This window comes from Malania oleifera, chromosome 7 (assembly GCF_029873635.1).
Source record: "Malania oleifera isolate guangnan ecotype guangnan chromosome 7, ASM2987363v1, whole genome shotgun sequence".
In the NCBI taxonomy this organism is placed as follows: domain Eukaryota; kingdom Viridiplantae; phylum Streptophyta; class Magnoliopsida; order Santalales; family Ximeniaceae; genus Malania; species Malania oleifera.
The window spans coordinates 11,137,827-11,282,005 of NC_080423.1; the positions used below are offsets into that span (position 1 = coordinate 11,137,827).

The 144,179-nt window shown below is 35.8% G+C and overlaps 4 protein-coding genes and 1 long non-coding RNA gene across 12 annotated transcripts in view; 2 read left to right on the top strand and 3 right to left on the bottom strand.

Moving 5' to 3' along the window:
• The first annotated feature begins 11,423 nt into the window (after positions 1-11,423).
• LOC131160412 (protein FAR1-RELATED SEQUENCE 5) lies at positions 11,424-20,852 on the top strand. Of its 5 annotated transcripts, none has more exons than XR_009138040.1 (5): positions 11,424-11,674; positions 12,691-14,948; positions 19,559-19,734; positions 19,818-20,144; positions 20,237-20,852. XR_009138040.1 is itself a non-coding variant. In XM_058116073.1 (4 exons), exons 2-3 carry the CDS (start codon positions 12,768-12,770, stop codon positions 19,730-19,732), a joined length of 2,355 nt encoding a protein of 784 aa, XP_057972056.1. In that variant the 5' UTR covers positions 11,448-11,674; positions 12,691-12,767; the 3' UTR covers positions 19,733-19,734; positions 19,818-20,852. The 5 variants fall into 5 exon arrangements, 2 of the variants coding, with proteins under 2 accessions (XP_057972056.1, XP_057972055.1); XR_009138042.1 differs by having other exon boundaries at positions 19,890-20,144; XR_009138041.1 differs by having other exon boundaries at positions 19,559-20,144.
• Positions 20,853-28,746: 7,894 nt separating this feature from the next.
• LOC131160748 (type I inositol polyphosphate 5-phosphatase 5) lies at positions 28,747-34,000 on the bottom strand. The gene is made up of 10 exons (XM_058116629.1): positions 33,905-34,000; positions 33,670-33,754; positions 33,464-33,538; positions 31,620-31,681; positions 31,342-31,466; positions 30,412-30,988; positions 30,117-30,310; positions 29,853-29,961; positions 29,242-29,390; positions 28,747-28,972 (listed from the first exon to the last, which is right to left on the bottom strand). Exons 1-10 carry the CDS (start codon positions 33,998-34,000, stop codon positions 28,747-28,749), a joined length of 1,698 nt encoding a protein of 565 aa, XP_057972612.1.
• A 1,229-nt stretch (positions 34,001-35,229) lies between these two features.
• Positions 35,230-49,966, bottom strand: LOC131159209 (2,3-bisphosphoglycerate-dependent phosphoglycerate mutase 1-like). Of its 4 annotated transcripts, XM_058113930.1 has the most exons (10): positions 49,814-49,966; positions 49,179-49,290; positions 48,725-49,015; positions 48,332-48,555; positions 46,304-46,422; positions 46,065-46,221; positions 45,838-45,939; positions 45,626-45,745; positions 43,560-43,623; positions 35,230-35,629 (listed from the first exon to the last, which is right to left on the bottom strand). In XM_058113930.1, exons 3-9 carry the CDS (start codon positions 48,993-48,995, stop codon positions 43,579-43,581), a joined length of 1,038 nt encoding a protein of 345 aa, XP_057969913.1. In that variant the 5' UTR covers positions 48,996-49,015; positions 49,179-49,290; positions 49,814-49,966; the 3' UTR covers positions 35,230-35,629; positions 43,560-43,578. The 4 variants fall into 4 exon arrangements, with proteins under 4 accessions (XP_057969913.1, XP_057969912.1, XP_057969914.1 ...); XM_058113929.1 differs by lacking the exon at positions 49,179-49,290; XM_058113931.1 differs by having other exon boundaries at positions 48,725-49,290; positions 49,814-49,948.
• An 8,647-nt stretch (positions 49,967-58,613) lies between these two features.
• LOC131159210 (protein DOWNSTREAM OF FLC-like) lies at positions 58,614-59,888 on the bottom strand. The gene is made up of 2 exons (XM_058113932.1): positions 59,431-59,888; positions 58,614-59,083 (listed from the first exon to the last, which is right to left on the bottom strand). The coding sequence occupies exons 1-2, from the start codon at positions 59,588-59,590 to the stop codon at positions 58,761-58,763; spliced, it is 483 nt and encodes a 160-aa protein (XP_057969915.1). The 5' UTR covers positions 59,591-59,888; the 3' UTR covers positions 58,614-58,760.
• Positions 59,889-141,084: 81,196 nt separating this feature from the next.
• LOC131160315 (uncharacterized) overlaps positions 141,085-144,179 on the top strand; it is a 10,437-nt gene continuing 7,342 nt past the window's right edge. Inside the window, exons 1-2 of the long non-coding RNA XR_009138007.1 lie at positions 141,085-141,251; positions 142,533-142,679. This is a non-coding gene — a long non-coding RNA (uncharacterized LOC131160315). The remainder of the gene's footprint in view (positions 141,252-142,532; positions 142,680-144,179) is intronic.

Consider the following 144,179-nt stretch of genomic DNA (forward strand, 5'->3'; position numbering starts at 1 on the left):
GCAGCTACCAGCAGCCTGCTGTCATGCCAAAACCAAGCTCCAGGGACTCTCTCCTTCTCTTTATTTATTTGTTTCTTTCTCTCTTCTTTTAATTTTAAATTGAGCATTGTAGTTTTTATTAAGGATTCCAGTAATATTCAATTTTTCCTTCTCTTCTGTTTATTTATTTATTTGTTGTTTTGTTTTTATTAAATTAATTATTCCCTCTTTCAAAAAGATTTAATTTTTAACTGCAGTTTGATTTAGTTAGGTTCCCTTTGTTAAAGTTCTTATTTTTATTTTTCGGTATCATTCAAAGTTTAGATTTTTGATGTGTTTGCATTTTTATTCGAGTTCTTGGTTTGAATTATTGATCCGTATTAAAGGTTTGATAATTAGTGTGTGTGTGTGTTCGATTGAGTTTCCATTGCATGTTTTAATTCCTTATTCCTAGTTGTCATCTTTAATAATGCATATTTAGGTATTTCCTTAAGTAAATTAGGATTTCCATTTTTTTTTTATTTAGTGAATGTTAGCTTTAGGGTTTTTAAATTACGTGTCATTTAATTCATCAAAAGTGAAATTGAACAATCTTGAAAAACCCCGAATCTAAACCAAGTTCAATGCGTTTTAATCTCAGATTTTACGTTCGTCCAATCGAAAACAAAAATGCACTGAACTTGGTTCAGATTCGGGGTTTTTCAAGATTGTTCAATTTCACTTTTGATGAATTAAATGACACGTAATTTAAAAACCCTAAAGCTAACATTCACTAAATAAAAAAATATAGAAATCCTAATTTACTTAAGGAAATACCTAAATATGCATTATTAAAGATGACAACTACGAATAAGGAATTAAAACATGCAATGGAAACTCAATCAAACACACACACACTAACAATCAAACCTTTAATATGGATCAATAATTCAAACCAAGAACTCGAACAAAAATGCAAACACATCAAAAATCTAAACTTTGAATGATACCGAAAAATAAAAATAAGAACTTTAACAAAGGGAACCTAACTAAATCAAACTGCAGTTAAAAATTAAATCTTTTTGAAAGAGGGAATAACTAATTTAATAAAAACAAAACAACAAATAAATAAATAAACAGAAGAAAAGGAAAAAGTGAATGTTGCTGGAATCCTTAATAAAAACTACAATGGTCAATATAAAATTAAAAGAAGAGAGAAAGAAACAAATAAATAAAGAGAAGGAGAGAGTCCCTGGAGCTTGGTTTTGGTGTGACAGCAGGCTGCTTGTAGCTGCTTTGCGGGCTGTTGCAACGGCTGTAAATTGGTCGAGAAGCCTGCTGGAAATTTGCAGCAAGTTGCAGAGGACCTGCTACTGGTTTTTTTGTTGCTGGTGTGGGGATTCGGCTGATGGTGCTGCTGTGCTCGGGCTGTGCTGGCATGGAAGCAAGGCTGCTGTGGGTGGCTGGAGAAGGGGAGAAAATAACAGAGAAGCAAAGAGTGAGAGAGGGAAAACAGGGGAATAGAAAAGGAGAAAGAGAGACATAAAATAAAGCAAAGAGGAAACAGGGCTAGAGAAGGAGATAGCAAGCAACAAGAAAAGAAGAACAAGAGAAGAAGAGGAAGAAGAAGAAGAGAGGAAGAGAATGGTGCGGCTGAGCAGCGCCCAACAGCAGAGAAAGGGAAAATATATATATATATATATATATATTTATATATATAAATAGAAGAGATTTGAATCCCTATGACCCACTGGAGCTAAACCGACCCAATTAGATCTGACCCGTTTGGAAAGAGCTGACTCGGATTAGAGATTTGACCTATTTAGAGGACCCGAATTATTATATTTTTTTGTTCTCTGTTCATCACAAAACTGACTTTTCTGGAGCTCGTATCTCACAAAACACAAAACACAAAATTTGTAGATAATCCTTTAATCTTTCTCTAAAAATTTGAATCGTCTCGATCAGAGCTCATACGGAAAAGTTATGCATGAAATACGAATAGGTGCCAGTTTTGGTTCCCGGGAATTTTCCTGCGACAAAAAATTATCAAAACTTAATAAATAATGCAATAAAGTTTAAGAATGATAATTTTGGCACTTTATTAAAATATTGGACAATTTTGGATATTTAATTAAAAATATAAACCGTGAAACCCTGATTAAGATGCCCAATTACGCAGTTTTGACGCGTAATCATTACCTCAGATGGTCTTCACAGTTCAGGCAAGGAGACTACTCCGGAGTGGTTGTTTGGGATTTGTGGCTTTTGTAAAAGAAATGTCAGAGAATGAATTGAAGCTTATAAATATGCCTGTAGTGAGAGAATTTACAAACGTGTTTCCAGATGAGTTACTAGGTTTGTCGCCTGATTGTGAAGTAGATTTTTCTATTGATCTACTTCCAGATACAGTGCCGATTTTTAAAGCACCGTACCGAATGGCACCGACAGAGTTGGCAGAATTGAAAGACCAGTTGCAAGATTTACTTGATAAAGGCTTCATACGGCCTAGTGTATCTCCGTGGGGAGCCCCAGTTCTATTTGTGAAGAAGAAAGATGGGACTATGAGGATGTGTATAGACTATAGAGTGATTAATAAAGTGACTATCAAGAACAAATATCCTCTACTCCGTATCGACGATTTATTTGATCAGCTCTAGGGTACACGAGTGTATTCGAAGATTGATCTCAGGTCGGGTTACCATCAGGTGAAGGTGAGAGCAGAAGATGTATCGAAGACGGCTTTCAGGACCAAGTATGGGCACTACGAGTTTCTTGTTATGCCATTTGGTCTGACGAATGCTCCTGTAGTATTTATGGACTTGATGAATAGAGTCTTCCACCAATACCTAGACCAGTTCGTAGTTGTTTTTATTGATGATGTACTGGTCTATTCGAGGAGCTATGAGGAGCATGAGATACACCTGAGGCGGGTTTTACAGATGCTCAGGGAGAAGAAGTTGTATGCCAAGTTCAGTAATGTGATTTCTGGCTCGAGAAAGTGGTCTTTTTGGGGCATGTCATCTCAGGAGACGGAATTTCTGTAGATCCCAGTAAGATTGAGGCGGAGGTGAACTGGGCTAAACCGAGGAATGTTCAAGAGATTAATAGTTTCTTGGGGTTAGCCGGTTATTACCGTCATTTTGTTGAGGGGTTTTCAGCCTTATCAGGGCCTCTGACACGACTTACCAGGAAGAATGCCAGATTTGACTGGGACGATAGCTGTGAGCAGAGCTTTCAAGAGCTGAAGCAGAGGTTAGTCACAGCGCCAATATTGATCATCCCATCTGGGGGTGAGGGTTATACTATCTACAATGATGTCTCCTTAAAGGGACTTGGCTGTGTGTTGATGCAGCATGACAGGGTAGTAGCGTATGCATCTAGACAGTTGAAAGAGTACGAAAAGAACTACCTTATCCACGATCTTGAGTTGGCTGCAATAGTACACGCACTGAAAATTTGGAGGCATTATCTATACGGCGAGCAGTGCGAGATTTTTTCTGACCACAAGAGTTTGAAGTATTTCTTCACCCAGAAGGAATTGAATATGAGACAGAGAAGGTGGTTAGAGCTGATTAAAGATTTTAATTGTACCATCAGTTTTCACTCGGGGAAAGCAAATGTGGTAGCTGATGCACTGAGTAGGAAGTTTGGAGTATCAGCGTTAGCAGCTATGGAGATCCAGCGTCCGATCATGATGGACCTAGAGAGACTCGGCATAGAGTTGGTAGAGAGTGATCTTCTTGTGTGTATTGCCAGCTTAGTGGTACAGCCTACTCTACAGGAAAGAATTAAAGCTGTTCAGAAGGAAGATCCAAAGTTAGTAGAGGTGATGGATAGAGTGCAGAGTGGCCAGGGAGAGGAATTCTGCATCTCAGATGATGGAGCTTTTCTGTTCTGTTCTAGACTGTGTGTTCCTGCTGATGATGGCATTAGGAGGATGATTTTAAAGGAGGCTCAAAGATCCTTGTGTACAGTTCATCCTGACAGTACGAAAATGTACAGGGATCTGCGAGAGTTTTACTGGTGAAGCGGAATGAAGTGAGAGATTGTCGAGTATGTAGCCCAGTGTTTGACGTGCCAGCAGGTAAAGGCTGAGCACCAGAGGCCGGCAAGGCAGTTGCAGCCATTATTTATCCTGGAGTGGAAGTGGGATCACATATCTATGGACTTTGTGTTAGGACTGCCGATGGCATTATATGGCCAAAATGCCATTTGGGTGATTGTTGACCGTTTGACCAAGTCCGCCTATTTTCTCCTTATCAAGATCAGCTATTCCCTCAGTCATTTAGAGGAGATTTACATTCAGGAGATAGTTCGTTCTCATAGGGTGCCTGTATCCATTGTGTCAGATTGAGACCCACGATTCACGTCACGATTTTGGAGGAGCTTGCAGGAGGCTCTGGGGTCTCAGTTATCATTTAGTACGGCATTCCATCCTCAGTCATACGGGTAGACTGAGAGGACGATACAGATACTGGAAGATATGCTCTGGGCATGTGTACTAGACTTTAGGGGTAGCTGGACGTAGTTTATGCCACTGGTAGAGTTCGCGTACAATAACAGCTACTAGTCCAGTGTTGGCATGGCACCATTTGAGGCACTATACGGTAGGAGATATAGATCTCTTTTATATTGGGATGAGATGGGTAAGCAGCGAGTTGTGGGACCAGAGCTAGTACAGCAGGCATATGATAAGGTTCGGCTTATCATGGACAGGATTGGTGCAGCACAGAGCCGACAGAAAAGTTATGCCGACACTCGCCGTAGGAATTTGGAGTTTGATGTGGGGGATCACGTATTTTTGAAGATAACTCCGTTAAAAGGAGTTATGAGATTTGGTAGGAAGGGTAAACTTAGCCCTAGGTTCATTAGTCCCTTTGAGATTTTAGAGAAAGTGGGACTGGTGGCCTACAAGCTTGCTTTACCACCTTTATTATCCAAAATTCATGACGTATTCGACGTATCGATGTTGAGGAAATACGTCCCAAACCCTTCTTATATTATCATCTATGATGAGTTGGAGTTTAGTGATTCACTGGGATATGAGGAGATACCAGTACGTATTCTGGATAGGAAAGTACAGGAGCTACGTGACAAGAAGATTCCTCAGGTAAAAGTTTTGTGGAGGAATTATGCAGTGGAAAAGGCTTCTTGGGAGTCCGAGGAGCAGATGAGACAGAGGTATCCGCAACTATTTCAGGAAGTTTAAAAATAATTAGAAAAGGTGAATAAATATGTAGTTTTCTTTTACAGGTACGTGTATGGTTTTAGTAGTGTAGTATTTTAGTTTTGGGAGAAGTTTTCTTTTGGTATTTGTAATCTCCCAACACTTGAGTTGTAACCACGGTATTCCTCCGCCACAAGTGAGGGTGAATAATAAATAAGTAAACCATTTTACCTAAGGGATGATAAACTATGTGAATAGTCAATTTCGAGGACGAAATTTTTATAAGGAGGGTAGGATGTAACAACTTGAATTTTTAAATGAAATTTAAATAATAAAGAAAGCAAATTTTGAAAAAGGGAAAAGAAGGGAAGCTGCCAAGCTTCGTCGATGAACACAGGGTTTTGTCGACGAAGGCTTTAAAGATTTCATCGACGAACATAGGGTTTCGTCGATGAGAAAATACCGAGAGGGGTTCTGAGGCAGCCTGAATTTCGTCGACTAATACAGGGTCTCGTCGACGAAATTTATGAAGAACTCGTCGACAAAGATCAGGCTTGTCAATGAATTCCGCAGCCTATAAATATGAAAATTCGATTTTTATTTCATTTTTCATGCTCCTCTCTCTCTCTCTCTCTCTCCTCTCTCTCCTCTTTGGCTCTCTCACTCTCTCTCTTCAATTTTGGGCTGGTTTTATGTCGGATCGAAGATCTGAGGCTACCACAACGCTCCTGATGAAGTTCCCTACAAGTTTTCCGAAGCGGATCGTTGGGGAAACGAAGTTAGAAATCATCCCAAAGTTGAGGTAAGGCTTTTTAAGCCAAATTATACTTCATGGTAGTTATAGAAATTAATGTACGCATGAAAATACTAATGTTTAGTACTGAAGATTTTGAGTTTCAGGATATTGAGTAGAAAATCCTACAGGGGTCAGGCTAAGATTTTAGGGAGCTTTCTCAGTAGCCAGGTAAGGGAGTAAACTAAAGAAATTTTTTTCCATGCAAAATATTATTGATTATGAGTAAATTTACTTTCAGAAAAGCATATGATATACCTGTATATTATAGATGAAATGTACATTTGGGTAATACTATTATTATGATGAAACGTATATGTATGTATGAGATGATAGAAAAGCACGATTTTAAAATATGAAGTATGACTTTTAATAGAGCATGTGTGGCATGAATATTATTTTACGTAAAATGAGATATGATATGAATGCTTTTTCGAGTAAAATACATTTTTTAAGTATTTTGGAAAGATGGGTTATGTTATATTGAGTTGACGAATATATGATAAATGAGTTATTTTCAAATGTAAATACTTGAAATGTATTTGGCGCGAGGCCATATTTATGTTATCAGCACGAGGCCGTATTTATATGATTTTGGCACGAGGCCATGTATTTATGCTATCGACACGAGGCCGTATTGATATTACTGGCGCGAGGCCATATTTACTATGATTTTGGCACGAGGTCATACGTATGATCTCGGCGCGAGGTCGTATCTATGTTTTCGGCACGAGCCGTAATGATGTTATGTATGATCATGTATTATATGTTATCACAACCAGGATATTAGTTTAGTTCAGACCAGGAGCTCGGTACCGTAGCTATGGGTAGATTTTGGCACGAGGTCGTATTAGTGCTAATCATCCCACGAGGGGATGGGAGATGGATAATCGATGTGGCTTTCAGTAGAGTATGGACGTCCACCTGCAGTCCGGACCAGGGTGCGGCGGGCCCATCGTACTTACAAACATAGTTGATTCGGCAGTGGTCAGCCAGCCATTGTCAGGTCCCGCCTTCGGGCTGCTCAACCCGTCATGGGGGGTAATACATGACCTTAGCTAGCTATTCATCCTGGGTTGATTTTTTAGTATTACAGTTATAGTAGATGTTTATGTACGTTACGAGTTATTAGCATATATGAAAATGTATGATTATTTCAAATGATATGACGAATGTTTTTCGACTTATGAAATGTACAGTATATGTATAATTGCACTAAATATTCATGTTGTCACACAACTGTATTTAGTTTACTTTCCCTTACTGAGAAGTGTCTCACCCCCAACATTGATATATTTTTCTGGAAATCTAGAGAAATCGACAGTTCAAGGCCGCCGTTGAGTGAGTGGAGCTTCCCTACTAGAAGGGCAAGCCCTAAGCTAGGACTAGGAGATTTTGTTGCATAGTCCTAGTGTTATTTTGACTTTTTGGAGATTGTATATATGAACAGAATATTGATGTTAATAGAAAACTCTAATATTATGCTTTATGGATGGATGTATAGATTTTCATGTTTACTGCTGCTAGGTTTTCTGCTGTGTAGGACAGGTGTCCTCGTTACCCACGGGTTTGGGTTGACCATTTATTTATTATGTTGTATTTTTATTAAGGGACGTTACAAAGCCTGTGTCTTTTTGGCAAACCTTAGGGGAGGTATATAACATTTTTAAACCTCGGGAGAGGTTTATAATATTTTTGAAATCTTATGAAAGGTCTTTGTCATGTTGCCAAACCTCACGAGGGGGGTATAAGTGTTTTACCCCAATGAATGATATTGGACATTTACAAAAGTTTCTAAAAATATTAGGAGAGTTTAATTAATCTATATATTTGTTATTATGTCTTCTCCCCACTTAAGATTCACGATAATCTTGCTTTCATTTTTTTTTTTTTTAGCTAAATGAATATTTTTTTCAACATTTCGGAAAATTAATAATTAGACAAATGATATTGACCTTCCTTGATATTTGACAAAAAGACATTTACCTTTCCTTAGATTTCAAAAATCACAAAAACCTCTCTTAAGGTTTCCAGAGTTTTATATAGCTCCCCTAAAATTTGTCAAAAAATACACAAATCTTTTTTTGATGTTTCATAAAAAGATAAACCTTTTAAGGGTGTAAGTGTCCCAAAAATCAAACATAGGGAAGAGGTGTGTGGGATTTCTAAAATTTTAAAAAAGGTTTATGAAATTTTTGAAAGTTAAGAAACAATGAGTGTCTTTTGTCTTTAAATGTTTGATTCATTGATAGTAATCGTGAGTAACGAAAATCAATTATTTGTCGAAATTCAAATAATAATAAATTGCTAAACTTCAAATAATAACTTGTTGACTTTATGAGTCCAATCCTATTTTAATAATGACAAATTACTTGGTATTTTACCTGTGCATTGAGATTTTGAACAGGATCATGACTTAGCATGCACGGATGGTAAGTACGCTATGACAGGAAAAAGGAACACAAAGTACATATCACTTGGCTCAATCCATGGAAGTAGAAGAGCAAAAGGAAAAAGACAATCTAGATTTTTAGTTGTAATCTGCATTAGGTTTGATTGTATTTGCATATTTCATAAAATATGATGAAAAGCTCAAAATGACATATAGACCGACCCTAGGATGCATGTTTTTCATGAAATACTCATATGCATTTGTTATAGGGTGGATCTGCATTTTAGAAGGATCATAGGGCTAAAAAGTAGGGCATTCATCAACTAGCCACATGAAGTCGTCGACGAGCGAGTGTAGTACACTCGCCAACTAATAAGTCATCTCGTCGATGAGAAAATACCGAGACCCTAATTTTCTCAGGCAGCCCACTCATCGCCGAATCCCCTGTTCTCGTCGACGAGAGACTAAGGGACATTCGTCAACTAGTACAAACATTTGTTGACGAGTCTGTCAAGCAGAACGATGCTCCAACGCTGAAACATACATATTTTTTTTTTATTAAATGTATTTTAAATGATCCAATGACCAAAAATCATTTAGGTGCTTAGATTACTTATAAATATCATCCTAAAACTTTAGTTTGCTAGCTTTTGAACCCTTGCACAACTTTTGCATACCTTTTGCTAAGCTTTGCCTACTTTCAATGTATTCACTTCAAGTTTGGGCATTTGTCAATATCATCTTCAAGATCCAAGTGCTTACGCTAAAATCATCTTATGAAAAACCGGTTTGGTCTTGAGGTTTGATTAAGTTTATTATTGAGCATTCAATTTTATTTTTATACGTTGATCTACTCCTTTATTCTTTTACTTAAATTTTTTATTGGGAGCAAGAACTCGAATTTCACATATATATTTGTTTGAAAAATCTTTTGTAATATTCAAAGGTATATTTTCATTCAAAAGATTTCATATTATTTTTGCAAGAAGTATTTGAAAGCAAGAGCTTAAATCTTTGTGATATTCAAAGCCATATTATGATTCAAAGATTTTATATTTTATTATTCTTGCAAAAGTTATTTGAAAGCAAACCCTAAGATCTCCAAAGCATATTTTTTAAGATATCATTTTTGGGAGATATTAAATAAAGTTTAGATCTTTGAAGCATCTCATACATATATATATTTTTCATATAAATATCATACTTTTCATATACATCATTGAGAAAAAATATATTCTCTCTTGAACTTCATATTATATCTTGTGAGAGTGCTTATGGCAGATTGTACTCATTAGCTTATTGAGAAGTGTTTGAGTGTTCAGAAATATTTTTTCCATCATTTGTATTCACGGTTCGGGTTGTGAATTGGGAGGAGGAAGTTGTACCTCTTGTAAGTAGCAGATTATAAGGAGGAAGTTGTGCCTCTTGTAAGCAGCGAATTGTAAGGAGGTAGCTACACATCTTGTATACAGCAGATTATAATGGGAAACTCCATCCCAAGTAAAGGAGCAGTATAATGGAATCTTGGGTAGTTTGCCCAAGACGAGAACATAGGCCGAGTTTGGCCGAACCTCGTTAAAAATTCTGTGTTTGCGCTTTCTCTCTCTTTATCTCTTTTTACATTTCTGCACTTATGTTCATATTCGATCCGTTGTGCATGTTTTAAATATTGACATATCTGAATAACTAAAATACTTGAGATTATTTGGGTAATACTGAATTGTTTGAGATACCCACACATTAAATTGATAAGTTGTGTAATATTGAACTATAACGCCCTAACTTGGCTCTGTTAGGGAGCACTGTGTCTCTCCTCCTCCACCTGGACCAGACAAGAGGGGGTAGGCCTTATCGGACTAATGACTAGTATCATAGACCAACATGTGTCTTTTTCAGTATGTTTTGTCCTCACTCACATACTTCCTAAGATAACTTCTCAGAAGGTCACCCATCCCAAGATTACTCAAAGTTAAGCACACTTAATCGTGGAGTTCTTATGGGAAGGCTTTCAAAAAGAAATGTGCATCTTGTTGATATGGATAAGTCACATCTAATCATTTTAAGTCTTTCTTTCACGGGGTATCACATTCTTACCCACTTACAGAACGTAACGTCTTTGTTGGGAACCCACATTTCCAGACCTAGGCGATAAGAATCTCATCACACTTTCGACTGGGTAATTACTCTGATACCATTTTATAACGCCCCAACCTGGGTCTACCAAGGAGCATTGCGTCTCTCCTCCTCCACCTGGACCATACAATAGGGGTGAGTCTTATCGGACTAATGACTAGCCTCATAGACCAACATGCGTCTTTTTCAGTGTGTTTTGTCCTCACTCACACACTTTCTGATAAAACTTCTCAGAAGGTCACCCATCGTAAGATTACTCAAAACCAAACATGCTTAATCATGTAGTTCTTATGAGAAAGCTCCCGAAAAGAAATATGCATCTTGTTGATATGAGTAGTAACATCTAATCCTTTTAAGCATTTCTTCCATAGGATATCACATGAACAATTTGTCCTCTAACTTGTGCTTGCGTGGTTGTGCATTTTCAAAATTAGAACTTAAAGACTAATATTTTTTAAAATACCCAATTCACCCCTGCTCTTGGGATTACACATAAATTCACATAACTGAACTTCGTAGGACAAAATATGACTTTTTTCAACTAGTATAAAATGTTAACATACTCAAGGTCTTATATGTTTGAATCTCTACTTATATAAAAATATTTTATAAATACTATTTTTTAAAACTTTAATCAAACTTATCCCATGATTATAAGCTAATTCAATATTTAATCTGAATTTAAATAAATTTAGATAAAATGCTACTAAATTTCCTCAAAAAATTATGCCTATTTAGAATTTGATGCTTAAAACTTGTACTTTCAAAAGAAATATTTGTTTTATTTTTTTTGAATAATTTTTTTAAATCAAAGAAATAAATATGAACATCAAGAAAGTTTTTGAGTAGAATCAACTAGTTAAGAATATGAGAATTAAAAAAAATGAATTAACTCATTTTACCTAATTTTGGGGGATTTTTGATATATTACTTATAAAAAGATCATATACTGATTTTGACCCCTCAATATTTATCTTATTCTAAGATTGACCCCTCAAATCCCTAAACGGAACTAGTGCAGAGCGTCAGAACCCAGACCTGGAACTCGCGTGCCTCGACCAACGACTCCTTGCCACTTTATCCGTCTCCGGCCAAAACTCCGGCCGCCAGCGAATACTCCTTTGCCACTTGACGGAATTGAAGGTGCTAGCTCGAGCTATCGGATCTCTCTTCTCGTCACCGCTGATCACGAGCACTGTTTAGGCCAGTCGTCTGCTTCAATGGACAGGTTCTCTCTCTCTCTCTCTCTCTCTCTCTCTCTCTCTCTCTCTCTCTCTCTCTCTCTCTTCAATTGCTCCTATCCGATGCATGTTATTGCTGGGAGCCCTCAACCCGAGCAATCTCTCTCTCATTTTAGAATAAAGTGCAGAGCATGAAAGAACTTGGCATTCCTATAAACAATTAAAAATTGTGGAGTGGCCGAGCAAAAATAAAAATAAAAATGAAACTCTGGAGTGATATGAGGTTTCAGTGTCTGCGTGTCATGATCGATGCATCCGAGCTGCTAATTACTTTTTAAGATATATAAATTGATGGGTAAATATGGAGAATAATTTATTAAAAGATTAGAAATTTGTAATTGGAGATCGAGAAGGATGATCCATACCAGAGTAAAAAATGCATTAGTGCTTTTTCCAATAACTTTTTCTTATTTCTCTTTGTTTCTTCCTTTCTGGTTGAAATACATGTTGTGTGATTTGACACATGAATTCATCCGCTAATGTGTTTTCTGTCACCTCTTACTGTGGTTCTTGGGATTAAGTTTACATGGAAATGGAATGATCCCAAATAATGTGAACTGAGTTATAGCCTTTTTTTTTTTTTTTTTTTCGGGGGTTAAAGTTTTCTTCTCACCAGCAGTTTGGTTTTTGAAATATGACACTAGCATTTAATCGAAAATATTATGCTCTTGAAACCTCAGGAAATTTTGTCTCAATTTAACTTTCCTATAGTTCACTGTTCAAGAGCTACTATTTCTTGCTTTTGCAGGCATACATTTTTTTCCCCTGCCTTCGCAGGTTTTTTTTGTTTATGTTTTTTTTTTTTTTTTGGTTTTGTTTTGTTTTTTTGGGACTGGTTGTCATGTTGCCTGTATGTGCTTCTATATTCGCAAGATTGATGGGTGTTGTATTCATGATTCAATTTGCAAAAGTGGAAGTTCTTTCCAGGGATTGCTTAAATGACTGAAAAGATTTTAGCTAAAAATCAATTGATTTTTTAAATTTTTTGTTTTTTTTAATTCAGGGATTGAAATGCACAGGCTAAATGCAAAGCATAGTCAACACAGTGAAATTGGAACCCCAAATTGAATTGAACTTAACATGGAAAACGAGGTGATTGATTTTGATATTGGTTTGGGAGGTGGAGGGGGGCAAGAACAATCAGGAGAAGATGATGGTTTGGACATTGAGCACCCTATTGATGATGAGGACATGGAAGTGGTGGTGAGTCCTTTTGGTGGTGCTGGAGAAATTTACATTCCTGAAGGAGACCTAGATCTTGAACCTTATGAAGGAATGGAGTTTGAGTCGGAAGAGGCTGCCAAAGCTTTTTACAATTCATATGCTCGGCGCATTGGGTTCAGCACTCGAGTCAGCTCTTCTCGTCGATCGAGGCGGGATGGTGCGATCATACAGAGATCCTTTGTTTGCGCTAAAGAGGGCTTTAGAAACTTAAATGAAAAGAGAACCAAGGATAGAGAGATTAAGCGCCCCCGGACCATCACCAGAGTGGGGTGTAAGGCATCCTTGTCAGTCAAGATACAAGATTCTGGGAAATGGGTTGTTTCTGGGTTTGTAAAGGAACACAATCATGAACTGGTTCCTCCAGATCAGGTGCATTGTCTTCGCTCTCACAGGCAAATCTCTGGTCCTGCTAAAACCTTGATAGACACCTTGCAGGCAGCAGGTATGGGTCCTCGTAGGATAATGTCTGCCTTAATTAAAGAGTATGGCGGAATCAGCAAAGTTGGGTTTACAGAGGTAGACTGTAGGAACTACATGAGAAATAATCGCCAGAGGAGCTTAGAAGGAGACATCCAGCTCCTTCTGGATTATTTGAGGCAAATGCATGCTGAGAACCCTGCATTCTTTTTTGCTGTTCAGGGCAATGAGAGTCAGTGTACGGGCAATGTCTTTTGGGCTGATCCAAAGGCAAGGATGAATTACACTTACTTTGGTGATACCGTTACATTTGACACAACTTACAGGTCAAACAGGTACCGTTTGCCATTTGCCCCCTTTACGGGGGTAAACCATCATGGACAGCCTGTGCTGTTTGGTTGTGCTTTCCTAATAAATGAAACTGAAGCATCATTCATTTGGCTATTTAAGACTTGGCTTGCCGCAATGTCAGGTCATCCGCCTGTATCAATTACCACTGATCATGATGCAGTAATACGGTCAGCCATCAGGCAGGTATTTCCAGACACCCGCCACCGTTTTTGCAAATGGCACATCTTCAAAAAATGTCAGGAGAAGTTGTCCCATGTCTTCCACCAACATCCAAATTTTGAAGCAGACTTTCACAAAAGTGTGAACTTGACTGATTCAATTGAGGAGTTTGAGTCTTGCTGGATGTCACTTGTGGATAGGTATGGTCTCAGGGATCATGAGTGGCTTCAAACCATATACTCTGCTCGTAAGCAGTGGGTCCCTGTATATCTGAGAGACACATTTTTCGCTGAGATGTCTATAACACAGCGCAGTGACAGTATGAACTCTTACTTTGATGGGTATGTTAATGCTTCTACTAATTTAAATCAGTTTTTTAAGCTGTATGAGAAGGCAGTAGAGAGTCGCAATGAGAAAGAAGTGAAGGCAGATTATAATACAATGAACACTACTCCAGTTCTGAAGACCCCATCTCCAATGGAGAAACAAGCTTCTGAGCTCTATACAAGGAAATTATTTGTGAGATTCCAGGAGGAGTTGGTTGGAACACTTACTTTCATGGCATCCAAATCTGATGATGATGGGGAGATCACTACATATCAAGTAGCAAAATATGGTGATGATCACAAATCTTACTATGTTAAGTTCAATGTTCTAGAGATGAAAGCTACTTGTAGCTGCCAGATGTTTGAGTTTTCGGGTCTTCTTTGCAGACATGTATTGGCAGTTTTTAGAGTGACAAATGTTCTTACTCTTCCATCCCATTACATTTTGAAAAGATGGACAAGAAATGCCAAGAGCAGTGTTATATTGGAAGAACCTGTCGGGGATGTATTGAATAGTTATCTGGAGTCTCACACTGTTCGATACAATACCCTTCGTCATGAAGCTTTCAAATTTGTAGATGAAGGGGCAAAATCTATTGACACTTGCAACATGGCAATGACTGCTCTACAGGAGGCTGCAAACAGAGTTGCCTTTGCAACTAAGAATGAGGGGAGAACTACCATGGTTAATGGGCGTAACAGGGATAACTTGACTAGCAGTGGAGGCCAGTCAAGTTATACTGGGGGTGATCATGAAGGGAGCTTGGCCCAACCTTTGTCTGAGGTCTGTCGATTTTCTTTTATTTTCTTTTCCAAATTATGCATGTGCGGGTCTGTGTCACTAAAATTTTGCTTCCCCATATTTACATATATAAATTGTTTTAACATGTGTCTCTACCTTATTGAGATTGTATAAAATTGACTCTTGGATTTCATTATGTTGAAATTGTTAGCTTTGTTGTGCTGTTGCATATTGGTAACATTTATGCAGTTAGTTATTTCAATATTCTGTGATTATCAGAAGAAAAGTTCTGAGATGTCTTGGTGGGTTGGGGTTATGTGGACAAGAATATTCAGGCATCAGTTTGGCCCAAACTACTGCCTAATTCGCATTAGGTGCGGCTATCTCTTGGTGTTGGATTTGCCTAATGCCTCAACAAGGCCCAACTTTTTGAGATGTTCAATCTTTTCCTTCAAAATGATATTACTATGGGTGCTCAAAATGGTCCAGTTTTTATGAAATGTCTAGTTATTTCCTTCAATATCATATGTTATACATGCATACTCCATGTAGAGTGTTTATGATGGGCATCTAAGCCATTTTGATGTACTCATGTGACTGGAGAATGAATTATCTCATAAGGACCCCAGCTGCAGAAATCATTCTTCCTCTTTCTAGTCGTGCCTAGCTATTTGGTTCATTGCCACACAATGTATGTGTTAGTGGATTTTATTGTTGTGTACACCACATATTTTTTGTGTGTGTAAATTCTTTCCCTATTCATGGTAAAGCTTCAACCTTCTTGTTTGGATGCTTTTGCGGATCACTTGCAAGATGGAGCTCCCTCTTTGTCAAGCAAATTACTTGGGTGTTGCCGGTTGCAAATTGGGTGGATCTTTTTTATCTGCTTTGGGTGGGGTTACTCCAAGAAATTGTGTTAGGTCTTGTTGGATCCTAAGCCCAACAGATTTAGGTTTAATTAATTAGTTAGGATTTTGTTTATATGAGGATTTATTTTCAAATAGCATATATTGGAAATTTTATTTAATTATAGAAGTCTTTGGTTTGAATTTTCTTAGTTTTATTTTCTTTTATAAATATTTTTTTTGTTAATAGAGTGCCTTGGTTGGAGTTGGGGCTTTTGGAATTGAATAGAAGTTACCGTATGTTTTCCCCTCTATATCTCTTTCTCTGCCTTTCTTATTCATCCTCTCATTTCTCGTTCTTCATCTTGTTCTTTCTCTCTCTCTTCTTAGTGACCATTTCAACATGATTGGATCATTTGATAATATATTTTAGATCTCCATCATTATTGTTGGTTTTAACTAGTAAGGCGGGGTCGATATAAGCTGTAGGGATCTTTTCAAGTTGTAGGTACCACGAGGATGAGGATAAGTAGGGTTGCAGTCGAGCCAAGCAAGTTTTACAATGCTCAAGCTAGTTTATTAAATTTTTAACCAAGCTCAAGCTTGAGCTAAGCTCAAACCAAGCTTCAATACTTGCTCAAGCTTGTTCATTTATGCCAGTGAACAAGTGAACTGAGTCCTTAGCAAGCCATGCTATCGAACTACTCACGAACACATGGTTCTTTTGGAACCTTTTGCTATGAGTTGTGAGAGGCTCTTAAGATTTTGTTAGGAAAAAGGTGAGAAGGGGCTCTTACTAAAGCTTTTCTATGGTTTCTTTGGCCCCACCAAGCTAGCGACCTTGGGCCTTGACCCTCTCATTGAATTTAGGTTCTAGAGTTTGGGTTAAACAAACCCATGGCTAGACAGCCAGCTAAATAAGCCCACTACAGTCTAAAGAACCTAATTCGACCCTACTAAACGAGCCCATCTAATCCAAGTCGACTAAATAAGCCCAAAGAAGCCTATAATCTAACGACTTGAGCCAAGCCTGTTCATGTTCAAATTTGGCTCATTTATTAAAATGAGCCTCAAAATTGGGCTTGGGAATTGCTCATTTATGAAATGAACAAGCTTGAACGAGTTAAGCTGAGCTCCATAGCGGCTTGGTTTCTTTGCAGCCCTAAGAGGAAGTCCTAGAAGGACGTGAGTTAAAGCAATAATAAAATACATGATCACCTATCTAGCAAAGGCAAGGAAACTCGGTATAATTGAAGGATGAAAAGGAATCTATTTCGGTGAGATCAAGTTCTTGGAATTTAAGACTTTGTTAAGTAACTCAAGTTGATTATAATCTTCTTTGACCTTTATGCTGATGAACTCCTTTGGCAACTGTAGTACCATTGTCATGGTATTAAATAACGGCTGTTACGTAACGGAAAATCAGGTTGACGATACCGTTACAGGCCGCATTAGCAGTGAGCAGAAAATTCACGTGGGTAACGGCTGTTACACTAACGTTACGGCACATAACGTTCGTTACAACACGTTACGGCCAACAGCCCCTTACAGTACTGCGTGCGTTCCTTCCTTATCTCCTCGAATCTGCTCCATTTTGTGTGTTTCTCGTCTAGCTTAGATCTCCTCATTTGAAGCCTCCAAAGAACTGAAAAGCAGCTTAGAAGCCTTTGATTTGTTGTGCTCTGCAAGCTGAGTTCTTTCACTCGAATCACTCTTCGTCTCCTTCGTACAGCTTCGATCTACTGATCTGAAGCTTCGAAATCCGCAAAATCAGCTTTGATTTTTGCCTTTGAAGGTGTTCGATTTTTCCCTATTCGTCATTCGTCTCCTTCATCCAGCGTGAGAACCCAAAAATCAGCTTCGAATCTTTGAAGCCTTCGATTCCTCCATTCGAAGCCTTCAATTCCTCCAGATTTTGGAGGCTTGTAGATTGCAGCTGCAGCAGCTCTCTCGCAACTTCAGTCAGGGCTCAGGAGTCGGGAGTGGGTAATAGGTAACTGGTTAAGGTATGTTTGTTTCTTCACTCTTCACTTCTTCTAGACTTCTGCTTACTTGCAATTGTAAATTACTAATTTATTATAAATTAATAATTTAGTTTGATTTATAGTTTTAATTTATACTTTATATTTATTATTTAATTAGTATGTAAATTTGTAAATGATTGTATCAGTAGCATTTATTAATTAAAATAAAAAATTAGTATAAAATTATTAAAATATAAAATTTATAGAGGTACTTAGACTAGAGTTAGAACTTAGAAACTTAGAGTACAAATTTAGTAAAAAATTATTAACTAATATTCTACATATTTATTTTTTTTAATACCTTGACAATTAATAATTTAATATTAGATCTATAATTTATAATAAATTCTAATTTCTACACAATTAGTCAAGTCTCAACTCTTAAGTGACTCAAGTTCAAGTACACTACCATTAAAAATAATTAAATTGTAAGATTTACAATTCCATATTTATTTTGTTAAATTGTAAATTGTAATATAAATTATTGTATTAGTAACTTAAAGTTTAAATTTAATCCATCATTTATGTAATATTGTTATGTAATTAACTAATTAATTAATTATGTGCCATTTTATTATTTAATTAATTGATTTTTCATTTTAATTACATTTCTACATCATTTTACCCATTAAAGTAATGCAAACTATAAAAAAAAATATGCCTTTTTTTGTAAACAGCGTACTAAAATTAATATAAAAATCATAATGCCTATTAAAAAGCATTTGTGGATTGAATGAAAGCCTTCAAAATTCATAAAAAATCATGCTTTTTCTTTTTTTTTTTTCGATTTTGGCATGGTTGTGCATGCATGAAAAAAATTCACGACCGTTACGTCCGCTTCCCATTACGTAGCACCCGCGTCTCGTGACACCTGCAACCATTACACTACGTTACCCGCGACCGCAATTTCGAACCATGACCATTGTTTTGTCATTTCATGACATTTAGTGGCTGTTGGTTCTTTCATGTTTGATTCATTAAATTTTCCAGGTATTTACCATCGCATTGTTATCTTGCTAGTTTTTTAACTATTGTAATCTTCATTCTATTTTGAGGCCTCTCGGGTCTCTGATGTGTGTAATTGGCTATCTTGGTTCTTTTTGGCCATTGAAATGTGACCATGGCTTTATGAGCCATTTGGTTAGCTGATTCAAAGCAGCCATTTGACCAATGCAGTTGGCCACCATCTATCTATTTATCAACTACAGTTTTTTTCCTTCATAGATTGTTGCTTACATGAATGTGAACACTTTTCAAGCACCTGATACTAGTTGGCACTAGCATGGCAATTCATTTTGCTATAATTCTTTGTAGAAAATTTGTTCTGTAATTTAGTGCTGGTAATCAACAAGTTTTTATTTTTATTTTTTTCAGTAATTGGTTTGGTTTGTTTTGCCTTGAAATTCCATTTAATTTGTAGTTCTTTAATATTCTATTTTTTTTCATGGTACTTAGTATTCCTTTCAAAATATGACTGCATTTATTTGATATTACATAGAATTTGCATGGCTGTAGGGGAAAAATATAAATAAATAAAAGAAAAGAAATTTCTTTGGTTGCTGTCTTATTTTCTCTTGCGACTTTATTTACTTTTTTATTTTTTTTTTCTAGAATTTAAGCCATATTCATGCAGTTTCATGAGCATTTGTTTTCAAATACTTGCTTGTTCACTGGTGGTTACCATTTTAATATTGTAGTCATACAAGGTTATGTAATTTCTGTTTGTACTCGATAAATTTTATTGGGTCCGTAACTGCTGAGAACTTTTATGCACGCTTTGTAGGATGATATGGACAAGAAAATACAGGAACTTAGCTATGAACTGGAATGTGCAAATCGTAAGTGTGAAGTTTATCGAGCCAACCTGCTTTTAGTTTTGAAAGATATTGAGGATCATAAACAACAGCTATCTATTAAAGTGCAAAACGTAAAGCTTAGCATGAAAGATGGCTTTTAAAGGTGCAATACAGTTTCAACATGAAGTTTATATTTTATTTTTTTTACTCTATTTTTATATGTATCTGTTCTTGTACATGCCAAAGTTGTCCATTCACTTTTGGAGCAATGTAGATGTTGGGAAGCATTTCAAATTTCAACTGTGTTGATTTTGGTAGATGCACTTTAAGTTCTCGTGTCAATCTGAATTGACAACTCCTCCTTTCCAAACAACTGGATATGGCTGGCTTCAAATCTGTACTATTCTGAAATGAAATATACGGTAATAATCTCACAAGCTATCACGGAGGCATTTGTATAGAAACATTAAGTCTTGCAGGGATTGCCCCACTGTTCCTTTTGGCTGCTGCATTGGCTCTGGATAGCAGTTCAACATATGACTGACAAGTAAATGAATTCTTGGTGGACTCGAGGTTTTTCTCAACTTCCTCTGTACTTTTTTTCCAAATAATTTGCACCTTTCTATTGGTTTGTATTGTTCGAGTTCATAACGGTGATCTTGCAGGGGATAAAAACATTGCCGTCCGGTGGGCTTATGCTTGCCAACAAGAGATACAAACCTTAAGTTCTGATGGTTGATCTGGTGGGTGAGCTTCTTGTTAGCTGTTACGTTTTTCCCCCGATAAGATGTTGAAATGGGTGAAGAGGCAGTTTTCCGTGAGATAATCATGATATGATCGTCATTTTATGTCTCTTTGATTTTAATTCATGGATCCAACTGTTGGATCTGAACATTTGAGCATAATCACCCCAACCCACTAAAAGGGGGGGAAATGTGAAGAAAAGAATAACTGCTGTACATTCACGAGCTTGGTTTGGAGTAGTGAGCGGCAGAGGTGGCTCTTTCTCTCAAGACGAAAGACTTTGTACCATGCACATAACTGTTACTGGTTTGTTTCTCCAGCTTAAGGAAAAAAAGGCAGGAGAGGAAAAGCCAAGAAAAATCAAAATCCTTTTTCATGTTTTTGTGCTTGGAGTTCATACTTCTCGGATTTGAATTCATGTGGATTTAGATTTAAAAAAAATACAATATAATGTGTGTAATGCCAGTTGTTGCTGTGGTCCAGCAACAAATTGTTAGTGCAGATAGGAAATTTTAAATAATTTTAAGCCTTTCCCAATTTAAAGAGAGAGAAGAAATTTATATCAATTGCTCTGCACTAGCAACCCACATCCATACCTGATGTTAAATATGCATGTATAATTTTGAACTTGGAGAAAATGCAATGAACAGAGATGAAACTGTCTCCTATGATCTGTGCTGTATGCTCCATCCAAAGATCTAATTGGAAATGGCAAGATAAGTGTTCAAGCAGAGTTGCCCCAATACTTAAATTCTTGGAGATCGTCACATTTATGCTTGCTTTGATTAAGGATTTTACTTGAGAAGGCAAAGACAAAGATGAAAAGAATTCAGGATTTTATTTTACTTTTTCTTCATATGAATAATTAATATGAATGAAAATTTAAGCAAATATGATTGAAAATTAAATAAATTGAATGTCAGTTACATGTAAAATAATTTTTTTTTTATTGATATGTTACATATTTTACTCTTTCTTACTTCCCTCCGCGGCCCAACATTAATAACTCAATTCATTGAACTCTTTCTTTTTGGTTTCCTAATGATTTTCGAGTTGCAAATAGGCATTAGAAAATTTCGAACTAAATCATAATTGAGACACTAAAATTATCAATTTGCTAATGATATTCAAATCATGAATTGTAGAATTATCGCTTGTTGGAGTTGATCGGTAGCCGGAAGTCGTGATGCATACATAAAAACACTCAAAAGAGAGAGAAAATCAAAGTGGAAGAGGAAGCTATAAAAACAAGCGCGATGGGGGTGAAAGAGCCAAATTTGTTTTTTCATCAACCTTCTCTAGCTTTCACTCGTATTCTTATTTTGGACAAAATGAGAAATCATCATTATTTAATGAATTTTCTTGATTTTTTCAATAATTTTTTATCTTTCGCCTCTTCCTTTGTTACCAAACATTCAAATTACTTTTTTTTTTTTTATGTTTTCTTTTCCTTTCCCTTATGAAATTCAAGATCCAAATGGCGCTTCAAGGGTCAATTAGGGATTATCTTGTGTAGATATTCTAATTGCATGGGTGCATATTTGCCCCTTGTTTACTTGAGAGAGAGCACAATGGTGAATTAATGTGTCAAAAAAATATATTGAATTAGATTGAGGCTTTTGTGCCTCTTTGAAATCCCCTTGTTCTAAAGATCCAACAAATGACACAAAAGACAATAATGGAGAGTCCTTGCAAGTAGAAAAATTTTGTCTAGGGAGATAAAAGATCCACTATTGAGTTTTGCCCTATCATCAAGAGAGAGATTAACCCCATCATCCATTCTTAAGTTCCAACTTCAATACAATAGCATTTTGGTTAACCACCTATGAGAAAATATATATGGGTAGTTGTTTCTTTTGATAGATCACAAGACATCTAACATCATCATCTCAAGTTCTTTCCAATTTCGCTCACCAAAAGATGGGAATGGGGGCTCCTGACTTGTAAACATCTCATTCTCTTACTCCTAGGTTAGTATATCCCTGTGCTGGTTTGTGGGGTTTTAATTGGACTACATTGACTAAGGATGGTACTTTGGTCCAATGTTGTGCTGAGGAGCCTATTTATGGGTATGATTCACTTCTCCCACACTAAAAAACTATTCAACAGAAAAAGGACTTGTAACTTTTGTAAAGGTTCATTTTTTATTTAAAGGATACATAATTAATCTTGAGGACAAGTAGGTTTATACTTGCACAACAATCTTTTTTCTTTGACATAAACAACATTTTTATGGCTTAATTTTGAATTCTTCTGAGGTTTGGACTATGGTCACTTAGTGTTTTCTTCTCTAGCATACAAGGTGTTCTTAACAACATTACACTTTGACAAATTTGGACTTGTTGTAGATGGAATTAATTCTAATCCAACTGCAAATTGCATCAATAGTATGGTGTCGCTTTGTTGGAACCTTGACAAATAAGGCTTGGTCTAACACTAAAAATCATCAAGCACTTGAATTGAAGACAAAAAAAAGTTACTAACCTCAAACCTTTTCCATTATAGAGAGCCATTAATCGTCAAATTTAACAGTTGAGCAAGCCCCTATACTTCCTCTTAAAAATTTTCAAGCTACGATAAAGAGATATAAAAGAGTCAAAGTTCAAACAGAGAGAAGTTAATGACCAAGTGAAGGATCCCAAAGCCAACAATTGGAAAGCAATTAAATACTAAGGAGAGCTATAACTGCCCCCAACCCTAACAACTAAAAATCACTTAAATTATAAATAAAACTACAACTAAAAAAGCAATTATGAACAAGTTGGGAAGTACAACTATTCCCAATGCCAATCTAAAAAGCAATTAAATGCTAAATAGGAACTTCAACCGTACCCAATTCTTTTTGCAATACATATCTAGCTTTTTTCCCTCATATCGCTTGTGTTTGATTCACATAAATTAAGTTCTTTTGTTTTAAAAAATGTTGATTATTAGCTAATTTTTACTAAGCCCTTTGAGCCAACGTAGTTGTGTGGTCCTAAATACCGAGTGATTAAGTCCCCTTGTAAACTAGTTAAAGTTTAGTAGCCCTCTAAGGTGGGAGTATCCCCAAATTTGATCCTATTATATTCCTATGTTTCTTGTATGAATTTATCTCAACTAGATGAAAATCAAACCCCTAATATATTCTTCTTAATTTGGGCCATTATATTAGTGTCGCGATGTCCTAAAGGTGTAACTCTCGAGATAATGAGGTCGAATCTCTTAATTGCCTCGACCGAATGGTGAAATCGAGGTCATGAGTCGAAATATAATCCAATGGAGTCGCCACTAACCTATTTCTAATTCTATGTGAGGTTGGAACATCTATTTGGTATACTACCACTTTGTTGGTCTCTAAGCTATTCTTAGGTCCAAGAAAACAAATAATCAATAGTCTGTGTTACTAGGTCGGATTCGGGAGTATAGTTATGTAAAGAGAAGGCACTAGCACCCCATTACACCCATCCAATGGACGATATCTGTTTAGCCTAGGATTACCTTTGAAATTAATCAATCAAGACTCAAACTCTTCTTTTTTATTTAGTTACCTAGCTATAATATATTGGATAGCACTGCGACAGACAGAAGCTACCCTCACCTCAAGATCCTTGAAGGCTTGCAAAGACACAAACCCTAACAATCCCTATAAGGATTATTTGCTTATTGGGTTTATTCCATATTAAAGGTTTGTTATATATGACCTTTAAAATGTTGGGAAGCCCTTCTAAAGAAAAAACTCCCCCCTCACCCGCCTTTGATTTCTTAAGGGCATGTGAAAACATAACCCCCAAGTTCAGAGGAGAGTTCATTATAAAGATTCATTATATGTAGGGAATCAAGAGATAAAACAAGTATTCGAAGCATGCAAGCTACAAGGCGCTTATGAAAATGCATGTGCAAAGTATGGAAGAAAATTGTGCACTTAAATCAAGGAGTCTAATTGTAACGACCCGAAAATTCTGCTGCTTTAAATTTTTTTTTTTTTTTTTCATATAAAATAAGTCTGCTCTGATACCAAACTATACTGTCTCGATCCCGAAGTGGGGTAACGGGTAAACCTGACCATAAACTAATCCATGAACTAAACAACGGGAACATACATATAAAATCCTAAATGCAATACCAGAGTTCTACAACCATCCATCAACATATAAGTATCTTCTCATACACATATTCACAACTCATAGTGTACAAAACATCACTGTATAAATATCAGAACTCATAGACACTTACCTCCAACAATATTATCTAGAACCTGTCCCAGAGCACTCTAACGTTGATTTCTCATATTTCCTGAAATGTTTAAATTCTTGGGGTGAGACACCTCTTAGTATGAAGGAATATATTATTATCAGTGTGTGGCAATATGAGTTTTAGCCTTCCAAAATATACAACCATTATTTACCTTTTCTTTCACTGTGGAATCATGTAAAACTGTAAACACATATAGACAAATATATTTCAAAATACATACTCTCCTTTCTCATCATACTTTGTATAAGACAATAACTCTGTATAAGTAAATACACATAGATGCATAGAATAACTTCCCTGCATGGATAAACAACAACGTCGTGAATTAACCCTGCATGATTCGGGTTGTGCGGTCCGAAGGTGGGACCTAGCCATGGTTGGCCTAACTAAGTCAACTGTATCTGTATCTGTATCTGTAAATATGAGTATGATTTGCCTACTTAACTGGTCCAAACTCTAGGGGGTAACTCTACACTTTAATGGCACAATCGGTTGTATACCACCAACACTCTATCTGAGAAGTGTGTCTGCGCTGGTATTTGTGAAGCCACGGTACCATGCTTAGCTATTGTCCATCAGGGTTCTAAAACCATATAATGTGATTTCTAAAACAATATAATATCATGATTTCATTCACAACTCAATATAAATTGTCATACTATAAATTTGTATAAAATCACTGAAATACTGTAATTCTGTATAAAATACTATCATACTATAGTTCTATATAGAACGCTATCATTCTGTAATTATGTATCAAATGTTGTATTGTAACTCTATATAGAACGCTGTCATTCTGTAATTTTGTATCAAATGATGTGTTGTAGTTCTATATAGAACGTGTAACTCTATATAAAATATGTACTATAGTCCTTTATAGGACGCTATAAACTATATAAAATCAATACTGTAGTCCTTTATAGGACGTTGTAATACTATATAAAATCTGTATTGTAGTCCTTTATAGGACGCTATAATACTATGTAAAATCTTACCTCTGTCAATATATTTTTACCACAAAAACTGACAAATCTAATTATACATGACTTTCAAACTAAGGCCACACAGATTTAGTGATAACTTTACGATAATAATATTCCACTGAAAATACTAGTATAACCATCTCTAGGATTTTACTCAAACTCAATAACTCAATTTCTTAAACATACATATGTCATTTCCAAAGTTTCAATTCTCACAAATCTGTATACTCAGGAAAACATATATATATATATATTACTCATAAATCATATATTATAATTTAATCAGTAAAATTTCTTAAAGCGCCTAACATAATCTATTCCTCTTACCTATTTCCTAGAAATGTGCCTGCAGGGATCCCAAAATTGTGCTTACGGCGCTCGCACAAACCCTATGTCCATATACCCTAACTCAATCAGTTCAATCCCTGAATATTTACCATTTTAATACTCCTAAACCCATACTCTTCCAATAACTAATTAAACTTGAGAAATATCTTCTTTACCCCAGTTTTGGAGTGGTGTCTCGAAAGCCTAAATAGCGAAGCCGTTTCAGTTAAACTGCGGAGAATCGTCGTTGGGATCCTGAAATGTCGTTTATCCTTCAATTCGAGCTGAAATCGGGCCAAAAATCGAAGAGAGGGAGTACCACAGCCTAGAGAGAGAGAGAGAGAGAGAGAACGATTTATTTTTTCCAAGAAAAAGAACATTGTGGCTATTTATAGATGGCTGTCCCCAGACAAAACCGTCGACAGTTTCCCTTATACCGTTGATGGTTTGGTTTTTAACCAAACTCACTTTCACTGTTTTACCCTTACCTGGTTGCGGTAACTCAAAACCGTCGACGGTTTTCTGAGCTCCACCAAAACCATCGATGGTTTGGCCTTACACCAAACCAATTTCTCCTTTTTCTTAGTTAATACTACTACTACTACTACTACTACTAATTATTATTATTATTATTATTATTATTATTATTATTATTATTATTATTATTATTATTATTATTATTATTATTATTATTATCTGGGTCTCTACAATCTCTCAACTTTTTAAAAATTTCATCCTCGAAATTTGCTATCTATCATTTGTACCACATTTGAGGAAAAACACTGAAATTTTATTAATTACCCTCATTTATGGCGGAGGAATACCATGGTTACATAAATGAATCTGGGAGATTACAACAACCAAATCAAAACTCTCCCAAACCCACTCAAACATAAAAATCATTGCATATAAATCTACAATTAAATACACCTGAACTTACACAAAACATACTCATATATCACTGAATTCTTACATAGACTATTATGTTACCTGTCTAACTCTGAACCCTGCTAAACAAGTGTGGGTACCTCTGGCGCATTTCCTCTTTTAGTTCCCATGAGACTTCCTTGACTGCGTGATTTTGTTAGAGTACTTTTACCAGTGGTATTTTCTTAGTGCATAATTCCTGTTCTTTATGATCTAAGATCTGAACAGGCACTTCATTATACGATAAAGTATCTCCAATCTTCAGTGCCTCATAACTTATTATATGTGATGGATCTGAAACGTATCTTTTCAATATAGACACATAAAATACGTCATGGATTCTGGACAACGTTGGGGGTAACGCTAACTTGTAGGCAACTTGACCAATTCTTTCCAATATTTCAAATGGTCCAATATACCTAGGGCTTAGCTTACCTTTCTTCCCAAATCTCATCACTCCTTTCATTGGTGCAACTTTCAAAAATACGTGATCTCCTACACCAAATTTTAGCGCTCGTTGGCGAGTATCTATATAACTCTTCTGTTGACTTTGAGCGGTTTTAATTCTTTCTTGAACATGGATGCATGTCAAATGGGTAAGCAAACAAAATCTAGTTTTAAGAAAAAGAAATTTATATCTATCACTAAACCACTTGAAATGCTTCACTTGGATTTGTTTGGTCCTAATTTTGTACAAAGTCTTGGTGAAAAATTATATGCTTTTGTCATTGTTGATGACTATTTTAGGTTCACATGAGTGTTATTTCTCTCACAAAAAAATGAATCATGTGAACAATTTACTAAGATTTGTAGGAGAATTCAAAATGAAAAAGGCTATAAGATAACTCATATAAGAAGTGATAGAGGCACTGAATTTAAAAATGAAGGCATAGAAGATTATTGTGACCTAGAGGGTATATCACACAACTTTTCTGCATCTAAGACCCCTCAACTTTTCTTTGTCTCGTCGATGAGGCTCTATGCTCGTTGATAAGAGGTGCCTGGGCTACGACAGTTTTTTGATATTTTGAATTTTTGAACATTGGGTAGTTGGGCAAACGGGGGGGGAACCTCCGAGGAAACTCTATATATGTCATATGGGCATATTTTGAGAGAGTGTGATCATTATTGAAGTATATTGTGTACATTTTGATTTCCTTAGTGAAATTTGTATGTCATTGCTTCCGTGGATGTAAGCTTTGCCAAACCACATAAATCTTTGTGTTGATCTTGTTCAAGTTGTGTGTGTTATTTATTCCGCTGTGCATCTTCAATATACAATCCATATCACAATAGTTAGTGCATGATGATAATTAAGAAAACCAAAACACACTTTAAAATGACTATAATGACTTGTTCAAATCCCCTTTCATGAACCAATTATGAGTTGTTGTATAAATTAATATTGGTTAATAATAGATAAAAAGAATACAAGCATTTGAAATATATAATTAAGACAATAAATAAATGATGATGTTTTGATATGCATACACACACACTCACACATTAGAAAACATGAAAAAACAATCTATTCTAAATTAGTAAAATATAATTTATAATTAGTGTATGATGATAATTAAGATATATATATATATATATATATATATTTGCTATTAGAGTAAAAAAAAAATAGATAGAAGTATTAAAATAATTCAATGACACAAATTAATATTTGATGGGGTAAGAATGGAATTTTCATAGTTTGAGAGTATCAAGTGAAGGAGATATGATATAGTGCAAGGTTTGTTAATGATATTTCTAAAATGATTTACAAATTTAACATTTTCTTTTAAACTATTTTGAACAATCAACTAATTCTTTTGATATTGGCAACTTATCAATGCCCTCAACTCCCTCCAATTATCCTTAAAGAAATATTAATATAGTTGGTAGTAAGCCCTTCTTCTTCCTCTAAAACCCAATTAAGAAAAATTTACAAGATTTGAGGTAGTGACCACTTAGAAGAGGTCATAGAAACTATGCCTTTGTGGTATACTTTCATTATACTGATCACTTCTTGTACTAGCACATAAGTAACCCTTTCGAAACCTTGTTGCTTTGTTCCTCAACTCCACCTCCACTGTGAAAACTGCACACACTGGCCTGTGGTCCGAGAATCTTGACTCCCCTCGAATGTACGATAATTGTTCAATGCCATTCCCACGCCATAATATCCTATCGCACCTATATATAAATCCAAGCTCAAACTATTCATGACTATGAAATACTATATGTGATACTATGTATGTTTGGTACATAAGAATGAAACCAAATGAAATATATTTGATCACTCTACTTTTGTACATGTTTGTTGTATAATTTTTATTTATGTCATACCATCCTATCAAACCAAATATTTAAAAGTATTCACTGAGAGAGAGAGAGAGAGAGAGAGAGAGAGAGAGAGAGAGAGAGAGAGAGAGAGAGAGAGAGAGAGAGAGAGAGAGAGAGACCATGCAGGAGTTCGGCGTTTTTTCTTGGATTTGACAGTTTCTCCGGCATATGAATCTGAATTATGGGTATACTTGTAAGTTGGGGCAAACATAATATGCCCCTCTTTCCACCCTCTAAATACTCTTCCAGCTTCCCTCTCTATATTCAACTGCACATACTCAACAATTTCAAAGATAGATCACAAATTGTTAGGTTACATGGTTCACAAAATACAATTATTCTTAAAAATAAGATGAAATAGAAAATGAGAATGTACAAAAAATTAAATACAAGTGCAATAATTTAGAAAAGAAAAATCACTCATACAAAAGTGAGAATAGTTATTCCTAACTGGAAAGGAATAGACATTCTACTAATGGTAAAATTTGAGAATCATCATTCCTTATATATTTCTTACTACGAATTCACAAAACTCTTTACACAATTATTGTATTGGGTAATAATTAATATAATTTTTTGTAGATCAAGTTTTTTATTACAATTATTTTATTTTTAAAATAGAGATTTTTCGAACAGATATTATCTTAACATCACAAATATAACGTTTGAAATATATATATATATATATATATATATATGTATGCAAACATAAGAGAAAAAGAACAAAAACCTGATCCTTTTCAAGGAGGGAGTCCCAGTCATTATCCTCCAATAGAATTCTTGTTTCCTCATAACTCAAAGCCATCCTATAGTTTAAATCTCCTAGCCAAATTATTCGGCTGCAACGTATAAGACCATACGGTTAACTACATGCATCTGCACACGTATGTGTGTGCGTGTGTATAACCATGAAACATGCATGAAATTGCATGTGAAGTGATTTTAATTAGGTCGATAAAATGGATTATCATTAAATGAAATACAATTAACATACTCATGATCTATAATCCTTTCAGGGATTTGGAGACCTGGGTTCCTGCAGATGTTACGGAACTGTGTGCTCTTCAGGATTTCGGCTACATCGGCATTCCTCTTCAGCTCATCCCCCTCCTTCTCCCCTGAAGCCAGATGGCTGCACACAAAGCAAAAGCTGGTTTGGTGCAATGTCATGCTTATGGATATACAACCCTGCAATGTTAAAACACACCCGATGAGTTGAAATAACTATTTGGAGAGGCTCGAAGAAGATCGTTCGGGACTATAACGCAACGAGATCGAATTAAAATTACCTTGTTTCCCAGGTAACCCATTATTCCCCTCCCTACAGTGGACAATCTGAGATGGCCAATGTGTTCAACTAATTCGTTTCGAGCCCAAACCGAGACGAAGATCCCGACCATTTGCTTGCTTGCTATGAGGCGATAACTCATTTCTTTAGGCGAGGGAGGCGAGGAGGGTACGCCAGCGAGTGCATAGAAGTCATCGAGGCTGCTATCACGTCGGGGCGGAGGAGACACGTACTCCACTTTGTTCAAGTGGTCACTGAGCTTTCTCGTCCTCCGCCGCGGTTCCGAGGCCGGGCCCTCCAGAGGGCAGTTGCAGCTCTTGAGGATCCTAGCATCTGCCCTCAATTTCTTAGTGAGGACTTTGAGAGAAGGCTTTTGGAAGAAGTTGTTGCCCTGGGACTTCAGTTCCTTCGAGCTGTTTGCGATTCTTGAGCCATGGCTCGAATCGGAGGAGCAATAGGAGTCGTCGGCGTGCGGTTTGTTGAGTGCTTGGCTTATGAGGACTAGCCATTTTGCAGCAGGCTCATTGTCTTCAATGACAAGAACATTTCCTGCACTCAAGGGAACAATTTCCTGAAACCTGAGGAGGAATTAAAACAATATCAGACAAAAAGCACCACACTCATGATATTCCATTCCCAGGTAGTTAATTGATATTTAATCAATACATTCAATTAGAGTTAAATCAAATTGGAATATAGTGTAAGAGCTGTTCTGATGGGCATATAGGTAGTGGGCTAGCAACTAGCTAACCCTAATTATAGCCCAAAATGAAACCCTTTTGACCTAGAGATTCCTTAATTCGTAGAATTGATTGAATGCGAACAATTTTACTAATTTCCAATGTCACATTAAGTGTAAAAAGTCTTGTGACAATTTTAATGAATACGGCAAAAAAAAAAAAAAATGAGTAAATAAGTAATTAGCATATACCCAAGGACATATATGTCTGAAGAGCCTTCCACCTGCAAGAAGTCCTCAAGGTTGAGGCCATTGTTGGGAGTCTTTCCTCCTACATTCCATGTTGCAACAAATATCCTGCAGACAATTAAAATAAGCTAAGGAGCTTATCCTCAAAACTTAGGTAAGAGATTTAAGAGGATCTTATACTAGTTTGGGACTGCTCAGAAAGACGATGTAAGACTGGACAAACACCAATACTCTCCCTCAAACCCACGAGAGGAAATGAGGCGGGAAGGAGTTCAGCCAACGGAAGGGCCAAGTAGTCCAAGACCCAGTTCTGATACCAAGTTAGAGAGCTCATCCTCAAAACCTATGTATTAAGAAGAGGGCTAAGATGATCTTATACTGACTTGAACTTGAGAGTGCCCACAGAGGCGATGTGGGACTGGACACACACTAGCAACATGAACCTCATAATTAAAAATCCCCACCGCCCTAGCTCTAGTTCCCTACTAATTCTTCCCTCCCAATAAAATAAAATAAAAAATATCATACCGAAAATCTTGAACTTGGGTCATCGGAGCCATCGACTGTTCAAAGTTGCACAGATTTAGCCCTTCGATTCGCCGGCTGGATTGTCCTTCTGATGATGAAATAGTAGGAGATAAAAAATAATGTCATGGTTCTCATTTTCCATGCCCTAGAAGACTAACATATATACAGTGGTTTTGTTTTCAGGGCTCAGCTGGGTCAAAATCAAACACGGAAAGGCTCAGCTGGGTCAAAATCAAACATGGACATTTGGTTAGCTCATTTTATTAATTAGTTTCTACCTTTTGATTATATTATATTAATCTACGGTCAATAATCAATATACACTTTTGTTAGGTAAACTACCAAGAATTTATATATTATTGTCAACAACCATGAGATAAGGAAGAGATTTATACAGTCCTTGTTGGACAGATACGTGGCTAGTGCCCATCAAAGAAAGATTAAAACTAATCGATACATTGATCACATACGTAATTGTATATTGTAAGATCGCTTTATGATATGATATCATGCTTAAAAAATAAAAATTATATCGTACAAACGATGACACGTTGCACTCAATGCGCAAATATGGAGTAAGCATTAGTGAAATAAGAAGTAATTTGCGTAATCTAAATTACAATATTTTAGATTATAACTATATAGTATGTGTAGTTTGGTTTTGAGCACTTTGTAGTTCTATTATCGGGGCAAACAATCTAAATTTGTATTTTCTAAAGTGTTAGTAATTCTAATTTTCCAAATTCATATATTTTTAAGGAAAGAAGCAACCTATGCATCATCATGTACTATAAGATCATTTTGTGATATGATATCATGCTTAAAATATAAAATTATGTCGTACAAACAAGGACACGTTGTACCAAACACGCCCGCAAATATGGAGCAAGCATGAGGGAAAGAAGAAGTAGTTTACCTAATCTAAATTATAACATTTTATTATAATTGTATAGCGTGTGTAATTTGGTTCTGAACACTTTTTTTTTTTTTCTATTATGCATCGGGTTTCCACGTGTCCATTTTACGGTCCACGTGACTAATCTCGCGCCTCTTGAAACCGACCTCATAACTCCAAAGGGAGGTAAATTTCAGGAATCCAGGGGCGGAAACGAATCCGGGAGAATTTGAACACCTGACCTCATGAGAGGCACTCCCACAGCCCGCACTATCACCTGAACCACACCCTGGGGGTAAACACTCTTTAGTTATATTATTCGGGTAAACAATCTAAATTTGTATTCTCTAAAGTGTTTGTAATACTAATTTTCTAAATTCATTTAATTTAAAGGAAAGAAGTTACTTGCACGAGAGAAAACAATTTCAAATAATTGTAATATTTAACTATTTAAATTTAAATATGTAAATATTCATACTAAAGCATTTTAGTTTAGAGTTTATCACATATAAATATATATAAAATATATGTTTATATATATTTACACACACACACACATATATATATATATAGCCACTACTACAATTATAGAATTTCAGCATTTGAATTATAAAAATCAACGTTCTTATAGGCAATGATCACTCAAAAGTAGATAAAGAAAACAATTTTACCTAAATGAATTTATGAATTCCAATGAATTACCTGAGAAGCTTCTTTTCATGATCGGAGACGTCTCCGAGAAGGCATTCCTCCTTGATGCAATTTTTTCATCCAATTCTGTCAATTATTAATCAAACAAAACAGAGTTATATATATCATTCCATAACTATTACCTCTCTATGAAGCAAAAGTTGAGAGAGAGAGAGAGAGAGAGAGAGAGAGAGAGAGAGAGAGGAATATATATATACCGTCTGTGGAATCGGATGATCCAAAAATGTTATCATCAGAGCCTCTGCCGGTTCGCTTTGAACTGAAAATCTTTGGGATGATGGACTGCGTGGGGTTACGAATTCAAAAACACTCAATTAATTAAAAAGAAAATAATAAATGAATAATCATAAAATACAAATAATAACAAAAATGCATATACGTTAGAGCGCATGATCAGAAACTGAAAAGTGAAGAAATTATTAAAAGAGAAACCTTCTTTTTCTTATCATGCTTGAGATGGTGATCAGAGGTGGCTTTGGTCATTTCAGTGGCCGTGTCGGACTTAGATCGCCGTGCCGGCAACGACATTTATAATCTCATTCATTCATCCCCCGCCACACTCGATCTATCTATCGATCCAGATCAGAAAGAAGATGGATAGAATGCATGCGCTTGATGAATTTCTCTGGTTATGGTTTTTTGTGAATTGTTAATATGATTTTTTTTTTTTTTCAAATTTTGAAACGGGCGTGTGTTGGAGTAGTTTATTCCGTTGGGAAGGATGAGAAAAGGGCGCCATCGCTCTCGGGGATCTTAAAATGGCTAAGGCCACAAACCGTTGGGTTATTCCCTCTTTCTCACTTCTTGTTTTTTATTTTGTCAATATTTATGAATTATGGATAATATTTAGGCCCCGTGAAAATATTATTTATTTTTCATTTTTCGTTTTTTAAAGAAGTATAAAAGTTTGAGGTTATTTTTTAATTTTTCAAGATTTGAATTAAAAATGTAGGGAATAAAGAGTTCGTATAGTTCTGCAAAATAATTTTTTAAACTTTTAGATTTCAAAATAATTATAATAAAAAAGTTATTTTAAATTTTTAAAAATAATTATATACATGTTGCCCCTGCTGGATAAAATTTTTAGTTTCACCATTGCGGATTAGGAGAAAACTCAATACAATTTATATTATATTTTATCATAATTCACACAAATTCAAATTCAATATTCAAACTTAATAAAGTAAGAAATCAAAAATCTAGAAAACAATACAAATTTTACTGATAAAAATTTGAAATTGAGAAGAAAAAAATGAAACATAAAATTATTTCCACGAGCAAACAATTCCAAAACTTTTTACTTCCTTTCATTTTTTGCATACAAATATTATAAAATTGAAAAACAGACGATAACAGTTATTTTATATAACTAAACTGCCCTTAACTTCTCAACCCTGCAAGTGTCGGGGTAGAGCCCGATATACGAAAGTCGGGAATCGTAGCATAACCATTGATTAATCTTAATCATCATTTAATTAGTTAAACTCATTTTGTAAATATATACCATTCATTTTTTTTAATACGAAAATTTCACTAACCTGGGTTAGTTTTTTTCCATTTTGTGGAGGGTGCCTATACATGATTTAAGACTCAAAACACGACCAACCACCCCAAAGATGACGACAAATGCCAAAAATGGCTGTCTCCTCTATGAAAGATGGAGAGACGAATCTTTTTTAATTTTCAAAATTTATGCCAAATAACTTTTTAGTTACCTTCCAGGGCAGAAAAGAAAACTTCATTGCTGCAAAATATTATTTCAGAACTCAAATATGAGGATATATATATGCATTAAGAGTTTCCAAATTCAGCTTGCAGTCTGACACTTGGACCGAAAGAATGTTTTGTGCATTTGATGACATGAAGGAGTATCCTATTTGAAGTATAAATAAAGAATCCACAGAATACAAAACTGCATATCTCTCACTATGCACTTGGTCACTGCAAATACCATTGCCCAAACACCAACTCCATCCTTCCCTTCACACGAAGAACCTCAAGAAAATCTGCCATGGTTTGCTGCAGAGCGTAGATCCACAGAGAACCACCCTATAAATAGTGTTGGTGAGCTTGCAGATGAGGGCTTCATTTACATTAGAACCTAGTAAAAAGGCTACCAGCCAGCAATCATCGAAAATGGATATAGCGGGCAAGTCCCTGCAAAAAATGAGAAGGTGAGTATAAGCACTTCGAAGGTTCTGTTTGCCTGCCAGAAAATGAGATTGGATTGGAGATATCACATATCTAGCAAATGAAGTTATCTAATCAGATTTTTTGACATTAGACTCCCAAAGATGTCTGGGAAGAAAATCACCATCAAAACTGAACGGAAACACTTGGTATTCATTAGTGTTCAACCCTTTGACAAGCCTAACAATTGGAAGCATTACTATGAAAATACATTGTTTCTGTTTTTGCTTATTTTATCATTCTGCAGCTAAAATGCACCATTCCTTGATTTCTTGAGCTCTCCTCGCTGTTGCGATGAGTCTACTGATAATTCTAGTTTGATCTCTCCATTAGATTGTTCACTCTGAGTCTATTGAACGAGAATTAACCTTCAAATTCACTTGGATCCATTTCTTCAAAGTTCAATTCTAGAAATTGAAAAATCAACTGGATGTAAGCTTGATGATACGTTTTCTTATTCAGAAAAAGGCAAAACTCAGAAGACTTGTCAAGGGCAGATGATGACTCCTGATACAGAACACAAAGGTGAGTTTTCTCGAGGCAATCCCTATCATGGAGTAGTCTACTTGGCAATTCAAACTCTGGGAATGATTCCAATATTCAGAACTTTGAGCCTATCAAAAACACAGGAGTACCGAAGACAGAGATTGGGTTTTGGTAACAGACCTCGGTTCAAAGGAAAAACTCCTACTATTTTCCTCTCACTGGACCTCCTTAGCTGAAAAGGAAAAGTTGCAGCTGGAAAAGGTTCCAGTATGGGTGATAATCTATGACAGCCCTTGAATTTACTGGACTGCATTGGGGCTTGGTCACATAGCAAGTTTGGTTGGAAATCTTTTGACCTTGGTTCCTCCACAAAACAAATGAAAAACCTATCAATTGCCAGAACTTGCGTGGAAATTGATGTCAATTTGGTCACTTATACAAGGCCAGAACACCATGGACAGAGCAGCAGCATACTTCTAAAACTGTTGAGAGTTGAGACTGCTGTTTCAAATCCTCTCTCAATTTTGACAGAAGTCACTGATGAATCCGAGGACAATGAAATGGAGTTCCTCAGCTTGAAGCAGAAAAGGAAAATGAGCCTGATGAGGCTGCCATTACATCAAGAAAAATCGAGGACTTAATTTTCCATATGCTAATGCTGCTACAGTTGCTTTGGCTGTTCAAGCGGGTTCCAAGGATGGAAGCCCAAAAAGGTGAAAATCTCTAGTTCCAGGGCATGTCAATTCTAGTCTACTGGAAACAGACAAGGAAATGTCAATTCCTAAGCTAAAGAAACACACTAAAAATCCACTGCTACTGAGTTTAAGCAAAGTTCGTCCAGGATTTTTGCTAGCCCTAGGGTAGCCTCATCTACTCCTTTGGAAAGAAAAGCAGTGGCTTCTCCAGCTGTCTATATATATATAAATAAAAACAAACAAACAAGCGAGGGAGGCCCGCAAAGGTCCAAGCAAAATTTGCAGACAAAAATCAATCTAATATTTGAAGATATTAGAGGCATTAATGAACATCATAAACAGAAGGAAGCCATTATTTTGATCAATTCAAAGCTGAGTAATACTCCGTGAGATCAAAGCTAAGCCAATTAATTTTGCAAGGATTTCCTTAAATTTAAAAAATAGGAGGGTTTTTTCTTCATATGTGCAGCTTCTCATGGTAGACTATGGGTGGGTTATGACCCTTTGATGTTCAATATTATTGCAGTGATTAAAGATGCTCAATGCATTAGTATTGGACCATAAGACCACTGCTTACCCTCATTTTTGGATCTCTTTCATATAAGCTCAAAATATACTCAAGAAAAGGAAATTCATTCGGAGTGTAATAAATTTTTTTAATAAGAATTGCTGATGACCTATGGTTTGTTTTGGGACATTTCAACCCATTACTGAATATGTCAGAAAGTTCAAGCTCCATTCATGCACTCAGTTAGCTGGTATTGAAGATTTTCATGTCTAGGCGTGATGACCTCCATCTTACCTTTTCTCTTGGTCCAAGAAAATGGAAGACGGCTTTATTTCAAGAAAGTTCCTGGCCTCTCACACTTGTGCTCAAGCTTTTCCCAAGTTGTTGTTTGAATTTCTCAATTGTAGAGTATCTAATAAAGTACCCTGCCATTCAAAGTATTCATGATTTTAAAGGGGGGCCAACTTCCCTTTCAAGTTCTTACATTTCTGGACTCAACACCCAATGTTTTTGGATGTTGTTAAAAATACTGGGCTTTCATATTCTTCTCCTGGTGTTCTCTTATTCACTTTTTGCCCTAGGACTCTTCAATGTTTTCATGAGCACTTCTCTAACATTGGAGCAAGGCTAAAAGAAGCAAACTGTCTTAACAAAGATCATTTAAGAATTAAGAATGATGGCAAGCTTTAACCCTATGAGTTTAAAGAAACATTTGAAAAGGCGAATGCATAAAGCGACGCATTTTAACCCTGACCCTGTTGAGAATTTTATTCAACAAATGACCTAACACAACAATAGGACTCCCCCCCTATTTATAAAACATATCAAATACATTCTAATGCCATAATACATTACTAACTCTCACTTATTAACATAACACTAACACACTAAAATAACCATTAACACTCCCCCTCAAGCTGGAGCATATATATAATAAGCTCCTAGCTTGCTACAAATAGATTTAACACAAGCACCGCCCCCTCCCCCAAAAGCTTTGGTAAAAAATTATTGAGCTGCATATCATATTTCACTTGGTGGTAATGAGCTTCTGTACAAGTTTCTTCGGGACAAAGTGGCAATCAACTTCAATGTATTTTGTTAACTAATGGAAGACAAGGTTGGAGATAATATGAAGAGCAACTTGATTGTTACATGTCAACTCCATAGGTTGAGAATGTGGAAAGCCCAATTCTTCCAACATGTTTTTTGGCTAAACAAGCTCTCATGTAGTGTGAGTTTTATATTCAGACTCAGCACTTGACCTGGCCACTACACTTTGTTTCTTACTCTTCCAAGAAACCAAATTACCACCAACAAAGATTCGTACCTAGTGGTGGATCTTCTATTTAAAGGTGACCCAGCCCAATCTGCCTCAGTACAACCCTGAAATTTAGTGTGAACCTGATCTCAATTTAAGATACCTCTCCTAAGTGCACCTTTGAGATATATCAAGATGCAAATTATTGCATCCAGTGACTTGTCCTCTAAGAATCTAGAAATTGATCACAACACTTGCTGTATAAGATATATCTGGCCGAGTGACTGTGAGATGATTCAACTTTCCAACAAGTCTCCAGTATCATCCAAGATTAGGCAACAAATTTACCCATATCAAACACTAACTTGCCGTTAGGATCCATGGGTGTATAAACCAATTTGGATCCCAATAGCCTAGTCTCATCCAAAAGATTGAGAACATACTTCCTATGTGACAAAATAGTTCCCATATGAGATCTAGATACTTCTATACCCAAGAAATTTCTATGGTTGCAAATCTTTGGTTTGAAACTTAGTCAGTAGAAAATGTTTTAGGCTTTGAACACCTTGATCATCGTCACCTGTAATTACAATATCATACACATAACAACAAGAAGGATCCTACCTGATGAACTATGACAATAAAACATAAAAGTGATTCACTGCACATCATTAAAGGTCAAATTCAAGTACTATAACACTGATCGACCAAACCATGCTCTTTAAACCATATAATGCCTTCTTAAGCCGACACACTAAGCCTGGCTCCCCTTGAGCAACAAACCTAGGTGGTTGCCCCATATAGGCCTCCTCTTTGAGATCACCACGCAAGAAGGCATTCTTCACACCTAATTGATGTAGAATCCAATGGTGGCCAAGGAGATGAACAAACATATTGATGTAGTTTGGCAACTGAGGAAAGCGATAGAATAATCCAAATCATACACCTAAGTATACCCGTTAGCAACAGGACATGCCTTCAAACAAACCATAGAACCATCAGGGTTGACTTTCATAGTATATACCCAGTGACAACCAACAACAGATTTTTTAAGAGGAGGAGATACCAATTCCCAAGTATCATTGTCCTGTAAAGCATTCACATCTTCAACCTAAACCTTAACCACCAAATCAAACACAATTGTCCCCAAAACACATCCTCCCATCGCTGCCCTTCTCAAAACCACAACCCTTCAATATTTCACAAAACCAACCACATAGCCAAAGTCAAAACCCTTTAAACTATAACCCTACAAGATCCCATCTCCAAGAAACTCCCTATGCACCCCCACACACTGGCCAACTACCCCCACATGCCAGAACGTGAGAGAGTTTCCATCCACCTTTTTTTTTTTTTTTTCCCTTTAGAATTTTCTGATACCATGTTGGGATTTTTTATTAAATGAATGACCAAACACAAAGATAGGCCTCTCCCTCTGTTTATAATACATATCAAATACATTCTAATGACCATAATACCCTAACTAACCCTCACTTATTAACATAACACTAACACACTAATAATACTAAAAGACTAAAATAACCATTAACAAACCCTTAAAAGGCAAGGTGTAAGTCTTAAGGCGTTGGGGCGTAAGCCTTTTGAGAATTATATTTTTAGATAAAAATATATAAATAAATTACCTATATTTTGAAAACAAAGTAAAAGTTAAGAGAATCACAAATAAAGTGTAAAAAAAGAAATTAAATATAATTTGCTAACTACTTTTTGGAAATTCAAAGATTGCCAACTTGAACTCATTACACAAGTCATGACAAGAGAAAGCTATAATGTTACAAAGCTCAAATTATTTTCAAGATCTAATATACAACTCTCAATTATTTTGGAAAGGTTGTTGTTCAAAAGTTTTAGAATCAACTCATATAATCACATTCCTTTTATATAAACATAAGGTTCAAATTTTCTAGCCAAATCTAACTTGAGAATCACGCACCCAAAATGTGTAAGCCTCAACTAAAAAGCTACAAAAAACATGCCTTCTGTTCAAAAATGCAAGGCTCAGTGTGTAATGTGTTACCCTTTTTGGGATTTGGTATTTTAGATTTAGCCTCAAAGCATTTTATGCATGTTGAGCCTCCAAGCAAGCCTCTATTGGGCCTTTTAAAGCATTGGCTTAAGGGAAGCCAAGGCAAAGCAAATAATTACTTGATCTCCTTAAAGCTAAAGAAAGCATTTTGATGCAAAGAGAAAGAATTTCTAGACTCAAGCTTGGTAGTAAGCACAATTAGTAGTAAATGATGCAAAGAGAGCAAGACGCATATTAGAAGCCAGGTGAAACAAGATGGGACCAAAATGGATTCTTTTGTCAATATTAAAGAGGAGCTTTTGAGCTCTTATACTCTACTCCAGAAAATATAAAAGTGATAGTATGGTTCCTTGTTTCTTTCCTGAAGAACTTGCTCAATTTCAATTGATCTAATGAGGAGAAGAGTATTCTTGCTAAGCCAGTTGATAAGGAAAGGTGTACAAAGCACTTTTTTTCTTTTGTAACAACAAGCCCCAAGTCTTGATCCTCTTTAATGCCAGGTTCTGTAAGTCTTAAGCTAATTAAGTGGCTGCAATCACTTCTTTCTTTCAGGATACCAAGCTCCTAAAGAAAATCAATACTCTGGTTCCAAAGATCTAAAACCCCTTTACACCACTTAATTAGAGGCAAGTAGCTTGCTATAGTATTCTATGCAAGTGCAAAAGAAAAATCCTAGCAAACAGACCTCAAAATGCTTGGTTTCATTCATTAGTTCCAGCCATGGATTTTGTCAAGGGCAGCTGTATTCAAGTAACCTACTTGATAAAGAATTATTACACCATTATCATTCAAACCTGGGAACTCCAATGTTTGCCCTTAAGGTTGATTTGAAGAAAGCTTTTTCTTCAGGAATGGAGTCCTATTATAAAGGCTCTTGAAGCCATTGGATCATCGGGTACAAGAAGTGAAATCCCCTATTTCTCTCACTCAATTAGTGGCTCTATGGAGGGCTTTTCCAAAGGTGAAAAAGGAGTTAGACGGGGGATCCAATCCCTCACCCCCCCCCCCCCCCCATCTTCTTGTCATGGTAATGTAGGTCTTGACAAAAATTATTGGGCGAACTGCTACTCAAGGTGAACTTAAATGTCATAGCAACTGCAACAGGCTAGGTCTTACAAACCTATGCTTTACAGCTGATCTCCTAATTTCTCTCATGGAGATGCAATGTTGGCTAGGAGGACTCAAAATGCTTTAGAGTTTTTCAAGGCTTCAAGCTAAACCTTCCAAGTCTACCATTTTCACTTCTAGAATCTTTGAAACAACGAAGCAGGAGATAATTCAAGTCCTAGGGATAACTGAAGGAACTCTCCTGTGAGGTACCTTGGTCTTCCCTTGGTCACAATAAAAGTTAGCAAGCAGGATTGCTATCATTGGTGGAGAAAATCACCTCAAGAGTTCACATTCGAACTTGTAATTACTTTTTATATGCTGAGAGGCTCCAACTAATAAATTATATATTAATGAATATTCAGAGCTATTGGTTCTCAGTGTTTCTTCTTCCTACTATTGTCCTCAAGAGCCTAAAGTAGAAACTAATGCCTTCCTTCAGAAGCGCAATGAACAAACACCCAAGGGTGCAAAGTCATCTAGGAAAGGTATGCAAGCCTTTTTTCTGAAGGTGGTCTGGATTTAAGAAATGTCTTTGAGTGGAATTCAATCTCTGCAGTAAAACTCCTTTGCACCTATATAAGCTTCCAACCCCTTGTTGTGCGCAACATAGGTTCATGCTTTTAAGCTAAAGGAGAAGAGCTGTTAAGCCACCCAAAAGTCCACCTAGACCTGCAAAAAGATAGTCAAGGTCAGGGATTCTGTTTTTGATAGTTTCAGGCATATTATGGGAAATGGAAAATCCACCTGATTCTTAGATAGTGGCACCCTAATAGCCCCTTTTTCTTTGGGTTCCTTCTTCTTCAAGATTTTTTACCCTTTGTTTGGGAGTTGGGATCTAATAAGAGAGAGAAAACCCACAGATCCCATTGTTTTCAGCTTTTTGGTTCAATGAAAATATTCCTAGACATGCTTTCATAGCCTGGCTAGCAACTTGAAACAGGCTTAAAAACTTTGATGGGTTGATCAATTGGGGCAAAGTTTGATCTCTTGACAAGTTGATCAATTGGGGTAAAGTTCGATCTATCATTTGCCTTACGTGTCATCAGTCTATGGGAAGTAAAAATCCTTCATTGTCTGATTGCAGCTGCAGAAGAAACCAAAGTGCTACTTCCTGTTAAAAAGTTCCTAGATCCTTCTCTTGCTGGAATAAAGAGGGCTTTCAACTTCTTGCTTGGGAAATAACTCAACTGTTGTAATATGCCTACCCGATTGGGTTGCATGTGTTTACCATATTCAGGAAGTATGAAACTCAGTGATCTTTGAGAATTTTATCTTTGACACTGAATCAGTTTTGAAGTGTGTCCTTTTTATGTTAAGAGTTGTATTTCTGGTCTAAAGAAGATTATGTTAGTTTTGTATTTCCTTTGTCTTGTAAGCTTCTTCCATTGATTTGTTTGGCTTGTAGCTTTTCTCTCTTAACTGTTCCTTCTGTTTTCTTTTGTGGTAATATATTCTCTTTTACATTCTTTGAAAAAAATAATACACAACAAACAACAACAACACCAAGCCTTAACTTGGTGGGTCAGCTACATGTATCTTTTTCTACCAATTCATCCGATCAAGAGCATTTTCCTCTATTAGATTAAGGGCTATTAAATCCTTACTACCTCACTCCAAGCTATTTTAGGTCTACCCCTACCCATTTTTATGCTAGAAACGATAACTAACTCACTTCTACTCATTGGTACTCTACTAGGCCTGCATTTCAAATGCCCAAATTATCTAAGCCACCCCTCCCTTATCTTGTTTCAAAAAAAAAAAAATCAGAAGCATAATATATTTAAACAATTTACCTGTTCTTTTTAAGAAAATTCACTGCAACATTTCATCTAATTGTTTCCTATAAAGTGCCAGGCTCTGCAGGGAGAAAAGGATAAATCAGTAAGATGCCATTTACTAAAATTTTGTGAACAGAAACCAGAAACAAAGACAATAAACCAGAAATAATAATTAAAAATAAAAAATTACTTTCTTACATATCCAAAACCTGAAATAAAAATTGAAAACCTAATTGAATGCATTTTTTTGCAGTTCTTGGATTAGATAACAACCAATTCATGGTATCCTCAATTCAACATAAAATTTTTCACCCTTGAGTCTTAAGCAAATTAATGAGAACACTATTAAGGATTATCAATCCAACTATCAGAAATAGATTTAAAGCATTAACCAATTAAAAAAATTTTACTACTAAGCCTTATGCAATTTATTGGTACCACCATAAAACTTATAAATGCAGCATTTAGAGATAATCTTAAAATCCATAATCGATTAAAATGTGTTTAGAATAAGAAAAAAATAAATAAAGAAAATTATAACAAAAGAGTAGAAATTACTCAATACTCATACATTTAAATTCACTCTCTAGTACTCCAAGAATAATTCTCCCATATATGAAGGTTAAAAAATGATGAAATTATTTTTTGCATGATTTTTCTTCTTGTTAAAATTTTTAGAATCTTTAGGGATATTTTAGGACACGTTTAGTTGTGAAAAATAATTTCCATTTTTCATTCTAGTTTTCCAAAAAATTACAAAAAATTTAGCAAATTTTCCATTTTAACAACATTTGTATGAAATAAATGAACAATAATAAATAGTTTTGACACTATTTGCTTGTGGAAATAGTTTTACTTTTCAGCTCTAATTTTCCAAATAGTTACAAAAATGTCACCTTGTTTTCCAATTTTCCAAATGTATATGGAAAAGTTGAAAAACATCTTTTTTCATTATTTTTTTAGATTTCTAACTCTTACTTTAGGTATGGGAGCATGTAATTCAGATCTTGGACTTAATGCATAGAGTTTCTTCTAAATCAACACAAATCCAAATTCAAATCCCAAAATTCACGACTCTAAATATTAACCTTATATAAATTCTGGATAACTAGAAAACAAGTTGTCTTTCTAGTGATTATTTTGAAATATAAAATCAAAAATCAAAAATTATTTTGCACATTTAAACAAAATCTTTATAAAATAAGCTAAATTTTTATCCAATAAACAAACTCTTTATAAAATAAACTCTTTATCCAATATGAATCTTGAAAAATTATAAAATAAGCTAAATTTTTTTTATAGTTCTTTGAAAAACTAAAAATTGAAAAACGAAGAATGTTTTCCACAACTAAATGGGCCCTATCTCTTGTTTTCATTGCATTATAGCGGGAAAATCTGTGGCTGCAATGCATTTATACTTTAATGCCCTGAAATCAATTTTGATTAAATCTAGTGATTATTTTGAAATATTAAAATAAAAAGAGGAAAAAAATGCACATTTAAACAAATTCCTTATTTTCTACCTCTTTAATATGAATCTTGAAAATTTTAAAAATAAGCTAATTTTTTTTATAAATTTTTGGAAAAAAATTGAAAAACAGAAAATGTTTTCCGCAACCAAATGGGCCCTGATTTTTTATTTTTAATTAACATTTTCAATTTTATTTAAAAAATTATTTTTAGCAAAAAATTAAGTACACAATGATTTAATCAAAATTGACTTCAGGACATTCAAGTATTAGTGCATTGCAGCCACAGATTTCCCTGCTATAATGTAATAAAAACAGCAAATAGAAATGATAACAGACAACTCTAACATTTCATAAGATTTTGATGTATTAGATAGCCTAGAATTGACAAGATAATCTAAATCTCATGTTCCTAAAGCCAAAGTCTGTGTGTCTGTGTGTTTTTCCAAGCAACAAAAACTCCATGGAATATCACTTTAGGTTTCCTTACTCATCCCCACTAAAATGAATTTGAAAGCAATTAAAAAACATTAAAGCAAATATTTTCAAGCAAACTGAAAGTTTATAAAATTAATGCCAATAAAGATATAATATGGGGAATATGCTTCATACCCTAGAATAAGCATAGACACCAGCCTCAGTAGGTCCTATAGGACTTCCCCTCCGGATAAATTTCCCCTCTTTATATATATAAAGCATAGGTATCCCAGTTGATAGTTCTAAGCTTATAACCTGTGAGGCAAGAAAAATTGAAATTTATCATTAACATATCGAAGTTTTGCATTGACAGTAATCATCCTTAAGAAAATTAAATAATTTTCTACCTCCTGAGAAGTCAAGTTGTCAAGATACATAATGATTGACCTCAATGAGTTTGCGTGGGCTGTAACCAGCACGTGCTTTCCAGATAATAGTTGTGGTTTGATCTGCAATGCAAATCATCTCCGCGTGCTCAGTACTAGTAAGGATGTACTAAGCTTGATTAGACTCCGTAAAAGAACATGGAGTACTTTTGAACAAGAGAATAATTACGCCATTTTTACAATCTTACCTGTTCTTCAAAATAAGCAACAGCTCTTCGAGAACAGACTTCCAAGCTCTCCCCATTGGGGGGAGAAGTGTCATAACTTCGTCGCCACTTGTGCACTTGCTCTTTTCCATATTTTTCAGCTGTCTTCTGCTTATTGTAACCTTGCAGCTCCCCATACCTGTACAAGGAAAAAGTTGCAGCTCACTAATTTATGAACTCACATAAAGTGTAGCAGGATAAGCAAAATAATGAAATAGTACATTCTCTCATTCAACTGCCAAGCAGTAACAACTGGAATGGATTGCTTCTTGGTTTCATCACTATAAATTAAACTCCTTCTGTTTGCCTCTTCACTCTCATTGTGCATAATGATTGGCACCTGCGGGCACCAATTTTATACAACATAACTGGTCTTTAGCTGAAAACATAACCAATGAACCACAAATTGTTGCACTTGTTCAGAAAAGTAAGCTATAAAAAATCAAAGGATTCTTCTTATTTACAATTAAAAAATGTGATATTCAAGCCATCATCCAATGGCTTGAAATAATGCCCCTGCTCACAAAATAAACAATAAATAACTAAATAAAGGGCAGAGTGCACATCTCACAATCAGGCATTTTAAACAAATGATATCAGAGCAACATGTGATCCTAGAGATAACAACCTATGTTGCTATTTACTGTGAGAATTTTAGTTGTAATGACTAAGAAACTAATGGGAATTTCTCTTCAACTATGCTGAAACATATAATACGCATCCTACATCTGTAGCAACTAATCTTTTTTTGTAGTACCTTCCTTAATCCATGCTTTGGAATATATGATTTGATTTTTTGGAGAAACAGTTAGCATTCAATAACTTAGAAGATTCAACTAAATTGTTGATAAGCCTTGGAAGCTATTACCAAGTAAACCAGCATTTTCACTGAAAAAAACTGAGAGAGTTTCCAAAATGTCATATGGTTTTAAAGCTTATGATCATCTAATGTAATTGACCCTTTCCACAAACATTTGGTTAGAAACCTTCAACAATAAGAGCAGTCCTAGTCTTGAGTCTTGACAGCATCTTTCATATGTTTTGGGATATATCTTAAATCAGAATCATGGTTTTAAATCGCGGTTGCGGGTAGCATAACGTAACGGTAACGGGTGTAATGGGAAGCGGGAGTAGCGGATGTTACATAACGGGACGCAGGTGTAAGGGTCGTGAATTTTTTGGAAGCACACACAACCTTGGGCATATTAGCGTACTTGCATGTTTTAAGCTTTTAGCCCTTCTTAGAAAGAGTTTTAGTGTATTTTGGATCATTTAGTTCAAGTAACTAAGTTCTTTGGTGAGGGCAACAAGTTTACATTTGTTTTAAACCACCATTAATAGAAAAATTATGTGTGTGTGTGTGTGTGCATTTATACTTCTCATTGTTCTTATCAGTGATAAATTCTTATGTGTGCTAAATTAATTAATAGAACAAAATACATTATACACTCCATTAATCTATTAGACACATAAGGCATACAAATAATACAAATATAAAATAGCTAGAAAAGAAAGATGGTTGAAATTGAAAAATATAGAACATAAATATCACATTACTAATATTATCAAAATAAAATATTTTCCTAACTAGTATTTTCAAATTGTTAATTAATGCATCTATTGTGAGTATTTAAAGAAATAGTAAATTTTGTATCATTGTCATCCTCATTATAATCTTTTCCCCCTCTCACCATATGGTATATTGAGAATGATTTATGAAAGAGAGGGAAAAAGTGAGAAGAAAAAGTAAAAAATAAAATATTTTTTTTCGTGTAACAATCTTGTAGCGGTTACATAACGACCATAGTGGCCTTTACGTAATGGTTGCAGTCCATAACGACCACTACGACCATGATTTTTCTTCACACCGATTTCACACTGTGTAACGGTATCGGCAACCAAAAAAATCGTTACGTAACGGTGTTACATAACGGTCGCAGCCTTTATTTAAAACCATGATCAGAATAAAAGACATGAAGCAGCTACGCTAAACCATTCCTAAAAGAATTAGCATAACATATAAAATATAAATAAGATTTTAGCATATCCCAATTGTAATGCATTACATGAAAGCACCTCTACACAAGCATAACATGAGAGCACACCTAAGGAACTCCTCCAGAAGAAGCAAAGCAATGAACTATGTAAAAGGTTATGGTTGCTTGAACAGATAATGGATTATTTCCAATATCAGCTTTTTTCTAAATTTATATACTTTAAATGGCGAACTTCCACAAGCTCAAACATACTTTCCTGCAATGGTGTTGAGTCATGGCAAGCATGGCAGTCATTTGTGAACGGATTAATGCAGATGTGAAAATCATGTCAACAGGTATGTTGCTAATTCTCCTACCAGCTTCAATTGCTTCTTCTACCCCTTTCTCAGTTAAAGGCACATCAATACAACCTGTGAACAGATTCTTCACATTCCACATTGACTCACCATGCCGAAGTAATGTCAAAGCAGTTTCATCTGAAATGGCAGTATAAAACTCATTTAAAAGCTATCTTCAATAAGAACTTAAATTGGTGATGTCTAAGGAAGAATGCACTCCTTAATATATATAATTGACATAAATTACTATCAGAAAGAAATAAAATGTAGATGAGCCTGTTAACAAAACTATAGCACGCACACAAACCTGATTTGCTTTGAGAATTGTTGCCAGTGCCCTGCAAGGGGTTCACAATTGGATCTACCACTGAACTACGACAACCAGATACTTGAATTGCATGCAACGTACACCAGTCAGAGCTAGAGCTCCCGTTCCTCAATGATCCAGGATAGACTCCAAATCCATTTGAGATTAATCTTACAGAAGCACTCCCAGAATCATATTGTGAATCAGAAACATTCCCAAATCTGCGGACCAGCATGGTCCCCATGGCTTGGTGAAATATGGCAGGAGCCATTTTGATAATCCAGTAAAACCCTTGAACCATAATGCATTTGATGTCAACAAAAAAATTAAACAAACAGTATTATCATCCCATTCAACAAAAACTTAAAGCAGATTGTAGCGAATTTCTGAAGAAGATCGAAGTACATAATAAAATATTGAAAAGGTAAAAGTGAGAAAAAGAAATACATAAAACCTTGCTGAGCTATTTCACAGAATCATACTGCACGATTGCCTCCAAAAGCAAGATAAAAATTATTCAATTCTTCAATGATTAAGCCCATAATCATCCACTGGATGCAGATTTTCTGAATTGCATGAGACAACTAACTGGTTTGAAAAGCCAATTTCATATTAAGCAGAACCAGTTCATAAGGCAATCGCCATAATTTAACTCAATTCAGATCTCATTGAGCACGTTTCTCTTGCATTTTTAATTGTTCTCATATAGTATTAATTTCACCGCACATTACAAATTTGGAGGATGAGCTAATAACCCAGATAGTATCTTTTACATTTCAAACCGTGCAGAACCACTTCTTAGAGCTAGACCCAGAAAGAAACATGATAAGCAAAATCCCATCTGAGATCCAATTTTATGCCGGCTTTTAATTCAAATTAACAAGACACAAAAGGCAGAAAGAAGTACACCAGGCAAATTAGTTGGAAACACCCAATTGCCGATTGCTCTGAGATAATTTCACACAACAAAGATCGTAATAGATTATCCGAACAACAAACTAAAGAAAAGCATTCCAAAACAGGATTAAATTATTAAAAAACAAGAACTCCTGCAAAAGCAAAACGGGCAATCGGGAATACGAAACTCACCTTATAGGGCCAGAGGATCTCATATGGATCGGAAGAAAGAAGCAGTTTGACGGAGAAAATGATGAGACAGTTGCACACAGACACATTAGCAGCGTGGGCCGCTTATGCGTACGGGCTATGGCAAATCTTTCCCGTGGAGTTTTTCCCCATTTTAATTTTATTTTATAATAAAATATTAAATAACAATGTGATTGGGAAAATTTTTCCCATTTTCATGCTTAGGTAATCTCGCTAGATTATCCAATAAGGTCATCGTGTGTTGACGCGTGGCAAGCAAATTTCGTTAGATCATCTAATGAGATTTACTTAAGAAGCTCAGTGCTGACGCGTGGCAAATCTCGATGGATCAAACCCTTCAACTAGTCCTTTCTCCTTCATTTCCCCCTCACAAACGCAAAGAGTAGAGAGCTGCAGAGAGGAGGACGGCAAAAGCAGCACCCCCACCAGGTCTACTTGCAAGTGACCGTTTGGGAGCTCGTAGCAAGTAACCGTTTGAGGGTGGACGAGATTGTTGGAAAGTAAGCTATAAAAAGGGGGAAATGGGGTATGTATTTTTCTTACCCTAAAACTATTTTGGTTTCATTGATCATTCAAGATTAATTTGAAAGATTTGAAAATTTGTTATTTTGGATTCATAAATTAGTATTCAGTGCTTTCGATTTTTGGTTGGAAGTTATATCCAAAAACCCCCAATCTGAGGTTAGGGTTTCATTTTATTATTTGTATTTGACTGAATTAAAATTTGTTAGTCTTACAAGACTTAACATCTTGTTTTGATGCTAACAAACAAAAAAGACTTAATATATTTGGTTGAGTAATGATATTTCAGGACTAATAAGAATCAAACAAGTAAATACAAGGTCAAGGATCCATTGCAAGCTTATACTTCAAAAAAGGATGATCATATGAAGGCTAAAGCATGAATTTCAAGTTGATATTTTAAAACTTGAAGAATATGAGAAAAAGATTAAAAGTATATCAAAACCTGAAGAAAAGCAAGAGAGGCAAAAGAAAGCAAAGCAAGAGAAGCTCAAGCATGAAGACTCAGGTACCAAAAATGTTCAAAGTCTTAGAAGTCTTTATGTAAGTGTTTTATATTTTTAATATCTTTTAAAATATTGTTGAACTCTTTTAGGGTTGAATATGGATTTAAAAACAAGATTTTAAAACCATGGAAAATGTTTTTGACAAGTCATTTTTAAGTCTTTCAAATAACAAAAGAGTTTAAAAATAAAAAATGAAAGTTTTTCAGAAAATGAAACTGGTCAGCTGACTGACAAGAACACACTAAGATTGGTCAGCTGACTGACAAAACACCAAGAATGAATAACTGTCCAGCGTACTAACAGTTTGAATTAAAATCAGTCAACCAACTGATAAGGCCCAGCCGACTGACAAATTAATGGTACTTATTTCTAGTAGACAGAAAAGCCTTATCCGCCTATCCAACCGACTGACTCTGAAAAATGAACTATCTAGTCGCCGGTCCATCCGACTGACTCCATGAGATTTTAAATTTTGAACCTCAACGGGAAAATTTAAAAAATTAGTTTTTCAAATGTGAATGTTATAAAAACTTGGCGAACACTCCAAGTAACTTGGGGAGCAAGGAAACTAATCCTAAAAAATCTATAAATACTACTTTAACCCCAAGAAATTAAAACCAAGCAATCATACAGCATTATTGAATTCAAACTCTCAATCTCTCTCAAAGTTCTCTATTACTCATACTCTTATTAGGGGAATTCATTTGAATTGCTGCTGAATTATCAACCTACGATTCTAATACTGAAGTTTTCTCAATCACAAAAGAACCCCTGATGATATCTTATACTTGAGCTTCAATTCTATTTCATATTGATATTTAAATTCTTAAAGTACATATTGCTAAATGTTGTACTAATCTGCTCTATTTGAGAGTGTTCTTGTACGCAATGTTTACTTCATATGTTCTTGTAGCTCTTGGACAATTCAAGGTGTTTGGATCGTTGACCAAGTGTGGGGTATCGCTTGGAGAAACGGGCTCTAGCCTATTGAAGGAGTGACCGAGTGAGGGGTATCACTTGGAGAGGTGGGCTCTAGCCTACAAAAGGAGTGTGTAACGGTGTTGTTCCACCTGAAAAGGAACTGGTTTAGTGGAATCCTTTGGTGGTTTGCCAAAGGTGAGGATGTAGGCTGGGGATAAGCCGAACCTCGTAAAAATCCGGTGTCACTCTCTTTCCCTTTACTTTCTTTACTTTCAACATATATATATATAAACTGTGTGGATGTGTTAAATTCCTTAATCATATACATTACGTGGATTAGATATTAAATAAACTTTAGCTTTGTTTGTTTTTGGGATTGCGAAATGATTACGCGCTTAGATTGCGTAATTATGTGTTTTAATTCATACATTACGAATTATATTTTTAATTAAATGTCTAATTACTCTCAATATTTTAACATTGTGTCATATTTATAATATTTGGATATTATTAAGTAATGCTACAGGGTCAGGCTTCTGCTCCTCCAGTAGTCTCACCAACCTCTACTAGTGCTTTGCTTCTCCAATCAATTTAAATGTAGCAAATAACACCCTCTGCTCGTTTGCACATGAGAGGACTACCAGTATGTCTTCTATGTCCTGGACTCAGTTCTCTACTACTAATGGGTCTGATCCTCCAGCAAAAGATGGGGGTCGCACACGTGTGAACTGTTCGATCGTGCAGCTTCACTCTCCTGAACTCCTAACTATCTCAGCCATCACCTAATGGGTGATGCTACGCAATATTGTGTTAGAGTGTTCGCCACCCATACTGGAAGGTCCTATTCCATCACCTCCCGTACTTGTGTTACTGTTCCCCAGATCCATCCTACAAAAGGAACAAATAGTTTCAGCATACAATTACTACCACACAATCAATACACTACTATAACTCATTAATTACTCTCATACGACCATTTATCTCCACATCCTCAATCCCCATTTAAGATTCAGTCCTACCACTCAAAAACAAGACCCAACAATAATATCCATGGTTTTCCTGAAATCGTCACCTCAGGAAAAATACAAAAACAAACCCAGTACTCCTACCTCTAGGCTGCAAAATAGAACCCTAAATTCTCATCTCATCTTCTAACAATAACTAACTAGTTTCCCATCTACCCGTCTCCTATTTTTCTTAAAATCTATTCCTATACTCTACTATTGTATTCCACTGTTTACTAAAGTTTGCAGAACCTAACAACCTAAGTTCTGATACCAAAAAAATTGGTACGAAAATTGGGGCATCACAATTTAGTATCAGAGCAATTACCCAACCAGAAGTGTGATGAAATTCACATCACCTTGGTTTGGAAATGTGGGTTCCCAACGAGGACGTTGCGTTCTGTAAGTGGGGGAGAATGTGATACCCTATGGAATAAAGACTTAAAAAAGACTTGATATTATTACCCATATCAACAAGGTGCACATTTCTTTTCGGGAGTCTTCCCATAAGAACTCTACAATTAAGCGTGTTTGGTTTGGAGTAATCTTGGGATGGGTGACCTTTTGAGAAGTTTTCTTAGGAGGTGTGTAAGTGAGGACAAAACACACTGAAAAAGACACGTGTTGGTCTGGTCCAAGTGGAGGAGCAGAGACGCAGTGCTCCTTGGCAGACCCAGGTTGGGGCGTTACAACTACTTCCACCAACGTTCGTAGTATTATCCTTGGACTCCATCCTGAAAAGACAATTGAGAAAATTATTTAGAATCTTGGTACCCTACATATCTGCTACTACTACAATACTATAAGACTCATTTTGATGACTTAACATTCCTAATAATGACATACTCTGCTAACTTGATACTCTCATTCTAGCTCAAGTCCTGCCCCTCCACTCGGAAATGAAACTGTCAATGGATTGCCGTGATTTTCTGAACCCATCAACTGATCCAGAAAAACAAAGAAGTCTGCTAATGGATTTCTGTCTCCAAGCTTACGAAGCTAAACCCAAAAGTCCTATCATACCCATTCCTATCCTTGTCTTACTCTAACTCCTATACTCTGGTAAGATCTCTTAACCTCGTTTTACCAAGTCTACAAGACCTAACAACCTGATTAGCTCTTATACCAACTGTAGCGCCCCGACCCTCTCGATGGACCTAGAGTGCCACTAAATATACATACATACATACATCTCTCTGATACCATACATGTGCAACCCGCCCAAACAAGGGAAAATCGGGTGTTCCATACTGAACTGCATAAACACACACAACAGAAAACATATGTCATCTAATACTTATTAGAGTCTCTAACTATTTCCCATATACATCCATACATAACTGAAAACATAATCTACTATATATACAATGCCCAAAAGACAAACACTACATAAAATCTCACCAGCTCTGACAAGGACTGTCTACTATCTAACTCTATTTGGCAACACGCTAGGCTCGATCCCTCGGAGGACCTGAAACAACATTTACATGCTAGGGTGAGACACCTCTCAGTAAGATGGATGATATTATTATTAGTGTGTGGCTAGCATGAGATTTCATGTGTACATATACTGCTAACATTTAAATACATTTAATTGACATTTTAAAATCTGTATTGCTGCTCTGTAAATCTGAAAATATATACTACTAGCTCAATATAGTCATTTCTATAGTAAATATGCCCATATATATCTAGAAGATACAACCTGATCTGTAGGACTAGCGTCATCACGCCATCACATACATATGCGACATGCTTCCCCCCATGACGGATTGTGTAACCTGGAGGCTGGACCTAGCAAATAGTCGGCCAACAATGTTAAGTCAAACATAAAAGTAGTACGATGGTACCTACTCAATCTATACCCGAAGGCCGCTTGAAGGCTGAGTCATCTAGAATACTCCGTCGAATGGGGTCCCGGAATCACTCCTTCGAGGAGTACTTTACCCAGACCACCAGTCGCCTTTCCCATCCACACTTTATCGAAGTCGAGTAGTACTTTACCCAGACCAACAGTCGCCTTTCCCATCCACACTTTATCAGAGTCATGTGGTTGCACCCCTACATACATATAACTACGGTACCGTGCTCTAACCATGAGATTATCATAACAGGGCTCCATTATCATATATGTCAATTTACATCATATAAAATTGTAATAATCATTCATTTCATAAAACTGTAATATAACATACTCTGTACATAATTATGTGAAAACATCTACTCGATATTGACTCGGTAAAAATTAACGTATCATAAACTCGGCATTTAGTCGTCACGTCTCATCTCATCTCTTGGCATATAGCCATCGCATCTCATCTCTCGACCTATAGCCGTTACATTTCAGTATTACACAAAACCTGCTCATTTGATGTCAATTAAAAATATACTCATGCCACAAAAGTTTTCATTTGGTAACTCATACATAACCCATCTGCTTGAGAACATAAATACTGCTACTAAAACTAGGATATGAATATCTCTAGGTTGTTATTTTACTAAATATAAATATATAGCTAAATACGGGAAAAATGGAGATAATCAACCCTACCATCTTTGGTTGATTTTAAAACAAGCTTATGGTTTGAAATAACAATCTTTCAACCGATGAAAACGTTTAGAAAGCCCAATACTATACCTTAAAAAATTATATTTAAATTTTACACGGTTGGTTTTAGAAATAAAGTCGATTAACCAAAGTCTAGGCCTGAAAACCCTAGAAAAGACGTAACTGTTTATCTAAAAACCGTTATAACATTTCATTCCGTTACAACTCATAAACATAACTAACATTATAGAATCTCCTTACCTATTTACTAAAAAACACTCGAGACGCTCGAAAATCAAACCCTAGCTTTTTCCTGAAATCAATAATTCACTCTGCTAGACTTATAGATATTCGCTCCCTAATCCTCATGGTAACTTTCAATTGTTGAAACGGGCAACGAACGGCGAAGGATCGAAGAGAGAGAGAGTGTGGGTGCAGGTTCTAGAGAGGGAGGGAGAGATATTTTGATTTATTAACTATGAAGCAATTGAAAATTTATTTATAGATCCCTTGACCCGGTCAAATTCGTCGACAAAATGATACCTTTGTCGACAAACCACATAAGGTTGTTCGTCGACGAAAGAAGGGCCTTGTTGACGAACCCTAAACTTGATATTTTTCAAACATTCTGGATCTTTTTGTCGACAAAGTTCTAAATTTCAGCAACAAGTCACATGAGAGCCTTCGTCGACGAGAACATGGACCTCGTTTCTCGTCGACGAAACTTGCTGAAATCCCCTTTTTTCTTTTCTTATTTAATTTCCTTATTTTCCTAGTTCGGGTCTCTACAGATCTTTAACAGTGAGGTATTCAGTCTTCAATTCTTCATCTATAAATACAATGATAATAAAAATATATGAGAGAGAAAACAATTAAAGAGAGATAACAATTATGCGAGAGATAATTATTAATTAGATGAGGAGTTAAATATAAAATAAAAGAGGCAAATATGTTTGAGCCTTTCCATGATTATATATATAATATTTTCTTAATAAGCTGCTCAATCCATGCACCTTCTGGAGGATAAATATTTCACCTCTTCAGGAGGTTGAATTTTTAACATCTCTTTGGGAGGTTAAAAAATATACCATCTTCAAGAGGTAAATATTTAATATCTCTTCTAAAGTTTAGATATATAGCCTCTTCAGGAGGTCTATCTTTTCGGGAGACTAAATATGTAAATGAAAAATTTAAATATATTGCCTCTGCAGGAGGATTATCTCTTCGAGAGACTTATATATATATGCACGAAAGATTTAAATATATAATCTCTTCAAGAGGATTATCTCTTTGGGAGATTAGATACATAGCCTCTTCAAGAGGACTATTTTACCATCTTTTCTGGAGATTGGTACTTTAAATACATATATGTATATATAGGTGGTATAAAAATAAAATCGGCCATTAAGACGGTATAAACATAAATAAAACCGTCTATTAAGGCAGTATAAATATATAAAAATATGTCAGTTGGTTAAAAACTCGTGCTAACAACGTGTTATAAAATGATGTAGAAATTAATAATAAAACAAATAAAGATAAGCAGAAAAATAAATGAAGACAAGACCGAATTTTACGTGGTTCGGCTATGCCGACTCCACGGGCGGATATGATCAAAACTTCACTATCTCATGAGAAATTACAAGATGATTTGGAGCCGGCCTTGTACAAAGTATCTCTCTTCTCTTAATCTCTCATCTTCTCTAATCCTTTGTATATGCTCCTCACTTCAAACATGTAATATGTATATATAAGCATGCTATATGTATATCACAAATGAAAGGGAGAGGGTGCCCTTTATAAGGCAAGGGGTGGAAGATGAAGGGGTAGAAGATGAATTAGTACAGACATATAGGGTAGGTTCATAGGGATATGAATTAGTATATATATATATATATGGGGCAAGTTCATAAAGACATAGGAGATATCCACCTATATTTCATAACAGATTAATGTTAGAATTAATGAAATTTTAAGAAATTTTCAATTATAATATTAAGGTACTGTTTCAGAACATGAATTTTAATACTTGAATTTAGATGTACATGGATTTGGAAAAATATCAACACAATTGTGTACTTAAAATCTAAAGACACTCAAATTCAAATTTAAGATCTCAATTTCATGCTCCCAAACATAGGATAAATGTAGATGAAGGTTTTCTTTGAATTATTTATCATTTTATACTAGTGAGGATAGACTAGTAAGTAGGGATGAGCATAATTCGGTTAAAACAAAATCAAGTGAGTAAATTTGGTTGTTTCAGATCGATTAAAAATTTATTTGGTTTGGTTCTGTTTTTATTTTCGTCAAATTTTGATTTTCGATTTTTAGTTCAATTTTTGAATTCGATTAATTCAATTAAAAATTTCGTTCGATTGGTTTTGAGTTTGGTTAAAATGAAATAAAATTCAATTCAGTTTAATTAATGAGATTTTTTAATCAAAACTTTTTAATTAATTGGATTAATTAACTAAATTAATCGAATCGACCAAATGCTCACCCCTTCTAGTAAAGAGTACTCAAAATGAGATTCCATAATACATGCTAGTAATTAATATTGTCTTAATTGATGAAATTACAACCACAATAAAATCTAAGATATATTTATACGTAATAATGTGAAGAAATAGAAGATAAGATTTAACTTGATAGCCATGAAACTAACATCACTAGTAAATTTCTTGGAATGATAACTTGAAAAAAATGTAATTCCTAAACTTAAAATCATTAGGTGGTGTGGTATTTTAAGCTTAGATCATTTAAACCTTAATTCTAACATTTGGAAGACAATATTAACAAAATGTAAGATAAGATTGTATCAAAGTTGTCTACATTCACTAACCCTATGTTTGAAAACATTTTGTATTGAACTTATATAGGATTAAGATAAAATTTGTCATATTTTTTTCCCCTAGTAATGGTGTTTTCAGTATTATAGTTCTATATTACACAAATTTCAAATTCCCAAATTTAAATTCCAAACGAGGATTGGTAATTGGGTTGGGGATTTTACATTCCACATCAACCAATATAATCTCTTCAACAAATATATAAAAAGGGAAAAAGGTTATTGAGAAAATCTATATGGAAGATTGAAGCTGTGATTAAAATTTAATATCTGTGTAGTCGGCGTTTCTCGCCGGAATCTGCAAAGACGGCGACGGCAGGGGCACAATTGAATGGACAGCTACTCGGAAATTAAACAAACATTAAACTAAACAACAGGGTTCCACAAAAGAAACATTAAACACCACCATCGGAAAAACAATAGCAACCAGTACACACCCAAATCGGAAACATATAGATCGATCAATGTCACAAATTAATTTAGAGCTACAGAAGATGGGGATCGAATAAATAAATATTAGATCGGAGCAGTATATATAATATATGGTTTATGGTACTGGTAGAGAGGTGATCCGTCTCTACTCATCTTCCTGGTATAGCTTGAGCAGTTCGCTGCAGACGGCCACTGGATGATCCCTCACGAATCCCATGGCGTTCGCATAACGGCGAGTGGAGGTCATGCCGTTGTTGCCGGTGAGGATGACGCGAGCACGTTCACGTCCAGGATCTACCTGGGCGCAGTTCAGTTGTGGGCTGCTAACCAGCACCGCATCGCAGAGCTGTTCCTGGTGGTCTTCATTCACCTGGATTTTGTATTTTCCAGCGGCGTTGGTCACTCCATCGACGCTGTACACCAGCTTCATTGTGTCCCTGTTTTTGCACTCGATTCTAACCCTAGCACCTGCCAACCACAGATCGGACATTTTCTTAACCGGAATTTTAAATCTTCTTTTTGCAAGGAAAGAAAAATGAGGCGGAAGAGAAAGAAAAAAGGGAGATCAACAGGTATGATCCGGCGGAAGTAGCGCTACACTTCAGAAAATCCCGTTTCCCCCATCTATTTTGGATGCAGTAATTAGGGTTCAGAAAAATCAAAACCGGACAACAGATCGCAGCAAATCAAAACAAGATCTAACGATCTTGGTTAATAGGCAACGAGAAAAGTGACAGACGACACCAATGTTATAGATATACAAAACTATCCACACAGAGAGAGAGAGAGAGAGAGAGAGAGAGAGAGAGAGAGACCTGAGATGGGGGTGCTGGCTGAGGTCTCGAAGCCGAAGCGGCAAGTGTCGCAGTAGACTGCGCCTTCGACGGTGAATGGTGTCGCCAAGGGGCGGGTTGCGGAGACGATGGCGGGGAGGAGAACGACGGCGATGAACACCAGCAGCCTAGCCATGGCCATGGTTATGGAGGAAGCAACAGATGATTTTTCAAATGGAAATGCAGATCTCTGGGAGCAGATACAGGGAAGGGAGAGAGTGAGAAATGAAGAAGATATAAATGGAGGAGTGAGAAGGGATTGATATAGAGATAGAGAGGAGAGAGGAGAGAGGAAGCGAGCGGGGCTGCAGCTGGCACTTTTTACTCATCGCTGTCGGTGTGCTCACATGGCTCACTGCCAGAATCAAATGCGCGTCTCACGCGTTCTCTCTCTCTCTCTCTCTCACGCATCGAATTCCCTTCCAAGGTTTTTCCTAATTTTAAAAATATGAGTTTAGAAAATATTATTATACTGTACAAAACATTATTAGTGCTTTATTTTTATTTTAAATATATTAACTAATAATTATAGATTTTTGAAATAATAACCTTACAAGTGGAAAAGTAAAAATGATCCCTAAATACGCGTCCCTATATTTATTATTCTCTTATTTGTGAAACATTTAAAATCAATTATTATTAATGTGTGCATTGCTTAAAAGCTAGTTTTATAAAATAATTACTTATAAATTATCGTAATAGCAAATGTTGTATTAAACGAAAAAAATATATATATATGGAGCGAAATTATCTTCTCTTCCCTCAATTAATAATAATGGTCAAACCTTATTTTAGGTTCAAATGTTATAAAGGGAATGATGAGATATAAGTTGCGCTCTTAATTTAGGAAAAATAAAATTTTGAATTGATCTCAAGAAAAATTATTAATTACATATACATAGATTAGAGGCACTCATAAAATGTCAAAATGGATAAAGGAAAAAATCATAAACTTAAAATGTCTGAAAAGTTATTTTATATTGTAAATAATAGAAAATATGCTATGCATGAGATTTTTAATTATTAATTTTTTGTAAATAATGTGTAAAATACGTGTTTTACCAGTTTATCAACAAAGTATCATTATTAAAATCATGATTTAAAACATTAAAAAAAATTCAAAATGTAAGTTTTTATTTATTTATTAATTGCTCAATTCAATTTGACTAAATAATTTTTAAATAATTAAACAAGTATCAGCCAATAGGGTTTACTTTGGATGTTATGATTGCAAATGAAGAATATTGACTAATTTAGTATAGTTTTCTAAATAGAACTTGCAATTAATCTATTTGTCCATCTATGATTATGATTTATGAATGTTTTTCCTTTTTTTTATTTATAAAAACTCTATAAATGCTTACCTTAAATTGTACAAGTCACTGTAATAAATTCATTATTTATTTGTATAATTGCAAATGCAAAATTTTTTATTAGTTTGTCAAATTCTTGCTTTTTTTTAAAATATAAAAAGTGAGATTATGGAGATATCTACCAATTTAAACTAAGAATAGTTAGTTAAATGTATCCCTATTTTCAAAATATTATTATTATTAGATATTTTTTTTATTACATAGGAACTCCAGCCAACAACGAGCCCTTTGGACCCCCTTGGTGTGACACCAAACCTACGGATCAGCGTCCTCCGCCCCTAGGTCTCGCTAATCAGGGTAAAGTCCAGATGCGTACATGACTTTTGTGCATCAGTTAAACGTTCGGCCAACCCAACTCCCAAGACACATCTCCATTACCATCCACGGTTCCCGCTAGCTCACAAAGCGAACTCTCACTGTCCACGGTTCCCGCTGACTCACAGAGTAAACTCTCACCATCCATAGGTACCGTTGGCTCCGTGAGTGTACCTATCTAGAAGTGAACCCCCGATACTCCTTCTTACTTACTAATGTCTTTCCACCGCACCATGCTATGGGAGCTATTATTAGATATTTTACCTTATATATTTATGTTGTACTATGTTTCATACTTACAGGATATAGGTCAACGAATTTGATTGTGTGTCATAAATTTAAACAAATGAAAGTTGGTACACTATCACATTATCAAGAATTGGTGAATGAACTTAAACCTTATGCCATTTTATTATATCATGTGCAAATATGAAATGAAATAACTTTATTTCCACGATAACAAATGTTAAGTGGCATATATTAATCAACATTTGTTTTGGGTGTCACAACGTTTCAGAGGGGTGTCTAGAATAGCGATGAATAATAATATTAAAGGTTTAATGGAGTTGCCAAACCTATTATTTTCTTAGGTGTGGTTAGTTTATTTAATTACTACTTGTAAATTTGTATAACGATTCCGAAAATCTATACCATTTTTTTTCAATTAAACTTTACTATATACTTTAATTTACTTTGATACCCTTAGATTATCTACTATAACATCTCAGACCCCAAATGAGCACTGAGGAAATACTGTTCATTTTGCACACCTACGCAGCGGGAAAATATAAAACTGTACATCCATATTTACAATACCAGAATTCAATAATTCCCCAAAATATACATACACAAAAACACATCTCCCAGTAACATCCACAAAAACCCTAGAAAACTACCTAAAACAACATCTCCCTAAAAACACTTACCCCACAACCAGGGCAGTGCAACAATCCCTCTGTCGGCGAGCCTGATATACTCGTCTAACTGGATCACTTGAAAAATGTTAAATCATTGGGATGAGACAACGCTCAGTAAGAGGAAATATACTATTACTAGTGTGTGGCGACGGAGTTCCATAAATACTATACTGATAAATATCTGAAACTTTAAAAGCTAGTAGAACAATATACAGTACAACTTGCATCTATTATAGTTTAAAATACAACTGTAATATATGAGTTTTCTATTTTTTCATACTTCTAGTATCATAATATATCTGCTGATATTCTATAAATCTGTTTACATATACATGACTGTGATATTTACCCTGAAAAACTATACGTCATGATTTAACTCCTCATTACAGGGTTGTGCGGCCCATAGGCGAGACTTAACTCTGGTTGGCCTACCAGGATAAGTCAACTGTAACTCTACAAATCCTCAGTCCGGTCATCTGCAATCCCTCCAAGGCACGGTATTGGTATCTACCTCATCAAACTGGTCACCTCAACCCAGTCTTCTAGGGAGCTTGCAATCTCTCTAGGCACGATTGACGGAATCCTCCACACACTATTTGAGTTGTGTGATTGCACTCTAATCTGTAATAGCAACGGTACCATGCTCTGCTGATATCTGAACTGACTCATCAGGGTATGATATTGTATAATACTATTTTCTATATATACATCTTACTGTTTCATCATGATTCAAAAATAACCATAACACAGAAAACTTGTAACGCCTAGACCCTTTTTTCCGGGTCCAGCGCGTTATACTTGATAAAATCCCTGATGATCCATAATCAACATATACGCAGCGGAAAATATAACCATAATCTCCATATAACATAATACTAGAGTTTACTAATTCTAACTACCAACCATAATAAATTAATCATCCACCAGTATTTAAATATATACATGTCTCCAAAACATTATTCACTAATACCAATATGTTTCACAACTATCATTTCATAACTGAGTTAAAACATAAAGATATAAAACATAAAATATACATATCAAAATTGACATAAAAATATACCATTTTTCTTATATCTTCCAAAAATGTTATAAAATCTCGAGCTCTCAAAGCTCGATCCTAAGAAATCCTGAAAAAAATGAATTCATATTCGGGTGAGACACATCTCAGTAAGGGAATAAACAATATATTAAACTCAGCATGTGGCCATCATGAGATTATACATATCATTTTATAATATTTGCAAATCACTAACATAATTTCCTGAAATCATTTTCTGATCCTAAACAAACACATGCAAATGTTTAACCCACGAGATTACCTGAGGATAGGGGTGATTACCCGCCCATACAAGTAACACCCCTCTACTCTGATATTTAGGCAACCCGAAAGTCGCAGCTAAAGCATACCAGGGGACTCACCTTACTCAGTAAGCCCTCAAGTGATAAATTGATCTCGTACTCACACCGTTCAATAATAGCTTACCGGCAAAGGCCCTAAGGATAGGGAAATCTACATGCCCATACAAGTAGGTTCCCTCTGCCTTAGTGCGTTATGCAGCTACTGCCACATTTGAAGTTACTAGTGCACTCGCCTTACTCAGCAAGCCCTCAGGCGAAGAGTATGTCTCGCCCAATCGTAACATGTTCTACGTACATAAATACTTCTAATATCATAATACATCGTTCTTTTCTGTCATTATACATTCATGCACATTCATTCCTGTTCATAACTTAACTTTGCATATTGTTTCACTTTAAGTGACTCTTTCCCATTTGTATCATTCACATTTCACATTTCATTTCATTGTATTGTCATTCCTTGTCATTTCATTTCATAACATTTTCATTTCATTCATTTGTACTACAGCCGCTCTTTAGCCGTCATTTGTTAGTCCATATAGAAATGCGCTAGAATCTAACACAGCTCCTTTTAGCTGTCATCAGTTAGTCTACATAGAAATGAGCTAGATCTGCTAACCCGACTTTTAGCTATCGTACCTTTACATGGTTGCATTTAACATACACAAGCAACATTGTCCATATCATATTTTATTCTCATTACTTTACTTACTTAACTTGCATTTCATACATTTAACATATAATTTGCACAGATTCTCATGCCACACAATTTAGCAATAAAACTCATACATTACCCATACCGAAACATATACACGTACATATAATACAATTTATTTTTTCATTAAATTCATAAAAATTCTAATTTAATATATATTTTTCTCTTGCTTGGTTTCTTGAACTACGCCAACAGGGACTCCGAAAAATACCTGCGGGGCTCACTCGAACCCTTAAATTAAATTCCTAGTTCTAATAAATTATTCCTGAATAAAATATTATTTAAATATTTCCTAGGACCATAATTCTTGAATAAATAAATATACCCTTAAATTTAGCCAAATTGCCAAATTTTCCAAATCTCACTCTCGCTTTGGAGTAGGGTTTAGAAAACCCCAATTGAAAATTTATCTAAGTCAAAATGATGACAACGACGACTAGGACCCCGTGGTGGTGTCTGATCGTTGATTTAACGACATATTAATGGCAAAATTGAGAAAATGGAGAAAAATTACCTTTCCCCAGGACCAGTGCCTAAGCCGTTTCCATGAAAAATCTGCTCTAATAAAAATGTCGACAGCGGAATCAGGATTCCAACGGTACCTTCCGTTTCCCGATCCGTCGCAAACTCGTCGAGTAATTGAGATAAGGAGAGAGACAGAGACAGAGGTGGCTGCGGCTCGCTGAAAGATTTGCAGAGGGGGGGGGCGTGCAGCTCTGACATTTTCTTCTCTTTCTTCTTTCTTCTTTTTCATCTTCTTTTACTTTACTTTATACACACACACACACACACACACACATATATATATATATATATATATTTATATATTATATTAACTTACTATATAAGTGTATATATGTATATTTCTCTTATTTCAATTAGTTTTTTTTTTAAAATCCAATGTAAAAATATTTAATTTAATAACTAATTATTTAATTATTTAATTCATCTTTATTTAATTTAATTTCTTTAATTTTAATTTTTTTATATATTTTTTTCATGCTATTCCTTTTATTTATTTATCTATTATTTTATTTATTTATTTTTAAATTATTTTAATCCTTTTAAATTTTCGGGTCTTTACAAAACTGTTTTGTAAATACTTTAATATCTAAATTATAATAACTGATTTGTAATATCTGAACTGTATAAATTGTAACATTATAGTGTTTGGCTTTAAAATTCTAAGAATCATGGTAATCTGTAAATGTTATAAAATATCTATTTGTACATACACTGTAATACATAATTATGTAAAATCTGATAAAACATACTTCTCCATAAATATTGTAAATTATAGTAATTTGAAAACTGTAGAATTTCTGTACTGATTTGATAATGTCTTATGCCACATAACTAAATAAATAAATATTCCATATTCTGAAAACTGTATCTTCTAACATACAAATAATTTGCGTATTGGATAATAATATGGAAAAACATATAATTTACTGATAAACATTCTAAAATTCCTAACATAACATATTTTCCTTACTTATCTGACTGGGAGGCTTGTCTCCAATTCAACCCTCACACCCTCGGCGTACCAACCTCAAAATCCTGTAATTACATATATACCGATTCCTCAGTAAAACACTTAATTTCCCAGAAAATAATCATACTCACATATCCTAAATCTACCTATTCGTAATTTCCTAAACTATAATTTATCTGGATTCCTAGAAAAACAACTACTGAGATCCTCAACTCATGCCTACACTGAAATCATAACACCCTAACACTAAAATCATAACACCCTAATTATACTGCAAAAAATACCAGTATATTCTTATACAACACAAAATCTGGACTCATATAAACTTGGTAATACTGGAAATACCAAAATAATCTACTTACCCTGAAATTGGGATGGTGCCCAAACTTCTCAAATCAACATTCTGCTCTGGTTAGGTTGTAGAGAATCTCCCCAGGATCACCATGATAGCTTCTGATCGTCGAATCGGAGAGAAACTGTAATAACACAGAAAAAAAATTTAATTAAGAGTAATTATTAATTAATTAATTAATTAATTAATTATTAAATAAATAAATAACTAAATAAATTATTATGAATTAATTAATTAATTAAGTATTATTAAATATGATGTACTAAATAAATAATATGATGGTTAAAGTATATATGTGTGTGTGTGTGTGTGTATATAATATAATGTAATATTATTATATTATATGTAAAGTAAGTAGAAAAAAAAAAAAAAACAAAGAAGAAGAAAAAAGGATAAAGAAGCTTTCTCAGAATGAATTGCGGAAAGAGAGAGAGAGCTCCTGCGCTCTCTCTTGTTCGTCTCTCACATTCATCTCTTCTCTCTCTCTCCCTTCATTTCTTGATGGATGTTCGACCGATCGGGAAACGGAAGGTGTCATTGGATTCCTAACTCTGCCACCAACGTTTTTGCTAGAGCGGATTTGTCGTGCGAGCGGCATAGACACCATTCTTGGGGTAAAATAGTTTTTCCCTAATTTCTCAATTTTTTGTTAGATCTTCAGTCAAATCGACGACCAGGTACCACCACGAGGTCCTAGTCGTGATCATCATCATTTTGACATAAGTAAAGTTTCAATTGGGGTTTTCTAGACCCCACTCCAAAGCGATAGTGAGATTTGGAAAATTTGGTAATTTGGCTATATTTAATGGTATAATTATTTATTTAGAATTTATGAGCCTAAAAAAATATTAAAATAATAATTTATTTAGGATTAATTTAATGAAATTAGAATTTTTAATTCAAGGTCTGGGTGAGCACCGTAGGTATTTTTCGGAATCCCTGTTGGCGTAGTTCAAGAAACCAGGTAAGGGGAAATTATATATTAAATCAGATTTTATGAAATTAAAGGTAATAATTTATGTTATATTATATGTATGTTTTGGTGTGAATTATTAAAATGCCAACCATGTAAAATTATGATTTTTGAGCCTAGGACCACTTATTTAGTTATGTATTTGTGAAAATGAACTGAAAAAAGTGGAAGGAATTTTTTGGATAATAATGTAAGAAATGGAAATTGTATTTTTAGTAATTAAATGCTAAATGTGGGTTAGCCTATTTTACAGGAATATGTATGAATTTTACTGTTAAATTATGTGACATGAGATTTTGTGCAAATATATGTTAAATGTATGAGATGTAGGCTAAGTAAGTAATGCATTGAAAATAAAATATGATATGAACTATGTTGATTATGTATGTTAATGCAACCATGTAAATAGCTGAAAGATATTGGGTAAATGTATGACAGCTGAAAAATGATGGGTAAGACAGCTGAAAGATGTTGGGTAAAACAATTGAAAGATGTTGGGTAAATGTATGACAGCTGAAAAATGTTGGATAAAACAGCTGAAATATGTTGGGTAAAATAGTTGAAAGATGCTGGGTAAATGTATTGCAGCTGAAAAATACTGAATAAAATAGTTGAAAGATGCTGGGTATGAAATGAAGTGAAATGAAAATGGAAATGAATAAAACGAAAATAAAATGTGAAATGTGAATAATGTAAAATGGGAAAAGTCACTTAAAGTGAAATGAAGTTAAATGTTAAAGTTATGAACGTAAACATAGGTGAATGGTTGAACAATGACAAAATGAATAATGTATTATGGTATTAGCAGTATTTATGTTAATAGAACATGTTACGTTTGGGCGAGGCAAACTCTTCGCCCGAGGGCTTGCTAAGAAAGGCGAGTGCCCTGGTTGTATCATGTGTAGCAGTAGGCTGCATAACGTGCTAGAGCAGAAGAAAATTACTTGTATGGGCAAGTAAATTTCCTTATTCTTGGGAGCCTTTGCCGGTAAACTTTTGTATGAACTGTGTGAGTACGAGATCAATTTATCACTTGAGGGCTTATTGAGTAAGGTGAGTGCCCTAGTATGCTTGAGCTATGACCTTTGGGTTGCCTAGGTATCATAGCAGAGGGGTGCTACTTGTATGGGTAGGTAATCACCCCTATCCTCGAGTAATCTCGTGGGTTAAATCTTTTGCATGTGTTTGATTAGGATCAGAGAACAATTTCAGAAATTGTGTTAACGATTTTCAAATGTTAAATATTATATTGTTATATACCTTATGTTAGACACACGCTGTGCTTAATATATTATTTCTTCCCTTACTAAGATGTGTCTTACCCGAATATAAATGTATTTTTTTTTTCAGGATTTCCTCGAGATCGAGCTTAGGGAGCTCGAGGATTTTGTAGCTTTTTTGGAAAAGAGAAAGAGAGAAGGGTATATACTGATAATACTTTGGGGAATGTAAATATTTATGTTTGATGTCTTTATATTTTAAGTCAGTTATGAAAGGAATGATTGCGAAAATACTGAAATGTTTTGGGAGTTATTTAGATTTATGGAAATGCAGGTGATGAATGATTACTATGGATTAGAGATATGAATTAGTAAACTTTGGTATTATCGTATTATATGTATGGAGATTATATTTATACGTTTCGCTGCGTATATGTTGATTATGGATTATCAGGGATTTTATCAGGTATAACGTGCCGGACCTGGGTTTTAGTGTTCAGGGCGTTACATTAATTTATTTTAATAATTTTTAATTAATTGATTAATTAATTAATAATTACTCTTAATTTAATTTTTTTTCCCAGGTTATTACAGAAACGGAGCAAAAAGTATAGAGAGAAGAAGAGAGCACCGAATTCTAGTGAGAGAGAGGGGAAGAAGACGAATTTTTCGTTGAAAAGTGAATTTTTGGCAATATATAGATGGTTGGCCACATGGCCTCGTTGACGAGCCATGTCGCCTCATCGACGAGAACAAGAAGGAGGTTCGTCGACGAACACATAACCCTCATCGACGAATCTCAGGCTCTGAAATCAGCCCTCTCAGTAAGTTCTCGTCGACGAGACATATGTCCTCGTCGACGTGCCCAAGAAGATTGCTCGTTGACGAACGCTTTGCGCTTGTTGATGAGACCCTACTGACTCCCCCCTTTGAAGTTTCCTTTTCACTCCTTCCTTTTATTATTTAATTGCAATAATTCTTTGGGTCTCTACATTCTCCCCTCATAAAATTTCGTCCTCGAAATTTGTTATCTGTACTACGCACCATCCTTTAAGGACAAATTGGCTACTTATTTTAGTACTTACCCTCACTTATGGTAGAGGAATACCGTGGTCACAACTAGAGTTCTGGGAGATTACATGTAACGACCTGCTTAATAAACTGGTTTTTTTAATATTTTATACTATGATAATCCACATGCTCTGATACCATACTGGGGGTAAACCTAATCATTAACCTAAGCAGCGAGAAGCAGAATTCAAATAAACATAACCATATGTAAATATATATACACAATACCATACAATACCAGAGTACTAACATGTTTCCCAAAATATACATATATATCTGTTCCCCAAAATACCCTCAACTATGCTGGGATATACAAAAATCCTCCACAATACTCACTTCACTAATAGGGCACTACTGAAGTCCCTCTATCTGCGAGCCTGGTCTACTCACCTACCTGGATCACCTGAAAAATGATTCAACACTAGGATGAGCTAACACTCAGTAAGACGAAATATGCTATTACTAGTGTATGATAATCCACATGCTCTGATACCATACTGGGGGTAAACCTAATCATTAACCTAAGCAGCGAGAAGCAGAATTCAAATAAACATAACCATATGTAAATATATATACACAATACCATACAATACCAGAGTACTAACATGTTTCCCAAAATATACACATATATCTGTTCCCCAAAATACCCTCAACTATGCTGGGATATACAAAAATCCTCCACAATACTCACTTCACTAATAGGGCACTACTGAAGTCCCTCTATCTGCGAGCCTGGTCTACTCACCTACCTGGATCACCTGAAAAATGATTCAACACTAGGATGAGCTAACACTCAGTAAGACGAAATATGCTATTACTAGTGTATGGCAAATGAGTTACAATATTATGAAAATCTATTTCTACATAATCATGCATAACTGGATATGTAAATACAGTTTAAGTAATAAAATTCACCCCCTTTTCATGTTTCTTAATATAACAGTATTGTAGGTTATTATTCAAAATACTTTTATTATATATAAGTATGTTCCCTGTTTCTGTAAAGCTATATATATGTAATAGTAACTGAAAACTTTCCTTGTGGATAACTGTGTGTCATGATTTAACCCCTCATGACAAGGTTGTGCGGCCCGTAGGCGGGATCTACACTGGCTGGCCAACTAGGGTAAATCACTATACTCCATCGGTCTGATCTGCCCACCTCAACCCATATCTGATGGGGAGCCTGTCCACGTCAAGGGCCTAAGTGATCGACCTACTACCACGTATTATCTAAATAGGTGATTGCACTCATAACATAACATAATATCTGTAGCAACGGTATCGTGCTCTGTAACTGCATAGTCCAACAGGGTCTGATACTATATAATATATCTCTATATACCACTATCTGATTTACTATGATTCTGAAATAACTGTAATAACCATGATATTTAAATAAATTGTAACTGTAATACATACATCATGGTACTTGTTGGCCTAACAAGATCTTTCAATCGGTTTTGGTGAAAACAAACAAAGGACTAGTTAACTTGAAAAGATTGAGTTTTGAGTTTCAGGAAATATGGATCAAGTGTGGTTTAAGCAAAGTTCAAGTATAGCTCAAGTATGGTTCAAGAGAAGATCAAGTATAAATCAAGTATGGGACGACTACTCAAGTGAGTCAAAGAGAATCTAATATATTTGAAGCTCAAGCAAATTTTTCAAAGAACATCAAGAGCAAAGCATGAAAGAGAACTCAAGCATGTCTTATGAAAGCTTAGGAAACATATTTGTAAGTATTTCAAAAGTTAAAATATCATTTGAAATATATTTTGAAGCTTTTTCAAGAGATTATAAAGATTTAAGTACCCATTTAAGTATATTGAATTAAGTTTTTATAAAGATCATAAGAGAGCAAAATAGTTTTAAAGAAAGATATTTTATAAAACAGGATTTTAATAGCTCAGATGACTGAAGTAGAGACTTCAAATGATTGAACTTTAAGTTCAGACATCTAAAGAATTACTTCAGACGTCTGAAGATTAAGTGCAGACGTCTAAAGAATTTATGGAACAAGACAGAAAGTGGCAGTAGCGGTTCAGATGTCTGAACTTGCGACTTCAGACATCTGAACCTGGAACTTCAGACATCTGAACCCAGACTTCAGACATCTAACCCTGTATCTAGTTCTATTTTAAAGGGGTTTCAGGAGCATTAGACGTCAGACCTCGAATCCTCAGACGTCTGAACATTGTTCAACGGGAAAAATTTTAAAAATCTTATTTTTTAAATTATAGCTGTTTGAACCCCAAATTTTCTAATATCTTGGGAAACTCTTTAAGGAAACTTTTGCAACAAGGAAAATTACATGGGAGTCTATATATACATGTGTTTTGAGAATAAAAGATATACCAAGTATTGATAATCTCTCAAAGCTCTCTTGCTCTCAAAATCTTTTTTGATCAAATCTCTTGCAAAGCTGAAAGTCCTATTGTTCTGATATTCTTGCTCATCAAATCCTGAAGAATTACTGATTTCTCATCTGGAGAAAAGGATTTTGGTGAATTCTTTGAAAAGCTTCAAAAGTTTATTTCATTATTGATATTTTATCTTTTGAAGTACATAGTTTTGATTTGTACTAATCTGCTTTTTGTGTGAGCTTCTCTTGTACACCAGCTTTTGATATTTCTCTTGTAGATTTTGGACGATACCAGGCTGTTGGATCGTTGACCAAATAAGGGCATATTGTTTGGAGAAGGCGGGCTCTAGCCTTGGCCAAAGGAGTGGTTGTAAATAGGTGTTGTTCCACTTGATAACGGAACTGCTATAGTGGAACCCTTCGGTGTTTTGCCAAGGGCGAGGACGTAGGCTGTGTTGAAGCCGAACCTCGTAAAAAATCTTGTGTCTTTCTCTCTACTTTACATACTATACTTGCTGTGTTGTATGATTTAAAAAGTGTAGGTCACAGGTTTCAAAGAGAAAGAAACAAAGACTCTTGGTATTTAGAAAGTACGTTTCGATTAACCGTTTGCGAAAACCCAAAAGGGAGTACGTTATTTAATCTGTGGAAATCTTAATCAAGAGAAGTGCATACTAAAAGCTTATTCAAAGAAGGTGATAAACATCCACAGGGAAATCAACAATAGCAAAAATTTTCTTGATTGAGTGATTGAATTGTTTTAGCTTTATTGATTGTCTTGTTTATTTAAACTACAAGTATTCTAAAGTGTGGTTATCAGTTATCAGTTGTGCTTTCTTTAGTATCTTGAGCAAAAGATTAAAAAATTATCAAAATAAAAAAGATTCCAATTCACCCCCCTCTTGGGAAGTTATTCCTAATTTCAGTACTGAGAACTGTATAATCATAATACTGAAAACTGCATAATCATAGTACTGAAATTCGTATAATCATGGTACTGAGATTCGTATAATCATGGTACTAAAATTCGTATAATCATGATACTAAAATTCATAAAATCATGACACTGAAATTCGTAAAACATATCCCATACTATATTCATATTCTCAAGTCACACCATACTTTAATACATAATATTCATAATTTAATAAACTATATAATATTTTAAAATTTCCTAGCATAGCATATTTCCCTGACCTGACTACTAAAAAGCCCCTATGGTATACTGGCCTAACACCCGCAGGGCCTCTTATATAACACCTTGAAAACAACGTTTGCCGGAATAAAATATTAGTATTTCTTTGCCTACATCATTTCTTATAACTGTCAGAAGGCCAAAAATGGACTAAAAGACCTTACCCTAAATTTGGGATGAAATCCAATTTCATTTCACCTACGATCCGCTCCGGCAGACTTGTAGAGAACTTCTCCAAGAGCGTCATGGTGGCTTCGGATCGTCAATCCGGCGACTGGAGGGGCCGAAATCGAAGAGAGAAGTGAGAGGGGCCGTAGGAGAGAGAGAGGAGCACTGAAAGTGAATAAAAATCCGAGTTTTCACTATTTATAGGGCCAGATTCGTTAATGAGACATGTCCCCTCGTTGACGAGTCCTTCAGTAAATTCGTCGACGAACCTTATCCTTTGTCGATGAAATTCATAGTAGCCCAAATCGTTCTCTCGGTATTTTCTCGTCGACGAGACGTAGCTTTGTTGACGAGTTTCCTTACGCACTCGTCGACGAACCCCTGTATTTGTCGACGAGTCTTGGCAATTCCTTGAAATTATTATTATTATTATTATTATTATTATTATTATTATTATTATTATTATTATTATTATTATTATTATCTCCAAAATGCAATGTCGTCGACGAAGTCTACTGCCTCCTTCTATTCATGTTTCCATTTTCCTCCCTCTTTATTATTAAAATAATATTATTCTTTGGGTCACTACATTCTCCCCTCCTTATAAGATTTCGTCATCGAAATTTACTATCTGTATCTCTATCTATATTCTCCATTATCCAGTAAAAGAAAAAGGGTCTACTTATTTTATTACCTGCCCTCACTTATGGCGGAGGAATACCGTGGTTACATGGGTAGTTATGGGAGATTACAACCATAAAAGAAAATTTTCCCCAAAACTAAAATACTACCTAACCTATGCTCTACATTACAATTACACTGGACTGAACAAAATAAAATTACCATCTTAGTATATGCATCAATACTATAATTCATCAAATAAATGGGGATATTTCCGTCTAATTTCAACTTTAAGCTCCCATGAGGCTTCTTCAATCGCGTGGTTTCTCCATAGAACTTTTACTAATGGTATCTTCTTGCTGCGCAATTCTTGTTCTTTTCTATCTAGGATCTGTACTGGAGCTTCTTCATATACTAAAACCTCGCCGACTTCCACTTCTGCATGGCTGATAATATGGGAAGGATCTGGGATGTATTTCCTTCGCATGGAAATATGAAATAGGTCATGAACTCGAAATAGAGAAGGCAGTAAAGCTAGCCGATAGGCCACTGACCCAATCTTCTCAAGTATCTCAAATAGGCTAATGAACTTAGGGCTCAACTTACCCTTCTTCCCAAATCTTAAGGTCCCCTTCAGTGGAGTTATTCTCAGAAATACATGATTACCCACTTCAAATTCCAGTTCTCGGCGGCGAGTATCCGCGTAGCTTTTCTACTGACTCTGCGCTGCACTGATCTTATCTCGAATAAGTCCGACTTTATCACGTGTCTGTTGAATTATCTCTGGACCCAAAACTCGCATTTCGCCTACTTCATCCCAAAAAAGAGGAGATCGACATCTCCTATCGTATAATGCCTCGTAAGGTGGCATGCCAATGCTAATCTCATAACTGTTATTATAAGAAAATTCAACTAGTGGCAAAAACTGAATCCAACTACCTCCAAAGTCTAGCACACAGGCACAAAGCATATCTTCTAATACCTAGATTGTTCTCTTAGTCTGACCATCGATCTAAGGGTGGAAAGCAGTACTAAGTGCTAGTTGAGTTCCCAATGCCTCATGCAAACTCCTCCAGAACCATGATGTAAAACATGGATCACGATTCGAGACTATAGATACCGGCACTCCATGGGATCGAACAATTTCCTGTATATATATATCTCTGCTAACCGGTTCATAGGGTAGCTGACCTTAATAGGAAGAAAATGTGCTATCTTTGTCAACTTATCAACTATTACCCAAATGGCATTCTAACCATGCGGCGCTGGCGGCAGTCTAGTAACAAAATCCATAGATACATGGTCCCACTTCCACTCAAGAATGAAAAGTGGCTGCAACTGACTAGCCGGTCTCGGGTGCTCAGCCTTAACCTGCTGGCACGTCAAACACTGCTACAAAAACGCTGCCATTTCTCTTTTCATGCCACTCAACCAGAAATAATCTCGTAGATCCCTATACATTTTCGTACTGCCAGGATGAACAGTATATAGAGATTTGTGTGCCTCCTCTAAAATCGTCCTCTTGATGCTGTCATCTGCAGGAACACACAATCTAGTGTAGAATCTCAAAGTCCCATCGTCAGAAATGCTGAATTCTTCCCCATAACCATCCTATATTTTGGCAATCACCTCCACTAACTCTGGATCATCTCTTTGAGCAGCTTTAATTCTCTTATAAAGTGTAGGTTGTACAACCAAACTGACAATAAGCGCCTGAGGATCAACCTCCACTAATTCCACACCAAGTCTCTCTAAGTCCATCTGAATCGGATGCTGAACTATCACTGCTAGTTGTGCGTGTCTCATTATTTACGGCTCAGTGCATCAGCTACCACATTTGCTTTACCGGGGTGGTAACTGATGGTACAGTCATAATCTTTAGTGAGTTCTAACCACCTCCTCTACCGCATGTTCAACTCTTTTTGTGTAAAGAAGTACTTTAGGCTCTTATGATCCGAAAATATTTCACACCTCTCACCATATAAATAATGTCTCCAGATCTTTAGTGCATGTACAACCGCAGCCAATTCTAGATCGTGAGTAGGGTAGTTCTTTTCATACTCTTTCAACTGTCTAGACGCATATGCCACCACCCTACCATGCTACATCAGCACATAACCAAGCCCTTTCAAAGATGTGTCACTATAAATAACATAACCATCACCTCCTGATGGAATCCTCGGAATTGGTGCAGTAATGAGTCGCTGCTTTAATTCCTAGAAACTCTGCTTGCACTCTTCATCCCACACAAATCTGGCATTTTTCCTAATCAATCGCGTGAGTGGTCCTGACAAAGTCGAAAACACCTCAACAAAACGACGGTAATAACCTGCCAGTCCTAAGAAACTCCTAACTTCCTGCACATTCCTCGGCCTGGCCTAACTTACCACTCCATCAATCTTGCAAGGATCCACTGCTATATCGTCTCCTGAGATCACATGGCCTAAAAATGTAAATTTTGTCAAGCCAGAATTCACACTTACTAAACTTGGCGTAAAGTTTCTCCTCTCTGAGTGTCTGCAGCACCTGCCTCAAATGCACCTCAAGCTCCTCAAAACTCCTAGAGTACACCAGTGTATCATCAATGAAAACTACCACAAACTGATCTAGATACTGGTGAAAAAATTTGTTTATTAAGTCCATGAACATGGCCGGGGCATTCGTCAGACCAAACGGTATAATGAGAAACTCGTAGTGCCCATACTTGGTCCTGAAGGCTGTCTTCGCGACATCCTCTACTTTTACTCTCACTTTATGATACCCGGATTTGAGGTCGATCTTGGAATATACCCGTGTACCCTGGAGCTGATCAAACAAATTGTCTATACGGGGTAGAGGATATTTATTCTTAATAGTAACTTTGTTGATTGCTCTGTAGTCAATGCACATCCTCATGGACCCATATTTCTTCTTTACAAACAACATTGGAGCTCCCCATGACGATACACTAGGTCGTATAAACCCCTTGTTTAGCAAGTCTTGCAACTGCTCCTTTAATTCTCCAAATTCAGCTAGAGTCATACGGTAGGGAATCTTAGAGATCGGCGCAGTCTCTAGAGGTGAATCTATAGGAAAATCCACCTCACGCATCGGAGGCAGTCCAGTTAACTCCTCTGGAAAAACATCTAGAAATTCTCGTACTAATGGAGTGCTATCAATCTTCAATTCATTTTCAGATGCTTTTGTCACAAATGCTATAAACTCCTGACCTTTATTCAAGAGTAATATGCTCGCCTGCACGACGGATATCAACTGCGTTGGAGCACGTACCCGTGAACCAACAAATCTGAATTCCTGCTCTCCAGAAGGTCTGAAAATTACTTCTTTCTGGAAACAATCAATGCTGGCGTGATTGATAGCCAACCAATCCATACCCAATATTATATTGAACCTACACATATCAAACACAATAAGATTTGCTGGTAGCACTCTCCCCTGAATTTCTATCGAATAGCCTCTAAGTACCCTTTGACATCTGATCACTGATCCTGATGGTGTAGCTACCGATAGTGCTATATCTAATGATTGGGTCTCATTCTCAGATAATTTAATATAAGATGCAGAAATTAAAGAATGAGTAGCACCCGAGTCAAAAAGAACAATAACTAGATGTGATAAAACAGTAAATGTACCTGTCACTACATCCGTAGCAGCCTCTGGATCACCTGGCGTTAGAGCGTATACTCGTGCTGGGGCCACATTCCTCTGCTGGCCACCACGAGGCGCCTGGTATCCTCCTGGAGCTGCCGGATGTCCTCTCTGATAGGGTCTGGGAGCTGGGACCTGGTCCTGCTGACCTGGGCATGCATGTATCATGTGATCGGGTCTCCCACAACGATAACATATACCTTTGCCTACCCGGCACTCCCCCAGATGATGTCTCTCGCACGTTTGACACACCGGGTAATTTGGCACACCCTAGTTCCCATGAGATCCTGCCATCTGCCTCTGATTTCCCCTATCGCAATCTCTTTTCCATGGACCCCTACTGGTGCCAACCTGAAAACCCTAAGGCGCAGGCCTCTTCCTTTGACTCTGAGCTGCTACACCCCTCTGAATGTCACTCTCGATAATTACAGCCCTGTCTACAACCTCCGTGAATGTCTGAACCCTAAAACCAATCACCTGCTCAAACAAATTCTGCCTCAGTCCCTCTTCAAACTTCCTTGCCTTTTTCTTTTCATCAGGTGCTAGATGTGGAGCAAAACGCGACAACTCAACAAACCGAGCTGCGTACTGGGATATAGTCATCTGCCTTTGTACCAAATGCAGAAACTCTGCTGCTTTTGCACTCCGAACAATAGCAGGGAAATACCACTCGAAGAATAACTCCTTGAATCGGTCCCACGTCACTAGAACTGGAATCGGCCTTTGCTCCTCTATCAGTTGCGCTGCTCTCCACCAGCGCTTCGCCTCCCCTGTCAACTTAAATGCTACAAATGCTACTTTCTGTTCATCCGTACATGGAAGCACTGCCAATGTCTCTTCGATAACTTGGACCCAATTCTCAGCTACGATCAGGTCATCTCCTCTAACAAAGGATGGGGGCTTCATCCGTGTAAACTACTCGATCGAACAGCTACGCTCCCTAGAGCTCCTAGCCATCTCAGCCATCACCTGCTAAGTGACACTGTGCAGTACAACATCTGTATCTCCTCCACCTATGCTGGAAGGTCCTGGCCTATCCTTGCCAGCATCTGTGCCATTGCTTCCTAGGTCCATCCTAAAACAAAAAACACACTTAAACAACTTATCCCCTATACAGACCTATCCCATACCAATTCAAAATTAATTACCTTCCCTAACCTTACCCAATATCCAGTTCTGTCACCTAGACACACGACCCGACAATAGTTTACTATGATTTTCCTGAAATCGTCACTCCAGGAAAAACACAGAAACCACCACGGTAATCCTGTACCTAGACACAGAACAAACCTTAAATCCTTTTCCTATACTCTAGTATTGCTTCTGCTGCATTCTAAAGTCTACAGAACCTAGCAACCTAGGCTTTGATACCAAACTGTAACGACCTGCTTAATAAACTGATTTTTTTTTTTTTTATACTATGATAATCCACATGCTCTGATACCATACTGGAGGTAAACCCAGTCAGTAAACTAAGCATCGAGAAGCATAATTCAAATAAACATAACCATATGTAAATATATATACACACACAATACCAGAGTACTAACATGTTTCCCAAAATATACACATATATCTGTTCCCCAAAATACCCTCAACTATGTTGGGATATACAAAAATCCTCCACAATACTCACTTCACTAACAGGGCACTATTGTAGTCTACTAGCGTACCTGGGTCACCTGAAAAATAATTCAACACTAGGATGAACCAACGCTCAATAAGACAAAATATGCTATTACTAGTGTATGACAAATGAGTTACAATATTATGAAAATATTTTTCTACATAATCATGCATAACTGGATATGTAAATACAGTTTAAGTAATAAAATTCACCCTCTTTTCATGTTTCTTAACATAACAGTATTGTAGGTTACTATTCAAAATACTTCTATTATACAAAAGTATGTTCCCTGTTTTTGTAAAGTTGTATATACGTAATAGTAACTGAAAACTTTCCCTGTGGATAACTGTGTGTCATGATTTAACCCCTCATGATAGGGTTGTGCGACCTGTAGGCGGGATCTACACTGGCTGGCCGACTAGGGTAAATCACTATACTCCATCGGTTTGATTTGCCCACCTCAACCCATATCTAATGGGGAGCCTATCCACGTTAAGGGCCTAGGTGATCGACCTACTACCACGTATTATCTAAATAGGTGGTTGCACTCATAACATAACATAATATCTGTAGCAACGGTACCGTACTCTGTAACTGCATAGTCCAACAGGGTCTGATACTATATAATATATCTCTATATACCACTATCTGATTTACCACGATTCTGAAATAACTATAATAACCATGATATTTAAATAAATTGTAACTGTAATACATACTTCATGGTACTGAGAACTGTATAATCATAACACTGAAAACTGCATAATCATAGTACTGAAATTTATATAATCATGGTACTGAGATTTGTATAATCATGGTACTAAAATTCCTATAATCATGATACTAAAATTCGTAAAATCATGGTACTAAAATTCATAAAACATATCCCATACTATATTCATATTCTCAAGCCACACCATACTTTAATACATAATACTCATAATTTAATAAACTATATAATATTTTAAAATTTCCTATCATAGTATATTTCCCTTACCTGACTACTGAAAAACCCTTATGGTATACTGGCTTAACACCAGCAAGGCCTCCTACATAACACCCTGAAAACAATGTTTACCAGAACAAAATATTAGTATTTCTTTGCCTACATGATTTCCTATAACTGTTAGAAGGCTCAAAATGAACTAAAAGGCTTGAATTTGGGATGAAATCCAACTTCGTTTCACCAACGATCCGCTCCGACAGACTTGTAGAGAACTTCGCCAGGAACGTCGTGGCGGCTTCGGATCGTCAATTCGGCGACTGGCGGGGCCGAAATCGAAGAGAGAAGTGAGAGGGGCCGTAGGAGAGAGAGAGAGAGAGAGAGAGAAGCACTGAAAGTGAATAAAAATCCAAGTTTTCACTATTTATAAGGCCAGATTCGTCTACGAGACACGTCACCTCGTCGACGAGTCCTTTAATAAATTAGTCGACGAACCTTACCCTTCGTCGACGAAATTCAGAGTAGCTCAAATCCTTCTCTCAGTATTTTCTTGTCGACGAGACGTAGCTTTGTTGACGAGTTTCCTTATGCACTCATCGACGAACCCCTGTATTCGTCGACGAGTCTTGGCAATTCCTTGAAATTATTATTATTATCTCCAAAATGCGATGTCGTCGACGAAGTCTACTGCCTCCTTCTGTTCCTGTTTCCATTCTCTTCCCTCTTTATTATTAAAATAATATTATTCTTTGGGTCACTACATTACAAATATATACATAAAAAGGAAAACTCTCCCCAAACCAAAAACATTATCTATCCTATAATCTAATATACAATTCATACCTTAACTATTTTGCACTGAAATAAATAATACTGATTTTCTCTAAACTGTCACCCCTGACTACTACTAATTCCCACCATGCCATGTCTTAGTGTACAATTACTTTTTCAGTTTGAGGGATCTTGAACTTGAATCTCTCTAAATTTTAAAATATATTGTTAGTTTTGGTGTATTCCCAAGAGGGGAGTGAATTGGGTATTTAAAAAATTTGTCCCTAGATCATTCAATCTAGCAGCAACATTACACAAACCTAGGGTCTTTCTATTTAATTATAAAACCAATCAACACATGTACTACAAATAATGAATCAAGCATACAACATACATGTGCTAAAAATAAAAGTGCAAAAACTAAATTTATGGAAATATGAAGAATACGCACGATATGTTATCGGGGATCGGCCAACTATGCCTATGTCCCCGCCTTGGCTATACTAACTCAAGGATTTTTCACTAATGCTCACTTAATGGGTGGAGCGGCACCGGGTCCAACTAGGTCAATTCAAGGGGCTGATCTCAACGAACACGCCTTACCAGGATGGCGCACCTAACTTTCTTAACCGGGTCTAAACCAGTTCGGGACTATTTTACAGGGTTAGTCTCCCTCTTCAGGCCCACGCCTAGAATACAAAAAAATGTGTATAAATTTTGTACACGAAAATACACTTTTTACACAAGCAGGTGTGTGCACCAGTACAATTCAAGCAATAATGCAAGCACATATGATATGTAAATATGTTCAGTGCTCTAATATGTGCTACACACTCAATCAAGTATAGATTATCAGTCCAGATCTAGAGTATATATCAAAGCAAGATTTGAAACACAATATGTGAATAACACAAGATCAGATCAAGGTTTCAAATATGCTAAGCAAGTTGATTCAAACAAACTCAACAAGATATTTCAATATACAAAGTACAATGGAGTGTTAGAAAACTAGCTTTTAAAAAGGATTTTGCACACAAAAATATAGGCTTAGGTATCTTGCAATGACAATGCAAGAACCACAACCCTCAAAGTTTTCCCACACAAGATTTATCAAATGAAGTCGGTGGAAGAACTTTAATGCTAAACTCTCTAAACAAAATCAATCAAACAATAATGTAAGTGAGAGTTCTAGCTACTAGGATTAAGCACAATAGCTTTAGAGATACTCACACTACTTAAAAAGATCAAAGAGAGTGGGGTATGTGAGTGTTTAGAAGTAGTATGGGCTAATGTAGGGTTTTGGATGTTGAGAAAATTTTGTCCTAATCAAGTTTGCTAATCCTTGCTAATTATGAAAAATGAACAGGTATTTATAGGTAAGAAGAAATTTTTGACCGTTGGGGACTCAATGGGGAAAATTAAATTTGTTTTAAAATCCATTAAGAAAATTAACCCATTCTATCCCATTTAAAAATTAGTAAAAAAAATTTTAACCCGAGAGGTTCAAGTGCCCGAATAGACTCAGTCACAAAATCATTTTAAAAGGGTTTGGGTGCCCGAAATTATGCTCAGGTTGCTGAATCAAAGTCAGTAGCCAAATGTTCGTAGGTTCGAGTGCCTGAGGCTAGATTCGGTTAACTAAACCAGCCAATTCGGTCGCTCAAGCCCATTTTGAACGTGATCGTTCGACCGCCCGAGTAGTTGAAAAGGAACCTGACACAAGTTCGGGTGTTCGAGGAAGATACGCTCAAAATGTGTTCGGTCGTCCGAAGCATGGTCAAATTGTTGACTTCTCAACAGTTCGGGCACCCGAGGTGATTTGTTCACCTAGGGTTCGGTCGCCCGACCTCTCTCAAGTTTTTCAATTTAAGTCCAATTTTTTCTTTAATTAATTCTCCTAATATTTTAAGTGATATTGGGGACTTATTAGTGTATATGTCTTGGGACCTAAAGTACGCCCAAAAACCTGGTGTCAGTCGACCTGCCCTAAGGTCATTCGGTCCCTAAGGTTAATCTACGACATTTCTGAGCATACTTACCTATCATGCATGATGCAAATTATTACAAGTCATAGGTGTACAGTCCATAATTAAATTTGCATCCCAGAATGAAGAAGATGAAAGATAAATACAAATATGACATAGAAAACTTCATTCTTTGGTATGAACACTGCACACCATCATGATATGTCTTTCAATCCGAATACACGTGCACAGTGAACCTGCATGCTAGCCTTAGTACAACCATCAATACCAAGAGTATTTGTCATGATCAAAACTGGACGTGACCTATTAGGTCAACATATATATAATATAAAATTATATTAAATTTTATCTAAATCCACAAAAATTCAAATTCTACTGAAAAATACATCATTATGGATCTTTGCCACTAGTTGTTCAATCATAAAAAATGTGGAACATTAAAAGTGGAGAGAGAGAGAGAGAGAGAGAGAGAGAGAGAGAGAGAGAGAGAGAGAGAGAGAGGGTGAGAGTTAACTTAGTGCTACTACGTGAAGTGCATGAATTTTACGACAGAATATCCAAATCTTCCTCTGTTGCACCGACAGAGAAATCTGACACAATAAATACTTCCAATGTTTCTAATACAATCCCAAAAGGAAAACCTGACCATAGTCCAATACTTACACGAGTACTTACAAAAAAAGACTCCCAAAACACTACACTCCAGAATCCACTAGAACGCTAGGTTTGGTTTCCTGCAGGACCTGAAACAAGATTTGTATATTGGGGCGAGACACTCTCAATAAGGTGGATCAGATTACATCAATGTGTGATTACATGAGTTTATTCCAATAGAAAACAATAGTAAGTTTAACTGAAATGAGTTACACAGTTAAAACATTCTCAACCCTATAATATAGGACATATATATATATATATAATATAGGACATATATATACATATATATATATATATATATATATATAATTGCTGCAAAAAGATAGCGTAACTCATTACAAGTGAGAGTTCCCAAGGTTGAGGTAGTATACAAGCCCATACACTGTAAAATCCCTCGGCTCGGTAATCAAAGTTGTAACTCTGCCAATTTTATTTTTAAATCATGTATATGCATATCGAACTCCTCCCTGTCTAGGAACACCATATAAACACCATTTACTTCCCCCATGGTACAGGTTGTGCGGTCCGTAGACCTAATCTAGCTCTGGCGGCCCACCAGTCTAATCACTTCAATGTTACAAGTCCGCTTTGGTCATTTCCCACCCTAGATCAAGTCAGTGACCAATCGACTTTTCAGATACCCACCCTTACCGATAAGGCGTGGTTGCACTGTATCACCCACTAGAAATGGTACCGTACTTCCATAGTAACCAGTTCCTCAAGTGGTGCATACATCATATATACAATTTATAATAAAAGCACATTAACCTGCTTTCATTCCATAAAACATTTAAGCAATTCCAGTATTTTTCACAAACTCATTCATTCATCGGCATTAATAGGCATACATAGCCCTCGGTCTTAAACGAGCATCTCATTTTCCACAATTTCCTGAAAACAATTCGGAACCCCAGTTCCCATATTTCATACCAAATATTTCATAAGTTCAGTTCATTCACATTAACCATCTCATGTCACACTCATTTGATTAAATAAGTTATAATATAATAAATGGTTTGTAAAACTAAGATTTACATAAAATAGGGTTCCAAACATCTCCAACTTTTAATATAATAAGAATATATAAGTTTAACGAAAAATGGAGACCATACCCCAAAACCCTAATTTTCTCAAAATCATAAAATATAGTTTAACCGGTTCAGATTTCAAAAATAACTTATGTAAAACAAATCCCCTTACTTGGCTTACAAGAAAACCTCCTAGAAATCCCAACTCCACGCCCTACGACGTTTACAGTTTAAAATCCTGAAACCACATTTTCCCCAAATAAATCAATACAAACCCTAGATTAGCAACCGTTAATCATTTCCTAGGCTTCCCTATAGACTACAACAACCATAAAGCCTTAAAATAACCTACTTACCTTGATTTTGGAGAAACGCCTGAAATGCTCAGATCAAAGATCTGTTCCACTAAACTTGTAGAGAGTCTCCCTTAGATCCTCATAGTAACTTCCAATTGTCGAATCGGTCAACAAGCAACGAGAAATCGTAAAGAGAGAAAGTGTGGGCGTGGGTTAGAGAGAGAGAGAGAGAGAGAGAGAGAGAGAGAGAGAGAGAGAGAGAGTGAGAGAGAAATTATGTTTCTTAATGAAGAAGCAAACAAAATTTCTATTTATAGACCCCTTGACCCGATCAAATTCGTTGGCGAATGGCACCTTCGTTGACGAGCTACTGAAGGTCGTTTGTCGATGGAAAGAAGGATCTCATTGATGAACCCTAAGTTTGATATTTTCCGGAGGTACTAGATCTCTTCGTCGATGAAGCTCTAAATTTCGGTGACGAACCACTTTGGGACTTCATCGATGAGAACATGGACCTCGTAGACGAAACCTGCTGAAACCTTTTTTTTTCCCTTTCCTTCTTTCTCATTTATTTCTTTATTTTTTGGATTCGAGTCTCTACAGAAGATGCTGGTCCACTGAATTTGTTATATAAAATGCGCCAGACAAAATCTGCCATGTGGTGTCTACATTTGGTAATTGGCTTTACAACACACACGAAATTAATAATTATATATGATTAAATTATTTTTATCAAATAAACTTTTTTTTATTAACTTTTATGCAATAATATTTAGAATCAAAGAAAGATCTCTCCTAAGATTTTAAAATTTTTTTAATTCTCTTTTAAAATTTGACAAAATAAAAAACAAGGCTTCAATCTTGAGATTTTAAATTCCTATAATATATATATATATATATATATATATATATATATATATATATAAACGCGTAATATTAATTTATTATATGTAACAGGGAACAGCTGCGAATAAATAATATGCATGATTAATTGAAGGTGACCATTGGATCTCTACGTGCATGTCCGTGTCAACATCATATTTTTCTTTTATTTTATTTTATTTTTATTATTTTAAACTTGGCTTAGCATGAAAGTAAGGTAATAATTAATAATTAGGGCCCGTAATTTGGGGCGACATTAATGCATGCATGCCTTTTCATTTTCCATCATACTAATCATATCCAACCCAATTCTTTTTTATTATTTTTTGAAACGAGATGAATTTTTCTGCAGACTATTTGTAGTTCTTTTTAAATATTTTGTAAAAAGAAAGGTACGAAAAATATATTAAACACAAAAGAATTTGAGCACATAACTAAAATAGGTTGGTCAAGATGGAAGGCAAAGGTTTGAAAGAGCCTAGCTATTCTTTACGTCTTAAATATTTTTTTTAGCTAATATATTAATATTAATTTAAATTGACTCATAGATGAGTTGATTTTTTATTTTTTATTTTAACCCTATGAGTATAATAAATGATAAATAATAAATGATAAACTCTCAAGGGTGATTTAGATAGATGGTAAACTCAATGCTCTACTGTGATTAGAGTTCGAGTTTTTGGAGTCACGACTTTCTATTTGAAATAGTATCTTGGTATTTAAGTGGAGAAGGGTAAAGGGACGGACTTATTACTATGGTGGATTTGTCAAGAATTCAAAGAGTCTCAGACACCATCGTTTTGATATGGTCTAAAAAAAATTGTGTAAAATTATATTTGGGTTCCTCCAAATCTTCACAAAAGGCTCGAAATTCATGATCCCTAATTAACACAACTTAAATGTATTTTTAAATAGTTAAAAGACTAGTTGATGTGAAAAGTTGAGCAAGGTTTCTATACTTTATATATATATATATATATATTATCTTTTATCTTATTTTATAGCAAAAACTGATACATAAATTTAGGACCTAAATTTGTTGATTTTAAATTAAATGATTTAATACACAAAAATTATTTTTAAATATTAAAATATAATGAGAACATGTCAAAACAACTAAAAGTTATGACATTGAATTTTTAATTTTTATCAAAATAAATAAATAAATAATGACAAGGGAAACACTTCTTTAAAAGAATTTGAGAAATTATTATCCTTTAAAAATAAATAAATAAATATCTAATCTACAAATCACATATAAATTATAATATTAGCCTTCCAGTTTATGGGTCTGCACTTCGATCGCCGTGCACGTGCGACGGTCCAATATCTGAAACATGGCATAGATTCTTCATCTGCAAATGAATGCAGTTTGACATCGTTTTTCCAAAACAAAATAATATAATTAAATTAAAATCAATGTATTAAATCTGAAGGACAAACACATCGTATCCGTCGCCCCCTTCATTAATGGATCAGTTGGCCTATTACTAGTTACCAATTAATAAGAGTTTTTTCCCATTTTATTATTATTTTATAATAATATATTAAATAATATTTTATTTGAGAAAAATTTCTCCAGTTTGATGCTTACGCATCACGCCGCTTGATATAGCAAAATTTGTCACGCGACAGTATCGACTTATTTCCCAAGCAAATCTCGTTGAATGGTCTAACGAGATTTGCTTACCACACATCAATACACGACTGGGCAGCCCGTTTAAATCTCGTTGGACGGTATAGTTAGATTTATTATGCATGCTTTTTTTGCAAATTTAAAAATTTGCAGTTTTTTTTATCTTTTTATTGTGAATTCTTTTTATCTTTTTAAGATTTTTGAACACTTAATAATTCATATGAAATTATTATATTTACACCATGTGACATTGGCATTAAAAATATTTAAAAAATTAGAAAGTAATTCACCAAAGTGTTACCCCAAAACTAGTACATTAACACACAAACGTTACAATCATAAGCAGTAGACGTATGACCTACTTCATTGACATTTTTATAAATACAAAGCAGAAACAATGAAAATATATTTTTTTTAAAATAATTTTATTTTTATTTTTATAATAGTATTAAATAAATTAGTTAATCATATACTTCCTTTATCCCCTAGATATTTCTAAAATCTAAGTGGGATGCAATCTGATCATTTAATTTTCTCGCTTTTCATATTTTTTTAAAAGTCATCTTTACTTCATTGATTCTAATATTACGAATGAATCTTCAATTTTAAGTCTTTTCTCATATGTCACTTCTAGGTTTAAGCTTTTGATTTGTTTTCATTAAACAACTTATTAAAGTATCTTCACCACCTCTATTTTAAGTTTTTTTTTTTTAAAAGAAATTTCACTGGGACATTATCATTCTTGCCTATTATACATTTTACATTTACTTAATCTTTTCACTTTCTTTCTCCAACTCTAACTAGTTTATACGTCCTTTTTTCCCTAATTTTTTTAATTAAAACAATAATATTTTTAAATTTTTTTTTAAAAAAATTGAAAGTAAAATGTCAATAACTAAATAAAAAAAAAAAAAGTGGATTCCTTCTCAATCCTCATGTGATCCACACACAACCATTAACAACCAGTCCCAACTACCATCACTTGAATGGTAACTTACAGAGATAGAGAACTTACCATTTTTTATTGTTCTATCATATCAAAATTCCTCCAGCCATTCCATTGGCCTCAAGGCATGCCCATTCTATTGACATCTTCTTCCATAAGCATGCAACAATAATTTGATTTACTAAGCACAATTTTGATTCTTGAAGACAAATAATGTTCGGTTTCCATTGATTCAAGGCAACAGTCTCGTTTGGATTTTTTATCTGAATCATTTAATCCTCGGACATTCCATTACCATCTATGCGTAGAAATTTTGGGCTCCCATGTTTTAAGTATGATTTTCCTTTTGGGTAACCAAAATAATCATGGACAATGTTCATGATTTATATTATGACATATATTGTCTCCAATAGTTATGCATATGAGAAACACGAGTTCTGACTCTTTTCTTCATTTCCTTTCATTTCACTTGAGGCATTTCCACGGGACTTTCCTTTAATTGCCAACTGCAATTATAAGGCTATCTGAGAATGGAGATCTTCAGGCTAGTTCTAGGCACCTTCGAACACTTTTATCCATAATGGATGAGAAGGAAGATCACTCAGAGAGAGAGAGAGAGAGAGAGAGAGAGAGAGAGAGAGAGAGAGAGAGAGAGAGAGAGAGAGAGAGAGAACAAAAATGGAGGGCTCACCCTCAGATGATAATGATCAGGAAGATGAAATAAGGAGGAATCCCAAGAGGAGACAAACTCAGAAATCATCGATTTTGAAGATTGCTATGTATTTTTCAACATCTTAGAGCTTGTGTTTCTCTTTAAATTTACTTGGTAGTTTAGTTAAGGATTGTTTGTAATCACTTATAAGAAATTATTTTTTTTAAAAGTATTTATTTAATAGTTAGTGTTTAACCAGCTTGAACTTTTTTTTAAGAAATAGAAAGGTCAACTTAAGCAATAACATATTCAGGTAATTTTGATATTAAGAAAGAATACTTTATTATAAGCCCAAGGTCAACTTAATCAATAACATCAAGTAAGTATTTAGCGTGGTGCGGGCGTCCAATTATATAAAGAATCATTACTGTAAAAATTTCGGCAGAGCCTCCTTTTTAAAAATGACCATATCTCATCCATGCACTTGTTCAAAGAAAGCATTTTTCCTGGACAATCGATACCAGAATGTTCATAAATTTCCTTCACAACTTTCATACACGTTCAAAGTATCAAATTATTGTAAAAATTTCAACAAAGTCTCCTTTTACAAAGTATCAAATTACTATAAAAATTTCGGCATAGTATCATTTTAAAAATGACCATATCCATCCATGCACCTGTTCAAAAAAAACATTTATCATCGGCAATCGATACCAGTATGTTCACAAATTTTCATTCAAAACTTTCATATACATATAAGTGTGTGGGAAACAATACATAAAAGCACCTGTTCAAATCCATGCACCTGTTAAAAGAAAATAATTTTAATCAGGAACACCAGTATGGTCACAACATTTATTCACATCTTTCATTCACAACTATCATACACAAATTTCATTCACATATACATGTTGGGTAAAAAGAATAAATATTCCTAATTATACATAAATAATGCAACGATGTTATACAAATGAACAAAAAATAATCGATCCTATACATATGAAGTAAACATAATCAATACTATACACTTGAAATCAAAAGGTGACTACTTTGTGCCGCATGGAGGTCGTCTCCTGTTTCAGGGTGGCTGCTGTCTGCGTCTGCCCTCTCCTGCTACTCATCTGCATCTGATGTCTTGTCCTGTCGACATGCTGTATGGCCAACATCTCTGCTAAGAGATACTACATAATTGAAATCCATGCGAAGCGGATGGGGAGATAATGCATATGATGACTCTGAACGAGAATGAGATGGCATGGCAAGTGCATCAACCTCCTCTGCATCGAGAATATCATCCAATAGGTATGACATCGATGGAGTGGCAGCAGAGTCAGAAAGGGTGTCTGGCTATCTACTAGACAGTCCCGCAATATCGGCTCCTAGTGAAGGCATATATGGTGCTGACGGGCCGAACATGTACTCCGCCTGTACAACCGGCGGCGAGAAGGTGGGACTCAATGGACAACTGGAGGAAGCTGCTCGACCTCCTCGTATTGAAGTTAGTCGACCTCCTCGTGCAGGCGGGGCAGGTCGAGGTGTAGGGATCCGTCGGCCGTTCTCGTGGACAAGGTCCAATCCAGTTCTCACTAAACTCTAAACTGCGGGATCTAGAGAGATTAGATCAATCTCGTGTAGTACGTCAGCCTGCAGTATACGAAAAAAATTGGTTAACACATTGACATCGTAACGTACATATTGAAAAAGTAGGTGTGGGTTAAAGTTTTCTTACAAGGCTCATATAGACAGCAGCGGTCTTGTTGACGAAGCGTCGTGTGATGGACCTATACCAAGTAAAGTATGGGTCATCTGGACGCATTGGACCGTCCTTCACCACTCCCAGTAGAATGTACTCTTGCTGATGCTCCTATGCAATCACATACATCCTATATGCAGTCGCCTAGTCTGTCACCCCTCGACCGCGTCCATCAATGTCATGTAGGTCCTCCCTATATACATCTACCCTCGACATCAAGAAGCAGTTGGGAATGCCCTGTTGATAGCCAAACTACTGCATAACTCAGTCAGGGAGATACCACTCGATAATATGAAAGCATATGAGTGACACTCGGGCTACCCACAGGTCACTCCCAACTACATAATTGGTGGGTAGATCGGCTATAGTTTCAGGCCTGTAGGACGTCCATATAAACTGCACTTAAACATTAGTAAAATGTAAGCTAACTATACGTATTTGGTAAAAAAAAAGACTATGATATGCTACTCATTGCCACACTATACCTCATGCTCTCGGTGCATGTCCAACTCGAACCTGTACCAGGGCAATGTGTGTTGTGCAATTGACGACGCTGTCATATCGTCCTTCCATGTACAAAATAAAACATAAGTTTTCGAATGTAACGACTAGTAAGTACTATTAATTACTATTCGTAGTACGAATAACATGAATGCACTGTAAATGATGTTGTTACTAACCGGAATGCGAGTGGGACTGGGTCAACCAGATGACCGTCCTTATCCCTCTCAATCTGTAGGAAACCGAGGCATGTAGGAGCTAAGGAGGGTAATCTCTCCAGTGCCCAAACTTGTGGTAAGCGTAGTGGGTCTGAGATCTCCTGCATTAACATATGTGCGGCCCAACACATCTCCCTATAAAGCCATGCCAAAGTCACGGACCCCCAACTATATGAGCAAATCTATCCCAGGTCCGCTAGCAGTGGAAGGAACATGAGATGCGAAAAACTCCTCGAAAGGTCACAAAATAGGATCCCACATATTAAATGCAACATATGAACTCGGGTGTGGCAGGCTACAGTAGCATCATCTGCATCTGTCGGGAGCTGACGAAATATCTCGCCCTCGAGAAACTGCATACGGATGCGCACACCAACCAACTTGCTGTCTGGTGGCATCACCTCTAACAAACACTTGCATATACGGAATAGTGCAAGTCCTCCCCGATGGTCTGCAGGGCCCTCTACTGGTCCAACGGTACGACCAGTGATAGGTCTCCCATCAATCGGCAGCCCAAACAAAACCGCAAAAGTCCTGCAGTGTGATAGTCGCCTCCCCATGTGGTAAGTGGAATGTGTGCGTTTCTGGTCTCTATCGTTCCACGAAGGTGGTCACCCGATGCGAATCCAACTAGATATGGGAAATTTGATGGATCCCATAGAAGCCAGAATCACGTATCCATCTAACAATGCGGTCATCCACATCTAACCGGTGCTCGACGAACAGAGTACCCCCTTAGCAGTACAAGGGGTCCGCGTGACAATAAGCCCACTCTTGGCTAGACCAATGATCATCACCCATTGTCAACACACTCCGATCAGACAGCCCTGGATAGATCCTAAAAAAGGCACCAGTGCAATACAGTAAATATATAAAGAATAGGATGCGTAGTAAAAGTCTTATAAGTGCATAAAAAGTCAATGCGACAGTCCAGTTGCATCCTCAGGTTGGGTCATTTTTTATGACATATGTTGCACGCTATCTTATTTTTACCTTCCATTGCGTCCTTCTCATTTCATAAAAGTGAGCTCTTAGGCTGACCTTTATGTCGAGCATATGCAGGATTTGCTTACAAAGTCAACAATGAGGATGCTGGCCAATACACCTCGTGCATAATTGGATGAAAATCTGCGACATATGTTGCATAGTGCTGGCAGTGCTCCAACATGACTCAACATACTGGACAATGTTCAGCTGTGTCTCTGCACATGCAGCAAGAAGGTGGGAGTAGGGAAAGTGTAAAGCTTGCCACTTCCCACATGAGCATTTGCGTCTACTTATGCTCAAAGTTTGGATATTATTCCCTTTATGTGGCCCCAATTGTGAAATTGTGATGCTAAAGGTGCCCTTAAACCGATTGAACGTCGTGACTTGATGTCTGGTCGCCTTCAGCTCCCTTATTTCCATTGCTAGTAGGATATGAGGAGTAAATGCATTTCCTCCAAATATTGTGTTATGAGCAGCCTCCCGTCGACTATTGAAATAATATGCAACGCGATAAAATGTTAGTTGCACAAGGGCCATTATTGGGAGGCTACGAGCTCCTTTCAGGACAACATTGAAACATTGCACAAGGTTAGTGGTCATGTTCCTATAGCTTCGTCCATCGTCGTGACACTGAGTCCACATATGAGGAGGGATCTGCTCGAAAAATGACTTTGTTTATTCTCCACCCTCATCGAATATCTTCTCCATCCACTTGTCAATTTTTCTTACTTGATGCTCCCTTCCCGCTCGCTCAATGTGGCGATTGATATCAACGCATCTCCCCCTATCATATTCATTATCCCCCTAACAATGAGGGACGATGTGATTTGGTTATGGTCTTACAAGAGAAATTCGTTCAAACACGTGTGCGGACCATCATATTGGGTGATTTCAAATAATCAGTGTTTCATTTGAAACATTGCACGCACTCTCTATCCGCAATCGAACTCCTTACTCCTAGCAACCCATAACACTGGGGTAGATTGCATAACGTAGAAGTCATGGTGGGTTCGAGCATGATATATTCACACTATCGCTATCAACTGATCATTTGACCTGCTAGCATCCCCCTACCCAGCTTAGACGATTCATCCTACCGAGTCGCCCGTATAGGAAGCTCCTCTTCACGTGACAAATCTACAGCATCTACGTCAATTGAGCGTACATTGGAGGTTCATCCATAAACTAGGCCTTGTACGTGGCATCATTCGTTTCACCAGGGGGTTCACATCATCGATGAACTCATTTAACCTTTCATCTATAATAACTTGAAAAAAAAAATTATTAAAAAAAGTGAAATTAATTAAAATTATTATTATTTATTAATTAGTTAATTTAATATTATTAAACTAAATTAATTAAATAAATAATATAATAAGATCTTTATATACATGTATATATAAGGATGAAGTAAATGTGTATATATATGTATATATATATATATATATATATATATATATATATATATAAGTTAAGTTAAAGTAAGTAAAAAGAAAAAGAAAAAAAAAGAGACAAGGAAGCTTGAAAAGATTGAATTGCAGAGAGCTCTCTCTCAGTCCATCTCGGCTCTTCATCTCCACCTCTCTCTCTCTCTCTCTCTCCTTAATTTCATCGGCCTAACAAGCGCCAATCGGGAAACAGAAGGTGTCGTTGGATTCCTAACTTCGCCGCCGACATTTCTACTGGAGTGGATTTGTCGTGAGAGTGGGGTAGGCACCGTCCCTGGGGTAAGGCAATTTTTTCCTAATTTCTTAATTTCTAATTAAATCTGCTGTTAAATCGACGATCAGGCACCACCACGGGGTCCTAGTTGTGATCGTCGTCATTTTGACATAAGTAAATTTCTAATTAGGATTTTCTAGGCCTCACTCCAAAGCAAGAGTGAGATTTGGAAAATTGGTTATATTTTAGGGTATAACTATTTATTTGGTATTTAAGGGTTTAGAAAATATTAAAATAATATTTTATTTAGGATTAATTTAATGAAATTATGATTTTTTATTCAGGACTCGGGTGAGCGCCGCAGGTATTTTTCAGGGTCCTTATTGGCGTAGTTCAAGAAACTAGGTAAGGGGAAATTATATATTAAATCAGATTTTATGAAATTAAAGGTAATAAATTATGTTATATTATATGTATGTTTTAATGTGAATTATAAATTGCCAACCATGTAAATGTAAGATAGCTGAAAGACAGCCATGTTAGCAGATTCTAACACACTTCTATGTAGACATGATAGCTAAAAGAAGTTGTAGACTAACTGATGATGGCTAAAGACCAACTATAATACGAAGGAATAAAATGAAAATGTTATGAAATGACAATGAAATGAAATGACAAATGTGAATGATGAAATGTTGAAGAATTACATAAAGTAAAATGCAATGCAATGTTTAAAGCAATGAACATAAAATAATTGTGTATGATTGAATAATGGCAAAAAGGATAATGTATTATGATACTAGAAGTACCTATGTACGTAGAAAATGTTATGATTAGGCGAGGCGTACTCTTCGCCTGAGGGCTTGCTAAGAAAGGCGAGTGCGCTAGTAACTTTAGATGTGACAATAATTGCATAACGTACTAGGGCAAAGGGAACCTACTTGTATGGGCGGGTAGATTTCCCTATCCTTAGGGCCTTCGTTGGTAAACCTTTGTTTGAACTGTGTGACTATGAGATCAATCTAATACTTGAGGGCTAACTGAGTAAGGTGAGTGCCCTAGTATGCTTTGGTAGCGACCCTAGGGTTGCCTAAGTATCAGAGTAAAGGGGTGCTACTTGTATGGGCAGGTAATCACCCCTATCCTTGGGTAATCTCGTGGGTTAAATCTTTTGCATGTGTTTGGTTAGGATCAGAGAATGATTTCAGAAATTATGTTAATGATTTTCAAATGTTAAATATTATGTTGTTATATAAACTCATGTTAGCCACACACTGTTTTAATATATTATTTCTTCCCTTACTGAGATGTGTCTCACCCGAAAATGAATTTATCTTTTTTCAGGATTTCCTCGAGATCGAGTTTAGAAAGCTCGAGGTTTTATAGCATTTTTGGGAGATATAAGAAAAATGGTATAAACATTTTAATGATGTTTTGGGAATGTAAATATTTTATGTTTTATGCTTTAAGTCTTCTAGATTTTATGAATGGTTGTGAAACATACTGGTGTTATGAATACTGGAAGTGTAGGTTATGTTTTTGGAGATATGTATATTTTTGAATACAGGTGGATGATTAAATTATTATGATTGGTAGATAAATTTAGAAAACTCTAGTATTATATTTGTTGGAAGATTATAATTATGTTTTTCGCTGTGTACATGATATTATAATGTGTATTATCGGATAAATAAATGAATTAGTATCACTTCGGGCCCACATAGAGGGTCGGGGCGTTACATCATCCGTTTATTGCTCGTACATGTCTTCATCTTCTGAATTAATATCGTTTGTAATATTCATCCCCCCATCTAACGCGTTGTTTGTGATGGCAAACAACGATTTTGGACCTTCTACTGAAACTTCTTCACAACCTTCCTGAACATCCGTGTGAAGAACAGGTCTTTCGTACGTTGGCAGCTCGAACGACGATCCCGAACATTCATTAAAATCCACTGCAGGCGTCCCACCAACCTTTGCACTCATGTATGGCTCAATACCTTATTTCGCATTCATTTCATAATGACGTGTTTGTTGGGTGTCTTAGTCCACTTCAACCACATGCTCGGCAGACGTCCTCATCTACCTATCCGCGACGACACCCATATAAGGAATGATTTTGACATATAATTGCATAGTTAAATATGTTAGACCTACGCAGCATGCATCCAACACAATACGCAGACCATAATTATCAGTTACGGGAACAGCCTCATAGAGGACTGTATCATTAAACTCTCGCATAGGGTATCTTGCGGTCACCCACATTGCATATTGATCAAGATCAATATGCAAATATTTGTATATCTTCGCATACAATTTATTTAATTTACTCCTATGGCTAATTCGATTTGGTCGAACCAGTTTAGTATTAGAACTAACACCTTCTACTCCAATGATAATCCCCCCCATATACAACAACACCATCACCGGAACACTGCTTGAGTTTCCTGCCATTTAGATTGATCCTCAGGAAATAGTAAAGACCTATGCAAAATAAAATTGTATATATAAGCACATGACATAATAGTTCTTTTCATTCATGATAAGCTAATCAACTATAATCATGACTCCATTCATTATGCAGTAATCATTTAAAATAAAGTTCAGCATGCATCATTTGTTAATCATTCGGCAAATGGTTTACACACTTTGATTATTTTGGGAAAAATCTTATCCAAAATTCGGCAGCATGCCATCTATAAATAGAACATTTTCCCATCCTACATATTACAAACCATGCACCAGATATCCTAGGAGTTTCTACAGTATGCAATTCACTAGTCAATGCATCAACCATACAGGTAACATTCAGTTCAATTAACATGCACTCCTAATCAACTACTAGCATGCATTTCACAATACTACATTAGTTATGCAGTTGGCATTCAAGAAATTTTTAGAAGGGGGACAAGAGGTTTAAACCGCAATTAAGAATTTTGAACTAAGAATGGGGAGATACAATTACCCTCGTTAAATAGTTTTATTTTTTTTAATAATAATGACAAAATAGATTATTTTATGATGAGAGTCTAATAAGTTCTCATTAAATATGTATCTTAATTATTTGTTAATGACAACACTACTAACTTTTTGTTTTTAATATTCTTTTCATGCTCATGTATGTATGACCATGCATGTGAATTCACGTATATATGCATGTACACAAAGTGTGTGTGTGTGTGTGTGAGTTTGTACACATATATGTGCACGTGAATGTGAGTTTGCATATGTATATTTGTATACATGTATAAGTGTGAGTATGTGTATGTATAGATGTATTTGGTAAGCTTGCATGTATAAATATCATATAGTGAATTAAGATATGATTGTGAAATTTTTTAATAATATTTCACCAGTTTTAATTATTATTTTTATAGTTAATATAATTCATATTGTTATTATTTAATTAAAAATTATATATTATGATGCAACCTTAGGGTCCATTTGGATCAAATATTTTGATGGAGGAAAGAAAAGAAGAGGAAATTAAGTATGAAATTTGTTTTCCATTATATCTTCTTTCTATACAAAATAATACTAGAAATGAAATAATTAAATTTTTTTTAAAATCAAATATTATTGATGCTTAAAATTAAAATATATTTTTTGTTTTCCTTAATAACCGAATATGAAAATGTGAATTCCTCCATATTTTCCTCTCCTTTTTTACTATAAATTTATCCATTAATATCTTTAATGCATAATCTCTTTGGTTCATTTCTTGAACATATGTGGGGGAGGGAATTATGTTAAGTTTCACTTTTTAGCATAAGATTGGATTGTAATTTTGATTGGAAAAAGGAAAGAAAAATAAAATAGGTAGAAATTTTATTTTTTGGGATAATTTTTTCTCTATACCAAATACTACTAAAAATGAAATTTTATTATAATATAATCAAAAAATAAGAAAAATCAAATATTAATGATGCTTAAAATTAAAATTTTATTCATTGATTTGATGGATTTTTTTTTTTTTGTATTCTTTCTTATTTTTTTAATAACCAAATATGGAAAATGAATTCCTCCATACTTTTTTTCTCCATTCTCTTATATTTTTCAAATTCCAAATGGGGTCTTAAAATGGGTCAAGTCTCAATTCGTTGTATTCAATTAAAAAAAAAAAAACTTCAACAAAATAAATGTTATAACTCGAATCTAATCCTAACTTGCAAGAAAATTCAAGCCTAGTTCTTTTTTTTTTCTCTCCATTTTTTTTATAAAGAAATTAATTTTTCTCAATAATAATAATAACATAATTAAATGAAAATTTTGAAATTTTAGTTGAAGCATGCAGGTTAACTTAGTCAGTCTATTGTTCAAGTTGGGGATTATATATTAGCAGAAAATTTTGCATTAAAAATTTTAAAATAGATAATAAAAGTAGGGATAATCGTAGTTCGATTAAAAGAATAAGAAAATATTGCAAATTAATTCATATAAAAACTATTAGAAATTAAAGAAGGGAATTATAAACGACCTCTTAAATGACTTGTCAGAAAATTTGAAAAAGAAAAAAAATTATGTGAATGCTATTACTTGGTAAATGTGTTTGCTTAGTATGGAAAAAATCATCTTTGTAATAATATTCTTCAATTGGATACAAGAGATTGAGAGCCATTAAAATTTCTATATTTTATGCTTAATATAGAAATATTTGATGGTAAAAAAATATGGGTAGAAATTGAGAAATTAAGAAGTTACCAACTATTATTGATTGCAATAATAGAAATATTTTCACAACATTGATAATTAATTAATGCACTGAGACTTCTAACTCTATATAAAGTGGTTCAACCCAGTTCATTTTTGTGCATGGTAAACAAGGTGAAAAAATGACTCTCATTGGTGCCACCTTGAAATTCTTCCTCTCCATGGCTGATGGATCATTGCTTTTAAAAGATTTCGCTCGTAAAGATTTTTGCTTGAAGGATGAGAAGAAGGTCTGTGTCCATGGCGAATCGGCGAAAGTCACTTAGACTTATCAAAGTATTCAAATTTGAAGCTTTGTATCCAAAGCGTCCTTTATTTTTTAATGTCATTTTGACATGCATGTCGTTTTATATTAAATGTCACATGTTAGACATTTTATTTTATTTTTATTTGATGTAAAGGGAAAAGCGTTATGAATTTGTAGAAGTACTAAATTGTGTGCTAAAATTTGATATCCTTCTTTCTATGTATCCTCCAGCCATTATTTATCATCATAAACCTACAATAATTTAGACTATTTGCTGAAATATTGAAAAGGGGTCGTTGGAAACGAAGTCATTAGCATATTCAAGAGAACTATTTTTTTTTTAAAAAAAATTACAAAATATATATATTTTAAATTTGTATAAATATAAAAAAATATATAAATTTAATTTTAAAACTTTTTTAGGAAAGTGTTCAAAATTTTTTAAAAATAATATTTGTAAGGAGAAAAAAAGGAGAGAAAAAACTCCACAAGTTAGATCCAATTTAGGTTTCGGAATCTGATTAACTTTGAAGACGGGTGCATCTCAAATTTCAGATGTAGGTTTAATCGGGTCTCTTTTAGGAGGCTAACAAAAATTTATATGAGGCCCATGACATGACATGACATGCTTTGATTATTTTGACTTATCCCTTGATAAAAATTTACTTGTGGAGAAATGAATATGGTATAATATAAAATAAAATTAAAATTTATCTAAATTACTATAAATAAAATTCAAAATTTGAAATCTATATTCCGGTAGCTATAATTTTTCTTCAATACAATTTAGTTTATCAATTTAAACACAATAACTAGTAAAAAGACTTGCATTTTGCTTCATACAACTTAAATGTGAAATTATTTAGAAAATAAAATATGAATATACGGCATATTAATATCGAATGAGTATTACAAATGTAAAATTTAAATTAGAAAATGATTCTACATAGTTAATTGAAATATTTTTAAAACAAAAATAAATATCTCCATAATATGTATTATGTATATGTAATAGAGACTATTTATATTTAGTAGACAATTTAAGTTTTCGTGTTAAGATCATTTCACATCGATTAAAAGGTTGAATTTTGAAAATGTTGTCCACAATAATTTAATGGTTTTTGAAAATTATATTTAATAAATTATACTGATAATTTTAATATCAATTAGTTATGTTATACTTTAATTTTAATATGTGTTATTTAATAGCAATATTAATCTCCGAAATTCAATAACTTAGATATATAATTTGATAAGTATATAAAATTTATTTAATAAATTAGGTAGATAAAAGATAAATCTACCGTGTGCAAATATAGAGAAATAAATTCTATCCATTTTAATGAAATATTTTTGAACAAATAATATATATTGTCAAAAAATAATATTGATATATATATATATATATATATTAATTAATATTTTATTTTTCTTAATTTTTAGTTATATTAAAATAATTTTTTTATTTCTGATAGTATTTAATAGAGAAAAAAAATATAAGGGACAGTGAGTTAGACCTTATTTTCCTTTCCTTTCTTTTTTCTAAATAAAATCTTTAATCCAAACGGACCGTAAAAATATTTTGGTATTTTTTAAAAAACTTAGGAATTACAATTCATATTTAGAAAACTTAGATCATGCCTTTGACTTTTATCCTTCTTTTAAATATCCAGAAAGCTATCAAATCTCCCCGTAGAAAATTGCAAACTCCATTCTTTGGATGGATTTCTAATCATCGTTAAATATGCTAATTCACGTATATATGCATGTATACAAAGTGTTTGTGTGTGTGAGTTTGTACACATATATGTGCACGTGAATGTGAGTTTGCATATGTATATTTGTATACATGTATAAGTGTGAGTATGTGTATGTATAGATGTATTTGGTAAGCTTGCATGTATAAATATCATATAGTGAATTAAGATATGATTATGAAATTTTTTAATAATATTTCACCAGTTTTAATTATTATTTTTATAGTTAATATAATTCATATTGTTATTTTTTAATTAAAAATTACATATTATGATGCAAATTTTTTTGGTCAAATCCACTACACAAAATCAAATCAATTTTTGAACACATCCTTAATTTTTAAAACCAAATCAATTTTCTTTAGATATCTTAATAACACATTTAATTTTCAAATTCAATTACAAATAAGGAATTCAGCCCTAACCTCATCTTAACTAACAACAAATTAACCAAATTAACCTCACATTAAATAACAACAAATGAACGCATTAAATATATAACAATTACACATACAAAATACCATATAAAATACAATATATATTAATTACAACATACTTTAATTTTTTTTCAATAACAATTACAACATACTTTAGATTTTCGAATCATCAACTATACAACATGCTTTAATTTTTTTCAATAAAATAACAAAAATATATATACAAATATATATATATATATATATATATATATATATACACACAACATACTTTAATTACAGATATATATACAGAATATATATGCAATGATCCCAAAAATAATATGTGTGTAAGTGTATTAAGAAAATAAATAAATAAATAATAATAATATTATTATATTAAATAAAATAAATAAATAAATAAATAAAATAAATAGCATTATAATGATAATAAAAACTTATTAGAATAAGATATATATATATATATATATATATATATATATGTAATGGGAGTAAAGCTTCATGAGGAAGATTGAAATCTCATTTGCATCTCAATCCCCCCCATAAGTAATATATATATATATTACGGGAGTAAACCTTCCTGAGGAAGATTGAAATCCCATTTGCATCTTAAACCCCCCCAAAAACCGTGAGCTCTCCTTCTCTCTCTCTCTCTCTCTCTCTCTCTCTCTCTCTCTCTCTCTCTCTCTCTCTCTCTTCAATTTCTCTCCATCTCTCCACCAAATTGAAAAATGAATGCCATTTTCGGGTCTCAACTCCGCTTCTGAACGTTTTAACTGGAGTGGATTCGTTGTTGGGATATCGTAGGTACCCCTTCAGGACTAAGGTAAGGGGACTAGATTATGTCAGGTTTATTTTAAAATATTTCTGATTAAATTTGAGTATGTAAATTTAATTAGATTTATGTTAGTTAAAATATGTCCTATTTAAATTGAGTATGTGAAATTAATTATATCTATGTTCAGATTTTATTTTAAAAATATGCTTGAGTTAAATTAAACTACAGGGATTTGATTATATCAATTTTTTGGGAATATTTTGGAATTAAATTAAACTGCAGGGATTTGATTATATCATATTTTTTTTGGGAATATTTTGGAAATAAATTAATCTTCAGGGAATTGAGTATATCGGGTTTTCTTGGAATATAATGGAATTAAGTTAAATAGGTGAAATTAATCATACCCTAATTTTCAGCAAAATATATATATTTTTCTCGGGCAAGTTTATTATAGTATGATTTATCAATCAAATAGTGTGGCATGAGAACAGTTATTATCATATGATTGAACATGATGATTTTTGTATAATTATGAAATGACAGTTCAGCCGGCTTTATGTCGAGTTCAGCCGGTTTTATGCCGAATTCAGACGGCTTTATGTCAAGTTATGAAATGACAGTTTTACACAGAGATATGATATGACAAATTTTATATGGAATCATGAACATGTCAGGGTTTATACAAACTTATGAAAATGAGATCATGTTTTATTATATAAATTGTATTATATGGTATTAGAACCCTGATGGATTAGTTATGATTTAGAGCACCGTGCCGTAGCTAGTAGTGTTACATGTAGTGCAACCACACTATCAGGAAAGTGTAGGCAGATGGCAGTCAATTGGCTCTGGGAGAATCAGTATTGCAGGAGCAAGTTATCCACTGGGTCTAGACCAGGTTGGATGGGCAATCGTACTACAAACATAACAGTTTTGACTTAACCTGATAGGCCAGTCATGGTTAAGTCCAGCCTTCGAGTCACACAATCCAATCATGGGGGATTATACATGATAATATATGATAGTCCAATTAGGGGAAATTCTTTTATGTATGCATGTAGATTTACGAAAACAGAATTATTTATTTAGTTAAAAGTATGTTTGAGTAGAAAATGTGTATTTTAAATATTATAGGTGTGAGTTATGATATATACAGATGCCTTTTCAGTTAAAGTTAAATTAAAGACTATGTTTTGCTTATGTAAAAACTCATCTGTCACACACTAATAATAATTTATTCCGTCTTACTGAGAAGTGTTTCATCTCATCATTTTCTAATACTTTTCAGATGCCATAAGAAACAAGTAATCAGAGTAGCGCAGTGGAAGCGTGGGTGGGATAGAAGGTCTTGTTTAGAATTGTTAATATTTTCACTACAAAAAAATAAGATTATTAGTGAAGGATCAAAACTGTCACTAATAATCACAAAACCATCACTAATAGTATTAGTAACGGTTTTATAAGTATTAGTGACGGTTTTGCATCAGTTGCTATACCTACTGTTACTAATAACTATTAGTGACAAATTTTAAAAGCGTCACTAATAATAGAGTATTAGTGACAGATTATGACCATCACTAAAACCCTAATATTGTCACTATAGATTCTACATTGACTCGGCTTAAAATCGTCATTAATAGTAGAGTATTGGTGATAAATTTCAAAACCATCTGTCACTAATAGTATATTATTAGTGACGAATTTTAAAACTGTCACTAATAACATACTATTGGTGACGAATTTAAAACCTTCATTAATACTCTACTAATAGTGATAATTCGTCACTAATACTGTACTATTAGTGACGGTTTTGAAACCTTCACTAATACAGACAACAATTATTAGTGACGATTTAATTTAGAATAATTAATTTTTTTAATCATTAATTCTTGTAAAAATCTGTAATTACGTTTTCACATAGATAACATTAAACCATAATTATTAAAAAATTCACAAATTATTCAAAATTATAATTCAAATTAAAATACAAATACAAATACATTATACAAATTCAATTAAAATACAGAAATTTCCTCTCTCCAGCTAACAAAAAAAATTCAAATTCAAATTCAAATACAAATACATTATAAAAATTCAAATTGAAATACATAAATTCCATTTGTTCAGATAATAAGAAAAATATAAAAAAAAATAATTAAAAGCTACATCTGACTGTAGTGCATGGCATCGTGCTGATGTTATGCCTGCTGCAAACCTTACAAATCAAGAATTATAAAAAAAAATTAGTATACAACTTTTGAGCATATATGTATACGTACTATTAAGTATCAATGATCTTGATAGCAAAATAATCAGACATAGTTAAAAAAAAATGATACAATTTTAAATAGTTAAGTTTAATCAGTTTAGAAAAATTTTGGCAACATTTCTTCTGTAAATAGGACATTTTCTTAGAGATATGCTCCAAACCTGGTTGTTTACACTAAACAATTCACAATAATTCAATCAGTAATGAATTTTATGAGTGCACAAGACCTTCATATAATCAACATTAATTAATGTAATGTGTTCATAGATCCCATAAACAATTTATATCAGAATATAGTTCTATAAAAAAAATAGAATGTGATGTTCACGATTTACATGACTTCCTTAGGACTCAAAAACAACTATAATAATCAAATAATGCAAGTGAATCCATGATTGATAGAATTTTCACTTAGCATGTGCAAAAGTAAATTTAGAAATGAAGTTCAAAATTCATTTGAAATTCACTCATCCTTTTAAAAATGTTTTAACATTCAGCACACTATAATCATTCTCACAAATATGGTATATGACTTTGATTATTTTTAGGAAAAATTTAACAAATTTTCGACAGTATGCCGTCTATAAATAGACCAGTTCCCAAACCTGCAAGTCACTAATACTTTCAAATCACAAGACTATTGCGTCATACAGATGTTCAATGTGTTGGAGACAACCTTAGGACTCAAAAATAAAGACAATGATATGCATGAAAGTTCATAGGATTACATTTTCCAAAATTATAAAAGTTTAGAAAAATTTTGGCAACATTTCCTCTATAAATAGGACACTTTCCATAGAGATATGCTCCAGACCTAGTTGTTTACACTAAATAGTTCACAATAATCCAACCAGTAGTAAATTTTATGAGTGCACAAGACCTTCATATAATCAGTATTAAATAATATAATGTGTTCATGCATCCCACAAACAATCTATATCAGAATATAGTTCTATGAAAAAATAGAATGTGATGTACATGGTTTACATGACTTCATTAGGACTTAAAAACAACTATAATAATCAAATAATGCAAATGAGTCCATGACTGATAAAATTTTCACTTAGCATATGCAAAAGTATATTTAAAAATGAAGTTCAAAATTCATTTGAACTTCATTCATCCTTTTAAAAATATTTTAACATTCAGCACACTATAATCATTCTCACAAATATGATATATGACTTTGATTATTTTTAGGAAAAAAATTACAAATTTTTGGCAGCATGCCGTCTGTAAATAGGTCATTTCCCAAACCTGTAAGTCATTAATACTTTCAAATCACAAGACTATTGCATCATATAGGTGCTCAATATGCTAAAGACAACCCTAGGACTCAAAAATAAAGACAATGATATGCATGAAAGTTTATAGGATTATGTTTTCCAAAATTATAGAAGTTTAGAAACATTTTGGCATCATTTCCTCTATAAATAGGATACTTTCCATAGAGATATACTCCAAACCTGGTTGTTTACAATAAACAGTTCATAATAATCCAACCAGTAACGAATTTTATGAGTGCACAAGATCTTCATATTAGCAGACAATGAAAAACACACACAGCATACAATTAAGGATGCTACATAGCCTAAATGAGAGGAAGAGTGTCCCTAAACAACTCTCAAACCAAACAAAAAACCAAATTTGAGAGCCAACTAAGGAAAGATAAGGGGAAAAAAGCATAAAATAGAGTGTCCAATAATCAACTTAGATGAATCAGATTTAGAGGAGATCAATACTATGATACCATGTTGTAAAGTTAAAGATGTACAAGAGGAAAGAGAAGAAGATAAGAAAAAAAAAAAAAATAGGTGGCAGTTTCTTGGAGCATACATACAACTCCAAGTTCACTCTTTTATATATAAAAAATAATATGACATGAAAAACTCGTCCATCTAATCCTAATGTATAAAGTTGTAAATTAATGTACAAAAGAAGTGTAAACCTGTCACCATAATCCTTGAAAATCAAAATAAAACCTCACCCTGTGTTACATGTTCACTTTCAGTCTATTAGCATAGCATGAATAAAAAGTTCCATCCATTGGACTTTTCTAACTTCGCAAGAAAAAAAATAACATAGAACAATGGTTTCCGTCATTATAAGTCCATTTCAATGCATCATATCAAATAAAATAGGGCAAAACATTAGAAAGTTCATGTACATCCTCGAAATGACTTAAAGGAAACATGAACCTGAAAAGCCATCCACATACAACGACAAATATGAATATCAGACGAGCATCCAAGTTTTCTAGAACCAAAGACATCTTGAACTAGTTTCCAGCCAACATTTCCGTTACTATTGAATAATATAAACCAAGTGTTCGACATTAGTGCATATATCTAGCATGCTAAAGAGTAAAGTGTTGGTTTTCGTGTATTTCCAAAAGGGGGGGGGGTGAATTGGGTATTTAAAAGTTTGTCCCTAGGTCAACCCATTTAGCAACAGCAGTACACAATATAACATGGATGTGCAGGAATGTAAATTACATAAATGTAAACAATGCACACACGATATGTTATCGGGGTTCAGCCATTACTGCCTACATCACCGCCTCTAGCTCACAAGTCCGAGGATTCCACTAAAGCTCACTTAACGGGTGGAGCGGCATCGGTTACAACCAGGTCAATTAGCACAGGGTTGACCTCAACCTTTACAAATCCTTCTTGCAGGGCGGAGAAGACCCTAACAATCCTTATGGGCTGGATTACCGCCCCTTCAGGCCACGCCTGGAATACAACCGTAATTTTCACAACATAACTAGTATAATGATTATGGTTCTCAAGTAAAGCAGATATGTACCCAATATAATCTATCACATGCACATCAACAGTATAGGTAATGTAAGCTCAGTGATGTGAATATATGTTCAAATAACACTCAATAAGATATGATCACAAAAGTATTCTAAACAAGCTGTATCTTTGAAACAAGTTAATATCAAATCTCAATTTTCAATCAGAGTTTCAAAGATGCTTAATCAAATATTCAAACTAACTCAAAATATTTTCCTTCAATGTAATGAGCTCAAGAGTAGTTTGAAAAAATATTATAGCTTGTAGAAAATGTTTTTGCACAACAAAATCAAAGTTAAGGGAATCTTGCAATGACAATGCAAAGATCCCTAAGCTTGTTAGTTTATCCCAACACAAGATTTTTAAAATTGAAATCTATGGGATAAACTTAACTAAACTCCCTAAAAATGAATCACACAATCAAACAAGAATAGTGAGAGTATTAGTTGTATCTAGTAATCACAAGCACACTCAATAAGCTCTCACAATATCAGGATGTATCAAGGGAATAAATATTTGACAGTATTTGGGCAATATGAGTTTTTGAAAAAGAGAGGATTTTGCACTATTGATTTTTGCTAATTAATTGCTAATCCTCACAAATGAGCCTATATTTATAGGTAAGGTAAAAAATATAACCGTTTGGGACCCTTCAGGGAATTATTAGAAAAGTTCCAAAATGCTTAAGCAGTAAGCACTATTAACCCACATTAACTCAATTTTACCTTGGTTAAAATAATTTTAACCCAACAAGGTTTGGGTTACTAAACCGAGGTTTAGTTGGCTGAACAAACATATTTTTAAAAAGTCTTTAAAATAGTTCGGCAGCCCGAGTGTAGGTTCGGTAGCTCGAACAAAAGTAATAAACATTTGTTCGTAGGTTTGGGTGCCCGGTTCTAGGTTTGGTAGCCCAGGGCCTATTTTGAACTAAATTCCTTGGTAGCCCAAGTTGGTGAGGGGTCCCTTTTAGAGGGTTCGGGCGCCCATGGAAGATATGTTTAAAATGGTTTGGTCGCTTGAGAGCTTGGTCAACTGTTGACTTCTTAACAGTTTGGGCACCAGAGGAGTTTTGAATTCCTAGGGTTCGGTCGCCCGAGCTCTCACAATTTTGCCTATTAAGTCCAATTTTTAATTCAATTATTTTCCCTAATTATATATGTGATATGGGGACTATTTTGTGCATTTGTGTAGGGAACTAAGGTCTTTTCAACTATGCCCAAAAACTTGGCGTCGGTCCACTGAAAGGTGCCCTAAGGTCATTCGGTCCCTATGGTCAGTCTATGACATTTCTGAGCTTATAGATCCTATATGCATGATATGCAGATAATTATTACAAATTTTATATCCTAATTACTATTACAAACCCATATTACATAAAATGAATTTCAACATGAAACTAATCTTTAGGGTATTCATGCTTTGCTTTCATGTGCCATTACTTGATTTGTTAAAATGAACCTGCACATACACTTAAAAGCCATCAAATACAACAAGTATTTGTTATTATCAAAACCGGGTGTGACCTATAAGGTCAACATAAAGCCTATCCAAAACAAATCAACTTGTTAAAACCAAAGCATACAAATGTGCAACTCAGTCCAACTAAACTCAACAACATCACATATTTTCAAGACAATTTCTAGAAGGAAAGAAGTCAACAAAAGAAGTGCAATGACATTCTTTTGCTTATGAAAACTGAGGACTATTTCTACTACCAAAAAATTCAAAAATTTGTCCCTAAGTAAGATTATAGTCTATCCCAAGTACAACTAGAATCAATAATCTGTCCACATAGGACACATGTATAAGCATATATAATTAGCATATTACACCAGTCCATGTTTCATGAAATTTTAAACAATTCATTTTTTAATTGTTCATACAACAAATACAACTCGATTGCAAGAAACATGAATAAACCTAACCAACTTTTAGTAAAGCAAAGACAAATATCAAACGAAACATTTCCATTTGTAGTAAGAACCAATCTACTCCAATCCATTTGCAATATGCAATAACCAGCTCACGTATTCAAACACACATGCACATGAAAATTGATAGGAAAAAAAAAGTCTTACTGTTTTTATTTGTATAATCAGAAGATATTTTAATTAGTACAAACAAAAACCAACACATTCATCATTCCCACATCAAATATATAAACTGTACAATTCCAATCCGCATTAAGGAGGAGATAAGTGAAACAAATAAATTGTACAATTCCAACACATGCACAAAACCCTAGCCTTTAATTCCATAATCCGCTTATTCCAAGCCTCAACCTCAACCTCGGCTCTCACCTTCGTGCACTCCAAATCCTTCATCTTATATTTCAGATAAGCAACAACCTCCTTCTCACCTTCACAAGAACTCCTCGAAGGCCCCAACAACAGTCACTAATCCCTCCTTCCTCCTCTTTTCCCTATCACTTGTTACTTTGTTATCCTCTCGCAAACGAATGATCATCTCTTTAGCGTTTTTGTACTTTTTCTTCAAGCCTTCCAATTGATCTCCAAGCAAGCATTTACTAAGCGCCAGCATTTGATCAATGCTCATATATAAGTGCGATCTTCACTAGAAGATCACTCATGAATGGAGAGCAGAATGGAGAGTTGGCGCTAAGTAAATGCTTGCTTGAAGATCAATTGAAAGACTTGAAGAAAAAGTACAAAGATGCTAAAGAGATGATAATTCATTTGCGAGAGGATAACCGAGTAACGAGCGATAGGGAAAAGAGGAAGAATGAGGGATTAGTGATGGTTGTTGGGGCCTTTGAGGAGTTCTCGTGAACGTGGGAAGGAGGTTGTAAGAACCCGAATCGTGATAACTGGGTTTAAATTAAAAAAAAAAAAGGGGCAAATTGGGAATTTGGCAGATTTCGCCGATGAAGCCAGATTTTGTCGAAAAAGCCTTTTTTCTTCTCATCAACGAAATTCAGAGACTCATCGATGAGGAGAAGCCAAGGAGTCTCGGAAAAACTGGAGATCCTAGATTCGTCGACGAGGCCATCGATTCGTCGACGAAGTTAGTGAAAGATTCGTCGACAAGAACACCATTTTGTTGACGAATTGGGCTGGGTCAAAAGGGCTACAAATAGAATATTCTTTACTTCCAAGCTAAGAAATTTCAAAGATATCTCTCTCTCTCTCTCTTCTCTTCCTCTCTCTCTCTCTCTCCTCTCTCTCTCCCATCTCTCTCCTCTCTCTCTCTATCTCTCTTCTCACTCTCTCGCCTTCTCTCTCTATCTCTATCTCTCCAACTCCCTCTCTCTCTCTCCTCGCTCACTCTTTCGCTACTATCTCCATCTCCTCTCTCTCTCTCTCTCTCTCCTCACTCTCTCTCCTCTCTCTATCTCTAATCTATCTCCTCTCTCTCTCTCTCTCTCTCTCTCTCTCTCCCTCTCTCTCTCTCTCTCTCTCCCTCTCTCTCTCTCTCTCTCTATCTCTCTCTCTCACTCTCTCTTTAAAACTCTCCCTACACACTCTCTCTCTCTAGATTTCTTCGCCGATCGTTGATGGAATAAAAAATATGAAGTTACCACAAGGATTGTGGAAGGATTCTCTACAATTTCTATGGATCGAAATCTTGTTTCGGAGATTTTTGGGTCTTGGCGAAAAATCAAAGTAAGACTCAGTTTTCATTTCTGATCTGGTAGTTTTGTAGGTAACAATGTCGTGAGCATATTCTGTACTGTGATTTGTAGGTTTTGGAACTCGATTCGCTGTTTAGGGACCTTGGAGTTTAGGATTTGATATTTGGGGAAAAGGTAAGGGGAACTATGTTTATATTGGTTATTTTTGAAATCGGACTCGGTGGGACTGTGGTCCACGGTCTTGTGTGTGTTTTGGCTACTAATTTGGGGGGATCTAATGGGGAAAACTATGGGTTTTTCATTATTACAGTTTTGGGAAAAGGGGGCGACAAGCTGCATCCCTGGTTTTGTTGAAAATCGTGGGTATATGTTGATTTATATTGTGTAATTGGGATAGTCGTGCCTTGACTTTGTTTAAACTGTATTTTTTTTGGAAAACCATGACTTAGATTACCAAATGGGTATGGTTTTTTTGGTTATATGAGCATGCATGTGTGTGTGATATGTTGAAATGCTAGTAGGAACGAGGTTCCGAATTGTTCTAGGTATTGAGAGTGTCCGGCCCTATATCCGAGGGAGTGTGTTTATCGCCTACCATGTAGGCAAGAGTATTTGGCTCTATATCCGAGGGAGTGAGCCTATTCCGGCAGATCAGGCCGAAGGGTGTGGATCCACCAGTTATGCGCTGGTACAATGCCATAGGAGTTTGGGACTAGCCATGTGCCGGTGGCGCCGTGCTTCACGGGTTGGCTACAGGCCAACGCCATATGTTGCGGGCCGGCTTCGAGCCAAAGGGTGTGACGACACTAGGATTGCTAATCATGTGTATGTGTATGGGTGCGTGTATGCACTGTGAAAATTAGTACTGGAATGCATTTAACTACGTGTATGTTGTATCATGATAACACTCAAATGCCACACACCGATATAACCTGTATTCTTCCTTACTGAGAGGTGTCTTACCCCTGTTGTACCTACATTTTTACAGGTCCTTTAAGTAACCGAAACTAGTGTCCTGGTGTAGGGAGCGTAGTGGCCGGTGTAATGCGTATAACGCTGGGTAAGTGATAGGACTGTGTTTTGATGGGTTGCTATTTTGGGATATGTTGGGCACCTGTTTGTACGTTTTGATAGAGCCTTGTGTGTGCTTTTGTATAGACTCTGGTATGGTACTGCATATGTATATATAGAATGATCTTTTTTCGCTGCGTATATGACTGTGTTTGGATGTGTTTAGGGTGCCTAGGAACCCCACGGGGTCGAACCCTCATCTATTGTACTGTATCTTTGGATGTTTTATCAGATACAGGGACAGGTTAGATTACATTTTCACCGTTGGGTCCCATTTCGGGGTTCAGTGTGTGACAGCTTGGTATCAGAGCTAATCAGGTTACTAGATCTTGTAGATTTGGTTAGGCTTAGCTGTGAGTACATACTAGAGTATAGGATGTTGATGTGGGTAGAGTTGGTTGAGGGTTGTTCGATTTCTAGACCGGGATTTGTGGATGGTATTCTGTGTTTTTCCTGGGATGACTATTCAAGTAAAAGCAGGGTAGATCATTGATGACTTTCGCGTCAATGTGATAGGATAGACCTAGACCTGGTAGGAAATAGTTAACACGATTAGTGTAGATCATTGTGTTAACTGTATGTGTTGTAAAGATACTAATAGATTCCTATTGTGCTGCAGAATGGAGCCCAAGGATAATAACCTAGGAAGTGGCTCCGAGGAGATTGTGAGTGATAAGTCTCCTTCTGTGCCTCGAGGTTTGATGAGGCAGGTGTTACAGGAGATCGGGCAGAGTGTGAGGAGAGGCGAGCACTCTCCTATTGCTGCGGGGTGCACCATTGAGAGGTTCACACGCATGTATCCTCCGAAGTTCTTTGGAGGACCTAACCCGACGACAGCAGAGGACTGGATGGAGAAGACTGAGAGGATTCTGGAAGTCCTGTACTGCACGGATAGGTAGCGAGTCCTTTATGCCACCTTCCAGCTGTCTAGGGAGGCGAGTCGATGGTGGACTATGATGAATCTGCTGGAAAAGCAGGGGGTGGTCATGAGGAGATGACGTGGAGCCTTTTCAAGGAGGTGTTCTTCGACAGATACTTCCTGGCTTCTGTATGTGATATGAAGGCAGATGAGTTTTCTACTTTGACTCAAGGGATTTTGACGGTGCAAGGGTATGCGGCTCGATACATAAAGTTGTCCCGCTTTGCACCATGTATGATCTCAAGCGAGTATGAGAAGAATCGGAGGTTTGAGAAGGGTTTGAGGAAGGATATCCACAGATTGGAGGGTATGCTTCAGATCCGCAAGTTCTCGGTGTTGGTGGATAAAGCCACGGTGATCGAGACTGGTATCCGAGAGGACGAAGTGGATTAGGAATCGAGGAAGAGAATAGTACCTTCTGGTTCTCAGACAGGATTTCGTCAGGGATCGTGGAAGAAGAGGAACAAGGGCTCGGGTTATTGTCAAAATACCGAGCGCCAGGATTCTCAGATAAGCCAGACTAGTGGTTGTTGTACTAGATGTCACAGGTGGCACGAGGGTGAGTGCCGGTTATTTGGAGGTAATTGCTATAATTGTGGTCAGCTAGGCCACATGTCTTGTGATTGTCGTGCACCGAAGTGAGATGTGCTTACATTCAGTGGGAACCGAGGGAGCAACCTGATACCTCGGGGAACCGTTCAGGCAAATACAGCTCCGACTAGAGTATACTCTCTTACTCCAGCAGACATTGAGCATGCAGGTAATGTGGTGACAGGTACCTTATTATTGCTTTTGAATAAAGCTTCTGTTTTGTTTGATTCGGGTGCAACCTATTCCTTTGTGTTTGTGAATTTTGTAGGATGGTGTGGAGTTGAGAGCCGAGACATGAATGAGGTGTTATCTGTTACTACACCATCTGGAAGTGTATCTTTTTGTAGGAAGATGTTGGTAGACTGCCCAGTGGAAATTTCGGGAAAGCTGCTACCGATAAATCTTATTGTATATGACATGTCGTGGTTCGATGTCATCCTAGGGATGGATTGGTTGTTCTCTAGTTGTGCTGTAATTGACTGTCGTAGGTAGGTGGTAGTTTTTAGACCTCCTGGGGAGCAGGAGTACGAATTCGTGGGATTGTGTGTGCGTCCAGCACCATAGGTTCTGTCAGCTTTACAAGCGAAGAGGCTACTCTTGGACGGATGTCATGGGTACCTCGCGTGTATGAAGGAACCACCGCGGGATGAGTTGAGGCTCGAGGACATTCGGGTAGTCAGCGAATTCCCGGATGTGTTTCTAGATGATTTACCTGGTTTACCTCCGGATCGTGAGGTGGAGTTTGCGATAGAGTTGCTGCCCGATAAGGCACTGATCTTTAAAGTTCAGTATCGGATGGCTCCAGCAGAACTTTGGGAGTTGAAGGAGCAGTTGCAGGAATTACTGGACAGGAATTCATTCGACCTAGTGTTTCGCCTTAGGGAGCTCCAATACTGTTTGTCAAGAAGAAGGACGAGTCGATGCGGATGTGCATTGATTATCGTGAGATTAACAAGGTAATTGTGAAGAATCACTATCCTTTACCTCGTATAGATGATCTCTTTGACCAGTTGCAGGGCACGCGGGTCTTTTCAAAGAACAACTTGCGATCAAGGTATCATCAAGTGAGGGTTAAAGTGGAGGATGTAGCAAAGACTACTTTTCGAACCAGATATGGCCACTATGAGTTTTTGGTCATGCCTTTTGGGTTGATGAATGCTCCAATGGTGTTCATGGATCTGATGAATAGGGTTTTCCATAAGTACCTAGATCGATTCATAGTGGTATTCATTGATGACATTCTGGTATACTCAAGGAGTACGGAAGAGCATGTGGAACATTTGAGGTTAGTGTTACAGATTCTGCGGGAGAAGAAGTTGTATGCTAAGTTGAAGAAGTGTGAATTCTGGTTGAGTCAGATTGCGTTCTTAGGCCATGTGGTTACTGGGGATGGTATATCAGTTGATCCTAGCAAGATTGAAGCTGTGGTCGACTGGTTAAGGCCGAAGAATGTGCAAGAGGTTTGAAGTTTTCTAAGACTGGCAAGTTACTATCGTCGGTTCGTAGAGGGTTTCTCTAAACTGTATGGACCTCTAACTCGATTGACTAGGAAGGGAGTCCAATTCGAGTGGACCAGTGATTGCGAGGAGTGTTTTCAGGAGTTGAAGCATCGGCTGGTTACTGCTTTAGTGTTAACCATTCCTTCGGGGGATGGTGGGTTCGTGATTTATAGCAACGCATCTCTGAAAGGCCTGGGATGTATGCTCATGCAGTAGGGTAAGGTAGTAGCTTATGCCTATCGACAACTGAAGGAGTGTGAGAAGAATTACCCTACGAATGATCTAGAGTTGGTTACTGTTGTGTATGCACTGAAGATCTGGTGACATTATCTGTATGGATGCAGTGTGAGATCTTCACTGACCATAAGAGTCTTAGGTATTTCTTCACACAGAAGGAGTTGAACATGAGGTAGAGGCGGTGGCTTGAATTGATTAAAGACTAGGATTGCACGATTAGTTATCACCTAGGAAAGGCTAATGTGGTAGCTGATGCGTTGAGTTGGAAGTTAGGGCCTATGTCTGTATCTGTGGTTGTAACTCAGTGTCACATCAGATGAGATTTGGGAAGCCTTGGCGTGGAGATAGTGACTAGTGATCATCAGGCTTATCTTGCTGGTTTGGTGGTCCAACTGACCTTATTTGAGCATATAAAAGCCGCGCAGGCTAGTGATGCAGAGTTGGCAGAGGTTGTAGAAAAGGTACAGCAGGGACTAGCTACGGTGTTTAACATCTCTGAGGGAGGTGTGCTGAGGTTTGGGACCAGGCTGTGTGTTCCGAATGATACTGAGATCAGAAGGACGATTCTAGAGGAGGCACATCGTTCTTTGTATATGGTACATCCTGGTAGCACAAAGATGTATCAAGACTTGCGCAAGACCTTCTGGTGGTCAGGTATGAAGAGGCAGATTGCTTAGTTCGTGGAGCAGTGTCTGACGTGTCAGTAGGTGAAAGCTGAACATCAGAGACCGATAGGGCTATTGCAGCCTTTGCCTATGCCGGTGTGGAAATAGGAGCATATTTCCATGGATTTTGTGACCGGTTTGCCACCAGCGCTTCACGGGCAGAATGCTATTTGGGTGATCGTGGATAGATTGACGAAATCTGCTCATTTCATACCGATGAAAGTTTGCTATCCTTTGAGTAGGCTAGCAGATTTGTATGTGCATGAGATTGTGAGAATGCAAGGAGTACCGGTGTCCATAGTATCGGATCGGGATCCGAGGTTTACTTCTCGATTCTGGATGAGTTTACAGGAGGCACTGGGGACGAAACTTACTTTCAGTACAGCGTTCCACCCCTAGACTGATGGACAGTTGGAGAGAATGATACAAATTTTGGAAGATATGTTGCAAGCTTGTGTGTTAGACTTTGGTGGTAGCCGGATATAGTTTATGCCAATTGTAGAGTTTTCTTATAATAACAGCTTCCAGTCTAGTATCGAGATAGCACCGTTCGAGGCTTTGTATGGTCGGAGGTGTCGATCTCCTTTGTGTTGAGATGAGGTTGGTGAACGTCAGGTGTTAGGACCTGAACTTGTGTAGCAGGCATCTGAGAAGGTGGGTTTGATCTGGGAGAGGATTAGATCAGCTCAGAGTCTGCAGAAGAGTTATGCAGATGTTTGCCGCAGTGAGTTAGAGTTCGAAGTGGGAGGTAAGGTATTTCTGCGTATTGCTCACATGAAAGAGGTGATGAGATTTGGAAGGAAGGGCAAGTTGAGCCGGAGGTATATCGGAGCATTCGAGGTACTTGAGCGAGTGGGTCTGGTAGCCTACAGGATTGCATTACCTCCAGCACTTTCGATGGTCCACGATGTGTTTCACTTATCCATGTTGAGGAGGTACGTGTTGGATCCTTCGCATGTTATTAGTTATGATGAGTTGGAAATTTGGGATACTTTAGCGTATGAGGAGATACCTATTCAGAATCTGGACCGTAAAGTTCATAAGTTTCATACCAAAGAGATACCGTTAGTAAAGGTATTGTGGCGAAACCACGAGGTTGAGGAAACTTCTTGGGATCTGGAAACAGAAATACACCAGTATCCACAATTGTTTTGAGCACTTATACATGATCCTACTATGGGTTGGTATAGTGGTTAATCATCGGGAGTGTGTGTGTATTGTGAACTCATGAGACGGTTGTATATGTGACAATGGTATTCCTCCGCCATAAGTGAGGGTATGTATGTGTATGTGTATGATGGGACTACGCTGTAGTAGTCGCTAGTTGCTTGTTGGTAGTTTGTATATGTGTTTGATCATATGAATAAATCTGAGAATGAGAGATGGCAAATTTCGAGGACGAAATTTTTGTAAGGAGGGGAGATTGTAAGAAGCCGAATCGTGATAACTGGGTTTAAATAAAAAAAAAAGGTGTAAATTGGGAATTTGGCATATTTTGTCGACGGAGCCTTTGTTCCTCTTGTCGACGAAATTCAGAGACTCGTCGACGAGGAGAAGCTGAGGAGTCTCGAAAAAATTGGAGATCCTAGATCCATCAATGAGGCCATCGATTCGTTGATGAAGTCAGTGAGAGATTCGTCGACGAGAACACCATTTCATCGACGAATTGGGCCAGGTAAAAAAGGTTATACATAGAATATTCTTTACTTCCAAACTAAGAAATTTCAAAGATATCTCTCTCTCTCTCTCTCTTTAAAACTCCCCCTACACTCTCTCTCTCTAGATTTCTTCGTCGATCGTTGATGGAATCAAAAATTTGAAGTTACCACGAGGATCGTAGAAGGATTCTCTACAATTTCTATGGATCGAAATTTCGTTTCGGAGATTTTCGAGTTTTGGCAAAAAATCGAGGTAAGGCTCAGTTTTCATTTCTGATTCGGTAGTTTTGTAGGTAGTAGTGTCGTGAGCACATTCTATACTGTGATTTGTAGATTTTGGAACTCGGTTGGCTGTTTAGGAACCTTGAAGTTTGGGATTTGGTATTTGCGGAAAAAGTAAAGGGAACTATGTTTATATTGGTTATTTTTGAAATCGGACTCGGTGGGACTGTGGTCCACGGTCCTGTGTGTGTTTTGGCTACTCATTTAGGGGGATCTAACGGGGAAAACTATGGGGTTTTCATTATTACAATTTTGGGAAAAGGGGGCGATGGGCTGCATCCCTAGTTTTGTGAAAACCATGGGTATATGTTGATTTATACTGTGTAATTGGGATAACCGTGCCTTGACTTTGTTTAAACTGTATTTTTTTGGAAAACCATGATTTAGATTACCAAATGGGTGTGGTTTTTTTGGTTATATGAGCATGCATGTGTGTGTGATATGTTGAAATGCTAGTAGGAACGAGGTTCCAAATTGTTCTAGGTACTGAGAGTGTCCGGCTCTATATTCGAGGGTGTGTATTTTATCGCCTGCCATGTGGGCAAGAGTGTCTGGCTGTATATTTGAGGGCTTGTGTTTATTGCCTGCTATGTAGGCAAGAGTGTCCGGCTCTATATCTGAGGGCGTGAGCCTATTCCGGCAGATTAGGCCGAAGGGTGTGGATCCACCAGTTATGCACTGGTACGATGCCATGGGAGTCTAGGACTAGCTATGTGCCGGTGGTGCCGTGCTTTGCAGGTTGGCTACAGGCCCACATCATATGTTGCGGGCCGACTTTGGGCTGAAGGGCGTTACAACATCGGGATTGCTGATCATGTGTATGTGTATGGGTGCGTGTATGCACTGTGGAAATTAGTACTGGAATGCATTTAACTGTGTGTATGTTGTATCATGATAACACTCAAATGCCACACACCGATATTATCTGTGTTCTTCCTTACTGAGAGGTGTCTTACCCCTGCTGTACGTACATTTTTACAAGTCCTTTGAGTAACCGGAACTAACATCCTGGTGTAGGGAGCGTAGTGGCTGGTGTACTGCGTATAGTGCTGGGTAAGTGCTAGGATTGTGTTTTGATGGGTTGCCATTTTGGGATATGTTGGGCACTTGTTTGTACGTTTTGATAGAGCCTTGTGTTTGCTCTTGTGTAGACTCTGGTATGGTACTGTATATGTATATATAGAATGATCTTTTTCCGCTACATATATGATTGTGTTTGGATGTGTTTAGGGTGCCTGGGAACCCCACGAGGTCGGACCGTCATCCATTGTACTGTAACTTTGGATGTTTTATCTGATACAGGGACATGTTAGATTACATTTTCACCTTTGGGTCCCATTTTGGGGTTCAGGGCGTGACAGAGGTTGTTGCTTATCTGAAGAATAAGATGAAAGATTTGGAATGTGCGAAGGCGAGAGTCGAGGTTGAGGTTATGGCTTGGGATAAGTGGTTTGAGGAATTAGAGGCTAGGGTTTTGTGCATATGGCAACTGGAGAGTTGGTAAAATACACCTTGACATTAATATTGAGCAGAACATTTGAAAGATACTAGTCGTTAACTCTAGTAGGAGTAATGCATTAAGTGAGAATTCCAAAATCAGCAAGATTCTTTCGCTTTCAAGGACCTTAAACATTAGATAGATTCAATATCACCAACCAAAAATTAACTTTGTAAATACAAAACAAACTAGCCACAACCATAAATAGCTGCATAATGTCATAAAAAAATTTATGGGTGAAGGCTAGCCCCTCCAATACAAAGTACAAAATAGTTGGCTTGAGATAAATAACTATTTATTATTTCCTGTACAATTCAACTTATTGTTCTTTCAAACTTACAAAAACATTCATATGTAGGACTCAACAGAACATGACATTAAATTTAGCATGCAATGTTTGTGAACTTTCATATAAGTGGTACAAAAAAAAAAAAGATATAAGTAAGCTTTGAAACACTATGATCTATTTAAATATATACACACACACACACACACATACATCCATCCATCCATACATACATACATGCATACATACATACATACATACATACATACATACATATGTACATTTGAAACACTATGATCTATTTAAATATATACACACACACATACATACATCCATCCATCCATACATACATACATACATACATACATACATACATACATATATACACACACACACATAAACTAGTAATGTACAAATGACATTCTCGCAAATGTTCTTCTCGATGTGCATGACATCCAATTTGTGGCGTAATGGAAGATCTTTCTAGTATGGCAACTCGAAGAAGATGTTTCTCTTTGTCCAATTCAACTCTAACTTAGCATATTTCCTTTTTCTACTGTTCGGTGGTTTCCCAAATTTTACATCTCCGATCAACCTAAGTTGGTTTAGTATCTCTTCCCCAGTTAGTCGGTTTGGCTGCAACCTTTGTTTAGGTTTTCCATTAAAGCTTTTGACACCACGAGTTCTCCAAGGATGTCCAGGTCGTAGAAAACGACGATGACACATAAAACATAACTTGTATCCATGCTTTAAGGATAAGGACCCAACATCCTTATTACACACTAGGCATGCTATATAACATTTTGTGCTCCAACAAGATAGGTTGCCTTAAGAGGGGAAATCATTAATTGTCCATAATAGTGCAACATGCATCCAAAATTTTGTCTCGGTTTCCACATTGAATGTCTCCACTCCTTTTTCCCATAGTTCTTTCAACTCATCAATTAATGGACGCAGGTAAACATTAATATCATTACCAGGTGCCCTCGGTCCGAGAATAAGCAGAGACATATAAATGAAGAATTCTTTCATACATCGTCATGGCAGCATATTGTATGACATCATCATAATTGGCCACATGCTATACGAGTTGTTCATGTTACTGAAAGGATTGAACCCATATGAAGCAAGGCCAAGTCTGATGTTGCGAGGATCAATAGCAAACCATGAATGCATTTTATCAAACTCGGCCTAAGCTTCCGAGCCCGCTGGATGGCTAAGGGTGTTTTCCTCTTGCAGACGTTTCTCTTTATGCCATCTCATATCTACAGCAATCTTTCTGCATATGTACAATCATTGCAGTCGCGGGGATTAATGGACAATATCATAAAAACTTTTTGGGGAATCTTTTTACCTTTCTTCTTATTAGTTGCATACGTCGGTTCACCATATTCTGGGCACTCGTTTGCATTTTCATGTTCACCATAAAAGAGTGCCCAATTATACCTACACGTATGTATTAGAGTGTAATTGAGACCCAATTCACGCATGTATGTCTTCGCCTCATAAAAGGACTTTGGAAGTGTTTCACTATCAGACGGTGCCGCCTTAATAAGACTTAAATGCATGTTGAATGTGCTTTGAGATAACCTATGCATTGTCCTTGCATAAAGTAACTTTATCGGGAACTCTAATTTTAAGAACTTTGTACAGTTTGGATATAGGGGCACCCGTGCATCCCTCATGAGATTAGCAAATGGTTTACCGAATTGATTTAACGTACTAGGATCGCAAGGTATAGTACCTACTGAAGTAGAGTCATCACTAGTACGCGACACACTAACATCGTCCGTGTCCACTGTAATCCCTCTTTGCAAGTCACTTAACATTTCGATTAACCCTTCCGAATGTGTATCACCACCTACTATATTTGTCCAATCATCTTCATCATCATCTTCATCGCTCTGAACTGCGTAATCTTCATCATGGAACACCCATGTTGTGTACATTTTCTCCATTCCAAAGTCTAATAAATGTGAATGAACCAAATCAATGAGTTTGAATGTTATGTTTTGACATTTCTTGTAAGGACACCTTATTCTACTGGCTTTGTCTGCATGAGAATGCGCGAACTCTATGAAATCACGTACCTCTTTTATGTATTCAGGAAAAAACCTACCTCAAGTCTTCATCCAACTCTTATCCTTGTTCATTAATTACCCTATAACATGTTTAAGTAAATGGTGTTGATTACATATTCTCAGAATGTTTATGACGCATGCATCATGAATCTTAAAATCAACCACCTTCCGTCTAAAGGGTACGTATCCTATGCCATTTAGGAATGTTTCATTTACATTGCAATCAATTGTTCAAATTCATTCGTCGTAGTCATTATAAATTTCGACAGCATCTCCCCATGACTCTCCAAGTATACGAGATGGGAGAAGTGAACATGTTGCTAGTTTTTCATCACTAACAAATTGTCACAACACCCCACTATGCACCCAGAGAACACATGTAGAGATGTGCTTGAAATATATAATGACAATCGACAAAGCGTGAATGATGAAAACAATGTAAATATAATTTCCTAAACTGTCCACATTGGACAATTCAAGAATGGTTGAAATACAAACATCACTAATCGTAAGTGAAACAAATAATTAACATGTTCAATTGATTATTAGTCTACATAGTATAACTAATAATCAATTGAATTTCAATAATTGTTTTGTCTCATATGTATGATGAGGCATGAATGTATGGTAACCATGCTTTAACGGGTCTAAGCTTCAATGAACACATGAAATGACAATAATTAATTTGACATTTTACTTCATATGACATTTAGTTCTTAGCCTTTCACTGTATTTTATACATTGTTGTTTTTAGTCAAGTGTTTTAGATTTTCAATGATAAGCCTACTATGCCTTTTTTCTTACGAATTTGAACACGTGAGAAGCGCGAGTTAGACAAAAAGCTCTCGTTGGCCCAATGGTATAATAGGCAATATACCAAATATATGAATAAAAGTTGTTCTTTGCTCCTCGTTGGCCTAATGGACCACTCATTTGATAAAAAAGCACTCCTTCTTCTCTCTCTCTCTCTCTCTCCCATCTTGATGGTTAAACTAGCATAATACCTTAAAAAATTATACTAAAAAAATTTGATGATATTGAATACCTCAATATCATCTACTAAGAGTTAAAGGATGATTTTAAAAGGTGGGAAAGCATCTCAAAAGTTGCAGACCATTCTTAATGATGTGCAGTACTAAAATTAAATGATCAATGCTTTAATTAACTTTATGAATTGGAAAAGAAGCTAAGTTAAACACGGTGCCTAATGGACGTAACAAAACAAGCATGAATCCCACAAATAATAATGTATGCAAATATTTAAAATAAGTTTAACATCCAACACAAATTGAACATAAGCATACAAGTGCGGAAAGTAAAGTACGAAAATTAAATAAAGTAGGGAAGAGGGAGCGCAAACACAAAGTTTTTTACGAGGTTCGGCAACTCCCGCCTACGTCCTCGTTTTGGGCAAACCACTCAACGATTCCACTATCCGCTCCTTAAAACTAGGATAGAGCTTCTCATTACAATCCACTTCTTACTAGGGCAAAGCTTTCCATTACAATCCGTTGCTTACATGAGGTGTGGCTACCTCTTTACAATCCGCTGTGTTAGTCCTAGTCGCTAAGGGGCCTCTTTCCAGCTTGTTTTGATGACAACAACCCATTAGTTGTTCTTAAGTGTGCTAACACCTTTCTCTAGTCTAGTTTAGATACGCATGACAGTTCCAAAGCAAGCATAAAGGGTCAAACATGCCTCAGACCGGCAAAAAGCAAATGACAATCAATAAAGCCCAACATATGACACATCCGAAACTCAACCACTCAACCAAAGCACTTATGGATCTTACACTGCGTACACAAGCTTTGGGTTATGTGCGTGTTTGTAGGGAAGATTGATTTTGTAACTCCTTTGTGTATGGTACCATTCAAAAATAAGCAGAAAGAGATGGACAAACTGTATATGCATTCAGTTAATGATAGGGTAAAACATTGACACTGAGACCACACATGCAAACTGAGTTACCTTAGACTGCACAAGATGTCTAAATGTTTTCAAAACATGTTTTATCAAAACAAGACATCTTGTAAGATGGTAAAATTATTTCTAACAAGTATGAACCTTGACTCAGTCGAAGAACACCCTTGGACTCCTTAGAATTCCATTTAAGGTCTCCCTTAATACACTAAAACAGGGCAGCTCGTCGACAAGCACAAGGCCCCGTCAACGAATACACATGAGATACTTGTTGACTTACATAGGGGAATCATCGAAAAGGAAATACCGAGGAGACTTTAAATTTCAGAACAACTATCTCGTCGACGAACACATGATCTTGACGACAAGTAGATTGTTAGTCTCGTCGATGTACACAAGGTACTCATCGACGAAGATAATTCGAGAGCCATCTAAATTCAGAACAAGTTGTCTCGTCAACGAACATAACGTCTCCACGATGAGGCCAAGCATAGGACCCGTCGACGATTGTCCTGCTGCAGGCAACATTAAATGAACAGTAACGACTATTTTTCAAACTTGTCTTTACTCCTTTAATGCCAACGGCTGTCCAGTGAGCTACTCGGCTCTTTGCCAATAAATGTGAGTCTTGTGCATTCATTCTAAAGCAGTTTAGCATTTGGTTTTTAATAACATTTATTGGAGCATTCAAAATCTAGGGTTTATCCATGTTCACTTTCTCTTGCTCTTTACTCTTGGTTCACCTACGATTCACAAGGAGAATAGTGTGTGGTTTATACTTATATATTCAGCTCATAGAGGAGCATTCTACATTGTATCTACTTGATTCCAAATTCATTATATTAGAGGTTCTTTGTGATCCATTATAAGGTGACTCTAGGTGAGCACCATTGTAAAAGCTCTTTGTGAGCAGCAGGTTTGTAAAAGCTTCTCCGTTGACGAAGGAGGGTTACATAGTGGATATGGGGAATCCTTGAGTTGGTCTCAAGGCATGGATGTAGGCTCTGTGCCAAACCACCTTAACATCGCCGTGTTAAGCTTCTCTTATCCCTTTCTCTTATTTTGCTCAATTATTGCTATTTGCTTTAAATATATACTGTGATATAATACCCTTGCTCTTGCCAAGAAAACTTTGTGATTGTAGAAAAACTTGTATATCTGCGAAAGATGTCTATTCACCCCCCCTCTAGACGCATATCCAGGCTAACAAGTGGTATCAGAGCCCCAATCACTAGACGTTCGGAGTAATTTCCTGGCGTAAAGATCAAAATGGAGGATATTTTTTGTTAGAATTGGTGTTTTCCCAAGAAGGGGGGGGGGTGAATTGGAATTTAAAACTTTTTCTCCTAGGTTAATCTATCCTACTAAATATAATGTGAAATTTAAGTCATACGCATCATTCACCCATAACATACATGTGCTGTAAATATAAAGTGCGGAAATATAAATGAACACACGATATGTTATCGGGGTTCGGCCAACCGTGCCTACGTCCCCGCCTCAAGCTCGCAAGCAGGAGGATTCCACTAATAGCTCACTTAAGGGTGGAGCAGCACCGTTTACAACCAGGTCAAATTAACACAGGGCTGACCTCAACCTTAACCAGGTCAATTAGCGGGGCTGACCTCAACCTACACGCCTTAACAGGACGACGCACCTAGCTTTCCTAACCGGGTCTAAGCCAATCCGGGACTATTCCAGGGCTAGTCTCCCTCTTCAGGCCCGTGCCTGGAAATACAACCAAAGTGTATTACAATGAAATGGTACAGTGAATGTGCTTTCAAGTAAAGCAGATATGTACCCAAATTTGCGCAATGATATACACCACAAATATGAAATAATATGTAAGCTCAATGTGGTCTAAGATGTCAACTCTCAAGTAGATTTACTATCGTTCTAATGAGTGCGTGAGAGTGCAAACCTTAATGATCTTTGTATCACAGGATATTCAATCTAAGTGCTCAAACAAAGATATTATCCAAACTTCATATATTTCAATCAACAAGTTTTCTCAATACATATATGTATATGAAGCTCTAGCAATGTATAAATTTGGTTTGCAAAAAGGGATATTCAATCTTTGTACTCAGCAAGAGATATATGGGTTAAGGAATATTGCAACAAAGATTTTATCACACTAGCAAATATCTCATCAAATATTTTCAAGATAAAACACGGTAGATATTTGAAAATGTTTTTGCAACCAAAGTACAAACATAATCTTCTTAAGATGTTGCAAAGAAGGTGCAAATCTTAAAAGATCTATCAAAGTCTTCTTAGGATAGACTTATTAACAAAGTCTCCTAAGAACACTTAGGTTTGGCTCTCAATGAAAATAAATCAATCAACTACAAGTGGGAGAGCAAACCTATTGAATATAAACACTCAATCGACTTACAGAGGATTTAGGAGATTAAAAACAGGTAAGCTTGAGTGAATGGGGATTGAATATGAGTATTATAGGGTTTTGATTTTTCAAAGAGTTTTCCCTAATCAAGGTGGCTAATCTCACTTAATCTTTGCAAATGAACTCATATATATAGGCAAAGGAGAAAATATGACCGTTGGGGACCTATAGGGTATTATTAGAAAAGTCTAATGACGTTTAAGGCATTTTAACCCTGTTTAGAAAAATATTAACCACGGTAAAAATGGGACCAACCCGAGAGGTCCGGTCAACCAGAAGTGGTTCGGTCGACCAGGACTCAAGTAGCTCGGTCGACCGGGGGCATTTTGAATGAGTGGTCGGTCGACCGGGCAAGGGCGATTTTCAAAAAACACCGAGGTTCGGTCGACCGGGGCCTTTTTGAACTACAGGGCTCGGTCGACCAGACCGCTGGGAATTCTCCCAAAACCCCTCGGTCGACCAGGTAGTTGGAGTACAAAAAGTGCTCGGTCGACCGGGAGGTCAAAATGTTGACTCCCAAGTGGTTCGGTCGATCGGGGGTAAATGAACTACATGGTCTCGGTCGACCGGGACTGGGTCAAACAGTTGACCCGGACGGGTTTCGGTCGACCGGGCCAAATTGAATTGAGTTGGCCGGTCGACTGAAAGTGCACCAAGTGTGCATTTCGGTCCCTTCTTGCAACATATAAATCCTATTCAAGTGCCTATTACATGCAAGTGCAAAGGTGAGTGCCCTAAGGTCACTTGGGATCCAATTTGAGATCACCGAAAAAGTCCGGTGTCGGTCGACAAGGTCGACCGAAGGTTCACCCTAAGGTCTTTCTATGGTTCGGTTTGAGCTTGCAAATTAAATCATGTTTGTGATGTGTGTGCTTATTACAAACCGAAAACCCTAATTACTATTACAGACAATTTCACTGAAAATTATTACAATTAAGAGTTATGAAATTGTCTTCAAGCCTTTCTTGCTTGGTGCACATCTTGATCTTATCATTCTTGATTCCTGCACAAAAACTCAAACGCTCATTAGATACAATGAGTATTTGTCATAATCAAAACCGGGCGTGACTAATAAGGTCAACATTTTTGCCCAAGGTCAATTCGTGGACCGTCCTCCCAAATTCTGCGGAATAAATTATTTGGCATGGAAAGACCAGATGTCAATCTTCATCCAAGCATATGTCTACCGAATGTGGAATGTCATCATCGAAGGTGACTACATTTTCAAAGATAAGGAAGATGATGTCATACCAATTAGGAAACTTCCCACAGCTGATGCAAAGCTAGCACAACTGAACTTCAAAATGAAAAACTTCCTTTATTGTGCTATGACCGATGAAAAATACAATCATATTTGCAGATGCAACATGGCAAAGGAAATGTGGGAGAAGCTTCAGGTAACGAATGAAGGAACAACCCAGGTAAAAGGATAAAAAATTTATATGTTAGTTTAAGAATATGAAATATTTAAAATAGAAAAAAGGTGAGACAATTACTACTATGTTTACTTGCTTTACACATATTATGAATGGATTGAAGGCCCTTGGTAGGGAATATTCAATGGAAGATAATGTGCATAAATTCCTTCGCTCTCTACCGGAATCTTGGCACACAAAGTCCACAGCGATTGATGAGGCAAATGACCTATCAAAGGTCACTCTTGATGAGCTAATTGGGTCCCTAATGACCTATGAGATCAAAAAGAAAAACACCACTGTAGAAGTTGAGGCACAAAAAAAGGCAACCAAAATTGCCCTAAAAGTTGGAAAACAAAAGGAGCTCGTGGAGGAAGAAGAGAACGATGATGATGATGATGAAGTTGCTTTCTTTACAAGAAGGTTCAGAAAGTTTTTGATGAACAAATGAGGTGGCAAACAAAAGGAGAAAGGAGAATCAAGCATAATATGCTATAACTACAAAAAGATCGGGCACCGTATGGCAGACTGCCCACTCTTCATAAACAAAGGCAACAATCAGCAAGGAGACAAAAATAAGTTTAAAGCCATGAACGCAACCGGATGGGATGAGCTAGATGGAACCTCAATTGATGAAGAAATCGAAGAAGAAGTTGCAAACTTCTACTTTATGGCCGATGAACATGATGAGGTAAATTCTGATGACGAATACCTTCCATCATATGAAGAATTAGAAGAAAACTGTAGAAAGCTTTATATTGAGTTGATAGTTGCTAGAAAGAAAAACAAGCTTTTAGAAGAAACTCGTGCAAGATGTACGCAAAAGCAAATCTTCTCATGTGATACTTTAAAAGAGGAAAATGCATCTCCCAATTTTGAAAACGAAAAACTTATCAAGAAGTGTAAAAATGACAAGGAGTCTTTTCAAAAAGAGGTTGGAAATTTGAAAAACCAAATTATGGAAATTCTTCAAGAAAACTCAAATTTGAAAAAGAAGGTTGAAGATCAAAATAACACAATTTATAAATTTACAAATGGAAAACAGAATTTTGATAAGCTACTTGGAGTCCAAAGATTTGGAATTTTCAAAGAAGGATTAGGGTACGACTTATCGTCATTCGAATCAATCGGTTTTACAAACCTTTGTGCTAAAAGAAGCTCTTTGTTAAAGAAAATCCTTGCACCTAAACCAAACCCCTTACATGCCAATAAAGTTTGCTTATATTGCTAAAGAAAGGGTCATGTATGCTTTACTTGCCCCTTCAGAGGAAATAGAGGAAAAGGGATGAAGTATAAATGGGTGATTAAGAACACTAACTCTGTAGGACCCAAGACAGTATGGGTACCAAAACAAATCACTTAGTGTTGTGTGCCGGTATGCTTGAAGACCAACTCCACAAGAAACAAATGGTTCCTTGATAGCAGCTGTTCAAGACACATGACGGGAGATGCAAACAAATTCATCTCACTCACCTACAAGAATGAAGGATTGGTAACATTTGGAAACAATGCCAAAGGAAGAATCATTGGCAAAGGTAAAATAGGTAATTCATCCTTGGCTATTGAAAATGTTGCTCTTGTAGATACACTTAAACATACCCTATTGAGTATTAGTCAGTTGTATGATAAAGGGTTTAATATTATATTCCAATCCACCCAATACTTGATAAATGATTTGAATGGAAATACCATACTAGTAGGCAAACATGAATCTAACATCTACACAATTGAGTTTGATGACATTAAAACTTATGACGTTAGGTGTTTGGCTGCAACAAATGAAAATTGTTGGTTATAACATAGGAGACTAGGTCATGCTAGCATGGATTTATAGCATAGGCTATCATCTAAGGAACTAGTGAATGACTTACTAAAAGATAATTATGTAAAAGACAAAGTATGTGATGCATGTTAATATGGAAAACAAGTTAAATCATCTTTCAAAACCAAGAAAATGATATCCACCACAAGACCATTAGAATTGATCCATCTTGATTTGTTCGAACCGAATGATATTACAAGTATTAGTGAAAAATTGTATGCTTTTGTGATAGTTGATGATTTCTCTAGGTTTTCATGGGTAATCTTTCTTTCAAACAAAAGTGATACTTGCAATGCCTTCATTCATTTTTATGGAAAAATTCAAAATGAAAAAGGAATGCCAATTGTTCATATTAGAAGTGATAGGAGAAGAGAATTTAGAAACAAAGAATTAGAAGACTTTTGTAATGAAAATGGCTATTCACACAACTTTTCCACACCAAAAACTCCACAACAAAATGGAGTAGTTGAAAGAAAGAACTGAACACTTCAAGAAATGGCTAGGAAAATGCTTAATGAACATAATCTTCCAAAATATTTTTGGGCCGAAGCCGTTAGTACAACCTACTATGTTAGTAATCGTGTCATCATTAGATCCAAAATAGGCAAAACCCATACGAGATATGGAAGGGTAGAAAACCAAACATCTCACACTTTATGGTCTTTGGATGCAAATGTTTCATATTAAATGATAGAGATCACCTAGCAAAATTTGATTCAAAATCTGATGAAGTAATCTTTATAGGGTATGCAATGAACAGCAAAGCTTATAAGGTGTTTAATAAAAGAACTCAAACTGTTCAAGAATCAACACACATTGTTTTTTATGAAACTGACCCTTAGACACCCAAAACAACTATTGACATGGATGAAGATGATCAAACCACCTCTATTAGAATTGAAAAGGAACTTGAGCAATTTAAAATAAATAATGATCAAGATAAAGATTGTTAAAACATAAAAAATGATCATCAAGAATCATCACCTCAAGAAAAGTCTAGGGAACCAGAAGAAGAAAATGATGAACTCCCTAGAGCTTGGAAATTTGTTAGGAATCACCCAACTAATCTCATCATAGGTAGTCCATCCCAAGAGTTAGCACTAGATCTCACTTAAGAAGAGGATGTAATCCTATAGCTTCTGTGTCCCATTTAGAACCAAAGAACTTCGAGGAAGTTGAAAATGATGAAAACTGGATCAATGCCATGCAAGAAGAACTAGACCAATTCGAAAGAAACAAAGCATGAGATTTAGTTCCTAAACCCCAAAATACTACAATAATAGGCACAAAATGGCTGTTTAGGAATAAGAAAGATGAAGATGACAATATTGTAAGAAACAAAGCTAGATTAGTAGCACAAGGGTATAACTAACAAGTGGGTATTGACTATGATGAAACTTATGCCCCTGTGGCAAGACTAGAAGCCATTAGGATGTTACCAGCCTTTGCCTGTTACAAAGACTTCAAACTATTTTAAATGGACGTAAAAAGTGTCTTTCTAAATGGATATATAAATGAAAAAGTCTATGTCAAGCAACCCCTAGGATTTGAGAGTCAACACATCCTGAATATGTATACAAACTCTCAAAAGCCCTTTACAGACTTAAGTAAGCACCAAGAGCTTGGTATGAATGATTAAGCAAATTTATCTTAGAAGATGACTTCATAAAAGGAGAATTTGACACCACCTTGTTCTTAAAACATCAAAAAAAGGATATGCTAGTCATACAAATTTACGTAGATGATATCATTTTTGATGCTACAAATGAGAATATGTGTAAAGAATTTTCCCAAACCGTGTAGAAAACATTTGAGATGAGTATGATGGGCGAATTAACGTTCTTCCTCGGGTTGCAAATAAAACAAATGAAACACGGAATTCATGCTTAAGAAATTTGGTCTTGAAATGGGAAAATCTAAAGCAACCCCTATGAGCATCACAACGAAACTTGACACTGATGAAAAAGGGAAGAATGCTGACCAAAAGCTTTACCGAGGGATGATTGGTAGTTTTTTGTATCTCACTTCTAGCAGACCTGATATCATGTTTAGTGTCTATTTATGCGCTAGATTCCAATCATGTCCCAAAGATTCACATCTTCATGTCGTCAAGAGAATTTTTGGGTACCTAGCAGGAACACATGACTTAGGACTCTTTTACCCTACGAATGCTCCCTTTGATCTCACTTTCTACTCGGATGCCAACTATGGAGGGTGCAAAACCGATACAAAAAGCACTAGTAGAACATGTCACTTCCTAGGACATTCGCTTGTCTCATGGTTTTGCAAAGACCTAACTTTTGTTGCTCTCTTAACCATCGAGACTAAATACATTGCAGTCAGTAGTTGCTATGCTCAAGCCTTATACATGAAGCAACAACTTGAGGATTTTAAAGTTTTAATTAATGGTACTCCAATTCATTGTGATAACACTAGCACCATCAATATATCAAAAAACCCATGCCTACACTCTAGGACCAAACATATCGAGATACGACACCATTTTATTCGAGATCAAGTTCAAAAAGGGGACATTGAATTAGTATACGTAAATATAAAAAATCAACTGGTCGACATTTTAACAAAACCCTTAAACGAAGAAAGGTTCAGTAAAATTCGACATGAATTAGGAATGTGCACTCCAACGGACCTACCTTAACATTAAGAGGGATCTCTTAAGCATAAAAGACAATACTTTCATTCCTTATTTATTTTTGAAAGAATGAGTGAAAACTTCATCGGAATTCATGGCTGCACTTAACTCAAAAATTGAGGATTTCTATGAACTCGTCGACGACACATCAGCATGTCCTCGTTGATGACGAAGTTCTACTCGTAGACGAGACATCACATGTCATCATCGATGACCACTCTATTGGTAAACGAGACATCAGCATGTCCTCATCGATGACCAATTTACACTCGACATGAATTAGGAATGTGCACTCCAACGGACCTATCTTAACATTCAGAGGGATCTCTTAAGCGTAAAAGACAATACTTTCGTTCCTTATTTGTTTTTGAAAGAATGAGTGAAAACTTCACTCGAATTCATGGCTGCACTTAACTCATAAACTGAGGATTTTTTTGAACTCGTCAACGAGCCAGTGGTTGACATTGACGACACATCAGCATGTCCTCATCAATGTCTAATTTACACTCATCGACGAGTGTCAGCAGAGCACTTTAAGAGTCATAATTTTCACTATTCATTTGTCGTGCCCTAACCCTCGCCCTCGTGACTTATGCCTTCCTCTCACCCTTTAATATCTTCTCGAACTCCTCCATCTCTCCTTATCCATTATCCCTCCTTCGTCCATCTCTTCCTCCACCTTCACCTTCACCTCCTCTTTCGAAGCCCCGATGGGTTCACCTTGAACACGTGCGCCTCCGATGTCTCCCTCCACTGCTCTCCCAGCACGCTAACCCTCCACTCCTCTCCTCACTTCATGGCTCCACGATCAAAGAAGAGGGCCCTCATTGCCTCTCAAATGGAGCAAGGAGAAGGCTCTTCAAATCCCTCCGCAGAGCAGTCACACAAAGCTACAGCTGAAGTGGACCACCGCTTCGTGTCATCAGAAGCCACCTACCGGTTCCACGCCGACATATCCAAGAGACCTATTGTTCATAATAAAATCATTTCCCTTGTGTTTCTTGAAGCAAACTTCCCACCTTACTCCCAAAAATTAAGACTGTTGGGTGGGACACGTTGTTCTCCCTTTGTAAGCTAGTTTATCCCAACCTTGTTCATGAATTTTACGCCAACTTCGTACTATCAGCCTGAGGCTGTGACACATTTTCCACTGTTAGAGGCAAGCTCATTCGCCTAACCTGTAATGACCTAAAGAATAATGGTATTTAAATAATAAATAGGGAGGGAAATTGAAACATAAATAGAAGGAGGCAGCAGACTTCGTCGACGATGCACTTCGGATGTAATAACTCAGAAGATTTACACAGGGTCTCATCAACGAACACAGGGATTTCATCAAAAAGCGCATAAGGAGACCTTGTCAACAAAACCATGTCTTGTCGATGAGAAGATACTGAGAGGGGTTTTTGGGCAGTCTGAAATTCATCGACGAGGGAGGAAGCTCGTCGATGAAATTCCTTAAGGACTTGTCGACGAGATGATGTGTCTCATCGACGAATCCGAGGTTATAAATAATGAAAACCTGGATTTTCCAATAAAAAATTTGCGTAAAAAATTCCCCCCTTTCTCTCTCTCTCTCTCTCTCTCTCTCTCTCTTTCTCTCTAAAACATCTTCCACTCCTTCTCTCTTCGATTCTAGGCTCGTTGTTCGCCGAATTGAAGATCCGAGGCCACCACAACGCTCCTGACGAAGTTCTTTACAAGTCTGCTGGAGCTGATCGTTGGTGGAGTTAATTTTGAATTCATCCCAAACTCAGGGTAAGGTGTTTTATTCGGAATCTACCTTCCCTGCAATTATAGGAAATGTTATATGTAAGAAAATACTAATGTTTTGTTCTGAGAGATGTCATTTTCAGGGTGTTGAGTGGAGAACCCTGCAGGTGTAGGGCTAGAGTTTAGTGAAGGATTTTCAGAAATTAGGTAAGAGAAATATGCTATGTTAGGAGATTTGATTATATTAATAGGAATTTTAAATACGTGCATGTATACCAGTTATTATGTGGCTTTTATAGAATATGCGATTCTAAAGTATGTGTGGCCTGAGTAAATATTATTTAATGTAGAATTTTATACAATTTTTTCCAGTATATGATATTATACAGACAGATATAAGTACATACATAGTTTTTATTCAAATAGTTTCACAGATAAATATATATATATATATATATATATATATATATATATATATACGTACACAAATATTTATTCAGATCAGTATACATAGTATTTACAAAATGTTATGTTTTCCTAAATGTCATAATACTCAAAGTATACAGACAGATTATACAAATAGAAAGTACAGATAGATTATATAGTTATAGCATCAAGATGCTACAGGTATTACAGTATTTACAGTTCAAATTAATTGTGTTATGATTATTTTGGAAACATAATGAAAACAGTAAGAAGAGTATATATATAGTATCAAATCCCTGTGGAAATATTACAGACAAATACAATTTGTAGAGCACGGTATCGTTGTTATATTCATAATAGAGTACAACCATATATCTCAGATAGTGTGTGGGTATCGTCAAACTATGCTCGGAGAGGATGCAGCTCCCCAGTTCACTGGGTTGAGGAGGCCATTTTGACGAGGTAGCAACTAGTCCCGAGCTTAGGAGTGGATGCAGTTTGGCCGAACTGAGGTAGTGTAGAGTATGGTGACTTACCTGGAGAGCCGACCAGAGTTAAGTCCCACCTACGGGCAGCACAACGTTGTCATAAGGGGTCAAATCATGACATACAGAGTCTCAGGGAAAGAGCACAGTTATGTATATGTATATATATATATATATATATATATATATATATATATATATATATATATATATACAATTTTACAACTTTTGTCGTATATAGTATGATATAGCAGTATGAATGATTGAAAGTTCAGATGATACAAATGTTTTAAGCTACTATACATATGTTTTATAGATTTTCCAGATCATGCAGTTTTAAATACTATCATTATAGTTTTATGACTCGGTCGCCACACACTAGTAATAGCATATTTCCACTTACTGAGCGTCATCTCACCCCATTACTGTACCACTTTTCAGGTGAGCCAGTTAGGCGAGCAGATTAGGCTCGCGGATAGAGAGTTGACTTGGTTACCCTAGTTGTAGGGTAAGTTTGTGATAGGGTTTTGTATTTTTGGGGTAGATGATACTGGAGGAAGTTATTGTATATGGCTATGGTCTGAATGTACTGAATTCTGATATTATTTAGTATATATGGTTGTATAACTTATGTTTTCGCTGCATAGGTATGGTTATATATATATAAATGGTGAGAAATTTGAGGTCGTTACATAGCCGATCAATTATTTTTTGATATCTTGTCCTACGATTTTTATCCCTGTACAAGGTCTCCCCAAAGCCATATGGCCCACACATTGTGCTTGGTTCCATCCCCACGAGGCTTTGAAGTTGGTTACGAGTAATCCTCAGATTCCTGAAGTAGCCAAACCAAAAAGTAAGGATCTCATGGTCGAATTTCGAGTCCTTCACCATATGATCACATACAACCTCTCACCTCGAACAGGTGGGCGTGACTCGGTCACCGTGGGTGACATTTTTTCTATGTTCTGCTTCAGCATGGATGGGGGATTTATTTGCTGTCTATCATTATTCATAATATGGAGGATTGTGTCAAACGACAAGGAGGATGCTTGCCCAATGGTCGACTTCTTACTCGAATTCTTGAGCACTTTGATTTAATTGGCACTGGCATGCCCTCTGTGGTCCCCTCTTGGGATGATGTTTATTCTAAAATAACTCTACAATACATGTGCTTTGAAAAACATGAGGAAACAAACACTTGGGTCAAAGACAAAGCACTAGGGAGGGCATCGGTCGATGAAGTCGTAGCCGCTAAGGATGAGGTTGCAGCACCTGAGGCACCATAGGTTGATCCCAGTATCGAGCATCTTGATAATCTCTAGTTTTCCATGACACAATCTGATCAGCGCAATTCGGCCCGCTTTGACTGGATCGATGCAGCCCTGGCACTCCAAGAAACTCAAAACAGTGCTCGTTTTGCCGCCTTTGATGCCAGATTCGACTCTCTTGATAATTCCCTAGCCGCTCTCCTCGCCAAACTTGATCGTCCACTGGAATAACTTTAGGGTTGACACCCTCTACTTTTTTATAATGGCAAAGGAGGAGAAATGAAATAGGTTGATAATCTAGGTTGATAGGTTGACATTTCTGATGTAGGTTGACACTTTCTGATGATTCCCTTTGTGGTGAAGATATTAATGACCTTGCATCACTTTTGTTGTTTTGATGCAAGTTTCGGTACATCTACTATTTTTCCTAACATTGTAATCACTTTGAACTCATGAATGGACTGATGTTATAACTGGGATGCTTGTTTGTACTAAGACACTTGTGTTGAATGGACAATACTAAGCTGGTTATGTTGAATGGTAATATTGAACTGCTTGTGTAATATATTAGATTGATGCAGGTTTAAAATCATGGAAAACTGCTTAAGTTATAGATGGCATGTTGTCGAAATTTTCATTTGAATCCCCTTTTCTAAAACTAACATGATTATCACATAATGTATACATTAAGGGGGAGGAATTGTTAAAAGTTTTAACAAATATGCATAGTTTAAGGGGGAGCATTTTTTTAAGAAAATTATATTATAAAAAAGAACACCAATGGATTGCCATCATAAAAAAGGGGGAGAATGTTAGCCTTAGTGGCGAAGGGTCCTCTTTGCAATTTGTTTTGATGACAACAACCCATTAGTGGTTCTTAAGTATGCTAACACCATTCTCTAGTCCAGTTCAGATACACATGACAGTTCCAAAGCGAGCATAAAGGGTCAAACATGCATTAGATTGGCAAAGAGCAAATGACAATCAATAAAGCCCAACATATGACACATCCGGAACTCAACCACTCAACCGAAGCACTTATGGATCTTACATTGCGTACACAAGCTTTGGGTTGTGTGTGTGTTTGTTGGAAAGATTGATTTTGTAACTCCTTTATGTATGGTACCATTCAAAAGTAACTAGCAAGAGATGGACAAACTGCATATGCATTCAGTTCATGATAGGGTAAAACATTAACACTAAGACCGCACATGCAAACTGGGTCACCTTAGACTACACAAGATGTCCAAATGTTTTCAAAACATATTTTATCAAAACAAGACATCTTGTAAGATGGTAAAATTATTTCTAACAAGTATGAACCTTGACTTAGTTAAAGAACACCCTTGGACTTGTTATAATTCCATTTAAGGTCTCCCTAAATACATTAAAACAGGGTAGCTCGTCGACGAGCATAAGGCACCATCGATGAATACACACGAGAGACTCGTCAACGTACATAGAGGAATCGTCAACGAGGAAATACTGAGAAGACCTTAAATTTCAGAATAGTTGTCTCGTCGACAAACACATGGTCTCGATGATGAGTAGATTGTTAGTCTCATCGACGTACACAGGGTACTCAACGACGAAGATAAACCGAGAGCCACCTAAATTCAAAACAAGCGGTCTCGTCGACGAACACAGGGTCTTGACGACGAGGCCAAGCATGGGACCCATCGATGAGTGTCGGGCTGCAAGCAGCATTAAATGAACAATAACGACTATTTTTCAAACTTGTTTTACTCTATTAATGCCAACGACTCTCTAGTGAGTTGCTCGACCCTTTGCCAATAAATGTGAGTCTTGTGCATTCATTCTAGAGCAGTTGAGCATTTGGTTGTTAAGGACATTTATTAGAGCATTCAAAATCTAGGGTTTATCCTTGTTCACTTTCTCTTGCTCTTTAATCTTGGTTCTCCTACAATTCACAAGAAGAATAGTGTGAGGTTTATACTTGTATATTCAGCTCGTAGAGGAGCATTCTACATTGTATCTACTTGATTCCAAATTCATTGTATTGGAGGTTCTTTGTGAGCCATTATAAGGTGACTTTAGGTGAGCACCATTGTAAAAGCTCTTTGTGAGCAGCAGGTTTGTAAAGGCTTCTCCGTCGAAGAAGGAGGGTTACATATTGGATTTGGGGAATCCTTGAGTTGGTCTCAAGGCATGGACATAGGCTCTGTGCTGAATCACGTTAACATCGCCGTGTTGCTTCTCTTATCCCCTCTCTCTTGTTTTGCTCAATTATTGCTATTTGTTTTAAATACGTACTGTGATATAATACCCTTGCTCTTGCCATGAAAACTTTGTGATTGTATAAAAACTTGTATATCCGAGAAAAACGTCTATTCACCCCCCTCTAGACACATATCTGGGCTAACACGCTGCTTACACGAGGCGTAGCTACCTCTTTACAATCCGCTACTTCCACACAAGGTGTAGCTACCTCACCATGGTTCACAATCCGAACCGTAAATATAAATGATATAAGGAATGAATTTTTTGTACAATGAAATGCTTCTCAATAAGCTGAGTTGTACAATGTAAAAACCTTAATGCACTCTCAAATGATTTATAAAATTTGAAGTTTGGTAGAGTAAGGATATTCCTCTCAAAAATATTTTTCAAGTAAAAATGAGAGAGTGGAATGATTTGCTCAAAGCTATCTTGTAAAACTCAAAATATTTTCTCCAAAGGATTTTTTAAAAATGAAGAGTAGGAGAAGAATATTTTTTCAAGATTGACCTTTAAAAACAAATAGAAAGAAGGCTCTCAAGCAAAAATATATGGAAGAGAATATATGCTCAAGCCTTGCTTGTATAACTCAAAAGAATTTCCCCAAAAAGATTTTCAAAAAGAAAGAGTAGGAGAAAATAAATTTTTATCTTCAAAAAGAGTATAAAAATGAATAAGAATGAAAGAATTTTCAACAAGGCTTTCCAAGTGTCTCTCTTGTCTTCTCCAAGTGTATAAACTTGGTATTTATAGGCAAATTTGAGATATAACCGTTTTATGGCCGTTGAGGGTATTAAAATATGAATAAATTTGAAAATTAGCCATTTTTCGGCCGTTGGGGCACTTTCTGTGCGGACACCCTTAAGTTGTTTAGGTATAACTTTTTCTATACAACTCCAAATTGGACATTATTATTATCAAAAAGAAAGATAAGAAATAATTTCACAACTTTCATGTTGAACACTTTTTAAGATAAGGAACTTTTGATTGATAAAATCGCTCATCAATGAGACGGAAAAAACATGAAGGAAATTTTTTTGCTGCGGACACCTTTCATTATTTTGCACATAAATTTTACTATACAACTCCAAATTGAACCTACTTAGTATCAACATAAATCTAAGGGAAAATCCCACAACTTTTATGTTGGACACTTTTTAAGATAAAAAGTTATTGATAAAGAAATGTGCTCATCAATGTAACGGAAGAAACATGAAGGGGTTTTTTGAAAAAAAAAAAACTTGTTTTGGAAAAAAAATGTTTTCATGAAAAGTTTATGCCCCTAAGGTCAATCTAAGGTCTTAGTTATTTTGTGAGAGTTTCAATTCAAATTATATGATTATGCATGCACAAATTGAAACCTAATTACTATTACAACTTAAAGAATAAATAAAATCTTCATGCTTCTGCTCCTCAATACTCCATGGAATACGTCATAATTTGTGTTCGATTAGGTACTCCTTGGCTTCCATTTTGCATCCCTCATTTGCTCCTTCTGCATCATAAATCTGTTCAAAGACTAAAAGCACAAATGAGATGTTGTGGTTTGTCATAATCAAAATAAGGGTTGGACTCAAAAAGTTAATAGTAGATGAGAAGAAAAAATTAATGGCCGCGCGTGAGGATGCCGTTCACACCTCTAATGGGTGTGTGAAAATTTCTCGAGATGAGTTTTGTGATGCGGTTTGTTGTCCCAGTTTCATCTCATCATCGCCGACCTGATGGTGTGCTCAAAATTTTAATCGAGAGCACTTTGAAAATTTGGACCTTCACTGGCAGTGTTTGAGTTTTGCACATAAAACCACTCTGAACCCTCCTCATCCTCTCCAAATGCTCTGATACCGGTTGTTGGGGATTTGGGATGGTCCAAAACACAAACACAAGCAAACAATCACACGGAACACAAGAATAACGTGGTTCAGCCAAACTCAGCTTACTTTCACGGGAGAGAGGGACTCTCACTATATCAATAGGAAATATAATGGAGGAGTAACACACTCAAACTCAACTCTCATCTTAACCTCTCTGCCTCTCAAGTCCAACACAACTCACTTACTATTTATACTACTAATTACACTTGTGTATATCTCTCACACTTTCCTTTACAACACAACCTATTTTATAGCAAGGAGAGGAGACACGAAGACAACATCATTTAATTAGCCAACTACTACAAATTGTAGATCTTGACCGCAGAGGAGTCAGTGCCAAAAATAAAAAATAAAAAAAAATCACTAATGCTCCAGCGTGATTCATGGGGAGGCTGCAATTGTTGACTTCCTTTCCAAACATTAATTACACCCACATGTATGTGCCAACAAAATATGTAGACATAACAATCACACTGACTATAAATGAAAGCAATAAAAATAATAACACAAGAAATTATGTGGTTTGACAATGCCTACATCCATAAAGGCAAACGACAAAGATTTACCATCTTTCTTGTCCAAAGTACATGAGCAATACATTAACCCTCACAACCATCTTGCATATACATCTAAGATAACGTATATATAAAGTTCTCGGAGGTTTTCTCTTCAAACTCCAACCAAATTAACGTCTCCTTATTCAAAATTAAAAAATCAGCGCTGGGTTCCCGAACAAAACTATTCACAGTTTGGGCCAAATCTTCGACTATTTCAGATAGAATAAAATTGTTTAAAATTGGGTGTCAAATCATCGACGATTATAGTTGATTTGTTGATGGTTTTCCTACTACTCCACCAATATTTTGATTTTCTACCATGTTTTCTCCCTTTGTACATGCATCCCATTTAGTATATGAGCCACACATTACAACATTTTGAATTAAAAATAAAATAAAATGGTTATATAAATTTGAATAAAATTACAATAAAAGTATACATAACTTTCATGAAATAATAATAAAGCCAATAACATATTATTTTTATCATTTTTTAATTGTCATGTCGAAAAGAACTTTTTAATAGTATAACAATTAAGTAAAATAATTATAATATTTTTTATTTTTATTATATTATTCTTTAATATAAATAAAAGTATACATTAATTTCATAAAATAATAATAAAACCAATAACATATTATTTTTATCATTTTTCAATTGTCATGTCCAAAAGAACTTTTTGAAAGTATAACAATTAAGTAAAATAATTATAATAATTTTTATTTTTATTTTATTATTTTTTAACATAGATTATTTTACAATTTTATTATTTTAAACATATTTTATAATATTATTTGTTTTAAAGACAAAAATGAGTATTTTTAATTAAAATTTTAATTTATTTTAGTACTATAAATTTTAAACAGGTTGTTGGTTTTTGTTTTTTAGTTTATTATTAGTTTTTTGGTTTTTGTTTCTATAATTTTTGACAATGATGTAAAGGAGTCTTAAAAATTTTAAAATAAAAAATCAAATTACTTTTCACAAGAAAATATTTTCAAGATTATTTATTGTTATTGTTTTTATTTCACGCAGATATTATAAAAATAACAAATTAACTGAATTATTCGATAATATTTTAAAAAATTAAAATAAAAAAAGAAAAATTATTTTCCAAAACTACACCTACCCAAGTGCCTAGAACTTAGACTGGACTAAAATAAAAACTAGCAAATTGGAAATCCCGTTGAAGAGTTCGATTTTCTCCGCCCGGCAGCGCGGCGACCTCCATGGTGTCCCTCTTTCTACCATCTCACTCGCGTAACAGTATCATCGAGAGGTCAGCTAAGACCTAGCTGAGCTCTAACTGGTATACTTCTTCATTTTTTTTCCTTCAATTTCTTTTAATTTGTGCTTGCCGATCAGACCAATCAAACTGATTTGCATTTCTAGGAAGACCTCGAGAAGATTCTATGGAGGTTTTCTGATTTTGCTTTTCTCTTCAGTCTTTGACATTTGAAACAAATTAAGTCCTCTGGATTCTGAAGCGTTGTTATTTCTAAATTATTATATATTTTTTGCATCTCCAATTCGTTTCCATCTGTTTTCTTGTTTTCCATTTTTTTTTTCATGCTTAAAAGACGAGATATCCAGGTAAAGTCGTTGACATATTTTGATATTATAGAGCTTTCTTGCTACGATTGTGCGGCAATTCTTTTTTATGTTGCTTGATTTGATATTTTGTAGGCAATGCAAGTTAGGGCTGTTCCTATGCAATTTTATTTTTAAATGGGTTGAAGTTGTGCTAATCTCCTGAATGTAAAGTTTGGTTGTGTTGTGTAAATCACATGCGTGTAAAGTTAGGTTGTGTTTGGGAATATTGATCTTGGGCCTTAGATTTGGATTTGTGTGGATTTGGAAATGAAACACAACATAATTTTGTATTGCATATTGCCTAATCACAGAAATCCAAATCCAAGTGTCAAATTCTTGTTTGTCAAATGCATAGTTAGGTTGTGTTTTGGAACATGGACACAAGGGCTTGGATGTGGACTTGTGTTGATTAGGATGAAATTTAATGCAATTTTGTACTAAATTTTGTCTAAATTCACACAAATCCAAATTCAAATTTTGCTCCCAAACACATGCTTATATTGCATTTGGGAGCATAGATTTTTGACCTCAGATTTGGATTTGGGTGGATTTGGACAAATTTCAATATAATTTTATAGCACATCTTATCCAAGTCCAATAGAAATCCAAATCTAAGACCTCTTCAAACATACCCTTAGTGAATTTGTATAGTGCACGTAGTCACTCATTCAAAAGTCAAATGTCCAAAGATTGGAAGGTTTTGCAGTTCAAAGATTGGAAGCTTTTGCAAAAGGCTTTTCTTTCGAAGAGGCATTTTAAGGCAATTGACAACAGCATTTTAAATGGAAAGAAACGAAAATGTTGTACTAGCGCTTGTCAGTATACTTCAATAGCTTGTTTTGGATTCCACCAAATCTGCCTTATTTGTTTAATTTCCTTTTTTAAATTATCAAAAAATTGAATAAAGAATTGATGGAAGGGTGCATTCAGAGTGCAAAATCTTGAATTTTTGATTAAGAATTTCTGATAATGGTATTATTTGGTGACAATTCCCAAGTGTCTGTGAAGTCTTGAATTATAGCTCAAGCTCACTGGCGCAGCTGCAGAAGTCGTGTGTATGATGGATATGATCACAGTTATTGTTGATGGCGGCACTGAGGATGCTATGAATAGAAAACTTGCCCATAATAGAAACCTTGTTGAGGTGCATTTCTTGTTCTTTCATTATCTGTGTACATTATGCAGATTTATCTATGATCTCTATTATGTATGGCTACCTATGCAGTAGGACTATGAAAAAAGAGAAAATTAAGTAAAAATTTGCAAAGCTGTCAGGTGGCATTGCTAAACATTGACATGATTCCTTGATGATCTGCCTCTATAAAAAATATAGGCTCTTGTTTATAATAAAAAGTTTGTGAACGTCATTTATTTCTTCTTATAAATTTTGTACCATTTGATTGTATTCAGGTTGGATCATTGACAGAAACAGAACTTAGGGAAAAGAAAGAGAGTGTTGGGGATGCTTTTGATGCAACAAATGTATTTCTAGACATATTTTAAAATATAAGGACTCCTATATTACCACGGGATGAATTTGAAATTAACAAATTGAAATTTTGCTTCTATTGGATTTTTTTATTGACTACTATATTAATGTGAAACAAACCTTCACTTCTAGATTAGAATATTTGACATATTTCTTTGTCAAATTTTTACTAGTCAATTTTGAAAATTTGCCTCTATTAAACACAATTTACATTGCAGCAGTTTTCTTATTTGAAATCTAAATTTCTTGTTTCCATGTTATCTTCAATTTCTTCTTTGAAATCTAACAATACAAAATTCATTCTTTCAATTTCTTCTCAATATAATTACAATGACCTTGCAACTTGCACTATGCATTATAAAAGTATTACATAATGAAAAATCCCTTTAATTATAATTTTGTACCATTTGATATTTGGGCAGCAGACACCATTGACTCGTTAGCCACAATTATTTGTTTCTGACTAGCTATTCAATTAGTTCAAAAGCGTTGGGGCTAATAGGTGGTGCTTTGAATGGCCAAAGAAGGATGTTGTTTTTGCTTAACTAAAATTTTAACTTTGTTACAGAGGTGTGTCTTGACTACAAATTATTGAATTTTTGTAATGTGTACTTGTATTGTTCAATTTTTGTCTCACTTGCCGTATTTCAGATGAATCTTTCCAGGTTTCTATTAGCATTGTTTACTTTTGCAACCATGAGTGGACATTCACATTTATTGTCTTCAAGTATAAATGATATTGACATAAATTTATTTTCATCAAATAAAATTTTTTCTGTATTAAATTTTGCTGATGGAGAAAAAAGGGAAAATCTTGTGATTTGCAAGTGAAAGGATTGCAGAAAAGGTAGACTATGAATTACATTTTTTAATTTTATTTTGTAGAATCACCTTGCTAAACTTGAGTATATATACACAAGTTCTTTCTATCTTTGAATGTGTAGGTTATATTTATTCTTTTTTGTACTTGGTTTTTCTTCTTTGTTATTATTTTAGCTTTTTTTTTTTTCATTTAAATTCATTGTATTGCGGTATTTTTATATCATAGTTTAGAAGATTATTTTTTTGGTGGATTGGGTTTTGGTACTTAGATTTTAGTTTTCTTCTTTCTTTACCATCCACATTTGGGTTTAGTTTTTTCAAGTTTTCAATTTC

Excerpts from the sequence above, each read along its gene's own strand:
- LOC131159209 (XM_058113931.1), bottom strand. The coding sequence starts at position 49,025 with ATGGTTCAAGGGTTTTACTGGATTATCAAAATGGCTCCTGCCATATTT. Across the intron at positions 46,423-48,331 it reads CTCAACACCATTGCAGGAAA|GTGCCAATCATTATGCACAA; the intron begins GTATGTTTGAGC and ends TGGTGCCCGCAG. Across the intron at positions 43,624-45,625 it reads GTGTCTATGCTTATTCTAGG|AGCCTGGCACTTTATAGGAA; the intron begins GTATGAAGCATA and ends TTCTCCCTGCAG.
- LOC131160748 (XM_058116629.1), bottom strand. The coding sequence starts at position 34,000 with ATGTCGTTGCCGGCACGGCGATCTAAGTCCGACACGGCCACTGAAATG. Across the intron at positions 31,682-33,463 it reads CATGAAAAGAAGCTTCTCAG|GTTTTGAGGATGAGCTCTCT; the intron begins GTAATTCATTGG and ends CTTAATACATAG. Across the intron at positions 29,962-30,116 it reads GAAAGGATTATAGATCATGA|CCGAATAATTTGGCTAGGAG; the intron begins GTATGTTAATTG and ends TATACGTTGCAG.
- LOC131159210 (XM_058113932.1), bottom strand. The coding sequence starts at position 59,590 with ATGGCCATGGCTAGGCTGCTGGTGTTCATCGCCGTCGTTCTCCTCCCC. Across the intron at positions 59,084-59,430 it reads AGCCAGCACCCCCATCTCAG|GTGCTAGGGTTAGAATCGAG; the intron begins GTCTCTCTCTCT and ends TGTGGTTGGCAG.
- LOC131160412 (XM_058116072.1), top strand. The coding sequence starts at position 12,768 with ATGGAAAACGAGGTGATTGATTTTGATATTGGTTTGGGAGGTGGAGGG. Across the intron at positions 14,949-19,558 it reads TGGCCCAACCTTTGTCTGAG|GATGATATGGACAAGAAAAT; the intron begins GTCTGTCGATTT and ends CACGCTTTGTAG.